The sequence below is a fragment of the Hyaena hyaena genome, unplaced genomic scaffold, assembly GCF_003009895.1.
Source record: "Hyaena hyaena isolate Hyena2069 unplaced genomic scaffold, ASM300989v1 scaffold_1168, whole genome shotgun sequence".
Classification (NCBI taxonomy): domain Eukaryota; kingdom Metazoa; phylum Chordata; class Mammalia; order Carnivora; family Hyaenidae; genus Hyaena; species Hyaena hyaena.
Genome location: NW_024081800.1, coordinates 118167 through 262345, shown reverse-complemented (window position 1 = coordinate 262345; position 144179 = coordinate 118167). Strand labels below are relative to the sequence as shown.

Sequence of the window (144179 nt, the reverse complement as noted above, 5' to 3'; positions counted from 1 at the left end):
CCAGAAACTGGCAAGGCAGGGGGCAAATCCTTTTCTACAAATTCACATGGGAGCAGCTGCCAACAGCACAGACTTCAGATTTATGAGCTACAGTACTGTGAGAAAAAACATTTATGTTGTTTTGAGTTTCCCAGTTTGTAGTCATTTGTTATTCTAGCACCAGGAAACCAATATACAGGACAAACATTAGAGTCACATCACTTTTGTTTTCTTCTTCAAGCTCAAATATATATGTATGCAAGTATGTATGTGTAAATATATGTATGTGTGTATGCACATAATATTTATATATATACAAATATAAAATGATATATTATATATCCATATAAATAGCTGTAGGATCATAGCTCTTCTCTTGATAGGCTAATAGGAAATTAAATTGAAAAAAATCCCAAACTTAAATTATATGGCACCTATGTGTCAGGGTTGAGCAAGAAACGTGGCTACTTCTCTCTCCTATAGACACATGCATTTATAGTAAGGATGAGATGCTTCAACTGGCAACAAGTGAGTTTTTCTAATGCCAAGGGAACTGTTGATTACACTCATGTAGACATTAAAACCCCTTTCGCAAAATAAATATCCCTTTGCAGCAGAAGGCACCAGCATTCTGCTGGTAAGTGGAATGTGTAAGTGGAATGTGATCACAATCATTGTACTGTAAACATCTGTCGGCATTTCCCAGGATCTTGCCATGATTCCTACATTTTGCCTAATTTGTCACTGCACCATCTGTTTGAAGTTAGATTGATCACTGGTGGTTGAATTATTGGGTAAGTAGTGCTTATGTTTATTATCATGTGCATAACAATACCTTAAATTTATATTTAATGTGAATTAATTTTAGGTGACAGTGGGCGTCCCTGAGGCCCTATTTGTTTACAAGCAGTGGGAACCACAGCAGAGCAAAGATGCACTCGTATAATCAGTTATATACAAATATCCAGAAATGAGATTTCAGATTTGATCCTCAGCCTTTTTAGATGTGAAAAGATTCCATTCGGTACCTTGGGTAGGACACATCCCACAACACTTGCAACATTTGCTCCTGGCAATGACAGAGCAACTTGCTAGCTGAGAAGGTATCCATCTGGACTCTGAGAGAAGGCAATCTCGATGCTCAGATTTCTCAAGTCCTCAGTCTGTGGAGATGTGGTTGTGGATAGGACCCAGTCTTAGATCTCTAGATCACAAATACTCTGGGCAGGGATTACAAACTCCCACAATTCGATCTGTTGAAGAAACCTTCTGATGTTAGAAAGTACCTGTTTCAAATTTCTCAAAATTTACATATAACATTAAAAATAAAAAAAACACAATTTTGGTTATATGATAAAACTTCAGATGATTTTTATTCAAATATGAAATTTTATTTAATGACCAAATTAGTCTTAATGAGGCTAAACTTCCTATGCTATTGTATAACTTGCTCTCATAATCTGCTTAAATTCTTTAAGAATCTGTGTATCCTTTGATCCTATAGTCTTAACAGACTGTATGTCTTCATGGACAAAATTAAAAATTTATCTAAAATAAATAAATTTTTAATAATATCTATTTCGATATGTCAATATGACAACATTTGAAGCTAAGATTCTATATGCCACTATACCACATATTTTATTTATGTGAGATATGGTTGAAACAGACACATATTAAACCTGCAATCGAAACTATACACACACATACACACACACACACACACACAAATTTGAGCATTATACACTGAATGATTACACTCAGCTATTGATTTGCCTCAGGTTACAATGTCTTCATGCAACAAACATTAAATCCGGCACTCCTAAATAGTCCTCAGAATGTCAAGTGACAGAAATATTTTTCATACATAATTATAAAGTAAAAAGATGGTTATGAGCAAACACAGAATGCGTATTTAAAACACCATAGAACTAAGTAATAGGTGATTTTTTTTAGCAAGTCACAACAATTTATAATCATGTCTTAATTTCCACTATGTACTCTTTATTACTATCAATATCAAAATGACATTTTCCATGAAAATGCTTTGACTGAATTCTATGATCTTGAGTGCTTTTCTCCCTACCTCCTCTTACCACAGCCTCACATATCCAAGGAGGGTTTGATCTGATGACCATTATTCTGATATTCCTATAATGAGCATAAACCTCCCACAACTATCCTATCCCAAATCTTCTCATTAGCCCAGTTAAGTACACATGTACTTCCCCCCCCCCCGCCCCCAACTTCCCATGAGTGTTTTTTATTTCTGGGTGTGAAATTGAGCTAATTATCATAAAAGGACATTCTTGCTGAAAAAGTGACATTAGGTCTCCCAGAAATAATAAGGCAAAATCTATGTATTTTTCCCTAGGGTACAAGCTGTTGACACACACTCTTCTTCCTGTGAACACCTAGTCAGAATCTTCATGGGCTTTTTCTCCCTAGGGATTAAGACGTGAAGGAGAAAGGATCAGGTGTTTGGGGAACAGATGGCTGTCCCTAGACTAAATTCTCCTCAGCCATTCAATGATGAGAACTACCAATTAATCCCTTTCTAGGAAAAGAAGAGCATATCTTGAAAAGAGAGAGACGAGATTTTTGTATGAATGATGCCAGTTGTGAGGGAGGATCAGTTAGGTATAGCACAACAGGGTGACACTCAGGTTCGAGAGGATATTGGGACAAATAAGGCTTTTTTTTTTTTTTTTTTTTTATCTGAAGGTCACAAGCAGGTTGAGAAAGGAAAAGAAGAGATGCATTTTGGGGGACTGCCCCATGGGTTTTTGAGGAAGAGAAAAACCCTGAAGAGTTAGTCCCCTAGGGAGCCCTGGGCATTATTGCTTAAGGAAAGTCTGCAATGTCAGGTTATGTGAGAAAAGAGTTCAGGAATGAGGTATCACCAGTAGTAAGAACACTCAGGAGGTGGGATGTCTAGAATTACACCCCAGTTCCCACCATAATATTCTGGATGACCATGGAAAAGTCATTATGCCACTTGTTGCTTCAGTATTCTCAGTAGTAGATCTGAGGCTGACAGAGTAATGATGTCAGAATTTGCCTTCCACATATATTGTAAAGATGTGTTAAGATTTTTTTTAATGTTTTTTATTTATTTCTAGGAGAGAGAGAGAGAGAGACAGCGTGAGCAGGGAAGGGTCAGAGAGATAGGGAGTCACAGACTGAAACAGGCTCCAGGCTCTGAGCTGGCAGTCAGCACAGAGCCCGACGCGGGGCTCGAACCCACGAACCGCGAGATCATGACCTAAGCGAAAGTCGGACGCTTAACCGACTAAGCCACCCAGGCGCCCCAAGATGTGTTAAGAATTTATGCGTCAAATATTTGGTACCGTGCTGACATATAGGAAGCACTCAATAATTGTTAAATAATAATTTTCCTTTTATTATTCTATTTTTGTTTAAAGTGTATTCATTTACTTTGTGAGAGAGAGCGAGAGCGAGAGCGAGAGCATGCATGAGCATGGGAGGGGCAGAGAGAGAGAGAGAGGGAAAGAGAGAATTACAAACAGCCTCTGTGCTATGAGTGGCCCCTGACACTAGGATCCATCTCAGGAACTGTGAAATCATGACCGGAGCCAAAATCAAGAGTCAGACGCTTAACCGACTGAGCCTTTATTATTTTATTTAAGCCAGGAAAAAATGCTGAGAAATACTATAGGTTCAGTGATTTGACTAGGGCTCCCCTTGGTCTCCCATGGAATTATTATTTTGTTGGGAGACAGAGAAAGTTTCAAGTATCTTCTGATCCCTCAATTGTTGCCATGAGCTTTGAAGTTAGACAAAATCTTTTGTCTGTGCTTGTTCAGCCGGGGCTCATTACCGAACCATTTTGAGAGTCAGTTACCTCTTCTGTTAATAAGGTGTGTTAGGTAAGTGCCAAACTCATGGTAGGGATTCATGATAGCTGATTCTCCTGTAACCTTCCGCTGGACCTTGTACTTACTGAAAAAGAAAAAAAGTAACACGAGTGACAGAAACTAAGACAGAATCTTAGAAACAGAAAAATGTTTGTGCTTGGACCAATCTGCATGCTAACGAGCTACAACTTCTCCTTAGACTCTGAGTAAATTGTGGCTCCTAGGGGAGCAGCCTAGGCTACTTAAGGTTAATCACTGGTGCTTAGAGTTAATTGTTATCAATCCCTTTGTCAAAGGCTGCTCAGTTGGAATCTTCCATACATAATAATCAGTTCCAACAATCGCTCCAGGCCTAAAATGAGTTCTTTTTACATTCTTCCCCATAATCAATTATCAAAATATACCGCAGGGTAAAAATGGACCTCATCATTACATGTGTCATTGCGATATTTTCAAACGTGAGAGTGCATCAAAACCATTTGAAAGCTCTGTTGGATCAGATTGTTCGGCCTCAGACTCAAAGTTTCTGATTCACCAGGTCCAGAATGGGGCCTGTGAACATATTTTTCTCTCAAGTTTCCAAGTGCTGCGGTTGCAGCTGGTACTAGAAAAGGAAAACAGAGTGGTACTCAAGGTGGCATTCCTAAAGAAGAAAGGCAGATGAGCCAATCTCTTCTGAGGTATCTAACTACAAATGGACAATTCCCTCCACTGGGTCCTACATCTTTCTACCCACATAGCCCAGTATCTCATCTATGCCCTTTTTAGCCCTCTCCTCTTTTCCATGACCTCTGAGAATGCTTCCTTGTGCATCAAAGAATTGTGCACAAAGAATTGTGATTTTGGCACACAAGGAGGCAGTTTCGGACCCCCAGCAGCATTCTTCTCCCCTGGACTGCTCAATGTTAGAATGCTGCGTAGGGGTGGAAAATTTTCCCTTCCTCCCTTCTAGATTCTTTGGCTTGTCTGATAATTAAATTGACATAAAACAGAGAAACAGTAGAAAAACAAATCTAATTATGTAAATGAGGCAGCCCCACAAAGACATGAAACTCAAAGGAAGTTTGGGGCTTATATACTATCCTGAGCTGTGGAGAATGGGGTGGGGGTCTGGAGCTTCAAAGAGGAGAATGATGATCACAAAAAGGTTTGAAGAGCAAATGTTTGGGAAACAAATGTTTGTCAGGACAAGTAGATAAGTCTCCTGGATATAAAAAGTTTATCTCTGGTAATAGCTCTCTCCCTGCTACAGGGTTCCTATTCTTTTAGGTAGTTAAGGGACAGGTTAAAAGCTTTTTCTGAGTTTGTAGTGTCTTGATTGCCTTCAGCTTAAAATAATCTGCATGACAAAGTGACACTTTTGGGGTGGAATTTTCTGATCCCCTTCAGTTTCCTGAGCCCTCTGTCTTCACCTGAATATCAAACCTTCTTGTCCACACATATCCATCTCCTCTGGTCCTGTAACTTTCAAGTGGGATGCTATTGTTCAGAGTAGAGAGTGACCAAGATGGCCTTAACATTTTCTTCAGTTTGACTACCTGACTTTAAACAGGTTTCTCCCTGACTCTAGGCCCCTAACCTCCCTTTTCTTAAGGCATTTGCTTTAGAAAATGTGCAATTATAAATTCTTTTTCTTCCCCTCTGAGATGTCAATCTTATAAAACCCTAGAATATTGTTCTCAGGATCCTGGGGGCCATCGCTTTGAGATGTTATAATCAAGAAAGAGAGTGTCTTTATCTCTCAGTCCATGTGGGAAGGAAGAAGCCAATTAGCAAGCACAGATGGTCTAATCACCTTGACCACCCTCCCTCCTAAAGTCCTCTAGGTACTTTTCCATCAGCTCACTCCAGCCTTAAAAAACCCTCCTACCTTTTGTTTCAGCAGAGTTGAGTTCAATCTGTCTTTCCTATTGCAGTAGTCTTGAATATTTTTTTTCCCGTTAGTTAATTCCATCTGGTGCAATTTTCCTTTGGCAGAAGACTCTCCCTCCCTCATTTGAATGAGCATGCCCCTTTGCTGACTTGTTGGCCTAGAGTGTCCCCTGCTCCCAACCCCCACCCACTTGCCTTTCTGTCCACTTGTTTCTAGAGTTGTACCCGCAATGCTCATATTTCCACTCCAGCTACGAAACAAGATGACAGGTTCAAAAGCACATTCTGACACTGGAGCCAGAGCACTGGTCTCCTAATGGCGAAAGGAAATCAAGGCATTTCCCATAAATATTATATGTTTTCTTGGCATCCAGTGCTAACCTCTGGTAACACAAAGACAAAGTGTGGTTCTTGCCCCAACTGTCAAACATGTTTTCCTGAGCAGCAGAGATGAATATCATACCCAGATGCCATATCCAGGCAAACTGGCTGTTTGCAGAAGGGAGATAACTCCTCAGATTTCCCTGATAAACAGAACCCATGGGACACCCTGAGGAACTGGTTCAGTGCCATTTATCAAGATAGGGAGAGTGACTGAAGATTAAGAAAACAGACTTCAGTGGCACCCGATCATTGATTCACATGGAACTTTTTACTTATGTCTTAATATTAAGGTGACTTTTACTTTATCAGCCAAACATACTTTTCAGTCATAAGCATACTAGTAAACTCACTGGGACAATATTACGACCATGACCCTCTTAGGAAAAGTAGGATATAAAGTAACTCTAACACCAATCATGAAGACATTTGCAGTAACTGAAGATCAGAAGATTCTTTCTTCACCAGTGCAACTAATACCCATGCATGTGTGTACGCATGCACACGCGCGCACACACACACACACACAGCCATGAAGAATATAAAATCGGGTCTCATTTCAGTATCAAGCTGGTATCAGGAGACCACCCTATTCCTGCACTTCAGAGAAATCCACAGCTTCAATTCCTTAACAGATAAAATCTCTCCTTGACCTTCTTCCTCATGCCCCCACCCCTATATCCCTCCTCTTCAATGACAATCCACTGACCTATGCTCTTTTACTGCTGGAGGAGGAGTGGGGCAACATTAGGAGAGGCAGTCCAGCCCCAAGCAAAATTATATAAAAGAATGAAAAGAAAAATCTAAAAAAAAATGGCCATCTCATATTGCCAGCTTTAATTTCCTGCTAGCTTATCTTGAGCATTATCTAAAGGCTCCTTTTCTGAACCTGAGCCACCTTACAAAAATCTCTCTTCTGTTACCTCAGCCTTGAAAGACCCTAACCTGGACAAGGGGAAAGTATTAACCACCACCCCCTCTTTCCACTTTGGTCTGGAATTTCCCTGGATTCTCCAAAGAGGTCAAAGCAACACTGGTTCAAGCTCCATGTTCTCCTAGAGTATGAGCAAATACAAATTCATTAATTCTGTCCTCACTCTGGCTGAGTTGTAAATGCAAGTAAATAAAAAGCAATAAAATATTGCTTTGCCTATACAAAGTCATAGTTAACTTCCATTGATCTGAAAGCTTGCGTAACTATTGCACTATGCTATTCCTGAGACCACAACATGTTTGGCATATAGAAAGTGCTTGATATTCAATTAACTGAATTGATGAAGGCTCCTATTCATTCCTGCCCTGTGTACCCTCTTGATATCTCTTCTCTCAGGCCTGGATGGTCAAGTCTATGCATGTTTCTTCTTTGATCAGAATCTTGTTATAGGCTCCATATAAGACACCACTATCTGCATGTCTACCTTCTCCCCTAGACCTGTTAGAATTTGGATGTCAGGGACAATGGTTACTCTGTAATCCTGACACCAAGAACATTCCTGTTACATGAACGTTTCATCTATATTTACACACAAAACTGATGTGAGTCCATGTTGCCCTTCCCCCCAAATAAATACAAACTAAAAATATAATATAATATAAAAATAGAATTTATTGGGCATCTGGGTGGCTCAGTCAGTTAAGTGTCTGTGCTGGTTCTGTGCTGACAGTGGGCTCTATGCTAACAGCTCAGAGCCTGGAGCCTGCTTGAGATTCTGTATCTCCCTCCCTCTCTGCCCCTCTCCTGCTTACACTCTGTCTCTGTCTCTCTCTCTCTCAGAAACAACTAATCATTAAAAAATTAAAACTAAAATAAAATAATAGAATTTACAAATAAACATATCAACTAAAATATAATTTTAAATATAAATTATTTTCATCTAAATGAAAACATTAATATTAAATAAAAATATGTGCATAAGAGAGTCACAAATTCTAAAACTGTTACCTATTTTCAACCAAGTACTCACTAGAAAGAGAAGAATCCTCAAGAAAACAAATTCATTCTAGGATTGAATGAATTCTAAAACTTGGTGTAGAAATAAAGAACAATAAGTATAAGATCCAGGCAAAGGTAAGGAGTAATTTAACAGATGAAATTCCTAGAAGAAAGTCTTGTATTGAGACTTGTTAGAACTAAGTAGACCCAGTCTCAGATTGTGTCTCCAACATGTGTTCGCCATCTATAGAGACATTTTACTTGAATTCTCTGAACATCAGTGTCTTTGGCAATAACATGGAGTTAATACCACCTGCCCTGATGGGTTGTTGTGAAAATTAAGTACGATAAGGACTTGATAGCATCTGACATTTACATAGATACCCAACAAACTTCAGATTCCATCCATATATCTGATACTGAAAGTAGGACATATATGAAGATGATGGCATCTTGGTTGAAAAAAATCAAACAATAAACAGTGATCAATAAGTGTGATGTTAACCATCTGAGGCAGAAAATTACCATATGTTTCTTAAGGAAACAGTTTTATCCCCAAACTAGATTCCAAATAATTGACATCTAGTCATAATTCAGAATACATCTATTCTTAAAAGAGAGTATGTATCATTCTTTCCCTTATTTTTATTTCAGATAATAATACAACTTAAAATCTACAAATGAACACCCTACGTTTTAAATTTACCAACATACAGATCACAACAAAAGAACAATGTTTAATTTAAATTTTTACTCATTAAAAACAACTTAACATGAGAATGTTAAGAAAAGCAGATCTGTGAGCCCTAAACACTTGGACACCTTACTTTGTTAATTCGGAACAAGCTCTTACAAAGGCTTGCCCCCTTTTCCTCCCCTGCATCATCTGCAGCTCCTTTTCTGCCTCCCTCGCTTTTCTGCTATGCATACCTGCTCTAAAGAGGTGATCGTTCGATGCAACATCTCATCAAGAAAAGGCTGGAAACGTATCATAGATAATTATCTTTCTCTTTTAGAGATGAATTCTGATCCTTCTTCTAGGTCACATGTAAATATGACATTTGAGATTTTTATAAATAGAAGCAATGATTTTGAAACAATGCAAAAATAAAGCATAATAAGAAGAAGCTGGTGGTGAGAAACCAGAAGGGAATTATTATTGTGATTATTTAGTAAACTGAATTTAGACTGGGAGTGACAGTCAAGATACATCCATTACCATATTTTCCATTAGCTCCCTGCCATCCTAAGCAATATCACACTGCTATTCCATTGCTAATTTTAGCTTGCATAATATAAATTATTTCTTATGTTCAATTTACTTATTTGATACGACAATTTAAAAGAAATGTATACCTCTGAACTTACTGTGAAAAATGGCATCCAATAGACCTAGTACTGCTGAAAGCAGGGTCTTTTCAATTCTTCCCACCACCTTGCTGGTGGTCGTAACAGCTGTTGCTCTCCCAGTTTTTCATTTTGCTTGTAATTTAAATCAGTGCTGTTAAAAGAAAAAAGAACTTGTTCATTTATTCTGCACATTTTTTAAAACCAGTGCAAATTAGGGTTCCTGTTAAGGAAAAAAAAAGTTTTTTGAAAAATGCTAACCTTACAAAATATATAAAATACTAGCTATAATTGATGTGTTTATCTTTTGGTAGGTAATGGTAGTATCTAGTACCATTTCATTTTAGAGCATATTTAATTTAGCATTAATTTAGAGTGTAAAGGGAAGAAAGGTCCACTTTCTAGACAGGCATTGAATTCCAAAATGAAGAATTATTAAGATATTAATTTGCATGTTCTCTAAGGAATTTAGGTAATGATTGTATTTATTAGCATAATTCTGGAAAAAAGATTTCACCATTTTTAATACATGAACTGGAGAATAGATCAGCAACCTTGAATATAATCAAACTTCCTTGGCAAATAAGTAGAGCTCTAGGAAAGGGGGAAACTTTTGCAGGATCAAATATATTTATCCTGTGACATTATAAATATGATTGTAATAGTGTTATTTTATTTTAAAATTTCATTTTTCAAAGGATTATATAATAAATTTTTTTCATGTAAATTAACTTTTAGCTTTAGCTTAAAAGTAGCATGCCTCCAGTTCTATTTTATTTAAGAAAGAAGCATTCATCACTTATTTTTTTTAGAAATGCAAAAGCAATTACAAAGGTGGCATTTTCCTTTCACATCAGCTGAAAACCAAAACTATTTGTTTGGGGAAAAGTCCACCAAATCATAGCAGTTCACACTGAAAGCCACATTCAATTATAGTGGGTTTTATAGATACTGTAAAATAACTATTTGAAAAAATATTGTTGAACTTCAGGTCTTCTGAAAGTCCCAAGATCTTAAATTGCACCTTATATTTTATAACATTTAATAACACTTCCCCTTCTTCAAGCCCCCAAGGTTAAAAAGGCATTTAAATGTGTTCAAGAAGAAAGTATTATGTCTTTAAAACTAATGTTTAAGAACAAACGGTTCAATGGAAATAAATTTGTCTTATAATTAAAAGTCTATATACAACTACATGAAACAATTATAAATTAGTTTATTTAAAACTTTTAATTAAAAGTAAAATTGTTTTTAGCAGTCTCTTTATAGATAACACAAGTGAACATAGTACTTCGGTTTTATTAAAAGAAAATTGGCATTTAAAATATTGATAACAATTATGTTCATAGCCAAATTGGGAGAATATTAAGTAGACTACTCCAAAGACCTGTCTCATATATTCTTGAGCCATTTTTTCATTTTTTTTACCATCAGAATAATGGTTACATTTTACATTAATGCACATTTATGATTAATGATTATGTTACATTAATACACAGCATCTATAGAGTAAGACTAGATTCTGTTCATAGATTGTGGCTAGATTCTGAGCATGTTCTCCTAGGGAGCTCAAACTAAATTTCAATACTTTTTTGTTATAAATAATAAAAGCAGTGTCTACTGTTCACTCTCTAAAGAGAACAGTAAAATGACAAGTTGTTGATCAAGCAAAGTCTAAGGTTTTCTTATTGCAACAGGAAGAACACCATCCTGCAGTTTAGTGGTGTCTTGGAAGGGGAAATTAAAACTGACATTTTTAAGGTTCAGGATCACTTTGCCAATGGTTTAAGACAAATTTTTTAATGTGGGGTGCCACCGGGGGTATTGGGCAAAGATCTTAACAGTTTAGGATTGAATGACAGAGGGAGACAGAGTGAATGTCAGTGACTAGACAAGTGTTTGAGAGTCAAGTGGGTTTGACCAGCTGAGAAGGGGATTAGTTGAGCACTTTATTGATTAGATAAATGGCTTTTTCTGAAATTATGGAGGAAAACAATAAAGTTATATATTTTTCATAGCCTTATCTTCCTGAGTCAGAATTCCCTGGAACAAATTTCAAAGTCTCATAATATAGTCTCAAACCGAAGAGTTAAATTCTAGGCCATCAGGGATGTATGTTTCAGTCTTGGGAATGATAACAACAGTCACTGTATATACACACCAGAAACAGAATAAGAAAAAAGGAAAGGGAATTCTCTCATGTAAATGTAAAAATAATCTTATATTCTTACACTATAAAAATATAATAAAAGGAGGAAAGTTGCTAGATAAGCACATTCACACACAATCCCAGAAGTATTCCACCTGGGAAAAAGTATAGCACGAACTACTGGAATAATCTAACATACATCACAAATTATTTTTCCTTTCTGGATTTTTGAAGAGAAGCATTTTAATGACAAGCAATGACATTTAAGTTAGGCATCGTGTCTTTGGTCCTCACTTCGTTAAAGTATATACTAGTTGAAACTGAAATACATGCCTCTGAACTCTAAGGTATTTCCAGGTATTCAAATGTGATCCAACAGGAGATCTAAGCTGTCATGCAACTAAAAGGCTACATGGGGTTTGTATCAAAGAATCAGCTGGGTGTAAAAATAAGTAGCCACAGAGTTAGCTTATTTCTAGACTCTATTGCCTATACATAAACAATACAGATTCATGAAATAAAAGGGCATTTGACCTCCTAACAATGTGCTTAAAATTATTTTCTTTAGAATAATTTTTACATTTAAAAAACATGTTGGCTGTATGAATACTCCTGATTTTTTCTGTCCTTCCTTGCCTCTTGGTTTCCTTCTCTTCTTGCCTTCCTTTTATTTCTTAACTCCCTTTTTTTCCCTTTCAACAAATCGTTAGGTCTCCAGCTCCTACTAGCTACTCCCTAAGTGCTGTGGGAAGAGAGAAAGATGAATCATACTTCTGCATATAGATTTACTGCTGTCTTTAAAATTTTTTTCGTTTGTTTATTTTTGAGAGAGACAGAGTGCATGAGTGGGAGAGGGGCAGAAAGAGAGGGAGACACAAAATCTGAAGCAGGCTCCAGGGTCTAAGCTGTCAGCATAGAGCCAGATGTAGAGCTTGAACTCAAAATGCGAGATAATGACATGAGGTAAAGTCAGACACTTAACCAATTGAGTCACCCAGGCGCCCTGATTTACTGCTGTCCTTTAAATGTAGTATAGCTGTATACATTATACTTTATTAAATGTAGTAATGAAAGCAATACCTGTAGTTGTCAGATATTACCTTTCAAGCACGTTTTTATTACTTTCCAGTGGCACCATGTGCACTTAGTTCTGAAACACTGTAGTTCATTCTATGATTCAAGAGATCTTTGGAATTAGTTCAAATCTATCTATTTATTTATGCAAACTATCTATACTTCTTGTTACTACAAGTTCTTTTTTATTATTTATTTGTTTTTTTGAGAGAGAGAAAGGGAGAGACAGAGAGAGAGATAGAGAATTCCAAGCATTCCAAGCAGTCTCCACACCATCAGTGCAGAGCCTGATGTGGGGTTTGAACTCATGAATGATAAGCTCATTCCCTGAGTTGAGATCAAGAGTTAGGCCCTTAACCGACTGAGCCATCTGGGTGCCCTTAGAAGTTTTATTTTGATAAGTAATGCCATTTAAGTAATAGAGTAAAATTCTCACCCAAATCATCAGAAATAAGGCCTATCTAATATGTAAATATGTAGTTTACATCTCGAATAAAGTGGTAGCATTAATTCAATACTTTTCATTGGGCTTTATTTAATTTGTAGCCAGAGATAAAAATGTAATCAAAACAAAAAGAAAAGGCATATAGAAAAAAGAAACCTAAAATGTGTAACTGATCTGAGAGCTTTTGTCTAATCATGACTTCATATATTATCTATAATTCAAATGAAACATCTTAATCATTGGTCTACGTCTCTTCTGTTTCTTCTAGTGCCATTATTACTATCATCCAATTAGAAATTAGTTCTTGTCATCTAAAGTGTTTGGTAGTTACTGGGGAAAGTAATAGGTAACTTGTAATAGGTAACTGGATGTTGAATTAAAAATTGTGTGTGATGCCGACAGAATAATAATCACCTTTTCTTCTGTAAGCAAGGACTGAGATTCTTATATTAGTGTAAATTATTCTGGAAAATTCTACATGCTTTTATGGGAGAGACACTTCATTGTGACCAGTTAGTGCTATTTTCTAAAAAAATACTGGAATCTCTGTAAATACCAATTACTGTCCTCTCATTTTTTTTGCAACAATTCATAGTTAAGACAAATTATTTACATATCAGTTTTTCTTTCATAATTGAATGCATTAAAGACTTTAACTTTGCTCAAATATCAGTACAGTATTGTTCCTATTATTTGCTTGTATCTTCCAGGCCCAGTTCTTAGATAAAGCAATTGGTTCACTACCACCCCAGGGAGATGCTTTGAAAATCAGTACAGCACCCCAATACACAGAGCATACCAATAGCAGTGTCTGACACAACCAAGTGGTACTGGGAGATGAAGTTTCTTAGAAGAGTAAACTTTCAAATATAAAAGTGTAAGGCACATCAGTCTCGAGGTCATGTCAGTTTGGACGAATCACAACTAATTATGGGTCAAAACAAAGTTGATGGGATAGTCCCTTCCTTTCCACCTCACAGATGGCAGGAAATATGAATAAGTGCCTCAGAAAAAAAAAAACACTTTACAAAATAGAGTCTATCACTACATTTTTAAATAATTAAAAATCATATTTTCTAAAATAGAGGGAACATCTAAATATATCTATAAAGGATATTCAAACTTCAAACATCTGTGGTTTACCTATATAATCAAGGGAAGTAATCAGGAAAATGAATATTCCTAGATGTTCAAGCAAATCACTCTCAAATATGCTACACTTAACAGTATAGAATAAAATACAGGTCAAGATTCAAGAATCATGGGAGGCATACATTTATGACAGGCTATAGTAAGTATTACAGAAAGATAATATTATTGAAATAAGTAAGAATCACTAATGTTAGACAGAATTCCCACTTCTTAAATTTTATACTTTTAGCTATGTTTATTTTTTATTTTTTTTAATTTTTTAAATCTTGATTTATTCCTTTTTTTAAAAAATGTGTGTTTATTTTTGAGATAGAGGAGACAGAGCTCGAGTAGGGGAGGGGTAGAGAGAGAGGGAGACACAGAATCCACAGACAAGCTCCAGGCTCTGAGCTGTCACCACAGAGCCCTATGCAGGGCTTGAACCCAGTAACCGGGAGATCATGACCTGAGCCAGAGTCGGACACTCAACTGACTGAGCCACCCAGGCACCTTGACTTATGTTTAAAAGGGGTGCTTGGGTGGCTCAGTCGGTTATGTATCCCACTCCTGATTTTGGCTCAGGTCATGATTTCGTGGTTCTTTGTTGGGAGCCATTCTGAGCCCACTAGTCGAGAAAACTCCTGGTGAGGTTAAAGCAAGTTTGCACGGTCTCTTGCCAATCAGATGATGACCGATATCTACCCCCACTCAATTATTTCTGCTTGAGCACTGACCCCTAGGGTACCTTGTTGATCAATATCGGGAGTGACTTGTCCCCTTATTCCGGCCCTGGTATGATGATTGCACCTTGTGAAGGAACTTATTGTGGGAACTTCTTCTTTTGATTATGGGAACAGATATTGTGTCTTCAGTAGTTCTTGTTTCCTTCCATACTTTCCCTTGAGCTAGGAACAGGCTAATGACCCCTAGTCATAAAAGACTGACCTTTACATGTACAATTCTGTTTCTACTGTTGCGTTAGTCCAAGATGTTCATACAGCTCAACATGCACATCAACTAACCAAAAATGTCTTTCATGCCCTAGCTATTCAAGAAATCATAAAAGCAGACACAAAGGTAAATGCACACGTAGAGGCTATTCTATGTATTGGGAAATAAGGTAAACTCTTTAAAGGTATGGTTGGCTCTCTGGTGCAATAAAGCACATAACTGGAAAAATCAAGTCTTGTCCGGAGACAAAGAGCCTAACTTAGAGAAAAGGAACAGATAAGGGCAGAAGATAAGTTAGTACTTACACCTTTGCTAACTGATGGTGTAGAGCAGCCCCTTTCCTAAGGCCTACATTCCACAAACGTCTTCCCTTACCCTGGCAGCTGTGATGAGGATGGATAAGAGTATCTACAAACCTATGACTTAATCTTAACGTTATTAAAATGTGAACACCTTGTTATTTTCTTAGTTACCCAACCTCACTATAATTGGGGCAGTTCTGCAAGAAGACTTCTGTAAAACCTGTTTCTGTACATCTTCCAAATACACCTTATCACAAAGAGCTATCCATTGTAAACATTCCATTTCTTGATGCCATGTTAACATTTGACCTATAAATAAAAACACCAAAACCGACAGGACAGAGATGCCTGCCTGGTGATCAGAAAGGATCTCGGGGCTCTCTCATTCTCTTTCGCCGACACCATCCATCCTTCAGGGACCCCTGGACCTGTCAGAGCCGGCGCAGCCTCCGACAGTTCTTGAGTTCAAGCCCTACATCAAAGTCCACACTGACAAGGTGGAGCCTGCTTGGGTTCTCTCTCTCCCTCCCTCTCTCTGTCCCTCCCCTGACTCCCTCTCATTCTCTTTCTCAAAATAAATAAATTTAAAAAAAAACAAACAAACTGAAAACCAGGATCATATTTTTATAGACAAGGCAATAAAATTAAAATATAATATGAAAAGTATATTTGAAGATCTAACCAATTTTAGTAGCCTACTAAAAGTATTCAATTGTGCAAAGAGAAATAATATGTTATAGAATTTGAAAACTATAGGGGCACCTGGGTGGCTCAGTCGGTTAAGCGTCCGACTTCGGCTCAGGTCATGATCTCACGGTTTGTGGGTTCGAGCCCCTCGTCAGGCTCTGTGCTGACAGCTAGCTCAGAGCCTGGAGCCTATTTCGGATTCTGTGTCTCCCTCTCTCTCTGACCCTTCCCTGCTCACGTGCTCGCTCTCTCTCTCTCTCTCTCTCTCTCTCAGAAATAAATAAAAACATGAAAAAAAAAAGAAAACTATATGCATGAGCAAAAAAAAAAAAGAATAAAGTTGCAAATTATCAGGCAGTTCTAGTATTTAAACAATATATGTACACGTATATACAATATACAGACAGAAAGGGAAGGAGTTCATGAAGATTTAGAAGATTCAGTCTTTGGAAAATAGCATACAGGCCTATAAGTCTATTATTAAAATAATCATGTCAACTTGGGCAAATTGTAGTCTATTTTTTGTCATCAATTTCAGATTGAATTCATGAATGATAAATATGGAAAGATGATAAGATTAGAGCCTGAACCCCCATCATATTAAAAGCAAACACATTCGCATCTTTTTCTATTTTTAAAACAAATGTTCATCTCTAAAATCATAAATCTCTTAATTTGGTGCCCAAATAAGAAAAGAAAAGACTGAAGTCAGTTCCAAGAAAATCAGTTTTGATCAACATTTTGACTTTAGTATAAGAGCACCTAAAAAAAAAAATAACAAACCCAATTTTAGAGAAATGCTGTGAACATTATCCTCTAAGATGCTTTATGACAAAGATGCATTGATCTCAGATGCACTGATATTAGACATTAATACAAGTATTAAATTAGAATTAATAGCATCCATTAAATTTTCCATAGCAGAAATTCAAGTACTAAATACGCCAATGAGACTTGCGTCATCAACCATTTAATTTTAAATATTTTTAAAAAAAAATGGTCCTCACTGTTCTGTATTTCCCTTCAATATGTGCTTTCTTTTTTTTTAATTTTTAAATGTTTTATTTATTTTTGAGAGAGAGAGAGAGAGACAGCATGAGCAGGGGAGGGTCAGAGAGAGAGGAAGACACAGAATCTGAAGACAGGCTCCAGGCTCTGAGCTGTCAGCACAGAGCCCGACACGGGGCTTGAACCCACAAACCGTGAGACATTGATCTAGCTGAGGTCAAACGTTCAACATACTGAGCCACCCAGGTGCCCCCAATATGTGCTTTCTTTAGAAGTTTGGGAATTTATAGCACTTGGCAGAAAATTGTTATATAAGGATCCATATGCATTTTAAAAAATGTACTCTGACTTGCTATAGCAGAGTTACTCACTATTACATTAATATTAAGATGTGTGGTTTACAATTATGAGGTTTCTTTTTTCCTATTCATCTCTGAAGGCCCATAGGAGTACACTCTTATACTATATCAAACCAGAGACTTAATAAAAATTAGTTCTCATAGCAAATATATCTTCCTCCAACATAAGATGTATATAAATGTATACAGTAATTTTATGAAGCCCATGAAATAATCTTTCAAAACAATGGGCATAGCTACGGTTTATATATTTCTGGTTTTTTATAGGAGTTGTATAATAATAGCTAGTACTATTATTATATGCCAGGTGCCAGTCTAAATGCTTTATATGTCGTGTCTCATGTAACCTTGCCTACAACTCTGTGTGAGAGAAATGTCTTTACTGTCTTCATGAGAAGTTAAGACCTCAGAGAATAGGAAAACTCCCCAAGGTTACAGAACCATAATTGGCAGAACCAGCACTTGAAGTGAGTCAGTTGAACTCTAGAACTTGTGCTCTTAACCACAACAGTTTTTCTCAGTCTGTAAAATATTAAATGTGCTTTTGGTCAACACTAGAGTGTTTGAGTTATCTAAAGAGGTTTTCAAAATAGCTATCCATCCCTTCTGCATAGACTATGCAATGGATTTGGTTTCAATAGTACCTAGAAGGAAGGTTTGTTCTTGGCCTTGACAGACATCAGGCAGAATTGTGAAGGAAGAGAGAGTGACATGCCTCCCCTATGTGTTCAGCAACTTTCTTCCTGAGGGGTCTAGAAATCTGCCTAAAACGCCAGCTCCTCTGATTTTAATATGCCTTTGCTCTTAGGCCATTATCAACCAATCCTGGGTAAAACTTTAAAAACTCTCCTAATACACCCTGTTATAATTACTTAATGTTAAATATAGTTGTTCAAAAAGTCAACCATTTTATGAAGGCAAATACTTTCTTCAAAATCTGATTATCATAAATTTCAGTTTAGGCAAGGGAGTTAGGTTAAAAATAAATAAACAAGATGAACTTAATGTTCTCTATTCTCTGCCTAACCTGCAGGGAATAGCGCGCCGGCGGGGGTTGGGGGGGTGGGGAGCGACATTCACATCACCCTTCTAACAATGAGGTATAAATACCCTCACTGTACAGTGATGGACCAGATGTGAGCAAATGTGGATGCTCAAAGCTACAAGATAAATACAGTAAAACTTCCAGAAACATTGATTTTACTACCTGGTAATCATTTAAAATATTACTTTTCATCTTAAAAAGAGATGTTATGAAATCAAATGCAGCATTTGCATGATTTTTTTTAGGGATAAAACAGACCTGAGATAAATTTTATGTTTTCACTCTCTGAGCCTACTTTCCAAATGCTTCTTTCCTCTCCCCAGTATGAAGTCAAGATTTCCTGAACTCAGGGTCTTTTGGAGAACAGGATGAGAATTACTTGATCAGGAATATATGGACCTTGAGAAATAAAGTCATTCTCCAATTCATTATATAATGGTTTCTTTTTGAGTTAACTCCAATTGAGAAAATATACTTGGATACTGACAGACTAACAGATGCCATTGTCCTGTCCCTAAATTTAGTTAATATTACATCAAATTAAGTAGAACCAAAACATCAATATTGGCCTCAGTGCAAACAGTCACATTAAGTAAGAGCTACAATGTTTTGGAGCAAAAAGAAACACTAAAGATCACTTGGTCCAAGGTTGTATCTTCCAGTTGAGTACAAGTGAGCCAAAATGACATGATTCAAATTATGGTGCACATTTCATCAAGTCAGTACTAGGACCCAGCTCTCCTGCTCCCCCTTTCATTCTCTCTACATTATGTCATGAATTAAACTCTTAGGTTCTGATTAACTGAAAAGGCTTATGCACCCAAAAGCTGCATGCTTCCTTCTTTTTTTTGCAATCTTTGGCCTCTAAACAGAAAAGAGAGCAGCCAGGAAAAATAGCTAATGTGTGTTTGTAGCAGAGGGTGTCCATGAGGCCTCTTACTAATAATAGAAATAACTCTAGTAGCAGTAGATAGAATGAGAGCAGATTGGTTACTTGAGGATACAGCAGTTATCAATCTTTAATGAGAGAATCATGACAGGGAGACTGCAACTGGGAGAATCAGAAACAAAAACTTCCACCTCTGTCAGTCCTTGATCTGGCTTTGCCCTGGGTTCACCCTATCTGATAGACTTGGAGAGGTGACTCAATCTCTATACATTTTAATCTGCCCATTTGTAAAACAAAGCACCTAGACTAGATGTTATACTTGAATTTAATCAAAAGATTGAGGAGCAATGATGCATGACAATCTTTATGTTCTTTAAGTCTGTAATGCTATGACCACAAATGGCTTCTTTTCTCTATAAACATTCTGATGTTTAATTGTGTCCTATTAGAGTTAAGGGTTAGAAAAAGAACTGGATTTACAATTATGTAAAATACTCTAAATATAAACTAAATACTCTAAATGTAAATATAAGACTTGCTAAAAGCACCGATGGAATAAGTAATATCTCACTGGCCACCTAAAAGTACAAATAGAAATGGACAGTCTCGGGGCGCCTGGGTGGCTTAGTCGGTTAAGCGTCCGACTTTCGCTTAGGTCATGATCTCGCGGTTCGTGGGTTTGAGCCCCGCGTCGGGCTCTGTGCTGACTGCCAGCTCAGAGCCTGGAGCCTGTTTCAGTCTGTGACTCCCTCTCTCTCTCTCTGACCCTCCCCTGCTCACGCTGTCTCTCTCTCTCCTAGAAATAAATAAAACATTAAAAAAAAAAAAAAAAGAAATGGCCGGTCTCAAAGAATTAGATATGTTCTCATATGTCAGCCACTTCCACGAGCCATTGTCCAAATAGGGATTTGTCTAGTAACAAATGTCCGGTTGAAGTCTGGGCATTATAAAGGAAGACATTTGAAAGCCCAAAGCATTCACTACCTACAGGGAAATATCTACAGTTATGGAATTTCAGGCATGTTGATAGCTGTCAGGAAATATATTTTGGGGTGGCCATATTTGCCAATATCTTTTTCACACCACTGACATAATAACTTTATCTGCTTATATGCATGTGATGGTTTGGCCAAAGGCCAAAGTGCTACTTTATTTTTACAAGGTAGGGCTTGTTTTTATTATTACCAACAAGAGTAAACAAACATAATTTTTGATTGGGAACCGTTCATGTCTGGTTGAAGAAAAACCAACATGTTCCACAGGCACCATGCCATCATCTATGATTAGTTTAACTAACATTTTTCTTCAGGATGCTTTTGTTGTATCAAACAGAGCTTCCTTCTTAACCAGGTTCCATGGTATAAATTCAGGATGTGCCAGACAATGAATTAAGCATTTAGTCAGTGAAACCATAGCCAGATAATAATGATTAATTAAATGAATGCTTACTGAGTCCCTGCAATGTTGTGTGTTCTGTATATGTTTAGCAGTAGGAATACAAAAGCAAAAATGCCAGCGCCTGTCTTCCTGTTGTTCCAAGACTGGAGAACACTCTGTTTAACCAGCTATATGTGTCTCCTCTACCCTAGTAATCTGGACCACAGTAGTAAGACCCCTCCTCTTCACTTTTAGGACTTAGAGTAGAAGCAAGCCTAAGGAAGAATCCCATCTGCTCTTACATGCTCATATCATTGCAATATAAGAATTCATCTTCATGAACCAGAAACCAATAGAAAAGAAGATGACCATAGGGAAGAGTACAGTTTTTACATCATATACTGCTGTATTTTACCTAATTTTGTTTCTTTCACCAAACTTTGACCACTGTTGTTAATTGATTTAGTTTGCTTCTGGTACATGTCAATTTCCAGGAGAGGAGGAGAGAGGAGAGAGGGAGGAGGGGGAAGTAGTAGGAGGAGCAGGGATCCATCACAGGAACCTGGAGCCTCCCTCCAACTAAAAGCTAGTCCACATAGACGACAGTGAGGAGCATGCTCCGGAGGCAGCCCCAAAATATATGCGTTAGTGTAAAGAAAGATTCCAGGAAAGGGATGAAGATGATTCCTTCCTATTGTATATTCTAGATGACATATTATTCATGCTGTCACTGGCACCAAAGAATAAATTAGCCTGTCTGAATATTCTCAGTAGAACAGAAGCAATAATAGCAAACTGGGTTATACAACATTCTGAACGAAATGCAATAAGGCATGTAATAAGCCAAATCAACTCCAAAGTTAAGCTTAAGGAAAAGCCCTCTGTTCTTAGTTACGTGTTTGCGTGGCAAAACACATTTTCTGTTCTGATATAAAGTCAAAGTGAAAGCAGCTATGACATTACTCATCACATGCATCACAATGAGCTCGATCACACACACAATTTGTGTTTAGTAATATGGTTTAAGGGAGGATTAAAATAAATTATGGCAGGAAACACGTACTTGGCTGATGAATTCATCATGATCACCATCTTCTTAATTAATATTGGTTAAACAAAGAAATAATTACACTGTTGAGATAGTTTAAGTGTCAACTAAATAGTGTATAGTAATGGATTGGTAGTCATTTAGGTAAATAAATGAGCTTCTCCTGTTGAGCTTCTCAGTTTTTGTCACTCTAAAGCAAAATATGGTTAATACGAAAGTTGATCATCAAGATAGTCTCATTAATTCTAAGTAGTTGTTTACATTTTTGGTTATTATTTTAATTCAAGTTTCAGTTGTTACATTATAAAAAGGGTTTGTTGGCCTGTGTGTATTTATAAAATGGCACTAAACTCTCATTAAAATAGTTTTCTCAATTCATTTTATACATAAAGTTCTGTACTTCATGATCAAGTCAGCCTCAAAATTCTTAATCGTTATTCTCAAGAAATGAAAAACCATTAAAACCTAAAGCAAAATGAAAAGATGTGTTTTACGGTCATCAACATCTGATCATTGAAACTTGCTTTCCTCTCAAATGAGAAAATACCAACAGGATGCAGAAGGTAATTTTGTGTAGCAGCTTTCGGTAGCAGGTATAAAAACAGAGAGGACCATCAGGAGTCAGAGGAAAAGGAACAGGGCAAGGAGAGAAACATTGATTAGTAAGTTCATCCAACACACAGGTCACATGCTATTCTTCAGGTAAGTTTTTGCTTAGGAATATAGAACAACTATATCAGATTTCATGGGAATTCTGTTGGAGAACAATTAACTGAGATCTATATAGGAGAAGCAGATTTGGTATAGCTATGGTGGCCAATAAAAAGCTGTCTACTTATTGAGGCATGGCATCAGTTAGTAGTAGAAAATGATGGAAATTCTGAAAAAATATATATATATAGTTAGAAGCATTTTAGAGAACAGAACAGTAGAATCATCATAAACAGATATGAAAATGGTATCTTTATGTATAAAACCCAATTAGAGACTTGAATGTTCAATTGGACAAGCACTTCAAACTTACCAGATCCCTCAAATGAATATAGAGTCTACCCTAAAAACCTATTTCCTCTCAATTACCTATCTCAATAAACTGAGTTATCTTGTTTTCCGGCCCAGAAACATAGATGTTATTCTAATCCTTACCCTCCCCCATATCCAAATAATCACCAAAGCTTAGAAAACAATGTACCTTCCCAAATCTTTAGACTCTGAACATTTGCCTTTAACCCTACTACCTCCATCCAAATGAAACCATCATGTTTCTTCGGGATTCCGGCAGTGATCACCTAGCTGGTTTCTCTTTCTGTGTTCTAGTCCCCTTCCACGAATCTACTAGAGCCACAAGGATCTTTTTGAGATGCAAATATGATCCTGCCAGTGACCTACTTAAAACCCAGGGCTTTTTGAATGGAATAAAATCTTCCTATTAGGTGCTTCCTAACATGGCCATACCTTCCTTTATAAACTCATCTCTCAACAACCTCACAAGCCTACACCACACTACATGCACACTACAAGGTTTCCAGGTCTTTGAATGAGCTTTGAGCTTTATTTCAGTACTGGTTAGTTGATCAATTGATGGCATTTAATCTGTATCTTACATATTATAATAGTTGGTCATTTAAAAATAATTTTTTTATATCCTATCAGAACCTGGTTGAATTGGGTAGAAGAACTTTGATATAAGCCCGATGATAAATCTTTTATTTTTTCTATATCTGGGCTAATTGGTTTAAATGTTACATGTAATTAGCACAAGCCTGTAGCCTATTTAGACTAATCTCATTGTGGAATTAATAAATTCAGAGAATCACAGGGTATGAATCCAAAAGAAAAGTAATTTCCATCTTTGTTTTCTTCTTTCAGGGGACACAGGAGACTCAATTATGTCCACTAAGTCTACCCATTTCCTCCCTCCCTCCCATCACCAAAAACCTATCGAATTTTCTCTTGCTTCCACAGCCCCTCTCTTCTAAACTCTGCACCATCAGTAAACCTGGCTTCTCTGGGCTTCTTTTAGTTTTACTTGCCTCACCCATTATATTGATTCTTTAAAACTGTATGCCCAAGAATTTGATAGGCCAAGCACATGGGACAGAAGTGGGGAAACTGCAGATCCATACATTAAGGACTTTTCTCCACTGTACATTCACAGCTCTGCCTCATAAGTATCACAACATTTCAGTGGTGCAATTATGATGATTCCCATGAGGAACATATCAAGAAGCAGTTTAAAATTTTAATGGAGCATAAGGGAAACTGACTGAAACTTCACCTTGCTAAAAAAAAAAAAAAAATGTGAAGAGCAACATGGAAGGAGTTGACCAATACAGAAGAGTGGCACCCAGTCAAAAAGAGATTATAAAGGAGATTCAAGCTCTGAATGAGCTGAGGCCTATCGTAATGCTAGCGGGAAACAGCAAGCATTTCTATTCTAAAGCTTTTTTTCCTTCCCTCGGCTTAAAAATATGCTTGACTATTGCACTGTAGCAGATATGATAGATAGACTAACTCAATATCCGTTCCAAGCTCCTTCTTGTATGTCTTCCTGTACTGCAGAGGCTGGGGCACTAAAATCTGCATTTCCTAGATGCCTTTGTGGCTATGTTTCAGGATGTGATTTAGGTTCTGTCAATCAGACGCTTTCATGTGAAGCTTGGATGTCGAAGGGAAGACAAGTATACCTATCATGGTATTATTTTTTAAAGCCTAATCTGGCTACATTGTATGTTCCCAGTATTATACTTCTTTTCTTTTCACTTTTATACTATTTTTTATTTATGTACTTTAAAATATTTTGTTAACATTTATTTTTTGAGAGACAAAGAGAGACAGAGTGAGAAAGGGGGAAGGGCAGAGAAAGGGAGTCACAGACCCCAAATCACGCTACAGAGCCTGACATGGGGCTTGAACTCATGAACCGCGAGATCATGACCCGAGCCAAAGTCGGATGCTCAACTGACTGGGCCACTCACGTGCCCCTATTTATGTACCTTTGAAAACCATCTTAAGAAATTTTTAGGGGCATCTGGGTAACTCAGTTCATTAAGAGGCCGGCTCTTGGTTTCAGCTCATCATCTCGCGGTTCGTGAGAGCCCACATTGGGTTCTGACGGTGCAGAACCTGCTTGGGATTCTCTCTCCCCCTCTCTCTTTACCCCTCCCGTGTTCGTGTTCTCTCTTTCTCTCTTAAAATAAATAAATTTTTTAAAAAACTCTGTAGAAAAAACAATATTGAGCATATCCTTGTATAGAATTTTGAACATCTTTTTTGTTCAATAATATTTAAAAAGCTATCTTTAATAGATTATAAACAATTTTCAAATTTCAACTAGTCCAATGCTTAACAAAAGACACGTCATTGTTTTAATTTGTATCTATCTAGTTCTTGGAAATACTGAATATTTTTATGTTTTTTAGCTATTTATAGACATTTCTTAAGAATTACAACTTATGTTTTTTGCTCCTTTAATTATTAGAACTGTATGTTTATATTTTTAAAGCACAATGTTATTATCTGGAGGACATTGTCTATTGCTTCATTTATTGAGCATATCTTCTCAATTTATTTTCCAGTTTTTAATAGGTATGTTTTTTAAACTGGCATTCACAAGAATTTGTAGCCAGGGCAATAGGGGAAGGCTCATTGTTAAACACAACAATAAAAACACATAAGGCTTAACACTTCATATGTTATTTAGAATATTTCTTCATTGCAAGATAGAATGAACGTTGCAAAGGGTAAGCTCACACCTAAAACAGATGAGGGAGAAAACTTAAAATACATCTAGTAATTATAAATGAATATAAATATCCCAACTATGAAAAGTGAGTCTGATGCTCCCTCCCACTCCGCCCCCCGCCCCCCCCCAGCAGCTCACAATGAGATCCCTTGAGCACATAGCAAGATGGTGGCCAAACCTCCAACCTGAAGGGAAAGCTCTCATCAGACACCTAACCTGTGGACACCTTGATCATGTATTTCCAGCCTCCGAAAAACTGTGAGAAAATAAATTTCTGTTGTTTAAGCCAAAAGTAAATAAATAAAAATAAAGAAAGAAAATTGAGTTTGATACTATTTCCTAGAAAAGTCCTAGCCTTGATAAGTAAAGACATGATTTGTGAATATTTAAGAAGAGTGATCTACAAGAACCATGACAGTTGTAAATTAGTATATTTTCTTTTCAACTCAGATAACAAACTAGCAGATCAGGAAATTCCACCTTGTTGGGTTTCAGCTGAATATTTGGTAAGTCTCTCATATATCATTGTTGTCAGAAAAAATAAGTATGGACTGGTGGGAAAATTCATACCTGGCTGAACAATGTTTTCTATAGAACTTTGTTTAGTTGAGAAAAGTTTCTTAAAGTGGCAGTCATCATTTTATTTTTGGTTTGAACATAAAAAGGAATATAGAAAACAATTTCTTGAGTGCTCTATATATTTATTCACATACAAATTATTGATGTACTTATGCACTAAAATTATGTTGATTCCAAAACTTATAAGAAGCTACAATTGATAAGAATAAGATAAAGATTAAGCAAAATAATCTTTGATTATTGATTCATGAACATTCAAACATTGTCCTAAATAAAAAATATATTATGAATAACATTCAGAATGCCTTTAAATGTCTTACTAATTGCGGTGCTTTCAACCAAGGCACAATGTACATTTATTGGTAGGTTTACTATTCTTGCCAAATCTGTTTAGATTCTCAAGGTGTGTGTAATGTGCCTGATTATGAACTTATATGAGATGGACAGTATCAGCTCTACCATTTTCTTTCCCTATGCTTACATTTGCAAAATAACATTTATTTTTATTTGCACTTTCTTAGCAGAAAGCTTTTAAGCTACTTGTACATTTAAATCACCAGGATATTCACTTATAAGACACACTTGCTATGCAAGACATAGCAATATACTAAATATGAACAAATACTTTAGGTTATAGTCATCAAAACATCTGTTAAAGACCTCTCATTCCTCCTGACTAAAAAGTCTAGTTGGATTATGAATCAATTAATATTAGAAATATTAGTAAAAATTAATATTACTTGATTGCATTGATAAAATATATACAAGTAAAAGTCATCTAATATTATCTTCTCCTTTCCAATGGCTCAGATCATCTTGTGCAATCCCTGGGATGAGACACCGCCACTTTATACACCATCATTTTTCATATTAATGACTTAACTGAAGACATATGAGACATGATTACTAAATTTATGGATGACACAAAATAGGAAGAGCAATTAACATGCTAGACAAGGTCTTAATTAAATTCAAGCACAATATCCCTCAGGAGTAGGAATGGGATTGAAAATGGGAGGGTTCAGGTGGAATCTACCAGTGACTGGTGTTTCAGTCTTCATGATATTGAATATAGATAAGGAGAAGATAAATCTCAGAAAGGAATTTATCTGGAATGTTGAGGAACAGGTCAAATAGTCAAGTATCTAGAATAATAGATGATTTTTTTTGATACTCAGATATTGAGCATTTAGGAGGTAGCTACTACAGTGATACTCATTTAAAGAGGTCATATTTGTTTCACTATATAAGTGAGACCGCATTGGTTTTGCACCTTGAAACATATATACTTATGATTATTGTGAACCTTTCAATCCAATCAAATTGGCTTGAGATATATCAGGTCTCACCTGTGTGCATGAGGCTTCTTTCTCTAGGTACAACTTTTCTTCATTCTTTCTAAAGACCTGCACAGTAATTAAAAGAGCTGAAGATGTTAATGCTGGAAATTCTTTTTTTTTTTTTTTTTTTAGAAATAGAACATAATCTTAAAATGTATGAAAAAACTATAGAGCAGAAAAAGGATTATGCATAACTGGGAAATTTCTAGAAGGTAGAAAGGAAATCACAGAATAGAAATTATTCTTTAAGTTAACATTAAAAAAAGTGTTCCCAACATTTATTAAGCTACCCAAAAAAGTAGTCATAAGTAAAGGTAGAGATAAGTGAGGTAGAGACAAGCATTTAAATAGAAAGAATAGTCACTTGATCATAGAATTTATATAACAATTTACTTCATACTATGTGGAATAAACTCACTCATATTTAAGTAATTCACCTGCTGTAAGATTCTGTGACCCTTCAAACCAGTTTACACTTAAGAATAACTTTGTTTAATTTTCTGAAAGTCTTAATTGTTATATGTTTAAAAGATACACAAAAATAATTCTCAAATTATATTACCATATGCATTAATTAAATCTTTTATTTAATACCAGGTAAAAATTTAAAACAAAATTTTTATTTTGCTGGTTCATATCCTACATTCTCCCTGCCAACTGGTAAAACCCACATGAATCTATTGTTATCAGCTTTCATTTGTGGAGGGGAGGTAGGTGTATTATGTTCAAGTGATATAAACATAAGTAAAATAATGTGAAAAATTAAATATTTGTCCAGAGTTGATTGTTTGATATTAAATAAGCTTCAGCAACAAGAGTCAGAAATAACATATTCTTGATCTAAGAGGAGAACTAGAACCAAAATAAAGATTTTTATATTTATGTGATTGTGTGTCTATTTCACTGTCTCTATGTAACAGGGAGAAAATTTCACAAAACAATCCCTACTATTAGTAATTTATTAAAATACTATTGTATAATATATGCTCCAAAGTTATATAACTATACTTTTAAATCAGAGATACACAAGGGATTTTAAAGAAAAGGTATGTTTTATTGAATAGATATTTTAGATAGATTGTTTTATCTCTTGTATCTAACTCTTTCATAATACACATAAAGTCTTATCAAGGCAGAACTTTGACCATTAATAAGTTCCACACATGTGTTAAATAGAATATTAGCAAATATTTGCTAATTACAAAGAACATATTAGATCTCTCTCAAAATAGGGACTCATGTATGGTTCTATTCATGTGTAAAACTAGCCTATATTATCAGCATAAAGAAGATTTAAAAAAAGTCTAATGGGCTTTGAGGTCTGATATATGAAAATTAAGTAAGAACTCCACTTCAAACCACTGGATTCCATGATAGATTAATTTTTTTTTTACCAGTATTCAGAAAACAACCCCCATTAAAAGAAAATAAAAGGTATCCTTTAAAAAAGATATCCTTGGGTGCCTGGGTGGCTCAGTCAGTTAAGCGACCGACTTCAGCTTGGGTCATGATCTCAAGGTTTGTGCATTTGAGCTCCGCTTTGGGGTCTGTGCTGACAGCTCAGAGCCTGGAGCCTGCTTCAGATTCTGTGTCTCCCTCTCTCCTTTACCTTCCCCTGCTCACACTGTCTATCTCTCTCTCTCTCTGAAATAAATAAAACATTAAAAATATTTTTAAATAAAAAAGATATCCCAAATACTGAAAAGACCACATTGCTAAGTAGAAAGTTTCTATTCAGTGAAAATTTACAAAGCATACACTAAATTTGTAATTTTTAAAGTAGAGGCTTAACATTTGGTTTTTATCAAACTTTTTTCTTCCTGAGAGTTAATCCCTGAGTAATCTGAAGAAGATTTTACCTCAGCCAAGTTCTTCAGAATCTGCTTTTCTCAACTCACAAAATGATCTTTAAAAGGTAATTTAGTAAGAGTATATAGTGTTCAGTGCCCTCCAGTAAATTCTATTTTCTGCTAAATATAGGAATATAGCCTAACTCCTTAAGATATCCTTGTTAGAATCAACTATTAATGACATAACTGAGAAGTTAAAGCTTTTGGTACATTCACTCCTGTTCACTCTGTAAATATGGAGGGAGCAAGTTTTTCAGTAGCAGAACATTGTCTTCTTCAATGGTGGTGTGTGCTTGATTATTCTAGGCTTTCTTTCTCCCACTAAAAGGCTATATTGAATGTTTGACCCCAAAGCTTTCTTATTTTGTCACTTTTTTTTCAAATTGGAAAAAAATTGAAACTCAATAATTAAATTTGACAGATTTACATTGGCAATTTTCTACTTAATCATAGTAACAACTTTTGTCTTCATTTTTTATTTTTTATGTCATTAATGATCAAATTCATTAATATACGATGACAGTCATTAATTTGCCAGTCTATAGTACTTTGCTGAATAACTTGTTATGCTATTAGTAAATGTTATCTTGCATAAGAAAAATCTATTTTGACTCATCACATTTATCTTCAGGAAAATGAAGTAAAGCTTAAACAAATAATTAGACCTATGAAGGCTGACCAAAACAAAACAAAACTAAAGTAAAATATAAAATCCCTCACCCTCTCCCACCAAAAAGCCTTTACAAAATAAAAAAAAAACTTGAACCTCAGTTTAGTGATACTTTAAATTCTAATTAACTTCTTTTGTAATGAAAAAAAATATATAAATAGTTATGTGTTTGTGGGGAAAATATGAATAAATTTAAGGGTAAAAATTATATCCAGTTCATGCGATACAGTATTAACTCTCTCTTCCAGAGAAGAGAAAAAAAAAATCAAGATCTAAAAGGTTAGCCTTTTTTTTCTTTTCCTTTCCTTTTCTTTCTTCTTTCTTTCTTTCTTTCTTTCTTTCTTTCTTTCTTTCTTTCTTTCTTTCTTTCTTTCTTTCTTTCTTTCTTTCTTTCTCTTTTACAAATACAGGAGAATTGTTGCCTTTAAGGCTGCAACTGACACTGGAATTTTTAGTAAGCCCTAATCAATCATAACTCTTGAAAGCAGCTATTAGGAAAGTCATACTGTGTGACATGAACTTTCCAAAAACCAGCACTGACAGCAGCAGAGACTCAGGGCACTCGTTTTCTTCCTCTTTTACTGAAAAAAAAGAGAGAAAGATGTGAATTTTTCTGAGTTCCAAAAATGGTACTTTTAACTATTAAATAATTTGAATGTACAGAATCAATATTTTATATGTAAGAACATTTGCAAACTGATTTAACACTCAATACAGGCACAAGATAAAGACAGGCAAACATTTGCAGATGAAAAGTCATTAGCATGACTTTTAAAGAAATCCACCCAGACTAATTTTAGCTTTAAATGTATGTCAATAAATGAAGTTTCACAGAGTCATGTATCAACTCACTGATATGAGATCAATTTAAAGATAACTTTGATTAAGATGGGTACAGAGAATACTTACACACGTTTTATTTCTACTCATTAATCAAGAAAGATAATCATAGTACTTACATAAATTGAGCAAATGGAGATGGTTCAGCACATGTGTTTATGTGTGAAGGGAAGGGAAACAGAACCCAAATAGGCTATCCTTATAAATAAACAAATGGCTCAATTAAATTGTCCATAAATAGTAAATCTTTTTTTTTAATTTTTAATGTTTTATTTATTTCTAGGAGAGAGAGAGAGACAGCGTGAACAGTGGAGGCTCAGAGAGAGAGGGAGTCACAGACTGAAACAGGCTCCAGGCCCCGAGCTGGCAGTCAGCACAGAGCCCGACGCGGGGCTCGAACCCACGAACCGCGAGATCATGACCTAAGCGAAAGTCGGACGCTTAACCGACTAAGCCACCCAGGCGCCCCCATAAGTAGTAAATCTTAAATATAGGAGATATTTTCCTTTTGGCAACTGTATTAAAGTAATCAATAGCTTATTTTGTGGGTTCTTCTTTTTCTCCCTGTTCACATACGCAACTGGGGCAGAAGGCAGAAAGACAGATCACTTTCAGTACCAGGAAGAATATGATAACTCTAGACAGGACATTCATTTCCAGCATGACAGACCTTATAAGCACACTATCTACCATACATTAGCTATTAACTTTCCTCCAATTTATAACTGCAAGAAGCCCAAAGTCCCTTTTCCTTTGTCTAGTCACAATGACTGCCTTTTGCCAAAATGGCATAAAAGCCCCCAAATCTATCTTCTTGTTTGGAATACTACTTCTTTGCTTTGAAGCCCCTGTGAAGGTAAAAATATTTTTAAAACATGTCTGCCTTTTCTTCTGTTAATCTGCCTTTTTCAGTTTAATTTGCAGGCCCCAGAAAGGAAACTTAAGAGGGTAGAGGGGACGTTTGTCCCTCCCCACATACCATTATTATTTATCTAAAGGGGACATGATGTTAATTGCATAAGACAAAAACATATTCAGCTTTATACATTTAAAAGAATGCAACTAGGGGCACCTGGGTGGCTCAGTCGGTTAAGCATCTGACTTCGGCTCAGGTCATGATCTCACAGTTCGTAGGTCTGAGACCCGTGTCAGGCTCTGGGCTGAAGGCTAGCTCAGAGCCTGGAGCCTGTTTCAGATTCTGTGTCTTCCTCTCTTTCTGACCCTCCCCTGCTCATGCTGTGTTTCTCTCTCTCTCAGAAATAAATAAAACATTTTAAAAATTAAAAAAAAATGCAGCTAGTGTACTTTAAGTGTAAAAGCTGATTTTAGTTTAGATTTAGAAATGTTGATACAAAGGGTATTTTGACTTTTGGAATCACCAAATTATTTCCTGTATCATTCACTAACAACAAAAATAATTCTCAATTAGCGTCAAAGGTATAATTAACATAGATAAAAACCACAGCCTAAATTTAGTTCACATTTTTCCAAACCATTTTTATATCTCTGTTGAGTCTATGTTAGGCTAACTTTTTAGATAAAATGCTGACCAAAACATGACTATAAAATAGAAACTTAGAGATAAATTTTCACCTAAATAACTAAACATTTGAAGAAAAATGAGTATTATTTTCATAATAAGATATCTATACATGAATTATGTTTTATTATATATTTAAAAACATGACATTACATATATATTAATGTATCCAACTTACTTATAGGTTTGTGTTTGAATGACAGGTAATTTGTTTCAAGCATACATACTAGATATAATATGTAATATATATCATATGGATGGATATATACATGTTTATAATATATGATATATAATTATAATTTACAGAATTATAATTTATATAACATGATTCTTGTCAATGTTTTAATTATCACGCAAGATAAGCAGAACTGAATAGGTAACCAAATAAATTGTCTGCGGTTGAGAAAATGTCATTTAGTTGTGTTTTTAATCCGAACAGTTTAAAACACAACCAGGGACGCCTGGGTGGCTTAGTCGGATAAGCGTCCGACTTTCGCTTAGGTCATGATCTCGCGGTTTGTGGGTTCGAGCCCCGCGTCTGGCTCTGTGCTGACTGCCAGCTCAGAGCCTGGAGCCTATTTCAGAGTCTGTGTCTCCCTCTCTTTCTGACCCTCCCCTGCTCACGCTGTCTCTCTCTCTCTCTCCTAGAAATAAATAAAAATAATAAATAAATAAATAAAAATAAAAAATAAAATAAAACACAACCAGTGTGTAAAAATGTAAAGGGAAAGAGATAACATAAGACCATTAAATCTGGGAGTAGGAGAGTGGGAGATGTTCTATCCCACTAAACACACAATCTTAAAAATCAAATAATTTGCATCAGTGGGGAAAAAAAAATCCAATTTCCTAATTCTGTAAGAAATTTCTTACTGGGGAGTGACTTTTCTAGTAGTATTTCAGCAATTGTGTTTAAACAGTGATAATTATCCTGCCCTGGTTTATTTTCTAGGATGATTTTTAAAACCATTTCTACATTTTTAAGATTTTAGGAGAGCACTTTTGATATATGGATATAATTACCACAAAAATGTTTTTCATCTCAGCGGGAAATCATTAGGACCTAAAGCTCTATGGGAAAGATTACATAGTAGTTTCCTGATTTCACTGGATTCAGTGTTTTCCTAATTTATGATACAAACTATTGTCTAAGAAATGGTGCACAGGTTATGGCACATTCCTAAGCCTGAAAAAGAAAAGAAAACTTATCTCCAGTGATTTGTAGAATTAAAATTTGGGCTAATCTTTTTCTCAATTTCAAAAATTCGTTTTGCTATCCCAGAATATCTCATCTTACAGAGGTTCATATTCTTGATAGGAAAATTAGACACAACAAAGATAACATTTTTTTTTTCTGTTTAGTAAATTAATTATGATTCTCCTTCACTTTTTATTGGGTTGTAGAGCTGAATGAAATTACTAAAACAAATATCACATCACATATTTTATACCATTACAGTTTAAACTATAGTGGCTTAAAGACCTTGAATTCTAGTACCCGTGTAAAATAAAAATTTATTCTTGATTCTTTGTATTAATACAGGATGGCACAACATGGCTAAAAGCAAAAAGCAAATTTTGTGAATTATCTTTGAAAATTATGTTTTAAAAAACCCTATAATTAGGGAATCCACATCTGCCTAGAGAGATGTCCCCCAGTTTTTCACTCCAGCTCATTCTCCTCTTGAAGTCCAACATTATTAGAAAAGGCAAGTTCACCTCTCCCCACAAACAGGGTTTCAATTCACAATTTTTCCTGTCGAGAAGAGGAAGTTAAATATAAGGCTTTTCTTGTACGGTGCCTACTATCAAGCAGTTGCAGGTGCCCAGAGGCATACCAACATAGCAACAAAGGAATCATATAAGTAGAATAATTGATCTTTTGAAAAGAACATTTCTTGGTTTGAAATAGAGAACCTATGCAAAAGTTGGGGCTTATTTCTTGGCTTTCCACCTTTATATTTTCTCCACATTTTAAGTGAGAAATAGCATAAAACCTCAAAAAGCTGTTGTACGTATTGATAATTAGGAAGGCAAGGTATTAACACAGACGATAGGAGACATCACCCAGGAGACATGGAATGAGGGTTCTCATGAAGTCCGGCTACCCAGTCTCTGTGCTTTAAAGTCAGTCACAAGTGTCCCAAGTCTGAATTTATCTGTGAAATCAAGGGCTGCGTTCACATGATATCTCAGAGTATCTCCAGGTCTAATAGGTCCTTGATTAACCTGCTGGAAAGATCCTATCGATAAACAGTCAGCATTACTCAGATCTGGATTCAAGTTTCATAATTGAATCTCCACTTTTTATATTGTCGAGCAGCCAAATTACCGAATCACCTTAGTGCTTTTCTTTTTTTCTGAGACACAATTGTAGTCTCTCTCTCATTTACGACATCACAGTTTTCGTGACACTCATCAAAACTGCTAACTAGATAAATTATGCACATTACATAAAGCATAAAACTTGACTATTTTAAGTGAGACTCACAGGTGGTCAAAAAGATTGTCAGAACATCTTACTGTGGTTAACCAAACGATTTTCCTCCAAATGCTAATGTAATTAAACTAAATTTTGTACTAAACATGCATTAGAGAAACAAGCATTCTATTTCTACAAATGTGTTCTGCTTTTTAAAAAATCTGCAAGCCAGTTTCCAACTACTGCTGCTTATCTGGAATAATTAATGATAAGGGTTTAGGCTAGACTTTTTCTTCAAATAACACCATACAAAAAGTACAAGCTTAGCCTATTTTGTGTAATTACATTTATATAACTATGTAAATAGCAATGCTTTACAATGCAATATTTTTATACAGATGTCTTCTTTGACTCTTCCTTTCGTAATGATATACTAGCACCTAGTTTCTTTTTTTGATTAATAAAATTTAACACAATTGCATAGGGTTAGTTTGCCCCGCATATACTAAAACTTGACAAATAGGATTCAAATGGATTTTTCCTATCTAAATAGAGACATCTTCACAATCAAAGAAAGAGCAACATAATAGGGTTTCTTTTGCAAAGATCCACTCAGTTTAAGATAATCATACCAATATGTTACAAATTGAATATTCTTCCTGCTTCAGTGAAAAAAACCACAAAATACATAAAGGCCTCCGTGCTGATGACATTTTGGTTTAAATTATTTTCTTTTGTAGACCATGTGTGTTCTTTCTCTTGACAGACTGCAGGTCGCATGAAGGCAATTATGTCTTTAGATTTGCCCTCTTTCGGGTCACTGGTATAATTATAAGAGTTTGAACAGCTAAGTTGGTAGGTGGTATATTTATTTAATTGTTTACCACTTGATTGTGAGCCAGCTTTGGCAGAACAAAAGCCTGAAATGAGTGAACAGTCAAGTCCATCATAATTTATGGTTGGCAGGATTTGTTACAGCCAAATCATTGGCAGAGCCGTGCCACGCTGACCCAAGAATGCCCAGCTCTTCACATATGCCTTGGTCTTGTCATCCAGTCATAACAAACAAAACGTACCATTTCACGGACTTCTCAGGGTTTGTTTTCCACATGCGCAATTGAATTATTCTAGCCACCATATGTGTGTAGAAATCTCAGGAATATAATTTAATTATGTTGAATCAAATATCAAGATATCTGATGTGATTTCTGGAGTAACTTAGGTAATACTAGAATATGTATGTGAGTAAGAACTTCTTTTTAAAACAGTATCATTTGAGACTATAGGAAATATCCCACAATGTTGATTTCTTTGTCTTTTTCCCCCCTTTGGCAAATTTATTCATAAAACTTGTTAACTTCTCCCCTCTCTCCTTTAGATCCTTTAAATATATAAGCATTTATTGAGCTTCTAATTTGGGCCCATGTCTGTGGTAGGTATTGAGGGTGCTATAATAATAAAACAACAGATGATTGTGCCAAGAGTGACGACTGTGTGTAGCTTCACTCTCTAGCACATTGTAGGTGATCAATAAATATTTCTACCTACCTACCTACCTACCTACCTATGGTAGATCTATAAACGTTTGGTGAATGACCAAATTCTCTTAATGCAGATGGCCAGTTTCAAATGGTCATGGAATGTAAACTCGACTTTAAGGAAGACTTAAGCACCAGAAGCAGCTCTAATGACAGCTAGAAGAATATTTAAATCAGATTATTGTGATTGTTTGATAAAATCCAATACTTTAAATTTATTAAAAAGGGTTCACAGATATAGAGGCAGGTTGAAAATTTGAGGTTAATATAAAATATCATTAAACTTGAAAAAGCTTTTTTTGCGAAAGTCTGATTATGATTTGAAAACAGGTCATCTTTGGGGATGATGTTGCAGACACAGGCAAATTTCAGTCTGTAAAGAATCGTGCATAATGGAGGATTTGGATTATTGCCTTGTGGTTGGTAGAAATTGTCTTATTAATGAAGGATAGTAATGACTGGTTTCCATTTAGAATGTTTTTAATAAACTGCCAACACTTGTAGGAAATAGCTACCTCAGTCATTTGGTTAGTCCATTTTATGTATTTGTTTTATACAGAAATTTTCAAGCAGATCTTCACGGCTTGAACTACAGGCCCGAGAACTACAGGTGCTGCTATTGTCTGATTAGTTTTTGTACCTTCTCCCCAAAACTTGTGGAAAATATAAACATCTGACGCTAGCATTCTGGAAATGAGAATCCATTGGAAATTGTAACCTTAACAGGAAGTCAATATGTTCATCTTTTCTCTGTTTTTGCCTGTACAAATTTTCATCCTTGAAATGTATTATGGCACACAGCGTCACTGTCTGTAGCAAGCAGGACTGAGTTTCTGATTCCTCATGTGTCCTCTGTGGATATTTCTGGTTGTGATGTCCCACAGGCTGCTCCTGCTTCTGCTCTTTCACCATCTGTAACCCAGACCCGCATCCTCTTTCAGCAGAATGACTGGAATTCCATGAGCCGTCCTTAGTAGCATGACTTTCCTATAATCAATTTCAAATCTCAGCTAGAGCAATGCTTTCTCCTTAATTTCTCAGTTGTATCTCTTTCCTAAAATGTTCATTGATGCATAACATGTACATAAAAGCGCACCAATCATAATCATGCAGCTCTATATATTCTGACAAGGTGAACACACTTTAGTACATACACGATTTACAAAAATAGAGCATCAGTAGCTATGCTCCCCTCTTCTTCTATCTCTAGCCACTCTGATGCCTGTATTGGTATCCAATTATGGTGGCTGTAATTTACACTCTCCTGATGACTAATTTGATGAAGGATCTTATGTGTAGTGCCCTTCTTCCTCTGAGTATCTCTTTCTCTCTCGTCTATTTCTTATTGAGTGGTCTGATTTACACTAACTATAAAATTTTAGAGTTCTTTTATGTATTCTGGATAGGAGAACTGTAACATTTATTTGTTGCAAACATCTCCTCTGACTCTGTTGCTTGCTTTTTCATTCACTTAATGATGTCTTTTGATGAACAGAAGCTTTTAATTTAGACATCATTTTCTGGTTCCCTCTCTGGTTCACGTTTTGTACCCTGTTTAGGAAAATTTTTACTACTCAAAAATTTAAAGATAAACAGTATATTATTTTTTATTTTGTACATTACCAATATCATCCAAATATAATGACTCTTTTATTCTTCCTTTCAAATTCTTTTTTTTTCATTCTTCTCCAGTATTTTAAATGGAAGAAGCAATAGTGGATGTGTTTGTCTCATTATTGAGGTCAGAATAAAAATTTTCACCATTTTACAATTAAGTATGAAGTTTGCTAAGAGTCTTTGCCAAAACTACTCATCATATAAAGGATCTTCCCCTTTGTTACTTGTTTACTATGAGTATTTATTATAAATGGTTGTTATATCAAATGATATTTATGCTGGGGTGCCTAGGTGGCTCAGTAGGTTAAATGTCCAACTTCAGCTCACGTCATGATCTCATGGTTGGTGGGTTCAAGTTGTGGGTCGGGCTCTGTGCTGACAGCTCAGAGACTGGGGTGTGCTTCAGATTCTGTGTCTGCTTCTCTCTCTGTTTCTCCCACACTTGCACTCTGTCTCTGTCTCTCAAAAATAAACAAACACTTAAAAATTCAAATGATGTTTATGCATATTTTGAAATAAACACGATTTTTCTGCCTTTTGAGTGAATTGCACTGATTGATTTATAAATCTTAATCCAACTTTGGATACAGGATTAAAGCCCATTGATTATTTTTCCCTAATTTATTCATCAGAAAGATTGGTTTCTGAGAATTGTGAAGTCTCTCTTAGGTGTTATCTTCCACCAGAGAAGGTTTCCCTTATTCACTAGCAGGAAATTAGAAGGAGAACAGATCTCTTTCATCTAATAAAAAACAGGGCAGAGTTAAGTCTGAGTTTTTATAAGACTTGGTGTCTTTTGGGTTGTCTCCTCTCCCCCGGTGCAGCTCTGTAGTCCCCAGAGCATGGCAAACCTCCCCAGCTGCGTCTCCAGGAAAGTGACAAGATCCCAGAGAAAAAAATAGGTGTGTTAAGAAAGTCATACAAAAGATTCCTGTGTGTGAAATGCAGCATAAATATGGCAGAGAATTAGGGGTCCTAAGGATGTCTTTTTTTTAAAATTAATAATCATTTTAAAGAACATGTGGGCTCTTAGAACCTTTGTAATTTCTCCAGATTTGCAATTATTATAGTCACCCATACGTTTCTCTGTAATAAATGGTAGAAGGAAAACCTTTAAAAATCAGAGGAGAAAAGCTTCATATGCAGGTAGTTCAGAGGCATAAGGAAGGAGAAGATGGGAAGGAAAAGTTGCCTCCTTATAGCCAGTCAGTATCTATGGTTGGTGTATTCATGAGGGGCCTCATGTTTGCTCCCAGAAGGGGAAAAGTCTGACCTGATACTCAGCCGTCCTCCAGATTTGAGAGATTTGTCCTCATGGGCATGATCCTTACCAAAGAAGCCACACATTCAAAATGTAGGGTAATGTTTCCTTCTGAGAGATCATAATGACAACTTTGGTATGAATAGTCAAGATAATTCTGAATGCAATAAATTTTATACATTTAAACTGCATAAGAAGGCAAGTCTACCTAGGTGTCATATTATATATATGTATATGTGTATTTGTATGTATATGTATATTTGTCAGAATCAGTCTGGCATAATGTATATGTCAGTGTCTAATAAACTGACATATTTTAGAAATGTTCTTCTTACCATAATATCTTCTAATTTTTATGGGATAATTTTGTCAGGTTATGGAATTTTCAAAGCTATTTTACTCATTTTTAATATCTACTTCTTTAAGGCTCACTCTTGCCAGTGGGGTCATCACAGAAAGTAGAAACAGTAAAATTCTGGATTAATGTATCTTGGGAAAGAAGTATGGAATTGCCTCTTTGGATTTTATTAATTACTGTGAGAAATTGTGTTACATGGAAAGGTCTCTTCTATTGGCATTTGTGACTTCACTTTCCACCTGTCTGACTACTTTTCAGTAGTCTCCTGCAAGGAGATGTCAGTCACCTATTAAATGTATTTGTTCCCTTGAAATCCATCATCTTTCTTGGCTGACGCTTTTAATATCTGCACACCTTTGCTCTGAGTGCAGCCTCATATAACTAAATGACAATCAGATGCCTTTTTTCAGAAATTATGCAAATATCTCAAAGTTCATATTTCTGAATCAAAATTTATGTATGCCTTAAACGTGTATATCTATATCTATCTATCTACGATTTGTCACATCTCTTTTCTTTCCTTCCCCATTGTTAATACCTAAATTTAAAACTCATGACCCGTCAGGTGGGTTATTCTTGTAGTTTTCCCAATTGCTTTTCTTTCTGCTTCCTGCGTGGACTCAACTACAATGCATCATCCCCTACTCTGTTCCTACAGTGGATTTTCTAAACATTCAAATCTGACCATACTGTTAGATATTTTAAAATCCTACAGTGACTCCTTGTAGCTTTTAGGACAATATTGAAATGTCACTGCCTAACACAGAATATCATTTTTTATTTGGCAATTTCCTATTTGACATCGCTTATTTATTTGGAAGCTCAAAAAAATCCTCTCTGGCAAAAAGCCTCTTGTCTGCCTTTCTGCCTACTGCTCCTTTGTGGTGTATTCAATAAGCTTTTGTCTCCTTAAAAAAAAAAAAAAGTTCTCTCTTCTCCACCCTTACTTCATTAAATGACATCTACTCATTTCCCAAACTAAGTACCAGCTTTCCATGGTCACCTATTTGGAGTCAGAATCTGCCTCAGTGCAGTTTAGAGAAAACTATAGTAATCACCACACCTTATTATAAACAGAGATTTCTTTCTCTTACTCTAAATTAAGCCTTAACAACTTTGAGGACAGCGATTTTTCCTTATTTCATATTGTAGCCCAGGGAAAGAGCAAAATACCTAGTGTATAGTTGATACTCAATAAACTTATGTTATGATCATGAATGTTTGAATGTTATCGATTTTATATATGCAATAATCAATTTATAATTCAAAAATATAGATATAGAGAAGAGAAAATAATTTCAATCCATTGAATACTACACCATAAACCATAAAGAGTTGACAAATCAAAAGGAACTATTTAGCTAATGTGACCACAATGTGATGAGTGATGAAGAAAGGCTATTTCCTTTGAAATGCTATATTTAATTATACAATAAAAACATATAGGGTTATAAAATTTAATATAAGCTTTCTTATTTCAATAACACAAAGGCCAACTTTTTAAACAGGGTCTTGGTAGAGTCGCTTTTATATAGTTCTTTTAAATTTGCCTCTTGTATTAGGTCTGCTAATCGTTTCAATAAGTTTTCCAAATCAAAAAATGGCCAATGAGGAGTTGAGTTGTCAACTGCCTCTTAATTATAGTGATTTGGAGAAGTCTGGAAGATGACCCTGAGGGCACTTGGAAACACAGATTTTCTTTACTGCATTGCTGTGGTTTTGTTAATGTGGCTTGTGGTTATTTAGTTAATTAGGAAGGATAGTTTATATAAACAGCAGACTTTCTGAATAAAATATTTCCCATAACTCTGAAGGCAAGGATATATTGCCTTTGTCTTTAAACCCATAACTGCACATTTGATAATTAAATTCTTGGTAACAGGGTCCTAAAATTATAGCAGTAGGGATGAAAGAAACTTATCTTTGGTCAAGTCTAGAGATAAAAGAGGGAACCCTGATGTCTTATTTTCAGATGATTTCTGGACCATATGCTAGTATGTGTGTGTGTGTGTGTGTGTGTGTGTGTGTGTGTTTATATGTATAGATTCATGTGTCAAGGATCAGGGATGTGTATTTCATGACAATATCTTGTCTTTGTTCTGTTATAATCTGCCTCTATAAGGCTCTTCAAAATCAAGTGTATCCTCTTGTTCTCCAGTCTTTAATGCATATAGTAAATGTGTCTCCATATAAATGCTATAATGTACTTTACATAACTTTCATTCTTTCCTCCTGAACTGCTTTAAAATATCAGACCTTGAAGTATATTATTTTTAAAATATCTCCCCCAATAGGACATATGAAAAAGGACGTTTACATTTCTCACAGCAGCACTTGTTGTGCAAGTACCTTCAAATTTAAATATGTCAAAGTTATAATTATACTAAAATGAAAGCAAATGCAAGACTGGCTCTGAGAGGTTTATCCTTTTAAACTGCAAATTTAGCTCTTTTACATAGGCAGGTTTAATTTCAAAGATTTTCACAGTGTAGGAACTAATTAATTAGTTAATAATGCATGAAGCCAGTAGAGCATTATCGGTGCTATATCCCAGATGGAAAACTAGAACAAATGGGGAAACTTGCATTTAATTTGACCCTTTTAAACATGAAAACTTTAGGCTTTTCTGGTTGTCTTCTTACTTGTTCATCACTTGATCCTTCATGCCTTTGGTCATCCCCCACCCCTGCCCCACGCAATTGTAGAACTTCTGGCCCCTTGGGGTGAAATAGGGAGATGACCATATTTGACAAGGACAAACCATTGAATGGGCTTGATAAAGCTGAGCTTAAAAACTAAAGTCATTCTTGAGTTTGATAGCACATTATCTTCTATGAGCTGCTAGTGTCCATTCACTAAATTGCCTCCTTTATTAAAACAAATGGAAACCGAGGGGTCTGAGGGAGTTAATGCCCCCAATCCTACATACTTCTCTTCCTCCCCCTATACACACACATGCTGAAGAAACCAAGAAATCTGAGTGCTTTTTCCATCCAGGTTACACTTATTATTCCCAGAGTGCTATATAAAAGCTAAATAACGATGTGATTTTAATCATCAAATACATTCCTTTCTTTCACATCTATTCTTATCAAGCCACAATGCTAATTTGACAGGTGAAATTTACTTAATGCTATGAAGTATTATCACTGTTCTACCACTTCTATGTTTTTATGATCTTCATAGACAGAAGGAGCCTCCCAAAATCTACAAATTGAAATCTGTGTAACTTATTATGTACTTCTCCTTTATTTTCAGGAGCAAAATTGAAGCCTCTTCAGATCTTTCTCCTTTGCCAGTAACTAGGCAATGTATTTCAATGTAGGTATCAACTCTGTAGTTAAGGAGCATTTTTTCTTGGAAAGATCTAAAATGGAGAAAGAACAAACTTTAATTTTAGGGATCGGTGGTGAAATTGTAAATTCTTAAGTTTCACTCCAAATTATAGAAACAGAAACATAATCATAGGTGTTCTTCTTTCAGAAAGGCGTCTATGTCTTGTTCTATTGGGTGAATGCTAAGATTTGTGGAACCACAGTCTGAAAGCACCACTACAAACACATCTAATCATTTAAAGGCTTACCTAGTACAGTACACCACATAGCTTAACTCCTTCCCCAAATGAAGGAGACTGGTTCAGAGGAGGTTTCAGCCCCCTGTTCCTACCAGGCCCATGCATGGCTAGTGCGTGGGGCGGACTGCAATTGCTGTCAAGAGAGAAATAGAAGAGCATATGAAAGGAAAAGCATCCTGAAAAGTTCTAGGTTTTTTACAGTTCTCTTTACCAGAAAGCTAGGACTGATAGGAAGGTCATGATTTACGGATCTTCAGTACAGAGAACAAACCCAAAATTGAGGTGGTTTTCTTCTAAAAGTTCAGAGAAGACGTAGTTTTGCCTCTAATTTAATGGATTCATGAATAATCCATTCTGTGTTTAGGATTTTTTTCTTTTTAGTTATATGCATTTACTATTTCACATAACATTTATTGTGGTTGCTACATTAGCTACTGGGGGTACACGTGTGGATATAACGGCACATTTCTTGCTCTCACAGAGCTTCCAATTCGGTTTGAGAATCAGGTAATTACAAAGCAACTACAATACAGTCCAGTAGTGTAATTCATTGTGATAGAAGAACAGCGGCATCATAGGAGCACAAATCAGCCATGATAAACCAAGTATGGGTGAGTGGGGTGGAGGGGCAGTGAGACATTTTCTTCAATATTGTTAGAAAGTGGAGGAGGGTCAATAAAGTGTCCTCCAGACTGAGAAGGCACTTAGAGACTGAGAAAGGAAGCAAGTCACTCCATGCCACTTACAGAGAGCTTTTTCAAAGGTAACTTAGTGCCAAGAGCAAACGGGTGGGGGAAAAAATTGAAGCAGCTAAAAACTCCTCTCCATCCCAGACCTATGCCTTAATCCACAGGTTTTGCGGCCGAAAGGTATTGTGGGGAGGCCAAAGGGTCGTTATCTAGAGTGACACCACCTGTGCACCAGTCTGCTCTACTTGTTAGCTAAGGTGAAGACTTCTGTGCACCACTTGTGGGAAGATCAGAACACGCCTCCCCACATCCAGGTCAGGACATATAAGAACCTCCAGGGGCTCAGAACACATAGCCCCGAGGAAAATAATTAAAAGGGTTCGAACATGATGGACAGCCAAAGATGGAGTCACTGCTACGGGTACTTCTACAGATATAAAATCTAACCTGTAATCTGAGCTAAGAGTAAAGTATGGATGACTTGGTGAAGACAGAATTGATTGGGTCAGAGAAAGCTTTAAATGCTCTGTTAACAGTCAAAGAGGAAGCACGTCATACTCAAGGAAGAAAGTCATGATGAGCATGATCGAGACATGATCATAGACTGGTGAGAAACGGAACAGGTATGGTACGCATATACAACTATTAATTATTAAACTATCTTTCCATGTGTTGGGTGTCATTTTGTGGTACAGAGGAATTTCGTGTTTGTATTAATTGTAATTCAGTCCGAGTACAATCTATTCTAGGGCTCTGACAAGACCTTAAGCCGGCAAGACTGAGGATTAGATGTTGAAACATGGGGAAATTGCTAACGTCATCTCAACTAGACCTTCAAGAGATCCTTTCATTTGAAATGTAAAGTATATTTCACTATAAGCTTTCCCTCTACCTCTTCTCTCTTGTCCTTCTGTTCATTTAATACTTCTTAATGTGGTTGAATTTTCAAAATGGCATCAGCTGCAAATATAGATTGATTTTCTCCCCAACCACTTAATTTACTGTAATTCTTGATTTCCTTTGCAAATTTCAGCTAACTCTATGCTAATGTTGCATTTTGGAAGTGGAAACTTTGTTTTCACATGCCTTTCCGATGCCTAAGTGCAAACATTTGATTTCTAATGTTATTTCCCAGTACTGTACTGATAGTCAGCTCCTCCCACTAGGAACAAAACCACAATCCTTTGGGATATAAATCGTAAACTAATACAGTGAAAACAACAACCCAAGTATTTTCTGTACATTCAGCACTTGGCATTTGTAGCCTTTTCAAGCAGTGTATGAAAGAAATAAGACACAGTTTGGCAGTAGGTCTTGAAGGAGGACTTGTGTTTAACTATTTCATGTACACTTGTTTTTGTCATTGTTTTCCTTCAGAAGTAGATGAATAGTAATTTAGCAAAGATAGTGGTTTATAATTGCAAAAACTAAAGCTGGATTTTTTTTCTTCTCTCAACATTATAATCAAATTTGAATACGTGTGTTTCCTGAATCAGGTCTTCCCGTGGATATGGGTGCTGGCTAAAATCATAGAAACATAGCGTTACATTTGTGATATTCAAAAAACTAGAAACCCTGAAGATGTTCCGATCACCACACAAATGATATTATAGTTGTCAGAATCAAATGAAGCAAAGGATAGAGAATGATTTATTTGTTGGGTCAGAACCTAGTTGTCCATGTGCTACCGATGTAGGAATATATATTTGAACATATCACCGCTTTGTTTTCTGATGGCATCCTCAGAATAATGAGGCAAAAATGATAATTTCCTCAGTGATCTGTAACCATTTCCCTGGAGGTGAATAAATACAGTACAAACACAAGCTGCCAAAAGTATGTATTGGGTCACTTGGTTTGTCTTTTCTAAAAAAAAAATATTCAGCTGTAAAATTTGGATATAAATTGTAATCATTCAATTCACATAGAAATATTTTGTTAAATAATTTTTTTGCTGTCTTGATCTTGACAAGAAATTATATAAGAAATGAAGAAAACACAATGTTATCTCTTTTTGAAATATTTATTTAAAAAAACATTTAAATTATTCCTCTCATATACATACACAATAGTCTTATAAGAATATTTACTACATCTAGGTTTAATTTATCAGGTCAGCTAAAATATCAGCTGACATGACCTTCAGTAGAATTTGCCAATTTGACATTTATTCAGCCCTTCTTTTCTTTTCTTCTCTTCTTTCCTTTCCTTTCCTTTCCTTTCCTTTCCTTTCCTTTCCTTTCCTTTCCTTTCCTTTCTCTTTCTTTCTCTCTCTCTTTCAGTTTCATTCTTTCTCCTTCCTTCCTTCCTTCCTTCCTTCCTTCCTTCCTTCCTTCCTTCCTTCCTTCCTTCCTTCCTTCCTTCCTTCTATTGAGTTGTGGTATTGGGAATTAGCATCTTGGTTTTCCTTGGAAATTTACCACTCCTCCATCCTACATCTATGTAGCTGAAGTGAACTTGAAGCTATGGAACGGCTTCATAGGCAGCCATGTGCCCAAAGTCAGGTCAGTGAAACTGAATTCCAGAGCTTATACTGCAACAATTAGGAAAGAAGGTTCTCTTTTCTCTTGTGCTGCTCTACTGTGAGAATGTACACCTAAAGCTGGTTAGGGCTTCTAGAATGGGAAAGCCCATTTAAGAATTAAGCTAACAAAGAGAAAATAAATAGCCAACATGGGGAGAGGTGATTTCCTTACGTTATTTCAGGACCTTGAACTAGCCATGTCTAGACTTTCCCATTTTGTTGGGTAAAATTTTCAGGTTTTGCATAAGGCAAGTTGAGCAGATTTTTATTTTGCCACTTGTATTTTGTAACTTATTTTTTTTTTCTTTCTTGGGAAAAGAAAAAGCCCTAATTAATACACCAGTGTGAGCTCCCCAGAAATGACTGCATTCTGCCAATCCACTGAATATATCTTTCAGAAGTACAGGTTTAGAACAATGCATATTTTCATGAAGATTTTATGAGAAACAGTCCTGTGGAAAATAAGTTCAACTGGGTTTGGATCATATTATGTTTACCTTTGTATTCCCAGTGCCTTATGGTTATTCTGGCATATAATTAAATCTCAATCATTATTGAATAGAGTGTCCATAAATTCCATACATTAGTTGGGCAATAGAGGTTCAAAAAGGTATGAACACAAGTTGCTTCCCTTTGAGGAAAGCAGAAATCATTTTCAAATTATGGGAATAATCCACATTTTATACTTGTCCAAGACTTATTCAATGATGTTCTCAAGTATTAAAAAGGGTTACCTACAGGCTGAAGTAAACTTGGAAAATATACCTATTACTTCAATTGAAAAATTTTCCAAATACATTAACACATTATAGGCTGCAAGAATTGCGGGAGTCAGGTCCGGTTTGCCAGACTTGCAAATGAAAACATTTAAAGAACAAAACACCAATTAATATCTCACATTAGCATTCCACACATCGCCTGAAGAGAAACTGCAGCTGAGCATGATAAGGACAATACATTGGGACTGGATGAAATGACTGAAGTCATAAGTAAAGGATATTTGACTAGTCTCTAAGTCATTTTAGAGAGTGTCAGGAGGAGGATGTATTTAGATAGATTCAAGGTGGGGGCCAAATGCTTGTAAAGCCATATACGTCCACCAGCACTGTGAGTACAGAGAAGGGCAATGATTCTTGATGCTAATTCTTAATATGAAATATCTTTGTCAGTGGTGATTAACAACTTCTCCTTTTGTTATACATTATCTTCTGCAACTCTTACAAGTCTACAAAAACACTGATCCTTCTTCCCTTTGTTAGTTATTAAGTTATTGGTATCATCACCAGTACCACCGATGATAACAGCAAAAATAAAGATACTACATGTCAGGGAGGTTTCTAAGGGCTTTGCATGTTTAAATCCTTGAACTCTCATAACCACTTTGCAAGGTAAGAACTATATCATTATCCCATTTGGTACCAGACTATTAATGACATGCTCAGTATCTCATTGTTCTGAGACAGATGTTAGACACTCCAGGTTACAAGATGACAGAATTAGAGCCAACTCAGGAGGTCTGGCTTCAACATCTGCTTCCTTTAAGGTCATGTTCTACCATGTGCAGCACTGGCCTGGGTATATGTGTGTGTTGGTAAAGAAACAGACAAGCCCCATGACCCTGGCCAGTCTACAATCTGTGAAGAATATCGACAAAAACAATCAAACAAGCAACTTCTCTCAAAGTAGGAACCTACTTCTGAAATCTTTTAAGTCAATGCATCAAGTTGAGCAAATGTAAGAGAGGTAATAGCTAGTGATAATTAATCAATACCAGGTCAACTGTAATTTCCTTTTTATGAAGAACAACTTTAATCTCTAATGTCAGGATTTATTTTTATGAGTTTTGAAATGCTTTACCTTGGTAGTTATTGAAAACTGATTCTCCTTAGTTAATGTGATGTAATTTCCTTAAAAATCTTAAACGAATGCAAAAATAAGAAATAAGTTAGAATACTGTCTGTTAGAGGGCCCAAGAAGGAAGGATTGGTAATAACAAGGGGAGAAGGGCCTGAGCTGAGTCTCGAGATGCAAGAATGAGACCAAAGAGTAGGAGAAAGAAATGACTTTCGCCAAGTGCTTACATTTTGCTTGTTAAGTCCCTCCCATTGCATCACCTCTTTCCTCTAGGTCACAAAAAAGGAGTTGGGGAGTAAAGCCCAAATGACTAGGGTTAAATAACCACTAAAGTCGTTCAAACACCTACCACCCTTGCAACCTACATTAGTTTTACCTGCCTCCTCCTGCAACTCCCTTCCTTTCAGTTCTAAAATAAACTTTTCCCTCCCATCCTCAACAAAGCTCTCATTTCCTTAGAATGATTAAGTTACATACCCTGAAAATTAAATCTTTTTCTAGTTGCCAGTTTCAGTGCTTCTGGATATAGCAAAGTGTCTTGGTCATCTTTGCTGTATCTCTTATAGGAGGAGATCATTGACTGTCACTTAGCCCCCTAATCAGTCCAAAAGTCTATTTCATCTATTTTCTGTTTCCCAGGTACCAAAATCATGACAAGGACTACTTAATCTCTTTTTCTTCCAAGCATTGCTGAAGATAGCACAAACTATTGTCAGTTAGAGTGGTTTCGCTATTGCAGCACTGTGACAAGGAATGATGGTGATATATGCAATCTTAAGAATTGCTGCCTGAAAGCTCCAAATGTGAGTTGTATCCATGTTCATGTGAGCTTGATAGTGAAGATTCAGTATTTAACACTGTCCATGTATGTTTTATCTTTATAGGCTGATGCAAAGTATGGTCAGTAAAATACAAACTAAAATAATAACAACAATCATGCTATTTATGTAAATATACAGACCATGTGTCTTATGTAAATATATAAGACTATGCTACTTATGTAAATATATAAGACCATGTGTCTTAACCAAAAGAATCAAATTCCTTGAGCACAACCATCTATTCAATAGTCAAACACCTTTGAGGAGCTATGAAGGGCCAACCATGTGCTAAGCCCGAGAATGCTTTTTAAAAAATCATTTTCCTCTATTTAATCAACGCTATCCAATCAGTTCTGGATTCACTATCACATTCTTTGCCCCAGAGAACACACTCTCAATACATATAAAAGAAATTTAAGCTTTAAACAAGTCTAAAATAAAAACGGAATATGATACTTACTTAAAAAGAGACTGAAAGCTTACTTCAAGAGAATAATTAAATTAGAAATACAAATTTTTCCAGTAAACTGTTTTCTTTCTAAGCACACTACAAAACACCTCCTGACTTACATTAGGTAGGTTCACAATGAATTAGAAGGAATCAAGGGTAGAGTACTCAAGTAAGAAAAGTTTATATTGACTTTTTTTGTTGATTTAACAATGCAATGAATAATCTAAAAGTAAAACTGGATTGGTAGTATTTGAATCTGATGATAGCTATAATTTGAACAGTTTACTTTCTTCAAATGTCATTCTTCAGATTTTATACTACAAAAATAAACTTGTCAAGAGAAATCATTAAGGGTCTTCAGAAATGCCTTAAAAAATACCAAAAATACCTTAATAAGAACCAGTCCAACATTTAGTCTCCTGGGAAATACATAGAATCCAGTGATAAAAATTAGTTAATCTCCAAAATGATGTCAAAAGAGTTTGTAAGCCAATTGAGGTTGGCACAGTATATAGGAAGTGGTTTTTTCCCTTATTATGTAATTCAGAGTGACCTTAGAGAATTAATATCCATTACTCAAAGGATAAAACAATGTGACTGAAAGTGTAGATGTTTAGCTAGCTATTCTTTAGCTTATGGCATTTTATTAAAGAGAGAGAGAGAGAGAAAGAGAGAGAGAGAAAGAATACCTGTGCAAACATACTAGGCCCATTTAGTAATTTAGGTCAAGATAAATGAAGTATGTAAATAATTTATATTTTCCAGTGAAGTACTTTGCAATGCTATTTAATTTGCAGGGCGAAGAGCATCACACATACATTTTTAGAATCTCATTACTACCTAAGTCTACTGATAGACCAGCCAGATTCTGAATTCCAGAAAGTCTCTTCAATTTTCAACAATATAGACATTATAGGGAAAACTTTTGTAGTACATCAGCTCATTGGTTTCTCTTGGCCCATGAATTTATACTGTTCATAGGTCTTTCTTCTAAGTGGGGGGAAATGAAATAGAATCTCTCAAGGGATTTGAAACCTTTACTCTAAAGTTATTTCTATGGTTTAAATTTCATGTATGACTCCTATGCACCAACGTGGAGGAAAAAAGCATCTTGGAACAAAAAAAGAACTTAGTCCAGTTCAAGGCTCTCAGTTTACAGATGAATTCATCATAAGACAACTCTCCAACCCAAGTCTAGAAGCATTGTGATTTTATTTCTCGTGTCCAATTAATAAGGGAGCTTGCAACTCATGGGCTCTTGTTACTTGGTATCATAAAATCTGACCCACTGCATCATCTTAGATGTACTTTAAAAATTCTAGGTCCTCACAGAGTAATTTTCTGGCTCTATTTACCATCTTGTCTTATGGAATAGCAAAGGAGTATGCTATATTCCACTGTACAGCTTTTAATCTGAGCAAAACTGAAATTAAAAACAAAAACAAAAACATGTGTCAGGCAACAGATATATTGGATACTGCAAATAGCCCCAGTGATGTGTCTGGGAGATATTTGGTTTCTTACCAAAATACAGTGTAGGACTCTAATTGTAGTTATTTTCTTTTAAGAAATGGATGGTAAATGACAAGATGATACTAAACCCTCATAACACAAAGTCATGAAATTTATTGATCTACCTCAAAACTGCTGGAGTTTCCATATATCAGGGCTTTCAAGTAGTAGTGTACTCTCTGTATATCATGCACATTAAGGTTTTATTAGAAATTCAATGAAATATTTATATCTCAGTTATAAATCCCTGATGGGTAGATGAATGCAATCAAGACAGTGATTTTCCAATATGAGTTTTATACATAGAACATTTTGCCATGGCAATGGATGTCTTTTAGTTTTTAAAAAGATAAAAGTTGTTAAGTGTCCTACTTCTTACTTGGGAATGACTTATTTGACCACTGTTTCAACCCTTCTTCCCCATGCCTGCCCTGGCCCCATCTTGAAGAGGAAAATTGATTTGCAAGAGAATTCTCATAGGGCCTATTTCAAATTTCCCTCGGCAATTCAGAAATAATTCCAAATTTCCCTAGGTAATTCAGAAATAATTTCATAATAATGCATAATAAATTTCATGCAGATTTTAAAGTTATAATCCCTTCTATTAAAAGTCCCAAGATAACATTTTTTGCAATAATTCCATTATGTAAGTACAAAGGCTATTGTCAGTAATTCCAAATGATGTCGATATTTGCAGATAGGGGTATCTATCTTTCCTGAGCTCCACCATCAGGATTGCCCTATTGCTTATCTCCAGGGGCAGCATTCACAGAGAACAGAAAGTCAATCACATCCTGACAGTAACGACATTGAGATGCTTGCCAAGGGACTATCCTCCCAAAAAAGCCACAATCAAATGGTTCAGTTACATTTAAAATTGTTTAAATGACCATATCTTTCCAGAAAGTCTCTTCAGAATTTAAGAGATCCTTGCACCTATCTTGAATACCAATAAAATCTGGAAGAAAACTTATTTCTAAACCATTTTTTAAATGTACAGTAAACATCAGTATTTAACTTGAGAAGCTTTTTGCTAGATCTTCTTTCATTCAATACTTTTAACAACATTTAGTGGCATAGATACAGGGACAAAACATTACAAAATCTAAAAGGAAAAAAGTAAGCTCAATATCTATTTTATCTATTTTCAGATTACTTATCTTGAGTTTCTTTATAAATCACAAGCTTATGACATTATAACCAAAGCTTTGGTTAGAAGGGCAAGAAGATCAGAGCAACTAAACTTGATCTCTAACTTATTTCTCTTCCGCCCTTTGAATATCTCTGCTGATAACCTTCTTTCCTTTTAGTTCTAAAATGTTAACAGTGATGTCATGGAAATGATACCTTGAATTATATCTTTTGTCAAATAATTTAAATGATATGTAGAAACTTTAAGCCAACAAATCATTCACAAATAAACAGGATATAAAATATAATCATTAGGATTCTCTATCTTGCATTTGTAGAAAAGGTCGTATCTTCAAAAATAATAATGTTAAGGAGCACCTGTGTGGCTCAGTTGGTTAAGTGTCCAACTTCAGCTTAGGTCATGATCTCACAGTTTGTGAGTTCAAGCCCCATGTCAGGCTCTGTGCCAACAACTCAGAGCCTGGAGCCTGCTTCGGATTCTGTGTCTCCTCTGTCTTCCCCATCCTCACTCATGCTCTGTCTCTCTCTGTCTCAGAAATAAACACTTAAAAATAATAATAGAGTTAATCACCAACTCCACACCCAAAAAACAAATAATCCAGTGAAGAAATGGGCAGAAGACATGAACAGATGCTTCTCCAAAGAGGACATCCAGATGGCTAACAGACACATGAAATGATGCTCAGTAGTGGCTAAAATGAACAAATCAGGAGACTCTAGATGCTGGTGAGGATGTGGAGAAAGGGACACCCTCCTACACTATTAGTGAGAATGTAAACTGGTACAGCCCCTCTGGAAAACAGTGTGGAGTTTCCTCAAAAATTTAACAATAGAACTCCCCTATGACCCAGCAATAGCACTGCTAGGAATTTACCCAAGGGATACAGGAGTGCTGATGCATAGGGGCACATCTACCCCAATGTTCATAGCAGCACTCTCAACAATAGCCAAAACATGGAAAGAGCCTAAGTAAGTGTCCATCAACTGATGAATGGATCAAGATGTGGTTTATCTATACAATGGAATACTACATGGCAATGAGAAAGAATGAAATCTGGCCATGTGTAGCAACATGGATGGATCTTGAGGGTTTTATGCTGAGCAAAATAAGTCAGGCAGAGAAGGACAGATACCATATGTTTGCACGTATAGGAGGATTAGGAGGAACTTAACAGAGGACCATGGGAGATAAAAAGGGGAAAAATAGTTGAAGAGAGGGAGGGAGGCAAACCATGAGAGACTCTTGAATGCTGAGAACAAACTGAGGGCTGATGGGGGTAGGGAGGGGGCAAAGGGGGTGGGCATGGAGGAGGGCACTTGCTGGGATGAGCACTGGGTGTTATATGGAAACCAAGTTGAAAATAAACTATTTAAGAAAAAAAAATAATAATGTTAAAACTGAATATCCCCAATTCTTCTGTCTATAATATAATTCATTTCTTCAAATGTATTTTACTGAGAATTTTTTATATTATTCCAAAACATTTCACCATAATCTCTATAGTGTTAACCTACTTTTACACTTTTAATAGGTAGATACTGAGTAATTCATCGAGAAGGACTAAATAGACAAATAAGGCCATTTATATAGTAATAATTTGATGTACAAACCTGCTTCAGAGAACACAGAAGCTATTAATTGATGCCATTCCAAAACTCTCACGGAGAATATCTCTTATCTATTGTTTAATTTATTTATTCCATCCTTGAATTTCCTTCATTTGTGTTAACTTCAGGAAGTAGAAAATGAAGAATGAGATAATCTCATATAACCATCATCAGTATAGATAGACACAGTAAGCACATTTGAAGTAGATGGTGTTTTACACCCTGGAAAGAAAATTCAGATCTCATGATTTTTATATTGCAATTAAAAAGAAAGTCAATTTCTAGAAGTAATAAGTAAGGACAAGGGGAAACTATAAAAGAAAGATTTTATTGAGACAGTAAAACTCACTGTTTCTCAATAGTTTTACCATCTTGTATTCTTTAAGCTTCTGAGGAATTGAAGTCTATTAAAAACAAGGCCAAATATTGTGCATCAGCCTGTCCCTCGGTTGTTCTACCATCACGGTCATGTCATGGCAGAAAAGCAAAGGTCTGACATTGGCTGTTTTTCCTACAGAGCCACGCTTAACCTCCATAAATGTTGTTGATGTAGCTGGCCTTCCCTGTACTTCTCCTATTTCCCCTCCAACCTGCATTATAAATTAAACTGATTTCATCTCAAGGCTCGACTTTCTAAGCAGACTCCTCACAGATTAATTCTAGACACAACAGATGAGTAGTGAGACCTTGAAGTTTTTATACTTGAAAGTAATAGGTGAAATGCAGAGGAATTCCAGATTTCACGTTGCTTTTTGTTTTCCTCTTTTTTTATTGTCTAAAAAAGGAGTGAATTCTCAAACTTCCTTCATCCAATGCTGGCGTTGAACAAGTATTGGAATTCCTTTGAAAATATGGTCACAACTCCCAGTATAACTCAGATCGGCGTTTTGTAAATCTGATGATCTTTGACACATGTATTAATGGTTGCCTTGCTAGATATCTACATTACTCTACAAATTATCTCAAGTCTAATAGGACTTTTTAGTCTAAAGAAAGTGTGGTTGCTGCCTCGTGAATGATTTTCTTGAGGTCAGTCTGAGGCAAGCATACTTGCTGGAAGTGTGCTTGATTGTCATTTGTTTAGCTTAAAGGATGATGAAGCTTTAGAATATAAAAGCAATTCCTGCATTCATTTCTCAGCATTCACTGCTGCCAGAAAATCGGTGGAAAACCTGGCTGTTAGGACAGCCAGTATTTTCCTGGACAATTTCCAAAATTTAGATGAGTTGTTATTAAAAGTGAAGTCTGTCTGGTTTACATAGACTTAAAGGTTCTGATTATACATTTAGGACAAGAATTCCCAAGAATTCTCTGACCTTTCTGAATTTTGGCTACCTTTTCAAGTTACCTACTTTAGATAAAAGCTAAATTAAATAACCCTGGTTGTTCCGAAAGTTTCCTTTACCTAATATACTATGTTAAAATATATACGTGTTTAAATGTGAGTGAGGAACAAAGATACATTCATGACAGTCAGTAGAATTATCTAGATAAATGAAAATAATGCTCCATAAATTAGAACTTTTTTCTGCATTCTATGTAATTTTTATACCGTCAGTAATTATTTTTGTATTTATTTATTTTGAGAGAGAGAGAGTGAGAGAGAGAGAACAAGAGAGAGAGAACAAGGGAGGAGCTCTCTTGAGAGAGAGAGGAAGAGAGAGAATCTCAAGCAGGTTCCACGCTATCAGCACAGAGCCTGATGTGGGGCTTGAACTCACAAACCTTGAGATCATGACCTGAGCTGAAATCAAGAGTTGGACACTTAACTGACTGAGTCACTCAGGTGCCCCTTCGGTAATTATTTTCAGTTATAGCATAGCAGCTCTAAAGCTCAGTGCCAGTACAGAAAGAAGTGTAAAATATAATGCATGGCCTCAAGTTTCTCACAGTCTGTTAAAGGGTAATCTGGATAATCAAAAACTGGTGTAAGATTCAATAAACACCACCTGTGCCGTAAAAACAAATACTATTATTCAGAAAATGAACAATGATTTTCAGTTGTGAGAGTTAGAATAATCAAGGCATATTTTGTGACTGAGCCTTGGAGAATATAAAGACTTTTTAATAGACAGTAATCTTGGTGGGTAGCATTCTAGGTAAAGAAAGGAGTACAAAAAAGGTGAAAAGCAAGGGATGCATATAAAATAGAGAGTAGTGAAGTTCAGACTCCAAACCCTGACATACGACATTGTTAGGGTTAGCTATTGCTGTGTATGTGTAACAAATCACCTCCAAACTCAGTCATAGCTGAAAGGAGCAATCGTTTTATTGCCTGAGACGGTTTCTGTGGGTCAGGAATTGGGGAAGAGTTTGGCTTGACAGTATAAACTGAGGATCTCTCATGCCAAGAGTTAAAACTAGCAGAGTGAGGGGCTACTACAGCTGAGACCTGGCTAAGCACCTACCCCTCCTTATGCAGCCTTAGGTCCTCTCTATGTGGTCCTTCTGTAGGGTCTAGTTTGGGCTTCCAAAGTATGGTGGCCGCTGCACAGTCACATGGCTTACACTGTGGCTGAAGGCTCCAAGAGCAATTTTTGTGGGAGTTGATTCACCTTTTATGCCTTTGAGAAGGCTTGCAGAAATCCTGAACGTTACTGATGTCACATTTATTGTTTATAAGTGGCTCACAGATCTTCCTAGATTCAGAGGGAAAGGAATTAGAGTCCCTTTCCTGGTGGAAATGACAAGCTTGTGTAAGAATCCATGAGACAGAAAACAGTGTTATTGTCTTTGGAACAGACAATGTGTTACAGACATTCTTCATGCCCTGATCCTGGCTAACCTTTTCCATGTTTAATTCCTTCCATTTATTCATATACAAGCATGTGTCTCCGATCACAAAGAACTATTTGGGATTCTAAAGTATTGTTAGGCTTTTGCACATCTCCCTGCCATTGAGACTCTTGCTGCTCTGCGGGAACTGCCCTTTCTCTTCGTGTCTACCCAGCAAAAGCCTGTTGGGCTTCACAACTAGCCATTCTACACACAACCTACACCGACTCTTGCAGAAACTGTGTGTGCCTCTGTGGTCCAGAGAGGACTTTTTTCTTTAACTTTTTAGATTCACTGTGGTATAATAGACCTAACATGAAGTTTACCATTTGAACCATGTGTACAATCCAGTGGCATTTAGTACATTCACATCCCTTTGCAGATTTTTTTCATCATCCCAAATATAAAGTCAATACCCATCAAGCAATAACAATAACTCTCTCTTCTCCCCTCCCCTCAGCCCCTGGAAACCCCTATTCTACTTTCGTTCCCTATGAGTTTGATTTTTCTAGGTGCCTCACCTCACATAAGTGGAATTATAAGATATTCGTCCTTCTCTGTCTGGCTTATACACAATGATAATGTTTTCAAGTTTCAAACGTGTGGTAGCATGGATCATAATTTTAAGGCTGAATAATATTCCATTGAGTGGATATGCCATGTTTTATTTATCCATTCATCCATTGGTGTACATTTGGGTTGTTTCCACCATTTGGCTATTGAGACTAATGCTACCATGAACATTGGCGTATTCTAGAGGTACATCACATCACTCTTCTAAGGAAATTTATCACATTATATTATAAACATTTTCCTACATGCCTGTTTGAGCATCCTCTCAAACACCTAAACTCCTCAGGTTTTGAGTTTAAAAATATTGACTTATTAATTTCTACATCTTTATAACCTAGAACATAATATACATTCAATAACGATATATTGGATATCGGACAGTAAACAATCGAGGCAACCTCTCTAGTGTAAGACGCATTTTGGGCCTTCCATCCATATTTGCCAAAGGCTTTCTCAGTTATTTGATCTGAATTTGAAATCGTTTTATAGATAGATCAGAATGTACTAGATGCTATAATAAACACAGATAAGAGAAGGTCTGATTTTCAGATCACATTTTTAAATTGAGGTTGAATTCCTCTATATGTTTTGAAAGGAAAAAAGAGCTCCAGAAAGAAAGGATAGATTTATTTCCTGAAAGGCTTAAAATAAAATGGCATTCTGGGGTGCCTGGGTGGCTCAGTTGGTTAAGAGTCTGACTTAACACTCAGCTCATGATCTTATGGTTCATATCTCATGGTTCATGAGTTTGAGCCTCATGTCGGGTTCTGTGTTGACAGCTCGGAGCCTGGAGCCTGCTTCAGATTCTGTGTCTCCCTTTCCCTCTGCCCTTCCTCTGCTCGCACTGTCTCTGTCTCTCTCCTCAAAAAATAAAAACATTTTTAAAAATTTAATTGAAGATAATAATATGACATTCTGGAAATTAGATTATGATGCGTTAAATTCTTAAACTATATGAATATAATTTGTCTTTTCCCTCATAAATACATGTATTATAATAATTTGTATGATGTTTAAGCTGGTCACATTATTCTTATGCTGTAAGCAAAGGTACTTTGAATTTAAAAGTTATACCATAAACTGAATCCCAATATTAATGGCTAGGCCCTACATAAAAATGAAAAGGCAAATATTAGGTTCTAAGAAACTGAAGGGAAATTATTTTGGTGGCTATTGGATAATCTCCATCACATACCTGGCCACTGATTAATAACAACAGCTGCAAAACACCGTTGCGTAGGGTTTTTAGATCTATCGAGTCCAGAGTTCAACAAATTCAGGGTTTTATTTATATCTAAAATATATACATAGTAAAGAAAGGAGGAAGTATATGCTTTATATACGACTTGCTGAATGAGAAGCAGAAAATATTTTGAAGTGAGCTTTCATGCTATTGAGTTTGTTCTCTGAGTTTCAAACCTGCCTTGATAAAAATATTCTGGTAACCCTTTATAGAGAAAATATAACAATTAAGAAGAGGAGGCACTTAAAAACTTCTTCATTCATATTAGTTTTTATGTATTTTTTGTTTCCATGTTATGTACCTAGCCCTTAGCAGACTGCCTAAAATATTTAAGGCATTCAATCAATGTATAAATGATTTATGAATGCATAAATCTCAATTTACTTTTATTTTTATTGTTTTTTTTAATGTTTTATTTACTTCTGAGAGAGAGGAAGACAGCGTGAGCAGAGGAGGGTCAGAGAGAGAAGGAGACACAGAATCTGAATCAGGCTCCAGGCTCTGAGCTAGCTGTCAGCACAGAGCCCGATGTGGGGCTTGAACCCATGAATATGAGATCATGACCTGAGCTGAAGTCAGATGCTTAACCAACTGAGCTACCCAAGTGCCTCAAATTTTGCTTTTAGAAATAGATATTTTATTATTTAAATAAGTGAAAAAGCAAAACTACTTAAGTGCTCAACAATAGAAAGTGGTCGAATTATGGTACATGCACAAGATAAAATATTACAAAGACATTAAAATTCTAATCCTGAAAATTTTTAATAGTGTATGAAATTGTTGAAAGGATAACTTAAAGGATGTCTGGCTGGCTCAGTCGATTGAGCGAGCCACTCTTGATTTCAGGGTTGTGAGTTCAAAAGCCATGTTGAGGGGTACCTTGGTTGCTCAGTTGGTTAAGCACCTGACTTCAGCTCAAGTCATGATCTCACAGTCAGTGAGTCTGAGCCCCACATCAGGCTCTGTCCTGATAGCTCAGAGCCTGGAGCCTGCTTTGGATTCTGTATCCCTCTCTCTCTCTACCCCTTCCCAGCTCATGCTCTGTTCTCTTTGTCTCTTGAAAATGAATGAATGTTAAAAAAAATTTTTTAAAAAGCCATGTTGGGTACAGAGATTAGTTAAAAAAATGAAATATTTCAGAAAAAAGATAATAACTTTAAAAATACACATTATAATGGCTCTAGCATTGTTTTAAATTATACACAAATAGTTTGATTACATATGGATATATATACAAAACTTTTTTTCCTATTTGTGTGTATGTATACACACAATTTCCACACATATCTAGTAATTTTTTACCCCTGTAATTTAAAAAATTGAAGTTCTATGTCTTATAATACTATGCGATGCGATCAATTCTCAGCCCATCATTGACATCATTTTATTTGTCAATAGGAAAAAGGAACAAATGGTAATGTACTTTTGTCAGAACACAAGTCTTTTTAAATGAGATATTTGTGAAAAAGCATCTTTTCAACGACACTTTTAATATGGACATAAAATGGAGAGCTTGGGTGGTTCAGTTCATTAAGCATCTGACTTTGACTCCCTTCACGTTCTTACGGTTTGTGAATTCAAGCTCCACATCGGGCTCTGTGCTGGCAGCTCAGAGCCTGGAGCCTGCTTTGGATTCTGTGTCTCCCCCTGTCTCAGCCTCTCCCCAACTCGTGCTCTGTCTCTCTCTCTCTCTCTCTGTCACTCTCTTTCTCAAAAAAAGTAAACAAAAAAAAGGACATAGAACTAAAATTGTAGGTAGAACTTTCTTTTAATCACTTGAAATGAGTTTAATCAAGGAAAACATTATTACTTTATAAGAAAAATATTTGCATCTGAACTACAATTAAATATGCTTCTTACAATGGAAGTTGTGATTATTTCTTATAATTTTCTGTTGGGCTCAAATCTTTTAAATATTCTGTTTATGGGATTCTCATTTAGAGTAACCATGAACCTAAATAATCATAACTCCCATTTTTGTGTGTCACAATGAAGAAGTGAACAAAGCAAAGTAGCACAAGTTATGGAATGGAGCAATATTATAACATAATAAATATGAAATAACCCAATATTTTACATGATAAAATTGATGTGGGCCTAAGAATTGCTACAGCAAGATATATCCATAGGTAATAACAAAGAAAATATGAACAATATGGCAATGTGCTTTTATTAGATTGTAGGCCGCAAATTTGATTGTGTAAAGAGAACATGGCACATCTGTTTATGATTGTTTGATAGGATATCAATCATTGATTGCCTTTGTCAGTGGAAACAACTACACATCCTAAAATCCTAGGTAAAATTTGTCACGTGACTCAGAAAATAAATATAAAATTGAAAAGACTTAGGCCATAGCATTTCTAGTGAAAGATGCAAATAATGAAAAATAAAATTGCACTTTAATCATTTTAAATGCTTTTGAAAAGTTAGCATGAAAATAACAATAGTAAATTTCAAGGTCAATTGAGAGATCTACACTTATTGTTTAAAATTAATGCAATTATACAACTGTAATTATTGTCTAATTGATTCCAATAATGCTACAATCATTTCTTCATTTTGCCCATTCATTCATATAAAGATTTTATCACTTTGTAAATAAGAGATGCTTTTTCAGGTAAGATGAAAACTTAGATGATAACTATATTCTTTGTATGTATATAAGATTTCACTAAGCAGAGAGGCATAAAATTTTTAGATTATGAAAAGATCAGAAAATAGAACTCCACATTTTGATATACAAGATTATAGAGCTATTTAGTCTTTATCTTCATAATTTTTCATAAACTTATTAAACATCTACCAAATAATTATTTTAGTATAATTTCACTTGTACATCTTGGCTCATTAAATTCTATGCCAAAATTTAAGCTGTTCTATAGGAAAAGTTATATATTGATCTTTGAAGGATAATGCACACCAAAAACTCAATCCACTGCACTGATAATGGCCAAGGAAATTGATACCAGCCAAAGTACAAGGTTCACGAAGAATTTAAAAAGAACAACACTACTTAGCTAGTCATCATCTGTTAAGTTTTACAGTTTTTATATGAAAACAGAAAGAGGGGGACGCCAGGGATGTTTAGGAACTAGCCTCCTAGCTTTTTCACAGCATCATCACCAACAATACTGAAATATGTCAAAGTCTGTGTGAAAAATGAAAACCAGTGACAATGAAAGCATTCAGCTTGAAAGATAGATTACCTCTTTCCCACGTTGCACTTCAGAAACAATACAAAACACGATTACTAGTCCCAGAGGAAGGCAGGACTCTTTACAAGTGATATTACCATTTCAAAATATCTTTGTATAAAAGCAGAACTAAATAAAGACTCTGAAACGTCAGGACTTCTGGGACAGAAGCTGGAGTTTCTGTAAAGAGATATATTCCTGGACAGAAGAAAAGATGGCAGATGGGAGTGGAAAGGAGTCAGTTCGTACATCATGGTTCACACTTTGTTGGAATATAATAAAGGGACTAAAAATATAGTGACTATAAAGGCCATAGATATATTATTAGCATGAGTATTGTGAGTTTTATAGAGCATAAAATTTAAATCAAATGTTTATATGTCACTGTCAGAGGAGCAGGTCACTCCAAAGGAAGTGCTCATTCAGAGAGCAAAGAGAAAAATATCTGCAAATCAGTTGAAAATTCATACACAATCTACTTGGTGAGTAGGTTCCATTTATGATCTGTATTGGCATTTTCTTTTTTTAAATTTTTTTTAATGTTTTATTTATTTCTGAGAGAGAGAGAGAGAGAGAGAGAGACAGAGTGAGCAAGGGAGAGTCAGAGAGAGAGGGAGACACATAATCTGAAACAGGCTCCAGGCTCTGAGCTAGCTGTCAGCACAGAGCCTGACACAGAGCTCGAACCCACGAACTGTGAGATCATGACCTGAGCTGAAGTCAGACGCTTAACTGACGGAGCCACCCAGGTACTCCTGTATCGGGCATTTTCTAAGACCGCTATGAGACCAAATGGGAAAGGGCAATAATATATTTCAAGTGCCACTTTCCTGGCCTTTTTTCTTTTGACAATATGCAGTATGAACTGACTTCAACATAAATGAGGACTTTGCTCTGAACCAAGGAAAAGTTCAACTTTTAAATGAACTGTCTCAGTGTGTTTGGGCTGTCCTAAAAAATTCCATACTGGATGGCAATTTTTTCTGTTTATTTATTTGTTTGGAGAGAGGGAGTGTATGTGAGTAGGGGAGGGGCAGAGAGAGAGAGAGAGAGAGAGAGAATCCTAAGCAGGCTCCATACTGCCAGCATGGAGCCTGACATAGGGCTCAAACACATAAACCAGGAGATCATGACCTGAGATGAAATCAAGAATCAGACACTCAACCAAAACTGAGGCACCCAGGGATCCCTAGATGACATTGTTTAAATTTATTTTCTCCAAGTTCTGGAGGTTAGAAGTCCCAGATCAAAGTACTACAAGTTCAGTCTCTGGTGAGAGCTCACCTCATGGTTTGTGGATGGCCACCTTCTTACAGTGTGTCTTCACATGGCAGAGGGGAAGGAGGTAGAAAAAAGTACTCTCTGATGTCTCTTCTTATAAGAACACTAATCCTATCAGATCAGGGACCTACGCCTATGACCTCATTTAACCTTAATCACCTCCTGAAAGTCCTATGTCCAAAAATAATCACAGTGAGTTTAGGGCTTCAACACATAAATTGTAGGGACATACTGTTCAGTCCATAACATAAACAAAGCAAAATGTTTATAAAACCCAAGCTAATAAAGCTAAAATTAGATGAAGGAGATCATTACTTCAAAATCATTTAAGCTAATTTGAGCATTTTGAGAATGATTCTACTGTGCTGATATTAGTTGAGGTATGCCTCCCAAACCACTCCCACCAATATGAAACATGAAAATGTTCATGGCTGCTTTTCCATGTTTGGGGAATCACTGGGTGAAGATCATTCATGTGTGCATGGGTGCAAATGTGTGTGTTTAGAGTCACTTTTTATTGTTATCATTCTTTTGGAACAACTATTAGTGCTTAAGAAATACAATTTATTTTGGGGTGTCTGAATGGCTCAGTCAGTTAATCTTCTGACTCTTGGTTTTGATTCAGGTCATGCTCTCACAGTTCATGAGTCTGAGCCCCACATTAGGCTTATGCTGACAGCATGGAGCCTGCTTGGGGTTCTCTCTCTCCTTTTCTCACTCTCTGCCCCTCTTGCTCTTACTCTCTCTCTTTCAAAATAAGTAAATAAACTTAAAAAAAAATAAACATTATTTATTTTTATGTGTTGTCACATCCTGAACAATTTTATTTAGAATATTAGCTGAAGAAAGAAAAGCTGTGATACATTCCAGAGCCAAAATACTGGACTCAGCTTTGGTGAAACTCATCTAATACCCACCTTTACCCAAGATGCCCAACTGTTGACTACACTTACAAAATGTTTGATTGCATCTTTTATTCATTCTAAGATGGCTACCCAAGATTATGTCTCTAAGAACGGAGTAAATAAACATTAAATTACTTTCTAGTGTACCACAACTAAGTGTGTAACTAGGATTATAAAATAATATTTTCCCCTAAATTCAAAGCTTATAATGTAGTGAGAAAACCACAGTTTAAAAATGATGGTTGGGGCTCCTATGTGGCTCAGTTGGTTAAGCCTCTGACTCTTGATTTCGGCTCAGGTCATGATCTCAAGGTTGTGAGACTGAACCTCACATCAGGTTCTGGGATGAGCAACAAGCCTGCTTAAGATTCTCTCTCCCTCTCCCTCTCCCCCTCCCTCACTCACATGCATTCTGTCTTTCCTTCTCAAATTAAAAAAAAAATACATAAAAATGATTATAAACACATTGGTAATATAATAGTGAGATATAACTAATTTTAAAACTCCAGAAAGGCATTATTATTTTTTTTTTAATATTTTTATTTATTTCTAGGAGAGAGAGACAGCGTGAGCAGGGGAGGGTCAGAGAGAGAGAGGGAGACACAAACTCTGAAATAAGCTCCAGGCTCTGAGCTGGCAGTCAGCACAGAGCCCGACGCGGGACTTGAACCGACGAACCGCAAGATCATGACCTAAGCGAAAGTCGGACGCTTAACCGACTAAGCCACCCAGGTGCCCCCAGAAAGGCATTATTAAACAAAAAAACTCCTGTGTCCCTAATCTTTCTCACAATTTCCCCATTTCAACTGTAAAGATAACATGCATGAAACTCACCTTATTGTTTGGTGAGAAAGTATTTCTACTCATTTCCCCTTTGGCATAGGTTACAAGGAAGAACTTACAATATGATATGAAGTTGTGTTTTTCCCCCTTTCACTCCAGCCGCAGGCAGGTTTTGACATAAGACACTTCTAAACATTGAGACTGTATCAATGAACCTCTTTTTGAAGTGTTAGTGTCAAGTGGATATCAGAAGAGTAATGGCTATTGTCTCTACATTCTTCCATAGGAGATGTGCTTTTTGATAGAAAACATAGAAGGCCTAAAATGGAAGGACTCATTCACAGCCCAATGTTTCATTAATCCCCCCACATACACAATTTTGTCTATAGTTTACAAATTCAGCCATTCACCTTTTGCCAAAGAATGCTGACCTCTTTGTATTTTAAACCCAAACTTTACAACTCCTTTTTAAAATTCTTTGGCAGTATCTAATAAATCTGAATATTGGCTTACTCAGTAACCCAGAAAAAGACAAGTAATGGGGGGCCTGGGTGGCTCAGTCAGTTCAGCATCTGGCTTTTGATTTCAGCTCAGGTCATTATCCCAGGATTGTGGGATAGAGCCCCGCATCAGGCTCCATGCTAGCCTGCTTAAGATTCTCTCTCTCTCTCTCTCTCTCTCTCTCTCACTCTCTGTTTCTCTCTCTCAAAATAATAATAATAATAATAATAATAAAATAGAAAAAGACAAGTTCTAGAGTGTATATATCAGCAGAGTACTCGATAGGTCCAAATTGGTAGCTTCCAAAATGCTTTTCATTTTTACCCATCAGCAGTAAAATGAATAAATACACTGTACCATATTCACAGAATAGAACATTATACAGCAATGAGAATGAGTAAACTATAATTACATTTTAAAAATATGAGTGAGAGCACTGGGTGTTATATGTAAGTGATGAATTACCAAATTCTACACCCAAAGCTAATATTATACTGTATGTTAACTAACTGGAATGTAAGTAAAAACTTGAAACTATAAAATAAGTAAATATGGTAAGATAACCATTTTTAATATAGAAAATATGAATGAATCTCACAGGCAGAAAACAGAAGCCTGAACCAAGAGTTCAGTCTGTATGATTCCATTTATGTAAATTACAGTTCAAAAATTATCAAAAACAATCTACAGTGTAAGAAGCAACGAAAGCAGTCACCTTTTGGTTGGGATCAGTGACTAGCAGGAACATAAGAGAGGCCTCCAGGGTGCAGATAATAGTTTTTAATCTTGGTGCTAGTTAAACAGTTACCTTCAGCTTGTGAAAAGTCACTGAGCTTACGATTTGCACTTTTGTACAGGTATGATGTAATTCCATCAAAAGGAAAAACAAGACAATTTAAATTACAATCTCCTCAGGAGTGAGTATGTCTAGGGATGGTTAGGGTGGCTAAAAATGGTATTAGCTCAGTTTAAACTTTAAAATGGCAAAGTTTTCAGCCTCTGACTTCTATTTCTTACAGATGCATTTTTTTTTTAAATCTAAGAATTTCAAAACTAGGTATCGGGTATCTTATATAGATTTAGCATTATATAATGAAATCATGCCTTCTCAGCTTATAGATTTCTCAATCCTTTATCTTTCCAAGAGTACTGCAGTCATGTTTTCTGTGAAATGATTGATTTTCTCTTTTTGATTTCTGCCTTATGTTTATTCACCCTCTCACTTCTGTCTCTTTCATTATAGCTTCAGATTTCAGAAATTGATTTCCTTGATTTTGGCTTCTTTAAAATGACTCTAAGATATATTCTTAGGTAGAAAGAAAAATATATAGCATATGGCTCAAATTAAAAAATTCTAAGCAAACATTAGAATCAATGATCACCTTTGCTTATCCACTTGCGAAGCCTAGACAACAGATGCCCTTTCTCCAGCTACTCATCCACATTTTCTCAGATTCAGATTTCTAAACTTCAGCACAATGCATTAACATTCAAAAAATGGAAGTGATATAAACAGCTCTCAAATTAATTCAGGGCATTATAAACAGAAGGGGTCAATGTGGTCTGTCAAAAAATGCAGGGGTGATCTTGTTTGGCTAACACGAGCACCACATGAAACAGTGTCAGAGGAGCCCATCTGGTTTCTCTGAGCCCCGGTGATTAAGGACAAAGGTAGTGGAAATGAATGCCAGTTCTAGAATATGTGATTTGGAAAACTTTAGTTAATTCTTCTATCTTGTTGCCGTGAAAAGCTTATGGCCATGCTAAACAGAGAGCAAAGGAGACATTCGTTACGCATAAAAGAAATTTCCTGGATACATTTTAGACCAATTTTTCTTGTTTCATACACAATAGAAGCTGGACCAGAGTATGAGTTTAGGTCAGTCATAAGTCCTATTTATTAAGTTTTTTCTTTACCTCTGTGTTCTCACAGCCTAGCATAGTGCCTATAGCATACAGTAGGCAACACAAAGATCTTTTGACTATATGCATGCATAACTTGAAGAATGAGTAGAGCCAAAGGGATTCGAAAGTGGATAATTCACTCTGGGCCTAACGAGCAGAACTGTGAATGGCCTATAAGAGTTAGAGACATGTGGGTGTGCATTAGCAGATACTTAATGAGCAGTTTAATTACCATGCTGAGTCTGGCCTATATTACAATGCATTATTGTGAGGCTATAAATTATTTATATGGCTTAAACATATGTATCTGCTTTCATCCTCGCTTATTTTTTTTTCTAAGTACTTTGTATTAACTAGCATCTTGACAAAAAACACAATTATGTGTATTTCCTTAAGATAAGGGAGAAAATATATCTCAAACGGAAAATCAATTTGTTAATTCTATATTTTTCATGTTATAAAGTATTTTCACTTTGAGAATTACCAGGATTAATTGCCCTCATTTGTTCTCCATGTGGCAGTATTCAGACCTTCCAATAGATGTATTCCCCCTGCCCCAAATGAGTGTACAATAATTTCCTAAAGCTCCTTTTGGAAACATTCCCAGATGTAAGTAAATATGTTGAAAATAATAGAACTGCGAAAATAGTGTTTTTCAAAGGGAAATTTCATAAAGGTAACTTTTAGATGAAAACTAATTTTTGTTGAATTAAAGAGGAATGTGTTACCAGGGGCCTGTGAAATACTAGCATGATGCTAAGTAGTGAGTGAGTACACGGTTCATCAACACTACAGCAGTAACTTCAAACATGACTTTGAAGATGGAAGTGGGTATAACTCCCCAAAGTTCTTAAATAAGCACACTTGGGTCCACTGAATGGGCCTGAGCAGCATGGCCCTTAGTAAAAACATAGGTGAACTGGGATCCGTCAACTTGTAGCCACAATTGAAAGAAAACCAATTTTGTTAATGGATACAGGTTCCCAGAAAGATTGCATGAGATCATAATTAACCACTTAAGAAAGACAGGCAGGATGTAAGTAAATGTGGTAGGTTCATTTCTAAAATTGTGACAAGCAATAAGCAGTCAGAATAGCCTTTCTATGCCTTTCTTGTGTGTGTGTGTGTGTGTGTGTGTGATTTGGGGGGTAATGGTACTCCTCCACTGCTGAAATTCAAAGAAAGACATTAAGAGAAAGTCCATGTGCAGGAAATTTCTTGTATGCATACTTAATGGCTACTTCACTCTCTAGCTTTTGAATATACCATGCTAAGAGCAAAGAAGCAATTTCAGTTTGAGCCACATAGCTTTGAACTGTCCCACAGTTATGGCTTAAACTATGTAATTAATACTCATGACTAGAGATGAGAGATGCACTATGGTAGGAAAACAACTAAGAATATATATACCCTAACAGGTATAAGTGCACACAAATATATGAATGCACCCAGTCCCTCATTCAACATCCATCTGTGGAGTGCCCACTAGGTAAGGCCCTGTGGAAAGTTTCTAAAGTTCTAATAAAAAAAGATGATTGACTCTGCCCTCAATGAGCCCAGGACATAATATTAAGTCAAGGCCATAGACCAGTGACCTGTTATGCAGCAAATAATATATACTTTTGAAAATCAAACAAAAACGATGAGACCTTCTTTTAGAAGAAAAAAACAACCACCACATTTACACAGATAGTTAAATACTCCTACATGTGGTTTTGGGGCTTCACAATCTCTAATGTCTATCCATGAGGCTAGGGATTCACGGCTCACAGATTACAAACCTGCCATGATGTTCTTCCTCCTCCTAAACTACCATGCTTCCTCATTTCATTGAGGCCTGACATACGGAGGCAATTTTTTCCTATCACAGATTACTGGTTATACATTGCTGCAAAAATCTTAACTGTGTCAAATCATAGCGGCTAAACACAAAGATGTAATATCTCACATAGATTTGGAGGGTCAGAAATCTCAGAATGGCTAAGCTCAGTGGCTCTGGTGCAGGGTCTTTCATAAGATTGCAGGCAAGATGTTGGCTGGCACTGAAGTCATCTAGAGGTTTGACTAATTCAAGAAAATTGCTTCTAAGCTCAGTCACATTGCTGATGACAGGATGTCTCCGTTCCCTGCTGTCTGTTGGCTGTAGTCCTCAGTTCTTTATCATGTGGGCCTCTCCTTAAGACTGTCTCAGACTTGGCACCTGGCTTCTTCCAAGAGAAGCAAATCAGTGTGAAGAGGAAACCATAGACCCTCCTGTGACCTGGCTTCAGAAGTGAAATAATGTGTTGTAATCTACTGGTCACACACTCTGAGGTGTGGAAGGGGATCTCAAAGGGGTTTGATTACCAGGTGGTAGGAATCACTGGAGATTGTCTTGGAAACTGGCAATCATAACATTCAAATTAGAATCATAAAAATAACCCTGACGTGGTCAAGGGACGCAGAGCGTAGTCCAGTTTCTGAAATTAGTTAATAGTATGATATGAGCCAAGTCAGTTACTTTTCATGTATAAAATGAGAGGCTTTAGACAATAAGCTCTCAGAAAGCTTCCAACTTAAGTATCCTGTGACTAGATGATTTCAATGTAATTTCACTGTAATTTCAATGTCTAGCAGATATATTGTCATTTGGGAGGGGATTCTAAGATTAAGTCAAACCCAGCGTAGAGTCAATCAATAAATGCACAATTTGCACATTCAGGAAGACACAATTCACTGTAGTTTGTTATGCAGAGTGATAATTCTTGATGGTACTGCTAGCCACAAATATATTGTTTTTACTCTGAATTTTCCTATTTGGTGACAATTTGTAAAATGACAAAGGAACAAACTGTCAACAATTTCTTTCAAAATACTTAGAGTTGCTAAACTGTTTTTGGAACTTTGTAGGTGACATCTGGCACACATTGAGGCATCCCTAGCTTATAGACAACTTCTAACACAACCTACAAAGTTTTCTGAAATCGCTTTTAGGTCCTGTTGGCTATGTTGTCATCAGGAAGCAGTAGTTCATGAACTACTGCCTCAAGGACTTTTGAGGAGGATTGCAAGTTATTGAAGTGGAAAAGCCTTTTAGGAGATCAAAATATATCCTAATATCAACCCTAAGGTCTCTTGTTGCATAGTCAAGCATGGCTGCATAAAATAGATTGAATAAAACTGGAACCATTAGATAGTCCTGCTTCCCAGGATTGGTGATGGATGGCTTCAGCCAGGTGTCATCAACACTAACTTGACCAGTCATTTCATCATGAAAGTTTCAAGCTGTTGGTAAACTTCTCTGGCAAACCTACTTATATTGTCATTGTCAGAACAGAGATTCTCTGCTGTCAGCAAAAGTCGTGGTAGATTAATAATCACAACGTTGACAGCTGAAAGGATGTAATGTTCCGGTTCATTGTAAGATGGTATCACTGAACCCAGTGACATAGCCTTAAAAATCTTAACTGTGAGCTATTCTTGACTTTTCAAAGCAATTAAAATCAGTAAAGTACTCTTATCATTCAATGTGTTTCAAAAAATAGTTAGGAGGATAATTGAGTAAGTAAGATCAGCAGGATCCTTGCCCTCAAGTCACTTACATTCGAATCTATGGAAGGAGCTAGAACATAAATATTTATAGGGTTGACGAATAGTAATTACCATAATCAGTTTTCATAATTCTTATAATTATAGCCTTTCCTAAGGCTCGTAATTAAAACATTGACAACTAACTGCAACCTCATGCATTCCTCCCTCTCACATTTCTCTCTCCTTCCCTCCTTCCCTTTCTCTGTTCCCCTTCCTTCTCCTCCTCTCTCTCTCTTCCTCCTTCTCCTCTTACTCTCACTCACCTCTTTTTTCTCTTTTCTTTTTGCACTATATATCTCCTCCTTACCTTTCTGCCCCTTTTTACCCTGTTCTTGGCTCAGGAAACTGACCCTGAATGGACTATACCAATAGACTTCCCTGGCTTCTAGCTTTCATATGGGCTTGGCCAATGGAAAGCCACACCAGGAGTAGAGAGAAAAGAGCGGATTGAGTTCAGGGTGTTTACTCCCTCAGCTCCTTGCCTTTCTGGGTCATCTCCAATTGGCCAAGTCCCTTAACCAATGAGTCACAAAGTCTCTCCCTTCATCCTTTGATCCTAGTATAGTTACAGCCCCAGAGTATTGCACTCTTCCCTGTAGTTTCTCTGAACATATAACGTATACCTTTGAACATGGTTATTTTATCAGCCCCCTCCTGCACTATCCTAATTTGAATGTCCTGTTTTCTGCTGAGAAATAGAAAAAAAAAAAAATTCAGCTCCATCTATGAGAACTCCTTGCCCTTTAATTCTCTCTTTCCCTTCTATTAGCTTCACCACCGACTTATTTGTCTTTTCTCCAGGGATGATCATAGCTAATTTCAGAGATACATAAAACAAAACAAACTAACAAAACAAAAAAGCTAGGCTCTGCAAGCAAACATTGCCTAACACTTATCATTTGGCTCACTGGTTAGTGCTTCCTTCTAATTTTTGCTTCTGTCTCTTTGTTTCTACTTTGCTCAGGACTGGAGGAGGGAACTGGCTTTGGAGAACCAGTGAGAGGGAAGAGGCAGAGTACAGAGTAAGCAAGATAACTATTAGAGATGAAATTCTGCCAGGACACAATGAACTCATATTACATTGGTAGGAATTTCCATAGCTGAGAGAACTTTTAGAAGCTGGGGCAGAGGATGAGGAAAAGTAGAGACTGTGAGGGGACAAGTACATTCTAAGAATGCAGCAGAAAATCACAGCCTTTGTCCACACTGAATCTGAAAAATTCATGTTTACTTACTTTTAATAAGAAAATTAATCATTGAATTCATTTTGGTAGAAAATGAGAGAGTAATTACAGTAACCATGTAAAATAATTCATACCTTCACTATTTAAATTTCTTTTCAGTAGGACATTACTACATGAAGTAGAGAACATTTAGCCACTCAAGTGCTGAATGACAAATGTTTGTAAGGAAGAAAGATTTTTAATTCTATTAAAGCTCCCCACAGACACTTGGAAGATAATGCAATTTTATATGACGTTATTTACTCATTGTGCAAAAGTCATTAGTGCCCACTTGTAAATAAAAGTATATGTGTACTTCACATGTATGTTGGAATTTCACATCTGGAATGAATCTTTTTGCAGAGACTGAAACTTATTCAAGTCTTTTTTATATATAAGTTATAGGATCATTCCTAACTAACCAGTAATCACATTTCATTATAAAAATAGAAACAGACGCTTGTGTAACTCAAAGATACAGATGGCAATTGGAGAAACCAATACTCCATGACAGAGAAACAACTTAGCACCTCTTTTTGTTTTTATTATTACTCTTATTAAAACAATAAAAATATTATTATACTTATTATAACACATTCAAATAGTAGAGTATATTTGATTAAATATGGCCACAAAGTTGTTACTGTTCTTCTCACCAAGAAATGGAATCTGCTTTCTCATTCTTTGCTACTTGCTTTGACCAACCGAATATAGCGGAAATGATGTGGGGTGACTTCTAAGACTTGTCTTCAAGAGGGCCTACAGTGTTCCCCTTTTCCCTTTTGGAAAAATGCTGCCTGTAAACATATTAGAGAGAACTCACAGGGGAGAGAGGCCTGGCCATCCCACCCATTCCAACATGGGGCTCACACGCAAGAGGGAAGCTGTTCAGGACCCGCCAGCCCTGAACCCACCAGCTGATTTGCAGAAGGAGTGAACCTAGACATGACGTAGCATAAGGACAAGCTGTGCCTTGCCTAAACGGCTAGCCACAGAATTGCAAGCAACTAAGTAGTTGTTGTTTGGTCACCAATCTTTGGGTACTTGGTTATATAGCAACAGACAACTCATACATACAGAAAATTGTGAAATGATATGTAAAAATTCTCCCAATACAGATTCTCCATACCTCATTTCCCAGAAATTATCATTGTTAACATTTTTGTTGTCATTGTTCATTCTTCTTGACATTTTGTGTGCCATGGTGAATGGATAAATAGATAGATGAAGATAGATGAATAAATTAGTAGATAACTAGATTAATAGATAAGAGATAGATATAGATAGAAAGCCATTTCATAACTATCATGCCAGACAATATTCTGTAACTTTTGCTTTATCTAAGAATTTATCCTAGACAATGTTCCAATACATAAATGCATTCCTCATTCTTTTCAACAACTGTGTAATACCAACAGGTCATACAATACTTAATATTCCTTATTGATAGACAGTGAGGTGCTTTACATTTTTTTCAATTACAAAATATTACTGCAATTAATATTATCATAGTCTCTGTTTTATGCTTTTACACATCTGAATGAAAAAAAAAGACAATAACTATAATTGCTGAATAGAAAATATTTACCTTTCAAACTTAATAGCAAGTTCCAAATTGTGATCTTCTAAATTAGTGCTCATTTAGTTATTCTTTTCCTGAATTTTGGGGCTGTTTTCTTAATGTTGACCAACTCTTATGAAGACACATGTGCTTGCTTCTACCATGTTTCTATTTCAAAGCTCACCAATTGTTGTGGAGATGTTGCCTTGCTATGATGTTCGAGCACAACCTCAGCTTCTAGAAGATGGTATGTTCACATATGTCTGAAACAACCGGTTTAACCAGTGTACATGTTCTATTTAAAACTGCACTCAGAGTAAACACAATTCACCTGAGGCCGCTGGAGTCCGCCGATGGCCAGGAAGATGTGCGGTGCTCTGCCAAATCCATCCAGCTTGAAGTCAGTCACCCTTGCAGTCATTTTCATCAGGTTCTAATGAGATGACATATTATGGAAAATGACAAAAAGGATGTGGAAATGTGTAGGAATGCCTGAGTAAAATAAATAAATAAGCAAAGGCTGGGTTTCCCAGATAATCTTGAAACGACACAAACAAAAATTTAAAACATTTAAGGGGGGAAAGAACCCTATTTACATATATGCTGACATATAGAATATGACGAAGAAAGCACAGGAAACTGAGATTCAAACTGCATGTGTGTGGTTCCTGCTGCTTCCCTTTCAGGTGTGTTATTCATCAATGAGCTACCCTATTAACCCTGGGGGATAAGTAGGCTCTATTAGACAGAGAGTAGTCATTTCCTTAGTTCTCCAGGGATACCTGGTAGTCAAGCTAATGCAGAACTTTGGGCCCTGTCAGTGTCCAGATCTGAAATGTGCCTCACCAGGCCTTAGATAGTCCATTAGCTCATCAGGTCGTGAATCTGAGAAGGCAGCTGCAAAGGAGAGATGCTTCTTTCAGCCTGGCTGCCACTGTTCCGTCCCTACTGCCCTCCCCCACAACAACACTTGTTTCCTACAGCTCCAGAAGGGACTCAACATAATTCGTATCCAAGTGATGTTGTGGACTACCTGCAGCATGGGAGAAATACCACCATTTAGTTAAGTTTATATTACTGGACCAAAAATCTAATCCATCTATAAGAATTCCACTTGCCTTTCAGCTATTCTGCTCTATTGTGCTGCCTTGATACATGGTCCAGGTTTGTGAGAAGCCATAACCATCTCACTCAGTGGCAAACTGTCCACATCATTGAGACATACAAGTAAAGAAAGTAAGTAGCAAACAAAATGACCTCTTTGGTAAAGGTTTTGCTTAATGCCAGTAACTAAAAGTTGGGTTTTGTTTAATTGGGAACACACCAAAATTATATCAATAAATGAAAATTTAAGTTCATCTGAAAACCAAAAGATCAAAAAGTTAAAATAACTTTATCTTCTCTCAGATATTGTTTTATCATAAAGAGTCAAGGAAGTAGCTAAAATCGTTTATCTTTTTTTTTTCAAAACAAACATATTCTAAAATGTGACAAGAGTAAGCACAGATTTAAATGAAACTCCTAACTTATAAAAAGAGATTAATCTTCATATTCTTGGGTATGAGGAAATACAGAACCCTAGGTATTTAAGTGTAGCTAAGTACTGTTTTAGTAATAAGAGTTTTTTAAACAGTTTAATAACAATGACAGTAAGTATTTATATATGTAAGCAATATACTAAACAGTAGTCTAAGCACAACTGTTACACCATTTATTTTTTAAAACATTTCTATGATTTCCATAATATTACCACCATTTTAATTTGAGGAAATTCTAGTACAAAATCTTACACAAAGAGCAATTTACCCAAGTTCAAAGAGCTAGTAAGTATCAGAGCCAGAATTTAAATATGTGCATTTGATTAATTTATAAATAGTGACTTGTTACAGACAATTAAAAAAAACCTCAACAATACATGTAATACTTTATAGCAGTTACAGTAACTCATTATCTAGTTTGCTCTTCAAATAATCTTGTCAGTTAAGTTCAGAGCTGTTATCTCTACCGTTATGCAAATGAAATTAATGAGGTTCAAAGATTGACTTTTTCAAGGTCATCCAGTTACACTATTGAGGTGCATTTGGCACCCAAGTCTAGTTCTTTTGAGATGACTTTTCTTAACTATCCCGAAACTAATCAAAGAGGCTTTTGGTAGAAAATAAATTACAACTAAAATGTTATCAAGAAGATGAAAACATACAGCATTGTGATCAATTGCAATGTGGTAAATTATAATTCCAAATGGTGAATTAGGAATATATATGACTAAGAGGAAATTAATTTTGTATGATTTTATTATCGGCACCAAGAATATGGCCTACCACATAATAGATTCTTAAATACTTGTTGATGGAATAAGTGAATAAATGAATGAATCTATTCGAAGACATCACTTTACTAAATATTTTTCTTGTTATTATTTAAACCATAAATAAATTATCTACCTATGAATTTAAATGTTGAACACTTAATTTAGTCTACCTCTGTTCAAAGTTAAGGAATATGTTTCTGAAATAGTCTAAAAATGATTTATGCCCATGAAGTATGACTTCCTGTGAAAAAGAGAATAATTCAAAGTACCAGATACATGAGCAGGTGTTGATAATTATGCTATTATAAATTATCAGTACTAAATTTAAACGTGTATGTATTTTTCAAAATTAACCAATATCTCCATTTCGGCCAAATTTCTGTGTGTGTGTGTGTGTGTGTGTGTGTATGTATGTATACATATGTGTGTGTGTATATATATATATATATATATACACACACACACACATAAAGGACAGCTGAAGTCAGTCTAATTTAAAATATAATAATCTGCCCAAATGTTACATTTTAGTATCAAATATTAATGTACATTGGACTCACTTGGAGGGCTTGTTAATGTACAAATTAATGGACCTTATCAGTAGGTAAGGAGCAGAGCCTGGAAATTTGCATTTCTAACCAGTTTCCAGGTGATACTGATACTGCCTATCTATGGTCTATACTTTTCGACCCACTACTATAATGAAAAATGCTACATTTACCTGGAACGCCTGTTGTTAAAATTAAGAACAGAACCACCATCTTCCCTTCCCACGTTACATCCTCAAATTTGATTCACTTGATTCGATCATATGCCATAGATCATTTGTATTTGTAAGAATTAATACATTTCCTAAGCTTATAGGTTCCAAACTAGCCTCGGGGCTTTAGATTGAGCCTCAGATAGATTCAGCTTATAATGGAGGATCCAATGATTATAACAACAGTTTAAGAAGTCAAAATGCTAAATCATTACAATTGTTTTCTCTGTCTAGTTGAAAGATACCTATAACTAAAAATGCAATATATTACCATTATTCAGCAAAGGTTTATTAGATGTTGCTGGTGCTAGTAAATCAGTCTAATGAAAGACATTAGCTATTTCAATCTGACTATATTATATACACAGAGGTATCAGATCTAAACATCACTGCCACGAGTAGCACGGGCTAGAAGTAATTACTATGACCTTGGATGTTTGACTTCATTTTTCACCAGCTTGCTTTTAGTTGCAGTCAAAATGAGTCTGGCCATATACTGTAAAATCTGTGAAACATATGCTATATGACTCCATGAGACTATAGGCAGAGGACTGTGTTCAATTCAATGTTTAAAATGATATTTTAACATTGTTAAAATGTTAGGATTAGTGAAAAATAATGAGAGCTTCTAAAACTAAGGAAAAATAAAAATATTTATGACAGGGATTATTAAATGATTGAAAAACATTAACCATATGCCAGAATTAGAACTAATAATGTCCATCATTTATGTGTCATTTATTATATTAACACTGGTCCTTCCAACAACCCAGTTTTCAGATGAAGAAACTAAAGATCAAATATTTGACTTGTCTAAGTCCAGTTAGCCAGCATATCAAATAATATCTAAATAATATCTAAACAATCTCCACATGTTACAATAACGTGGTTTACTAAACAAGCCTATGGAATAGGGAAAAAAAGTTATGTTTTATTCAATTTCAAATATGCTCTCTGTCAATCTCACATTTAAACAGTTTTCAGTGGCTTATGCTTTGCTCTTCTATTCATTTTTGTTTATTTTTTTAAATATTTGTTTATTTTTGAGAGAGAGAGAGAGACAGAGTGTGAGCAGGGGAGGGGCAGAGAGAGAGGGAGACACAGAATCTGAAGCAGGCTCCAGGCTCTGAGTTGTCAGCAGAAGCTCAATGTGGGGCTCTAACTCACGGAATGCCAGATCATGACCTGAGCCAAAGTTGGCCACTTAACTGAGTCACCTATGCACCCCATCTTCTTTTCTTGATTATGAATTTGTATCACTACAACAGAATTTGTATACTCATTGATTAACATATGTATCCAGCCTCCTTTATTTCTTTAATGTTTTTTTCTAAATTGTTAAACCTTTAATTTTTTATTTTGAGAGAGAGAGAGAGAGAGCATGAGGAGGGGAGTGGCAGAGAGAGAGGCAGACAGAGAATCCCAATTAGGCTCAGCTCTGTCAGTGGGGAGCCCAACCTGGCACTCGAACTCACAAACCATGAGATCATGACCTGAGCTGAAATCAAGAGTCAGTCCTTTAACTGACTGAACCACCCAGGGCTCCCTCTAGCCTCCTTTATTTATTAAAGCACTGACAACAGAGATTACTTGGGAATGACAGAAAATTGTAACACATCTATTTAGTGACTAATGACTAACTCAAAATTGTCTTTTCCTTTAAGGAAATTTTACCAGTTGCAATTCTGTATTATGTCTCCATTGTCAATTAAAGGATAATATTTCTATTTAATCAAAGGCATATTTTGAGCATTATGGGGTTAACACATGTGAAGTCTATGTTGCTCTCCTGAAATTGATGCAAAATTGATTATTTCAATGTGCTTTATTTAACTCAGCCAAGTTTCTCAAGTGTGCATTTCCAGCTTTTGTAAGTTACTACTTCTGCAAGATTTCCATTGTATTCTAATTATCCATATTACTTTTCTTCATTTCTCTTATTAAAGTAGTTTAGTATCTCAGTCATTTGAGGTTATCACTGATTTCTTTAATTTCATACCTCTCCTAATTTATTAGTGAGCCTATTTTTTATCTCTTTCTCTCTCTTTTTTTACCGATATGATTATAAAACCTCATCTTTTCTCTTCAATGCCTTTTTGCTTTCCTTATCTCCAGCTCCGTTTTTTTTTTTCTTATTAGCTTTCTGCATCCTATTAACTTTCTTACAATTTTTTCTTGGTTCACATCCACTTCTCTGACAGTAAGTCTTTAAACTCGGTGTGTGTGTGTGTGTGTGTGTGTGTGCGTGCACATGCGTGTGCGTACACATTTGTCATTATAGAAAGGAGGCATTTTAAATTAATTCAATTCTCATGATATAACTGCATTATCTCCATTATAGTCTTTTATCTCAGGGTATTATTCTCTAACTATCCCTTCCTATATGTATTATATTATTGTTCTTCATATTATAATTTTCGTTTTGGTTTTGCTCACACATTCCTTTAATATTACATTCAATCTCCTTAGATACTACATGGTTAAACAGAGTCATGAATTGATCTTAATTATTTACTTATATACTTTGGGAAAACAAGAGCCAGCATTGTAAAGTAATAACGACTATAGCTTATTATAATTAATGGAAACTTTAAAATAGCAAAGTTCTTCACATCAAATAATTTAAACTCTAGCTTACCATTTTGAGAATATAGATAACTCTGTGATTAGACACTCAGATATAAGATAAAAAATAGGTTGGTTGAGATATTATCTTCAAGTAACATATCACAGGAAGTGTTATATTTGACATGCCATTAAGATGTAAGGCCATACTTGAGGTCACTTCTATGGGAGAGTTCTCCACCCACAATGTCAGCTAAGGGACCATCACAGGTAGGTCATCTGAGAGCCCCTTGCTACTCCTTGATGTAAACCATGTGACTAAGGAACAGTCAAATCACAGGCTGGCTATTTATCTATTGAGTGGTCTGGTTTGAAAGTTCTGCCCTAATTTAGCTGGGCCAAATCAATCCTTTTTCTTGAACCTAGAAATACAAAAATATAGCTATAAAGTCTACAATGAGAAGACTGAATTCAGAGAGGCAAGATGAGTCAAAAGTCAAGAAAAATTATGTAGAAACTAGAAAAATGAAATATTGAAAAAGTACACATTGTAACAGTGGTTTTCAACAGGCAGTAGTGTGGAATATACCTTCTGCAAAAGAAGATTCTCAGGGCATGGGTGCAAAAAGCTTGAAAATATCTTGTAAAGGATTCAGAGTAGAAAGTGACAAAGCCCCATACAGACACTATGGACAGTCATGAAGAAGCAGTAATAGGTGTAGGAGTGAAGATTCATGATTTTTTTTTTAACATAACTTATTGTCAAGTTAGCTTACATAGAGTGTATACAGTGTGCTCCTCGCTTGGGGAGTAGATTCCCATGATGCATCGCTTCTTGTTGCTGAAATTGCCAGAACTAGCTCAGACCCAGAACTTTCATCCACTTCTGGTGTTTCTAAGGCCACTTGATAATACATATTCCACTCTTGGATTTTAATTAACTCTCTCTTACTGTCACACTTATCTTTATAATAAATTGTCACCAAATTGAGCTGTCTTGAGGGAGTTTCCTTTCCTTATAATCAATAGAAGCCCAGCAAAAGTATTCATTCTGGTTTAATTCCATAAGTACATTTTGATTACTTGGAATGTACAATAAACTGTGGCTGATGATATGATATGATATTAGATATTCAAAATATGTTTGCATATATATTCAAAACTGAATTGTGCATAATTCTCCAAAGTTTAACATCTAATAGAGAAAAAAATCCTTATAGAAATAATAGCAAATCATAAAATACCTAAAAAAGGAAAGGTCAATGCTTGCAATGTTTTTTTAAAATCTTTTTCTGTATTATATTCTGCTGATTAAAGTGTTCTATGCTACATTTCACACAGTATAGCTAAAAGTAGTTCTTGATCACAAAAATCCACACTTAAGAATAAAAGAAAAGAGTTTCGAGGAAGAAAAATTTGGTTGTAGTAGTTGAGAATAATAGGAAACTGACTGTATGGACTTATAGCACGATTTTATGTTTCAGAGAGTAAATGTGATCAGTGTCCTAACACAATTAACGGCAAATGTATCTCAGTTTTACATATCAAAATTCTTGCCTTCTATTGTTATAAAATATTGTTTTACATTTATGCTATAAATATAAGAAATATAAATGTAAATCATTTTATATTATTTACGTATCTTTTATTGTTATATCATATTATATTTTTCAAATTGTATCTCTTAAAAAAGCAGCCTTCATAAAAGTCTCCAACTAAATGAGAAAAAGACTTTCGTTACAAATGATAGTTGTTCAGAGCTTGATGTTGTCTATTGGAGGACCCTGCAGGAATTATCTGCAGTCATCATAGTCGTGCCTAATTGTGAGTGAAGACTATTCTGATTACCCTGACAAGACAAGGAGAAGCAGGTTAAGAGAGCAGCAGATGGGATTCAGATTGAAAAATTAGAATATGACATTTCAACTCTAACTGAAATACATTTTTTTTTTTTTTTGGCAAGGAGAAAGACTCCCTTTTCCCAGAAATTTCCGAGGAAAGAGAGTATGCTATAGTGCCTCTCAGAAGTGGAAAGAGACATTGAGGTTTCCATTTGAATTAACTTCTAATTCTGCTTCTAAATGTGTATTTGTTAGGAAAGTCACTCAGACGCTTGAGCCAGTAATACCATACTTCATAGCAATAAATTAAAGATACATGCAGAATGCCTATATACACACCAATAACAACTGACCTACTATCTTTTCAAAGCAGCTTTACAATTATTTCTGGGAAGTACAGTATTTGTCTTATGTGTTTACTAATCTGTCATAAAATAATCGTTGAATGCCAGTTATGTGGTACACACGGAGATGGTGGCTGTGAGAGTACACAGGTAATCTGCACTGTGTTCCAGGAAAAGATGATCAACTAAATTTACTGTTCTGAGATACTCTGTCTTTAGTATCACATCTGCCAGTGACCAAGGGACCGATTTTATTAAAGTAGCTTTTCTTTTTTTCCTTGTTGTTGTTTTTAAATTATGGCATTCCAACAAACAGTCCTATATATGGAATATTTTTTTAAAAAAGCAACCTCATATACTCTTTATTGCACAAAATCTCAGGATGTTTCACAATGAGGACCCCCTACGAGGAAAACAAATTGGCTCAAGCTAAGTTATAATATCGATTATACTCCTCTATTTTTATACAATCAACACTTTTTTAACTCTACAGTCAAGTTATTGGAATAACTAATTAAATATTATTAAATTGGGTCAATAATGGAATAGTATTTAGATCTAAATTGGGCTTTTAATAATCTTAGAATTTTGTTTTATTTTCTTTAGCAATAAGAAGTGAAAATGTGAATTAAATTAAGTGTATTCACATACTGTACAGTGCAGATAGTTGGGATTAGATAGTTTATGAAAGCAATCTAACTTTATATAAATAAAAACAATAGCAATGATGAGTTCTTTAAAAAGAATGAATCAGACAGATAATCACAATTTAGTATTCAGAAATGTAAGCCATAAAAAGAATCAAGTGGATAAAATAGTCTCCCCACTGAGCATCATATTTTGTATTATCTTGTACAGGAGATGAAATTTACAGAAGAAACATTTTACCTTTAATGAACTCTAATTTTGATAATCGAGTTGCCAATTAACAGAATAATTGCAAGGGTAGATTAATGTCACAATTCTCATTCAGATATCTTTCAGCCACTCTCTATGTATGTGGTAAATATTCAGAGCACATTTTTTTCTTTAGCATTTCCTAACCCAGATTTTACCTTAACATAATTGACAAATTTGGAGGGCATATTTTACTACAAGAGCCTGAAGACCTGATCCTATCATTAAAAGCACCCCAGGAAGAAAAATTCAAATGCAAATTTCAACTGACCTTTGTGGAAACAACTCATATTATTTTGCATCGGTAGCCACTAGAGATTTGTCTGGCTATATATGGATTTCCACATCTGTCAGCTATAAGTGCACTTCATCTGTCTGCTAAATCAGAGAGCCAGAAATAGATGACAGTGATCAAGTCTTTGAACTTCTCTTAAATTAGCCACATCATGAGGTAAAGATAGTTTCTCCACTGGGCTTTCATCTTAAAGGTTTACTCCTAAGAAACTTAGAGAAAAGAATATACCAGAAAAGCCAACGGAGTCTTACCTCTTCCTCTCGCTGATTTTTTTTTTTTTTTTCTCCTTGGAATGGAGTGCTGACCAGACAGCCTGTCTGGGGGTAGGTCCTGCTGGGAGAACTGAGCATAAATTACTCTTGTTTGCAGCTACCTAAGCTGTGCTACCAAAATACAACAGCAGCAAGAAAACTATAATGAACTTCACCTGTGCCCAGGTTCCCTTACAGAGCTCTGTTCCTAACCCCCTACTGCTTCCTTCCTTTGTGAACTGATTTAAAAAGAAATAAATAAAGCCTTACTTACCCTTAGACTTGAGTCCCAGGTGATATGTGCACCAGCTGCTAGTATGGAAAATGCATTGACTTTTTTTTCCTTTTTCCTTTCCATCTCCACTTGTCATTAAATAAAGGGTCAATGTGATGATATAGGGAAGTACAACCGCCTGTATAAGGCAGCACACATCTGCCTAACATTTGGCTTCCCAGTTTGACCACTAGACTGTAGAAAATATTTTCTAAACTAAGGTTAAGAAAAGGCAAGACTTCTCTGAGTCACTCTGTGTATCATCTGTGTATTATTTTCCACAGTGTGGACATATGGGAAAAAAGGTGATAGGAAGAAAAATGTGTAGAGAAAAAGCCTTCTGTAGGAAGCTCAAGAAAAAATGTTTCGCACTTATCCTGATACGTAAAGTCCTCCTCCCCCTTTTAGGACAGCATTTTTAAGGTAGAGGCTCTTTTTTAAGCGCAAAAGAGAGCAAAGTAAGTTTAAAACCTGCAACCACGATTCAAAACATCCCTACCGATGTGTTCGCTGCTGCCCCTAGGGTCAAGAAACTTACCCCAGTGCTGAAAGCTTTTCTCCTTTGCCATCTGACACCTAGAGGTCCTCAATGTTGAATATTTCTTGGCCAATTATGGGCAGGATTCCTTAGCTAGAAGTCCCATATTTTGTGGTAGAGGTATGGAAGTGAACATTTGGAGTACACAAAGACTTAAGTCTTCATTCTTTCAAAGATGTTCAACTTACTCCTAACGGCCTTGATTTTATGGTAGGTCTGGGAGTTCCAGGAGAAATATGGTATGTAGCACATAGCCAACTTATTATAATTCACTATATGGGTGTTAACATTGCATTTCTTGGCAAGCTGGGAATCCTTGATGCATGCCAACTGTCATTTTCTAAGCCAAAAAGTCTTAAGGTAATATCATCATCTCCTTCTACATTAAGGCTAATAATTAAGCAGGGCTTCCAAACTCATACTAATGTATTAGATATGGTTAATAAGAGTAATTGTATATGAGCTACAACTCAGTACCTATTGCTCTTACAGAGTTAATATCTACATTAATAATAGTTCTACCCTTTTTCTAGGTGTGAAATAGTCTAGTGTCTTTATTTCCTGTGTTGTTAATAAGAATCTTCAGGGATGCCTGGATGGCTCAGTTGGTTAAGCATCTGACTCTTGACTTCAGCTCAGGTCATGATCTCATGGTTCATGGGATCCAGCCCTTTGTCCCGACCTTTGTGCTGACAGTGCAGACCCTGCTTGGGATTCTCTTTCTCCTCTCTTTCTCTGCCCTGCACCATGTTCTCTCTCTCTCTCTTTCTCTCTCTCTCTCTCAAAATAAATAAAAGTAAACTTAAAAAAATAAGAATCTTCAATGTTTACCTCTTAGGCCAGGTGGAATTGAACTTGGGTAAAACTGAAGAAAGAAGAGAAGAAAAGCATCTGATGATAAAAATGCCTCTTGCATGCATTTTTACTTCTCAAGGGATATTTCCTATAACATTCTTTATAATTTATCTGATGTTGTCTCTTAGAAACAGATTTGAAGTTTTTAAGAGAGTCCAAAGAGTAAAGTATGTCTTCACCTAAGAGAGCTGGTGATAGGGGGTTAGTAGTTCTGGAATAATCAGGAAGGATCTGGCAATTATGTTTATTTTAGTTACATGACTGAAGAAAGTATGGCTATACATCATAATCCTGCCAAACACACATGTTACAGTTGTATTTAAATGGAGCACCTGGGTGGCCCAGTCTATTAAGCATTTGACTTTGGCTCAGGTCATGATCTTATGGTTTGTGAGTTCAAGTCCTGCACTGGGCTCTGTGCTGACAAGTCAGAGCCTAGAGCTTGCTTCAGATTCTGTGTCTCCCTCTCTCTCTGCCTCTCCCCTACTTGTGTTCCGTCTCTCTCTCTCTCTAAAGAATAAATGAACATTAAATAAATAAATAAATAAATAAATAAGCATATGTTTTGTAGCTCCATTTCACACTTATTAAACATTATTTCCAAATTAATGCTACCAGGTAAAGAGGTCAACTATGGAAGAGAACATATCTGTTGTTCTAGATCATAGACAAAATAATGAAGGTAAGTCTGTAACCTTAGATGAATTATTTTAACTCTTTGTTCCTCACCTATATAATGGAGAGATTATATCCATTCCATATTTATTGCGGAAATTGAATGAAATAATGCCTATTAATTATTTAACAAATTATAGTCAATTAATATGAACGGGCATGTAAAAAACAAGTACAAAGCCTATGAATCAATAATTTCCAAGTCAATAATTACCACTCTTATTGCTTCATTTTGTAATTATTCTATTCTGACTATCTAAAGTTTTTCTTAGATAAAATTTTCAAAATATGGCCCCTTCATTTACACTGTGTGTTATTATTGATTCAAGTGTCGCTTACTCTTCATTGCTACTCACTCTGACCTCTAAAGGCCAAAAAGCAATTTGTAACGTCCCTTCCCCCAAATTGATTTCTCTCTCTCTCTCTCTCCCCTCAGGATTCTTACTCTGATACATCTCTTTATTTTTCTAAGATTAAATCTGAATTCACTTTAAAGTAGACTAGGACTCTTCTTTTTAAGTGATACTTCTACAGAAAAGTATAACACAACATCTCATTTTCCATTGAAAACAAAATCAACCAACCAACTAAACAACAAATGCCATACAACACACACACACACACCAAAAACCAAACCAAACCAAAACAAACACTACAAGAAATCAGAAAAGAAGATAAAATCCTTATCTTTTATGCAATGCTAACTTTTGGCTATGAAGAGATGGGAGGAAAATTTACTGCCAGAATCTAGAGCAAGTGTAGGTCCCAAGTATAACTAAGCCCAGCTGAATTCAGCACCTCAGAGTCTCTGGAAGTGTGAGGTAGCCAAGGGTCAGATTTAGAGCAAGTACTGTCTGGGAGTCCAACACCACATCCTTTGAGGCCCATAATAGAGCAGTGAAGGAAGTGGAGTAGGTCTTACAGTAGAATTGAAGCCACCTGGTGAGTACAGGGAACCCTGGGAACAGACCAACAGCTGTGTTCCATTATCCTCTCTTCCAGCCCCTTGTACCCCAAAACATTTGATAGCCATATGAGTCAACAATCCAGGCAAGGAGAAGCTGTATCCCCTATCTGACTCAAACACCAAGGCTGCATAGAAATTATTCACCTAAGAATTTATAACAAGAAAAGTAAATGGACACAAATATTAAAAAACGTGGAAGGAAAAATAACTTTTATACTAAGGCCACAGAAAACAGATTAATCATAGGCATTTTAAAAATGATTTCTTCAAAATAGAATCTAATCTAAAAAGATATAGAGTCAAATTAGTAGTTCAAGAATGAAGAATGTAGGTTTACTGATGGTGAGCACTGAAACCAAGCTTTAAATTTTAATACTGAATAGGAATCAGATGAGAAAAGCATGTAAAAAAAATAAAAGAAAAAGGATGAAAAAGATCTCATTTTAAACTTGACCCTAACAATTAGAAACATGAAAATTACAGGATGTGTTTGAAAATGTAAAAGTAAGTAACCACTTACAGAATTTAAAATAGAACCTGAGTGTCCAAAACAAATGAAAGGGAGAACGAGAAAGGGAAAAAAAAGGCAGAACTCAAAGATAGAAATTCAATGAACCAAAGCTGAAATGATAGGAAAGTATGCTAGGCAAACACAAACTAAAAGAAATCAGATATTACTACTGAACAAGATTTTATTAAGGAAGCAAAAAAGGGATAATTCATACCACAAATGGGACCATTATGAATTACTAATATATCCAACAACACTGCATTGGAATACATTAAAAGAAAAAAAAAAAAAACTCTTACCACAGAGATAAAGTGGAATAAATATCAGAAGTAGAATAAGAATAGAAAGTTTTAGTAAATTCTCTCAGTCTTTAAGAGGTTAAGGTAACAAAAGTAATCAAGGATATGCAGGATTTAGAAAATACCATTATTAGCTTTGATTTCAGTGGTTCCAAATGAAAATCTTTACCTTGAAACTGAAAAGAGAGAACTTATTTAAATTGCATAGATCACTTATTTAAAATATCCAGATCACTTTTTATTGAAGTATAAACTTAGAAATTCACGAAAAGCATGTAAAGTTCAATACCTTATCCCACAGTGGACATTCAAATAGCTATTACCAGGTAAGAAAGTGGAGTTTTCTCAGTACCCTGGAAGGCTACTTCATGGTGCCCTATAATCATTATATCTTCCTTCTTCCCCAAGGAGAACTGTTATTATAATTTCTAATACTATAAGTTTATTTTACGTATTTTTCAACTTTATATTAATGGAATTATATATTAGGGTTTTCTTGGGGGGTCTGGCTCCTCTTGGGAAACATTATATAATGAGAATTATACATGTTTCATAAAACAGCCATTTATTCACTTTCATAGCCGTTGCTTATTATCTTTTATTGCTATATCGGTTAATCCATATGAATAAATCAGACTTTATACTTTCTTTCTACTGTTGATGGATATATGGGCTATTTCATTCGTTTTGCTCCTTATTATCAGTGTTGCTACGGATACCATTTTACTTGCGTCTAAGTACACACATGCACCCATTTCTGTAAGATACATACTTTTAAATGAAACTGCTGGTTTGTACCACATGTGTACATACAACTTTAGTAGATACTGTCAAACTTTTTCGTAAGTGGATCTACCAAATGAAATTCCCATAAGCTTTAGTGAGAATTTCCCATAAACAAAATCTCCATTAGGTGCCATCCTTCTCAACACTTAAAATTATTATTCTTTTGATCTGAGCCATTCAAATAGGCACATAATACCATCTCATTTAATTTTAATATTTGTAGTTCCCTCAATTAATGAAATTAAAATTTGCTTACTTTTTAAAAAATTTTTAATATTTTATTTTTTGAGAGACAGAGCATGAGCAGGGGAGGGGCAGAGAGAGAGGGAGTCACAGAATCTGAAGCAGGCTCCAGGCTCTGAGCTGTCAGCACACAGACTGATATGGAGCTCGAACCCACGAATCATGAAATTATGACCTGAGCTGAAGTCAGACACTTAACTGACTGAGCTCCCAGGTCCCCCTCATTTGCTTATTTCAATAAGTGCGTCATTATGCCTTATATCCATTTCACTGTAAGGTGTCTATGATTTTCTCACTTATATTTGGAATTCTTTATATAATTTGTACACAAGCCCTCTGTCATTTGTACACATTACAAATGTCTTCTCTTGCTCCACAGGGTGTCTTTTTACTATCAACTTTCATGAAGAAATATTCTAAATTTTAATAGGGTACAAACGAACAATCATTTTCATTGAGGTTAGCCCTTTTTGCATTGTGTGTAAGCAATCTACATCTATCCTAAGTTCATGAACATATTGTTTGTATTTTCTTCTAAGAATTTTATTGTTTTGCTTTTAGATTTATATCAACAACACACCAGAAATTGCCTTTTGTTTATGATGTTTTGTAGGGAACAAGTTTTATTTTTTCTCACTATGATGGATATTCAACAAAGTATATAACATTTATTAGAAAGAATGTTTTTTCCTCATCTTTGTGCAATATAACCTTGGTGATGAATCAAGTGTTCATATAAGTGTGGGTCTACTACTATTCTGTTTCATTGATAAATGTTTCTCATCTTGTACCAATACCATCTCTAATCATCATAACATTATAATGTCTTGATATTTACCTATATAAACCTCTCCCTCTCCTCCTCCTTTTTTTTTTTTTTAAAACAAGGTCTTTCTTCCTGACTCATTTGTCTTTTAATAAATTCATGGACTACAAGGTATCTTTTCATTTATTTGTGTTTTTTAAATTACTCTTTATAACATTTTATTATTTTCTTTAGAGAATGGACACACTATTTATTAGATTTACTTCTAAATTGAAAAATTTTAGTATCAATAAAATGGTAATATTTTTTAATTTTAATTTTTTTTTGAGAGAGATAGAGAAAGAGTGTGAGTGGGGGAGAGGAGGAGAAGGAAAAAGAGAGAGAATCTTAAGCAGACTCCATGCTCAGTGCAGAGCCTGAAGCGAGGCTCAGTTCCCTGACTGTGGGATCATTACTGAGCTGAAATCAAAAGTCAGATGCTCAACAGGCTGGGCCATCCAGGTACACCCAAAATTGCAATATCTTAAATTCTACTTCATTTTCTTTGTTGTAATGAAGTTCAATAAATTTTTGCATATATATATATATATCACCCAGCAATCTTGTTAACTGCATTTATAAATTCCTATAATTTAGCTATAGATTCATTTTGATTTGCTATATATACATACCATCAACAAATAATATATTATTTCCTTTCCAATTCATATATATTTTATGTTTTTTCTTGTCTCATCTCACTGGGCAGAACACTGGATCTCAACTGGGACAGATTGTCCCCCACCCACCCAGGGGGCATGGGCATTCTCTAGGAACATTTTTGGCTTTTATAGATAGGTTGGGGCAAGTGACCCTGGCATGCAGTGGGTAGAGGTGAGGGATGCTGATGAATGTCCTACAATGCATACAACAGCTCTCCACCACAAAGATTTATCTGCCCCCAAATAGTGCTGGAATTGCAAACCTGTGGGTGTGACCCTATATGAAATGCTGAAATGAAGGTGGAAAGAGCAGAAATCCTTGTTATACCCAGTCTCAAAGGAAAAGATTTCAATATTTCACCATTAAATAGGATGGTTGTGTTCAGTTTATATAGATAACATTTATAAACCTGAAATTTTTTTTCTATTTCTTGTTTGCAATGAGTTTTTATCCTTAATAAATACTAAAATTTATCAAATGCTTTTTAAGCATCTATTCACATGATCATATGACTTTTTCTTTAGTGAGATAGTGAATTAATTTCATTTTTCAAATGTTAAACTAATCTTGCATTCTTGGAAAAATAATCTCTGAGCTATCTGGGCCTATTCTTCTTCCTTTGGGAAGGTTTTAATAAAGAAATAATTTGTTATATATATATATATAAAACTTACATATATACCTATATATATATATAGACATATATAATATCATTATACATATATAACAATATCATAATATGTATGTGTATATATATATATGTGTGTACCTACAAACACTCATACTTTCTATTTTTTTTATATCAGTTCTGATCATTTGTATTGTTTTAGCTACTGGACCATACAATCTATATTTTTAGTTCATCAGTATTGAGTTCTTTCTAATAACTTTTTATGGACCCTTTAATATACATAAAATTTATTGTCATAATTCCTTTTTCAAGTTTCAGTACAGTTTTAAAGAAGCAATAAAACAGAAAACATAACAAATTACTAAAGAAAAGAAATCGAGAAAAATAATTTTGAGTTAGAAAATCTTCTATAATAAAAAGAAGTTGGATCATTGAATCCTTAATACACATATAATTATTTTAATTTAAATTATGAAAATTCACCACATCAAAAATAAAACAAAGAAAAAAGATACAACCTTATGAAATAATTCAAAATGTGTTAAAAGTAGGAAAGCAAAATCCTAGGGGTCAGAGTTTAGTGGAGTGCAGCAGGCATCTGTCAGTAAGAGATGCAGGAATGATGAGGCAAAAGAAAATCCCAGCATACTTCCATTTTTCCTCCCCTCCTTGCCTGGCCCTAAGAGGTTACAGAAAGTGAATTTCAAGCTATACATACCCTTTCCCAAACAATACTTTAATATTGCTTTTAGATGATGGATATCAAAGAAAATTCACAAATATTGCACTGAAAAATAAAGCAATTAGTGTATCTGCATATTAAGCAATCTAGAAATTGGAAAAATATGATATCGCAAATTTGTAAACCTATAATATGATATATAAAAGGGAAAAATCCTTAGAAGATATAAGATGAGTAACAGAAAAATAAGCTTTATAATCTTCACACTAAGAAGAGAGTCTAAAAAATATGAATTCAATAAAACAGGGAGAATAGAAAGCAATTAATTTAGATGAAGAATTGAGGAAGGGAACATATGAAAGTGAAGAAAAATAAGATTACAAAAAGAAAGAGAGGCAAGCCATAAGAGACTCTTAAATACAGAGAACAAACTGAAGGTCACTGGAGGGGCAGTGTGGGGGGGATGGGTGAAATAGACAATAAGCATTAAGGAGGGCACTTGTTGGGATGAGTACTAGGTGCTGTATGTGTGATGAGTCTGGGTTCCACTCTTGAAACCAATATTATACTGTATGTTAACTAGAATTTAAATAGATAAATGTAAAAGAGATTCTAATAAAAATGAGAACAAAAGTGATTACAAAACTAATAATCAGGCACAGCAGGCCTAAAACAGATATAGTTAAAATTTAAATGATACACACACACAGGGGGCACCTGTGTGGCTCAGTCTGTTCAGCATCTGACTTTGGCTCAGGTCATGATCTCCCAGTTCATGGGTTTGAGCCCCGCTTCGGGCTCTGTGCTGACAACTGAGTCTGGGGCCTGCTTCAGATTTATCTCCCTCTCCCTCTACACCTCCCCTACTCACACTCTGTCTCTCTCTGTCTCTCAAAAGTAAATAAATGTTAAAATTTAAATTATGCACATAGGGAAAAGGCTTGAGGTAATCACAATGAGCATAGAAGAAAATTACAGATATGTAAATTTTACAGAGGATTGTTGACACACATATCTGTACGTGTACTGTTCATGTACTTACATATGAACATCTGCATATACATAAACATGTACCTGTATGTGAGTGAGGAGAGTGAGAGACAGAGATATAATGATGAGAATAGGAAACTCACACTTTGAGCAGAAAATGTATTTAGAGGCATAATAGAGTGACATCTCCTTTAAATAGGGAAATAATGTAATGTGCCAAATTTGAGTATATAAAGAATAACTTGCATTCAAACAAGGGAAAAAATACAAAACAATTAATAAGGAGACATATCCTGGTTGTTTTTCAAATTCAAGAATAAAGAAAATTCTTCAGAGATCTAGACAAAAAGAAAAAAGACTAGCTACAAGAAGGGAAAAATAAAGTTAGCTTTATACTGTGCCACACCACCTTTCCAGGCCAAAGATCATTGAACAATGTCTCACAGTTTTGAGAAGACAATTTGATCTACGAGTATTTGGCTTAGTCAAATTGTCATTCATGGTGCAAATCAACAGACAGACATTCTAAAGATGAAATAACTCAGGAAAATACCACCCAGGGGTCCCTATTGAAAACCCACTTGGCAAGAATAAGTCAGTTAAATAGATGGATCTAAATATATAACTCAAAAAAGAGGAAACCACAGTATAAAAGCTGAGTGTGAAACTAAGATCCATTTTATATATAGAACTTAAATAAAACAACAGATGTTGTGTTCGTAGAACAAATCTAGATGTGATACATTTTGAAAAATTATTTTATATCTGGGGTGTGGAAGGAGAGAGAGATGAAGAATCCAAGAAGTAGACTTCAGTCTGTGTGAGCAAGAGGTCAATTAACACTAAAAGGGTACATGTAGTTAAAGCAGAATGATTTCGAACTTTATGTTCTTAATATATTTTTTAATAAACCCAAGATAAATTTTAGTCAATAATATATTTTCTTTGTAAAATATATAAAAAAACTATGTAAGTATTTTTAGTGTCATATCTGTGTCTTTTTCTTCTATTAAAACAAATTAAATTAAATGTGATATTTTCATTAATATCCATACATAGCATGCTCTCATTTTTGTTACTAATTTGGTTTTCACGTCTGCCTGTCAACACTTTTGTAAGTTTATAGAGATAAATGGCTGCAATATTGCTTACTAAATATTTGGAGTGGTTATTTAATTTGTGGTTAAATTAGTAGTGTCTATTTAGTTTTTAATAGTTTCCTTTGTTTAATTTTTAATAGTAAGCATTTGCACTTTATAAAAACAATGCCCTTAGGATAATACAGCCAAAGGTATTTGGTCACAAAGAAAAAATAATAAAAAATCACTAGCAATATGAAAGAATATTTAAAAACAAAACAAAATTTTACAGTAAGTCAAAACAGAAAAAAGCTTACCATTAGGTGGGAAGGTTTAATAATATTAAAGGTTAATTTTTCACAATTAACTCATAATTAGTTAAGCAATCTCAGTGTAATCCATTTTGAATCTGGGAAATTCTTTCTTTTTCTTAGAAGAATAAACAGGTGAGGGAAGACAATAAAAGATCTGAAAAAGGAGGCTGTGAAGGTGAAAATACTTGTAATTGTTTTTACCAAAAAACAAGCACACACAAAAATCATAAGGAAACAATATATAGCAGTGTAGTATTGATTATTCCAGATCAGTGGAATAGTACTTATATTTACCTAGAATTATTTTAAATGTAATTTTGCAAATCAGTGAGAAACTTATTGATTTAGTGTTCAAATATGGAAGGCTTTTGGAAAAATATAACCAAATAATGTACACCAATCAGGCAATATATATTCAACATAGAGTAAAGGATTTAAAATTCTATATAGTATCATTAAAGAACTGTAAGAAATTGATTTAGATATGATTTTAGTTTGTGAGAGGCCATTCCCAAATAATAGTAGCAACCATAAAGTGTAACTATTCTTGGGGTGCCTGGGTGGCTCAGTTGGTTAAGTATCTGATTTTGGCTCAGGATATGACCTTATCATGAGTTTGAGTCCTGAGTTGTCTGGAGCTCAGAGCCTGGGGCTTGCTTCAGATTCTGTGTCTCACTCTCTCTCTCTGCCCCTCCCCCATTCATGCTCTGTCTCTTTCTCTCAAAAATGAATATATGTTAAAAATTTTTTTAAATTTAAAATATTCTGTTTTTTAAGAAATACCAGAAGACTTTATGTCAAGATATATTTAAATTTCTTCCTCAACTTTAAACATAGAAATAATGGGTAATATTATTAGAACATTATTAATATATAACAAAGAGTGAGATTAACAATTCTAGAGTAGAATAAAAACATGAAGTGTTATACAGGGGCCCAAGTCAAGAGCATCTAGGTGTCTAGTAGTAGAAGTGACTGGAAGTTTGACTCTATATTTAGGAAAAGTGGAGACAGGTTTACTGCTTGAAACCTGGGACTGAGATAGACCTATGGATCCTGCAAAACACAGTAAAAATCTCTCTGAATGCAAATCTAAGAAATCATCTTTGTATCTGAGACAAGCCATCCTCTGGTTCTGTCCTTAAAATTTCTGGGGCTCGGTGGAGATAGGCAAGGCTACTACCAAAGAAAAGAAAGTGGTGGAGAAAGAGAGAAATAGTCACCCCAAACGAACTTACCAATATGTCATAGCACTAGGGGGAGAATTTTATCAGGAAGCACATCCATTAAATTTAACAATCAAAATATGATTTCAGTTCGATGAAATGTAAACAATAAAAAAAAACCTTTCAAAATAGAAGCCATTACTCATTAGAAAGTTAAAAAGGAAAAACAAAATCTGTGAAAAACAGGTAGACCTGTATAAAGAAGATGGATATAAAAAAGAACCACCTAGAATTACTAGATCTGAAAAAAAAAAAACCCACCACAAAGTGCTTCTTAAAATTATCAAAATATTGAATATATAGGATAAATTCTAAACTCAACAAAGCTGCATAGAGAACTGGTGAATCGGAAAAATATGCCTGAAGATTTTATGGTGAAGGGCAGCACAAAAAAGATAATGACTATTTCTATGAAAGAGAAGCAAAGATACAGAATAGAGATAGAAATAAACACAAATCAAATTATAGGCAAGTAATATTTGAAGAGACAATAGCTAAGGATTTTCCAGGTTGGATGAGAGATATATTATCAGATGGGCTCTTTCATTAAGTCTAGCCTATGCCAGTGGTGTATTTCCATTCCTGAGGCATAAGTCATTTTTAGGATATTCTTTTTAGTGGTCTAATGAAATAAAAATTACAAAGGACACAATAAGTCATTCACAGAAGAAAGACTAGTCAGTAAAACAATAAAAATTATGTCCAAATTCATAGATATTCAGTGAAATGAAAATTAACATACACGTGAGCAACTATTTTACTCCCACAGATTCTTCAGGTATTTCAGGAAAGAAACTCCACATATGGTGAAGATCTCAAATCAAAAGAGAGTAAGATTTCGTATTGGTAGCCATTTTCTCTATACCCCCATTATCATAACCATCACCACAAAATGGGTATATTCCCCATGGAAGAAGTATTTATTAGGACATCAGCAAAGGATCAAGGACTAAATTTTGTGGGACACCTGCAGTTAGAGGAAGGACAGAGGCTGAGAAGAAGCAAGCCAGTTATTGACAGAGCAGGAAACAAATAAAAGTGTAATAGCTTAGAGAGAGTTTCTAGAAAAATATCATTGGTCAATATTATATTCCCAGATGACCATGAGAATGGACACTGAGAAAATGTCATTGATTGTGATAACTAGAAGTTCTTTGGAAACTTCGAAAAACAGTTTCACAAATTTGTTGGAAGTAGATGTCAGGCTGTAGAAATCTGAGAGTTGAAGAAGAAGCAGATGCAGTTAGTTTCACCCACTTAAGAAATTTGACCAGTTTATGATAGTTATTTTAACCTATAAATTTGCAGTCCTTGGTCATCTCCTATATAACAAACCGTAAGTTGTATGTTATGAACCAATTAATTAGAGAAAGACAAAATGGCATTGTCATATGTACTCTTTTTTTTTCTAGAACTCATTCTTCAGCCTCCTTCAATAGAGCCGAATGCCCAGCCAACCCTCCATACATTTTGTTAAGGCTTACAGTGACTTTCAGATCACTAAATCCAATGTATTTTTGTTTCTATCTTAACCTTTCAGCAGCTTGCAAACTTTTGAATGCTCAATCCTGATACAACCTCTTTTCTTCGTTCTCAAGGTACAACACTCTTAGTTTTCCTCCTCTGTCTATTCTTCTGTTTCTTTCACATGTCCAACCCCCTTTTCTAAACTGTTAATTTAGAGTTCCTCAAGACCTTAGGTTATATCTAAAAGCATTCGACTCAGAAATTTATGTCTTTAGGGTGAACGTTTACTCTGAGCTCCAGATATGTCAACCCTTTATTTAATATCTATTTTGAGGTCATTTAAAGGAACTTCAAAAACATATTTAAACTTTAAGCTTTATCTCAACACAAAATGTTAGTTTTCCAGAAGTCCTTATCCCAATAAATGGTGCAATCTTATCCATGGAATTAGATGGAAAGCTGGATACATCCCTGGCTTTTCCCTCTCTATCAACCCATATACATCCACTCTCAGGCCTTTTGATTTTACCTTCCAAATATCTATAACCTTCATTTCACTCCAAATATAACAACTCATTCTAGGATCAAGCTAAATCATCTTTCAACCTAGAGTGCTGCATAGAACCCGCTAAATGTTTTGCTTTTATGCCGTCTATCACACACTCTAACTCATTCTTCACATTGTAATCACTGTGATTTTTCTTTCCCCAAGTATAAATCTATTCACCTAATCTCCACATAATGCTTCAATGGCTTCCTTGATTCATATATTAAAAATTTAATAAAAAATGTAATAGGTCTGTAAGAAATCTGATTTCCTTTTTATCTTTGTACCTTTGTACTATGTACCAGTACCTTTGTACTGATTTCCCTGTGTACCTTTGTCATTTGTCTCTCTGTTCAAGTCTCATCTGCTTCCTGTTCATTCTTTACATCTTTACACTTGCCAACATATGTTCATGTGTGGAAGAGCTCTTCATGATAGATATTTTGTCTTTTCTTCAACCATCCAGGACATCTTTTCCAAATCAACTTGCACTTCAACTTTTATTTCCCATTATACAGCTGCTTACATTACCAAAGCCTTGATTAAGGTGAGCATTATTTTAACATTGCATTGGTCCCTGTAATTATTTAATTAATCTGGTTGTTTGTAAATTCTGTGAAGGCAGATAGCATTTATTTACTCACCATTGTATTCAGTACCTGGCACAAAGTATATACTCAGTAAGCATTCATTAGATAAACATCACAAATCTGGCTCAATGTTTATCAAATTCATTAATTTTTTCAAAGAAACAGCTCCTGGTGTCATTGACACAAAAATAAATTCAAAATGAATTAAAGACCTATATGTGAGAGCTAAAATGATAAAAATCCTAGAAGAGAACACAGGCAATCATTTCTCTGACACTGGCTATACCAACATTTTTCTAAATATGTCTCCTAAGGCAAAGGAAACAGAAGCAAAAATAAATTTGGGGGGCTACCTCAAAATAAAGATTCTTTGCAGCAATGGAAACAATCAACAAAACTAAAGTGCAACCTACAGAATGGGAGAAGATATTTTCAAATGATGTATCTTATAAAAAGTTTACTATCCAAAAATGATAAAGATACTTAGATAAATACTAAGACTCAACACCCCCCAAAAAAGAATAATCCAATTTAAAAATGGTCAGGAGACATGAATAGACATTTTTCCAAAGAAGACATAGAGATAGCCAGCAGACACATGAAATGAAGACACTCAACATCACCGATCATCAGAGAAATACAATCAGAAACCTGTCATAATGGCTAAAATAAAAAAACATAAGAAACAAGTGTTAGCAAAGACGTGTAGGAAAAGGAAGCATCTTGCACTTTTGGTCAGGTTGCAAACTGAGGCAGCCACTCTAGAAAATATAACAGGGTTCCTCAAAAAAATTATGGAACTACCCTACAATCCACCAATGGCACAATTTACCTAAAAAGCACTAATTCAAAGGGATACAAGTACCCTGATGTTTATGACAATGTCATCTACAATAGCCAAATTACAGAAAGAACTCAAATGTCCATCTGCTGATGAATGGATAAAGAAGTTTTGGTATGTATACACAATGGAATAGTACTCAGCCATAAAAAGAATGAAATCTTGCCATTTGCTATCACATGGATGAAGCTAGAGAGTATTATGGTAAGCAAAATAAGTCAGAGTAAGACAAATACCATATGATTTCACTCTTATGTGCAATTTAAGAAACAAAACAAACGGGCAAAGAGTGGGGTGGGGAGCAGAGAGAGGCAAACCAAGAAATAGACTCTGAACTATAGAAAACAAACTGAGGGTTACAAGAGGGTGGGAGGAGAGGGTGGGAGGATGGGTTAAATAAGTGATGCGGATTAAGGAGTGCTACTGTAATGCACACTGGGTGTTGCATGGAAGTGTTGAATCACTATACTGTACACCTGCAACTGATATTACACTGTATGTTAACTAACTAGAATGTAAAAAAAAACCTTAAAAAATAAAATTAAATAAATAACATGACATTTGCTAAATTAAATAAAAGTTTCTTAAAAATCAGCAAGACATGTGAAGGATCAATCAATATGTGAGAAACATACACAAGAAGAAATACAAAGAGATTACAAGAAAAGGAGATGTTAGAGATGACGGAGACCGGAAGCACAGGAGGAAAGAATGCATGAACCTCACAATGGAAACACAATGCCTAACACATTGTATTAACTCGATGCCTATTTGAAGATTGAACGAATGTTAGCATTGGGAACTAGAAATAATACACTTTTCTTTGGAGATAAAGATGAAAGAATAATTATAAAGACACTTTTGAGTTTGAAGTTCAACGAATTCCCTTAGTATAATTTTTCCCTTAGTTTATAATTTTTTAGAAGTAAAATGTTCCTTGCTGTCTGGATTGCAGAGCCATCCATCCGCTTCAAGTCAAAACTGCTGTCCTTGCAGCTACTTGCATTGTAAATTGCTAGCATCTTATCAAATGTTCCAAAAGGAACACTATAAATTAACTTTCTTGTTCTGAGCTCTTAGCAACATGCTCTACTTTCCTGAACTAAGCATTTCATCTTATTTAGCTTATCCCAGCTTCTCTCCATTCTTATTCCCTTAACTTCTATTACATCAAACCAACTGACAGTTCTGACTCGCCAACTTGATTATCAGGGACTCTTATTCTCTCATTTATAGATTGTCACCATCCCATGATGTCCACATATCATATTTCCATGCTATTCTTCTTCTCAAGCATTAGCAAACCCAATAGCTGCAATGCACCTTGATTATAGTACAATTTCTTTAGTCTCATCCAAACTGGACATGTCTCTTAATCCAAAATGATTCTGGAAGAGGAAATTTTTATGCCCTTCAAATGCAGTCTCTTGGTTAGCCTCAACGCAAATTAATAGAGTTAGGTCAGTATATACACACTGCCCTTCTTGATACTAAATAACTTGTATAAACAGCACACACCTTCTGGCTGTTTCCTAGACAGGATTCCTTAGGGTTAAGTCACATTAAAAATTCAAATTCTCCTGTAACATAAACTGAAAAAAATAATAAGATGAAAGTAGTTGGAAAGCATCTTTTCCTTCATGTCGATACTATTTCCAATTTTTTTTCTTGGAATAATCTAGCATACAGGCCTCTGAAAATAAAATGCCTTGAGATAGAAAATATTCACAAAATTTCATACTAATTGCCAGTTGCCAAGGACAGTGAGGAGAGTGGGATGATCTCACCCCATCAATGAGCCTAAACTGATGAACTCCAGTCTGAAATACCAAGGAAATTCTTTAGAGTGCATACAGGGAGATATTATAAAGGGACCTTAATGGGCCCCCTAAATACAGAACTGATATTTTGCCTCTGCTCATCACATCACAGTGAATTTCTAGCTCTCTAGTAATATGTGAGTTTCACTTCTTTCAAAATAATTAGTTTACAATGTTAATAACTTTAAAAATCCAGTATGTGTAGATTGACTATACTTCTTGATGTATGCAAGACAGTACCAGTTTAAGATTCTCATTTTTGTGTAATTATTAATGGTGTCCTCTACACTCGAAAGGTTGCATAATAAACTATATGGTCACTTAATTATAAGGTTTCAATGACTAGGACTAAAAGTTCCAAAGTAACTTACAGGAAGAGTGCTCCACAAACCATATGTTTAAAATTGTAATATTTACCTATCTGAAGGCATACAATGTGTTTGTCTATACAAAGAGCACTTTTTCAAAGATTAAAAAAAAAAACACAAACTTCTCATCAGAGGCTCTGGGTATGAATATTTAGAATCCATGATTAGATTCCTTTGAAAATGTCACATTAGTTATTACCATTGCACTGTGCAAATTGCATTCATCTCCCTAGTGGTCATGAAAGAAGAGGAACAATAGTTTATCATCCACTTCACAAATAGATGTAGTACCCAGCTAACAATTTCCTGGGGAATCTTCTCACATACTTGGTGTGGAAAGAACTGACTGGTGTCAAACCCTATCACCTCCCTGTGTGTGAGTACAAAGTGTAGCAAACTAAATCTTTGGTTTTTCTGGGGACAAATAAAGATCACGTTGGTGGATTAATGGAAAGACATTTAACTTCCAGTTTGCAAGACAAAAATATATCTGTGGCAAATCCTACCACAATGGTATTTAAACCATATGTTAATAGCTTGAAACATCTGCAACACTGTAACTAGTTATAAAAACCCTGCTGGTTTTAAACACTGATGGGAAACAGCATGTAAGCTCCAGGGAAAACTGTTCTTTGACAAATATCACCTCCCCCTTGCACCAGCTCACTCTCTCCCCACTTTCAGGATACCCATATTGTTCACAAAGTTTTTGCTAGAAAGGAAATTCTAACTCTTCTCGGAGTTTGCCACCCATCCAGAATCTAATTTGCACAGGCTACCTACCCTCTAAAACTAAGAAAAAATTCTAACACAAGAAAAAAAAAGTAAAGTCTAAGATAATACCAAGAATTAAAAACAAGCAAACAAACAAAACAAAACAAAACAAAAACAAAACCCTATGTGGAAGTCTTTTTGTGATTGAGTCATCACTACACAATAAGATATGATTTCAAATCAAGTTCTTATCTGATTAGAAACAAATTATACTTATAAATTATAAGTTGCTATAGGCAGAGAAATCACATATAGATGAGTGTAGAGAATTGTGAAAAGTGTAAACACAATTCACTATATTTATTTTATATAAAAAAGAAGAATGGTTTATGTTGAAAACAACATGAATCTTTACCTGAATTGCTATGCATAAACTAGAAGACATATATAATCAAGAGAGTAGAGTGACATAAAAGAAAAAGGAAAAAAAAATAGCAAAAACAAGATAGACAATGAAACCATAAAAGAGTCAGTTGGATACTTTAAAGAATATCATGGTGCTAGCTCTACCCAAATTATTTTCCAGGGACTTTAAAGAATCTGTGAATAAAATGCGTGTGGAATGGAGACATGCCAGAGGACTGGAAACATTCATATGCGCCTTGGTTTTTCAATGGCAGCAAAGGATCCGCTCTGGAAATTGCCAAAAACCAGTTGATTAAAGCTCCTGGCAAAATTCTGCACTGAGCTGTTTCACATGCACAAAATTAGAAAAACAAAAGAATAAATGTCAAGGATGGCCTGAAGTCTTCTCTTTTATGAATTCAAAACTGACTTGTCGTTCCACAAAATAAAATTAGATTGCTGAGCAATTTTATGCTTTTATTTATAAGGTGCCTCTTCAGCTGAAATTGCATGTCACTCGCCACATTTGCCTCACCTTCCTGTGATATGGAATTACTTCTAGGGAAGGTGATGGGGAAAGGGAGAGGAGATCTTGTACATTGTCAAGTGCAGAACCATTCCATCTCGTATATATGGTTTCTAACTTGACTCTGCCACTGGGTACATCTCTACAAAAGAAATGGAAGGTATTTTTCCATTACTACATTAAAAAACAAACAAAAACAAAACAAAACAAACAAAAAAACCACTCAGGTCCCTCCTCCCTGAGTATTAGTTTTCTCAGTGACCAATCATTGCCTGGCTGTTAGCCATCCAATAAATTCCTAATATGTTATCTTCTCATTTTACTCAAGATCAGCTGTATGTTTACCAGGAATCCCTTCTGACCAAACTTTTATCATTCTTCTTTTGCTTCATCCCCAGATTCCAGCTCTTCGAGCATGTATTATGTTCTGGAAAATTTGAAAATGCTATTTCTACTGTCTCCTGAAGTTCCCATGGAATTTCCAAAGAAGTCTTTCAATCTTCCTTCTTCCTATGTTGCCCAGTTACACAGGTTCTCCTGGTTTTTGAAATTAGTAAGATCCAGATAAAGATTCTAGTTTCTTTGCACTTCTCTCGCTCTCTCTTTCAGTTCAAGAAGAAAACTTTCCCCAAAGTGTCCTTCATTAAACAAGCAGATGCTGACCACTTACAATGTTCCAGACACTGTCATTTAATCTTGTAGCCACATTAGACTTGCCTGAAGTATGAAATGGCCACCACCAGCACATAGGTATAAAGAACTCTGAGGTTATTGTGTTATTGGGGAAGTCAATGAAGAATTTTCCAGTGATTTTGCCAAAGATCAAAGCAATGATAGAAAATATGTGAGCTTAACATGAAACCTAGTCCATGGTCATGTGACATCCCTGAATGATGAAATTATGAAGAATAAATGTATATATGAGAGATGAAGTACAGGTTTTGAATAAGAAGCTCAGAGGTAAAGAGAAGTTATACAAAATTAAGAGAGAGAGCAAAGTACCCAGTAGCAATAGGAGGAGTAGAGAATAAAGAAACTTTATAAAGGGTTAAATGAGTCATAAGGGTTACAATATGTGAATTTTTCATGGGTCCTACTTCTTCTGTGGCCCAGCATTACCACATTTCTAACCTTCCCTAAACATTTAACATGCCTTTGACTTTCATACATCTGTCTCTTTAAACTAGAACTTTACTGAAACAATACCTCCAAAGATTATTGAGCAATCAAAATGAACTGTACAAGAACTGTGTGTTTTACATGTATTATGTATTCTAAATTCACAGTATAAAGTAAGTATTGTCATTCCCATTTTTTATAGTGGGAAACTGATGTTCAGACTGACTAAAAATTGTGTAGTGCTAAAATGGAAGAGTATTTTTACCAGAGATTAATTTTCTTCCTCACTTCTTTAGTGAGAAAATGGCCAGTTCAAGTTTTTCAATTTTAAGGTACAAAATCACTTTTAAACTTTTGAAGTTCTGAAGACAATCTTCAGAAAAGAGGTAGTAACAAACCTCTTAGTTTTATTTTTGATTTCTTTATAAAAAACAGAAAGAAAGAAGTTTTCTAATCTCTGAAGTGATTGATTTTCAGAGAAACAAAGAGACTCACTTCTGAGTCTTTGAGGTGCTGGTACTCTTCCAAAACTCTTACTCCCGGTGGGTTCCATAGGTGCAGTATATGTGAATGAGAGTTTTGACCTTAGGATCCAAGTGTAGTCCCTCTTGATCAGGCTGAGTCCTGAGAGGGTGTGATAGCTGTCCCTCGATGCAGCGGTGAGTTCCGGGAAGGTCTTTAAATCAGCAACAGCACTTTCAAGAATCACAGAAATGTATCACCAGTTGGATAATAAGGGAAAAATCAAGAGTGATAAGTAGGAAGCTGATTAGATTCTAGTTCCCTATAAGATTAGTGTGGAAATTCTTTGGACTGATAAACTTCAGGGAAAGATGAGGAGGAATGGCCCAAAAGTAATTTGCTAATAAAAATGCAAGATGAACTAAAAGGTTAATTAGAAAAATGAAATTAATTAGATTTATCAGAATTCTTTTTTAAAATTTTAATGTTTATTTATTATTTTTGAGAGAGACACAGAGAGACAGAGTATGAGTTGGGTAGGGTCAGAGAGAGAGGGAGACAGAATACCTAGCAGGCTCCAGGCTCTGAGCTGTCAACACATAGCCCAATGTGGGACTTGAACTCACAGAGTGCAAGATGATGACCTGAGCTGAAGTTAGACACTAACCATCTGAGCCACCCTGGTGCTTCAATTTAGCTGAATTTTTATACCTTCTTTCAACCTCAATTTGTGTAGTAGTTCATATTGGTTTTACAAATAATTCACCTTAAGTATACAGCTAGTAAATGCTAAAGTTAGGAGTAAATTCTATAACCCAAATCCAAACATTTGCATCACACTGCATCATCTCCCATTAATTTAAAAGTGATGGAAATAGTTTTGATACATATATATGTATAAAATTATAAACTGTCACTCATTTAGTTTGATGAAATATGGTTAATATTGTATTTAACTATAGTGCTTCTTTCCTTCTTTTTATTTATATTTTCCTCATCAAAATATATGAATCATACCTGTTCTTTTCTAAGCATATATTAAAAATATCAGTCTAGTCATTTAGAGTCTATAGGGTTTATGGGAAAAGAGTAAAACAATATTAATCCATTTACTTTTCTAGTTTTTTATATTCTAATAGGAAGTTGGACATGGTGATTTTTTAATGTTAAATATACTCATTTATAACCTGCCCATAATATTTTTAACTTATCTCATTGAACAAAGAATATAGAGTGGAAAAGTTCCCTAAGGAAGAGCAGGGGTAAATTAGGTGCCTATAGAGGTTTGTGGGGGGAGGGCAGTTAGTGACCTCACAGGCCAATTTTTCCAAAATGTGAAACTTTTTTTTTCCTTTGGAAGCTGCTTTCTGATGAAGGAATAATAACCCCATTCTATTAATTTGGCCAATGAAAAGTGAGTAGAAGTGGCATGTGACACCTTCCTGAGAGGTTTTAAGAGCCATTGCTTAATTCCCTATTCCATTTGTCCATATCCAAGATAAGGGATACTCCATTACTCTGGTCTCTGGAGTGAAGACTGAAGTGACCCATAATGAACAAGTAGCATGAGTGAGAAATAAATGGCTGTTGTTAAGCCACTGAGATTTGGGGCATCATTCATTATTACAGCCTAATTTAGCTAAGATGATTATGCGGAAACTGATACCCAAAAGTGAAATTCTGCTCTAACAAAAAAGCCACCAAAAACAAAAACTAAATACCAACTCTGTAGTATCAGTGGGTGGTGAGAAAATTGTTAACAAAGGTTGGAAAGATGGCAATATATGTTTGCAGTGGCAAAACAATTGGTAAAACTATCATGTGATGTATCTTTGAAAGCAGACAATGTACCTAATGTACATTTTGGCTGTGGCTATAGAAGTGGGAAAAGAAGATATTAGTAGCTTGAGTTGGTTGCATTTGACAAGCCACTACAAAAAGAAATGAGTTCAAAAGAGACTTTATCAGATTTTAAACACATTTGGAAGACAATTGAGAAACTCCTGAAATTCCAGAAGGTGTAGAGTAGGACATGCAACTGGTTGTCATTTGCAACAAGTAAAAAATATATCTACGAAGGCCTTTGAAAAACAATGGCCTTTCAGTCTCCCTGAAAATAAGGAGTAAATCAAGGCATGCTTGTAACAACTTAAAATATAAAAGAAAAGAAAGACTGAGAGAGAGAGAAAGAAAAGGAAATCCATGAAGATCTAGGCACCCAATAAATCTTTTCAATTGTTTAAAATGGCTCAAGGAAGAAACTAACAGTATAGCTATCTTAAGAAAATTGATAGATTTAAATCACCAGCAAAATACAGAGAGAGACAGAGGGAGACTTCTCATTAAAAATGTGGATTTGGACCATTTATATGCAGATCTGATTGTAATCAAATAAATAAAAAGCTGACCCAATATCTTAAGAGAACTGCATGCTCAAAAGAACCATCAGACTAAAAGACTAATTAACTCACTTTGCATTCTGAAACTTGTACTGGCTGAGAGCAGACTGAGAAATTTGCTCAGCCCTGAAGGAACACATATCTTCTAATTTCCCTTCAGTTGTAACCATGAAGGAAAATTGAAAAGCCAGTGAGCAGAACCCAGAGCCGTGGGGAAGAACTGATGCGGGAGCTACCCCTGTTGAGTTGAACCCAAGCCTAGCCAAGAAGGCCTTTGCTGTTGTCTCCTAAAACAATTATCTCCTCAACCACTTAATTCCAATTCAAAAAACCTTTCCTGGAACACAAGATTTGGTTTGGGCTCTCCCCAACTGTGCACTGCTATTTATAATTTTAGACATCATTTTGTAATCATACATTTTTGTGATTATTTCATTAATTCATATCTTACTTACCAAACTATAATCTCTGTGAAGGCAAGGACTCAATTTTGGCTCAACATTATAGTCCCATTCCCAGAACGTGATAAAGTAACTAGAAAATATTTGTTACATGAACATTTTTCCCCTTCATTCCATCAAGCTGAGAGTATTTTGAAGATGGAGTTTCTAGCATCCCCTGTCTTGTAGGATCAGGTTTACAGGTAGGCTGGGTAGCCATGTCTACTGATTCCTTGACCTTCCTTTCTTTTTTTGGTAACCATTTTAATCCAGTTTAGAATTAAGCACTATGATACTCTCCCTGGAGGCTCTTAAGTATGACTACAACACCTGGTTTGTTTGTGATAAATGTGGTTTTCACCAGATGTCCAAGCATAATTATTAATAATATCCCTTTTCATGCTTAATGGTGTCCTGATTTAATGATAAACTATATAGTTCCACTATTTCTAGATGGGCTACCCTGCTTGAAGTTTTGCACTCTCAGTCTAAAATGTCAAGGTTCCCCAAGTTCAAAATAAATAAAATTTACCCCATTAGGATCTAGAGTGACAAACAAAAGCTGAAGTCCAAGTACAGTTTTTTCCTGATGAGTTATTATGGGTATTTAACCTGGTAAAAAAATAAAACCAGTCACACACAGCTTTCTCAACTGAACCAAAAAACAAAGGAGGTCAATAGCAATAATAAAGTGCAATAAGTACCAAATTGTTCTCCATTTTTAGGACCTGAAGACTCTGAAAAAGTTCCAAACAAGACAAAAAGATATATGGGAATTTCTCTGCTTTGCAGAGACTCCCACACTGAGTTCAATTGTGATGTCTCTGCATTAGAGATCTTTACTGCTAGAGCAAATGAAAATGCAATCTGAGGGGAGTGAAAAACTTGGAAAATCCCACACTGTTAGTAAATTAGGTCTTTTAAAAAAGGAACATCCTGGCAAGCTCAAATAAATCATTGTGACTCTATGAAACAACATTGAAAGGTAAGTGCACTTTCACGGTTACATCTTTGTTCTATTTCTTTCTTAGCTATTTGACTCATGTGGTGAAGTAAATTTCTCTTGATTCTTTTCTTTCATGATCTACAAGTTACTGAGCCTGACAGACTTACTCACCAGAGTTTTAATTACAAAGCAACGCAGTTGCTGCCTAGAATGACAACGCCATGTTACTGAACCAACTGGGCCCTGAGATGTGTGGCTAGAATCCTGTATTCCCTTTGCTTTATAAAGATGAGAGACTGACCAGATGCCCTAACAGCAGGGCTTCTTTTGGATAAAAGGTAATTAAACCTTACAGACAAATGTGGTGATTTAGTTCTTATAGAACCAAACCCATTAACATAGTTGAAAAAACACTAGCGCGGTAGACACGAAAACCAAATAGTCATTCTGATGGGATTTTCAAATATTTCTCTTCCTTCTCCTTAACTTTTCAAAATAAATAATTAGTTATCCTTCTATTTCCCTTTTGTCCCAATGAAATAATAGCTCAGAATTAGAAGAATATAATTAACCTGCTAAATTATGTAAGAAAAACAGGCCCAAGAGATTTAGGTGACCAGCTCTCCCAGTTTGCTCAATGACTGTACCAATTTTCACACTGAAAGTCCTGTGTCTCAAGAAACACCATCAGTCCTGAGGAAGGTAGGACAGTTGGTCACCCTACTATTTGTTTTAAAGTATATGGTCGGTTTTATAAATTCAATCTCATTAAACCTCTCTATGTTTTTAATGTATGCTATATATGTACAGAGTATACAGGCCTATTTAATATACATAGACCTACATACATAAGTGTAGGTAGGCCTATTAGATGCTTTCCTTATGTATCTTTTTGTTTTTTATAATTTTAGTTTATTTTTTGACTTTGCAATTGAAAGAAAAGATTTTTGAGAAATTGTATATGTATTCATCAATCTAAGAATAGTGGATTGATATTGTAGAACAGTATTTTTTATAGTTCTATACACAAGATATCCATTGTCATGGATAATGACCTCAAAAGAATAATGGAGTAGGAAGGGCATGAGGGGGAAGTGACAGCTTCTTTTTCTAAGTGACACAAGATTACATGAAGTTAAGAAGAAAAGATTAGGATGCATTTTTCTGCAAATTTGGGGTAAGGTTGGGCTTTATAATTCTAGGAAAATTTCCTCGAGGAAGCATTTTTTAAAATATTTATTTATTTGGGGGGGGGGTGGCAGAGAGAGAAGAAAAGAGAGAATCCCAAACAGGCTCCAGGCTCCATGCAGTTAGTACAGATCCTAATGTGGGGCTCAGTTTCATGAACCATGAAATCATGACCTGAGCTGAGATCAAGAATTGGACACTTACCTGACTGAGTCACGCTGGTGCCCCTGTAGCACATATTTTAGTATCTGTACTATCAACTTTAAAATGTCTACTGAAAGCTAGAGTAGGAGTGCCTGGGTGGCTCAGTCAGTTAAGCATCTGACTTCGGCTCACCTCATGATCTCACAGTTCTTGGCTTCAAGCCCCCTGTCGGGCTCTGTGCTGATATCCAGCTCAGAGCCTAGAGCCTGCAGCTCAGAGCCTGAAGCCTGTTTTGGATTCTGTGTCTCCCTCTCTCTCTGACCCTACCCTGCTCACACTGTCTCTCTCTCTCTCTCTCTCTCTGCCTCTCTCTCTCTCAGAAATAAACAAAACATTAAAAAAAATTAAAAAAGAAAGCTAAAGTATAAGGTAAAAGTTACAATATAAGTAAGCTTTTGTTAAGACTCACATGATCAGAAATAACAACTGTTAAGGAGGCTCTCTTGATTCAAAAAGAAAGCATAGCTAAATCTGGAAATACATAGAAAGTAGAGGCAAATCTAAAAATTCTGCAAAAACTATAATTTTATTATGATAACTTATTATGATAACACATAAAAGCAGAAGTTACAAATTACATTTTATAGCAAAAACATTTTATACAGAGAGCTATTAATTCCTGTCACAGAAACTCAATTGCTAAAGGTAGACAAAGTACATATAATGGATATCTAAATACATGCACAGTACATGAGGGGTTCTTTAAGTCAGAACTTTATGAACACAAATGATCTAATCTGAATGATTTCAAACACAAAATGAAACCAGAACAAAAATAAATCACATATTGTGGTGCAATTATTTTAAGCCTAAGTTTACTTAACAAAATTTGACTGTTAAATAGTTCAGTCCTAGCATCAATATTGGTTTCCTGGTCACTCACTAAAAACCTAGGATAGGCCACTATTATTGGTACAATTTTTTTTCCATTCTTGTTTTATGAGTGTTCCTCTGCTTTCTTCCAACTTCTTCTGTCTTCTCTGTCTCACACTGGTATCATTTCTGCTGGCTTATGCTTTTCTGCTTATGTTTATGAGGCATATTGGCTTCCTGCCTATCTATCTACTGCATCTCAATGTTTCCTAGTCTATGATTCTGATCATAGTACAGGAAAAGAAGCTGTGTTTTATAATGTTTTGAGAAGGAACTAGCTTCCTGATTGGCATCCATATTGAAAACTGATTTCCCCCATTGGCCAGAATCATGGAAACCATTGCATATTCTATGGAACTTGTGTGATAACATTAAACAGTCTTTTGGCCACAACATTTCTGGATGGATCTCTTTATGATGACTTCTCACTCAGCATCATGTGTGACATATCATGTGTGCTAGCCTCTAAATGTATGCTGTTTAAAACCTCCATGTATACACATTCATGTCCTGTGTTTTCTTTTTAATTAGCTTTTCCAGTATATATTTGAGTGGTTATGCAAAATTTTAGTTAAATTTTATAATTTTCAATTGTCGTCTTTAAAAGTGGCTATGCCTTGGGGCGCCTGGGTGGCTTAGTCAGTTAAGCATCCGACTTTCGCTTAGGTCATGATCTCGCGGTTTGTGGGTTCGAGCCCCGCGTCGGGCTCTGTTCTGACTGCCAGCTCAGAGCCTGGAGCCTGTTTCAGAGTCTGTGACTGCCTCTCTCTCTGGTCCTCCCCTGCTCACGCTGTCTCTCTCTCTCTCTCCTAGAAATAGATAAAACATTAAAAAATTTTTGAAGAATAAAAAAGTGGCTTTGCCTTTTTCTGTCTAATAAAAAGACGACCCCTCAAGAAAATCAACCAAAGGAGGTCCACACCAAGACACATAGTAAGTAATTGAAATGGCAAGAAGTAGAGATAAGGAAAGAAGTATTAAAGCAGCAAGAGAAAACAGTTACATACAAGGGAAACTCCATAAAGCTTTCAGCAGGTTTCTCAGCAGAAACTTTGCATGCCAAAAGGGACTGGCATGATATATTCAAAATGCTGAAAGGAAAAAAACAAAACAAAACAAAACCCTGCAGCCAAGAATACTCTATCCAGAGTCTATCACTCAAAACAGAAGAGATAAAGAGTTTTCCAGATAAACAAGAGTTAAAGGAATTCATGACCAGTAAACCAGTCCTACAAGAAATGTTAAAGGGGACTCTAGGAGAAACGAAAGACCATAAGTAGGAGTAAGAAAAGTAAAAAGCAGGAAAGCAGCAAAAATAAGTATATCTGTAAAAATCAGTCATGGGATTCACAAAATAAAAGGATGTAAAATATGACACAATATACCTAAAATGTGGCCTGGAAGAGGCATAAAAAATGGGTTCAAATTAAGTGACCATCAACTTAATATAAACTGCTATATGCAGAAGATGTTATATACAAACCTAATGGTAACCACAAATCAAGAACCGGTAACAAATATGCAAAAAAAAAAAAAAATAGAGGAAGGAATACAATTATATCACTAAAGAAGGCCAGCACCCTGTGAGAGAAGACAGCAAGAAAAGAAAGGAACATAGAAGAACTACAAAAACAACCACAAAACAAGTAACAAAATGGCAATAAGTACATACCTATCAATAAGTACTTTGAATGTAAATGGACTAGATATTCCAATCAAAATACAGTGGGTGACTGAATGGATAAAAAAGCAAGACCCATTTATATGATGCCTACAAGAGGCTCATTTCATACCTAAGGACACATGCAAATGGAAAGGGAAGGGATGAAAGAGTACCATGCAAATGGAAGTGAAAAGAAAGCTGGAATAGCAATATGTATATAAGAAAAGATAGACTATAACAAGACTGGAACAAGAGAAAAAGAAGAGCATTATATAGTCATAAAGGATCAATCCAACAGAAGATATAACAATTGTAAATATTTATGCATCCAGTATGAGAGTACCCAAATACATAGAGTAGCTAAGAATAAACATAATGGCAGTGGCTAATAGTAATATAATAAGAGTAGGGGACTTTAACACCCTACAATACATAGGTTAAGGAAATAGAAAATCAACAAGGAAACAGTGGCTTTGGATGACACATTAGACCAGATGGACCTAATAGATATAATAGATATCTTTAGAACATCCCATACTAAACAGTAAAATACACATTCTTTTCAAGCACACATGGAATATTCTCCAGAATAGATCACATGTTAGGTCTCAATTAATTCAGATTGAAGTTACAAGACATGTTTCCAACCCCAACTCTATGAAACTAAAAATCTATAGCAAAAAAAATCTGAAAAGTACACAAATATATGGAGGTTAAAAAACATGTTACTAAACAGTGAATGGTTCAACCAATAAATCAAAGAAACAAAAATACATGGGACAAATGAGAAAGAAAACAGTGGCCCAAAATCTCTGGGGTGCCTCAAAAGTTGTTCTAAGAGGGAAGTTTATAGCAATACAGGTTTACCTCATGAAGCAAGAAAAATCTCAAATAAATAATGTAACATTACACCTAAAGGAGCTAGGAAGAGAAGAATAAATGAAACTCCAAAAGAGTAAAAGGAAGGAAACAATAAAAATTAGAGAAGAAATAAAAGAAATACAAACTAAAAATATAATATAACAAATTATGAAATCAGGAGCTGGTTCTCTGAAAAAAATCAACAAAATTCATAAACGTTTAGCTAGATTCATCAAAAAATAAAAATAAAAAGACTCGAATACACATAATCAGAAACAAAAGAGAAATAACCAACACCACAGAAATATAAAGATTATAAGAGAGTATTATGAAAAAGTACATGCCAACATATTGGACAACCTAAAGAAAATGGATAAATTCCTAGAAACATATAACCTCCCAAAACTAACTCAGTAAGAAAGAGAAAATTTTGAACAGACCAATTCCAGCAATGAAACTGAATCAGTAATCAAAAAACTTCCAACAAACTAAAGTCCAAAAATAGCTTCACAGGTGAATTCTACCAAACATATAAAGAAGAATTAATACCCGTTTTTCTCAAATTATTCCAAAGAACAGAAGAGGAAGGAAACTTCCAAATGTATTCCATATGGCCTGTTACCAAAGCCAGAGAAAGACACTATTATACACACACACACACACACACACACACACACACACGTGTGTGTGTATCTGATGAACATAGATGCAAAAATCCTCAACAAAATATTAGTAAATTGAATCCAACAATTCATTAAAAATATCAAACACTATGATCAAGTGGGATTTATTCCTGGTATGCAAAGTGGTTCACTATTTGAAAATTATTTGATGTGACACATTACATGAACAGAGACAGGACAAAAAATATACAATCATTTTAATAGATGCAGAAAAATTCATTTTACAAAGCACAACATCAATTCATGATAAAAACTCTCAATAAAGTAGGTTTAGAGGGAACATACCTCAACTTAGTAAAGGCCATATATGAATAATCTGTAGCTAACATCATATTCAACAGGAAAAAAAAGACTGAGAGCTTTAATTCTAAGATCAAGAACAAGAGGTGGTTGTCCCACACTTACCGAATTTATTCAACTTAGTTCTGGGAGTCCTAGCCATAGCAATCAGACAATAAAAAGAAATAAAAGGCATCCAAATTGGTTAGAAAGAAGTAAAACTTTTGCTATTTGAAGATTACATGATACTCTATAAAAAAAACAAACAAACCCTAAAGAGTCCATAAAAAAGTATTCAAACTGATAAATGAATTCAGCAAGATCACAGGATACAAAGACAACATACAGAAATCCATTTCATTTCTATACACTAATAATGAAGTTCCTGAAGGAGAAATTCAGAAAATAATCTCATATATAATTGCACAAAAAAGAATAAAATATCTAGGAATAAACTTAACTAAGAATGTTAAAGAGCTATACTCTGATCTATAAAACATTGATGAAAGAAACTGATCACATAAACAAATGGAAAGACATTCCATATTCATGGATTAGGGTTTAAATGTCCATACTACTGAAATCAATCTGCAGATTTAATGCAATCTTCATCAAAATACCAATAGCATTTTTCACAGAAATAGAAATAATCTTGAAATTTGCATGGAACCACAAAGGAACCCTAAGTAGCCAAAGCAATTTGAAAAAGAAGAAAAAAAAAAAGGGAGATATCACGATTTCAGATTTCAAGTTATTCTACAAAGCTATAGTAATCAAAATAGTATTGTAATGACAAAAAAATAGACATATAAATCAATAGAACAAAATAGTCCAGAGATAGACCCACAGTTATATGGTCAATTAAGAGAGGCAAGAATGTGCAATGGGAAAAGAAAATCTCTTCAGCAAGTGGCATTGGGAAAACTGGACATCTACATGCAGAAGAATGAAACTTGACCACTTTTTATACAATACACAACAAACACATTCAAAATGGATTAAGGACCTAAATGTGAGATGTGAAACCTTAAATATCCTAGAAGAGAGCACAGGCATTAATTTCTCTAACACGGACCATAATAACAGTTTTCTAGGTATGTCTCCTGCGATAAGGGAAATAAAAGCAAAAGTGAACTATTGAAATTACATCAAAATAAAAAGTTTCTGTCCAGCAAAAGAAACAATCAATAAAACAAAAAGAAAACCTACTTAATGAGAGAAGATATTTGCAAATGACATATCCAATAAAGAGTTAGTATCCAAAATACATATAAAAAACTTATACAACTCAATACACACAAAATACAAATAAAAATGGGCAGAAGACATGAAAAATACATTTTTCTGGAGACAAATAGATGGCCAATAGACACATGAAAATATGCTCAATATCACTCATTATCAAAGAAATGCAAATCAAAACTACAATGAGACATCATCTTAACACCTATCAGAACGGTTAAGATCAAAAAGGCAAAAAAAAAAAAAAAAAAGAATTGGTGAGGATGTAGAGAAACAAGGACCCTTGTGCACTGCCAGTGAGAATAGAAACTGGTACAGCAACTATGGAAAGCAGTATTGAGGTGCCTCTAAAAATTAAAAATAGAGGGGCACCTGAGTGGATCAGTCGGTTAAGCATCTGACTTCTGCTCAGGTCATTATCTCACATGAGTGAGTTTGAGCCCAGTGTCAGGCTCTGTGCTGACAGTGCAGAGCCTGGAGCCTGCTTCAGATATTCTCATCTCTCTCTCTCTCTCTCCCCCCCGCCTCACTCTCTCTCTCTCCTCTCCCTTCCCTCCTCCCACTCACACACTGTCTCTCAAAAAAGAATAAACATTAAAAAAATAATTTAAAAAATAAAAAATAAAAAAAATAGAATTACCATGTGATCCAGTCATTTGAGTATTTATGCAAAGAATATGAAAACACTAATTTGAAAAGATACATATCTCCTATGTTTATTGCAGTATTGTTTACAACAAGTAAGATATAGAAGCAACCCAAGTGTCCATTGATAGATGAATGAATAAAAGAGGTTTGATATATATATGTATATATACATACATACAGTGGAATATTGCTTAACCATTAAAAAAGAATGGGACCATACCATTTGCAACAACTTGTATGGACCTAGAGAGTATACTAAGTAAAATAAGTCAATCAAAGAAGGTAAATATGATAGGATTTCACTTGAATGTGGAATTTAAGAAACAACACGAACAAAGTAAAAAAGAAACAAACCAAAACAGAGTCTTTTTTTTTTTTCCATGCCTAGCTTGGAGTCCAACATGGGGCTTGAATTTATGACCCTGAGATCAAAACTTAAGCTGAGATCAAGAGTTGGATGCCTAGGGGTGCCTACGTGTTTCAAGTTGTTAAGAGTCTGACTTCAGCTCAGGTCATGGTCTCCGATTCTTGAGTTAGAGTCCCACATTGGGCTCTGTGCTGACAGCTCAGAGCCTGGAGCCTTCTTCAGATTCTGTGACTTCCTCCCTTTGTCCCTCCCTCACTTGCATTCTGTCTCTCTCTCTCTCTCTCTCTTAAAAGTAAATAAACATTAAAAAAAATTTTTTTAGAAAGAGTTGGATGCTTAACCAGTTGAGCCTCCCAGGTACCCCAATAGACTCTTATCTATAGAGAACAAACTGAGAGTTACCAAAGGGGAGGTGGAGGTGGGGGAAATGGGTTAAATAAATTATCGGGATTAAATAGTACACTTATCATGACCACTGAGCAATGTATAGAATTGTTGAATCACTATATTGTAACTAATATAACACTGCATGTTAACTATATTGGTGTTAAAGTTTTAAAAAAATGAAAAAAAAAAAAACCCAAAGCCATCTACTCTGTCTATATATCATTATCATTTTAAGACTATATCAAGGCTGGTCATTTTTTTTTCTTTATGGTTTAGAATAATTTTGCCCAATCTAGGAAATCTTCCTTCAAAACAAATGAGCAAAGAAACTTGAAAAGATGCTACTCACCAGAGAACATGAACTTTGATCTGTATCAACAAATAATCTGTGAGTCCTATCCACAAAACCAACATGTTCAAGGTTTATGTTCCTAACAGGACCCTAGTTGACTTGAAAAAACAAACAAACAAAAAAAGACAAGAGGGCAATGATGCTTTCCAGATTAAATTACCATATTGAAATCTAGGGGCCCCTGGATGACTTAATCGGTTAAGTGTCAGACTTCTGCTCAGGTCATGATCTCATGGTTTGTGGGTTGGAGCCTCGTGTCGGGCTCTGTGCTGACTGCTAGCTCAGAGCCTGGAGCCTGCTTCAGATTCTGTGTCTCCCTCTCTCTCTGATCCTCCCCTGCTCACGCTTTCTCTCTCTCTCTCTCTCTCAGAAATAAATAAAACATTTAAAAATTTTTAATTACCATATTGAAATATTATAACTTCTTTTGTTTATGCCTGAAGATCTTTAAGAGTTCACTAGGAAATACTCAATAGGACACAGAGCCATTCTGCAAACTGACAATGCTCACTTTGTCAGTCTAAAAGAAAGTTAGAAGAACAGATAAGACATCAATATGAAGTTGTAGCCATGGAGAAAATTACCTGCAGTGCACTAATTTCTTTCTTTTATTTTGTGGTAAAATAGTAACAATAATAATAATAATAATAATAATAACAGGGCATTATTATTATTGCCATATTATTATTGCCATAAAATGGCATCTACCATTTTAACAAATTTTTAAGTGTACACTCTAGTATTGCTAACTGTAAACACATGGTTGTACAGAAAATCTCCAGAAGTTTTCATCTTGCATAACTGAAATTTTATACCCATTGAACAGCATCTAAGTTCAAGCACTAAGCTATCAGAAGACCTTTTAAATTTTGCTACTTAAACTTGTTCCTCAGAGCAGCAGCCTCAGCATCATCTGGGAGCTGATCAAAATGCAGCCTTTTGGCCCCAATCTGAATAGCAAAAGAGTGTCAGGCATAAAAACTTAAAGATCAATTCAATTCCATGTAGCTAATAGTCATTTAAATGAAAATCAAGAAAATGAAAAACAACCAAATAAGCAATAAATTGATTCTTCTGAATCAGAATCACCTGGGCAGGTTAACGAGGTCTCTCGGTTTGAAGGTACATTAGAGTAAAACATTGCTTTGCTGTATGTCTCCAAGGCAAAAACCTTAGAGAAAGTGGATATACCTCCCCTGCTGTGGAATACAATGATGAGGTTTGTGAAAACAATGCTTAATTCTTTAAATTTATGTGCTTTGAGGTTACTATTGTCTTTAGTGAGCCATTCTGAAGTTTAAACTCAAATATGGCCTTTATTTTTTTTAATTTTTTAAAATTTTATTTATTTATTTTGAGAGAGGGAGCATGAGCAGGAGAGAGGCAGAGAGAGAGGGAGAGAGAGAATCCAAAGCAGGCCCTGCGATGTCTGTGCAGTCTGATGTAGGGGCTGAATTCATGAACCTTGAGATCATGACCTGAGCCAAAACCAAGAATCAGGGTGTTTAACTAACCAACCCCTCCCCCCTCAGGCATTGCAGCCCACAAACATCGCCTTTAAAAGAGGAAGGTGTTTGCTTTCAGAAGACCTCCCAAAGAATCTGCACATGTGCGGAAACAATTCTGTTTCCTTCTTTCCTTTTTTCCTTCTTTCTTTCTTTCTTTTCCTCTTCTTTTTTTTTTTCTCTCTTTTTTTTTTTTGTTTATATCTTTGAGAGAGAAAGAGACAGAGTGTGAGCAGGGGAGGGACAGAGAGAGAGGGAGACACAGAATCCGAAACAAGCTCCAGGCTCTGAGCTCTCAGCATAGAGCCGGACACAGGGCTCAAACCCAAGAACCATGAGATCATGACCTGAGCCAGAGTCAGACTCTCAACCAACTGAGCCACCCAGGTGCCCCAAAACAATTCTGTTTCTATGTCTTTACCTACAGAGCCAGCCAGTGTTCCGAATGTATTGGTACTATTCAGTGTGGTCAGACAGTTCTTCTCTTCATTGTCATTACTTTTGTTTCTTTTACTTTTTTTTGTCATTACTTTTGTTGCTTTTGGCTCCACTGTCGTATGTGTCCTCTGCCCTGTAATACTAAGCAATCCAGTGTGCAATTCTAAAAGCATCATTCACAACAATAACTGCATTGGTCCGATTTGAGAAAAATACCAGAAATGTGCTCTTTTATTCCCCCAAAGAGCTACAAGGTAGAAAACACCCCTGAAAGTCATTTTCTGCAGGAATCATTTATACGCAGATTTAGGGAGCTTTTTGGCAGAGATATCTAGTTAGAATATGAATGTCACCAGACCACTCTCCAAAGTGAGCTAGTAAAAAGCATGACAAGGAAACACATTCTTCTCTTAGCATCAGGCTTACCTGGTTTCTCACTTGCTCTGGTAGTACTTGGATTTGTGACTTTAGGATAAAATATAACAAAACTGCATAAGAAATCAGAAAAAGAGTATATCTTAGAATGGACTTTCCCCCACTTATTATTATTCTATCCTAAATCTATTTTTAATATTCTATCTCCAAAGTGATATTGGGCAGTAATTGGGGAAGCGCTGGGAACTTAGGAGGGTATATTATAAGTCTATGATATGCACAATTATGCTTCATTACTAGACATTTTGTTAATCTTTTTCATTAAAAAAATGAAAGGGTCCCTATAATTACCATTCAGGGAAGGATTCTTTGAGTTTAACCATATTTCCTAAACTGAAAATTGAACATATAAACAAACGATAAGAGTCTATCGTTTCTTCCTCTGTCCAATGCGGGGAGGATGAACCATGAAAGTTAGCAGTTTCTGAGGACTGACACTGGTAGAAGGGATGCCTGTCATGGATAATCCATTTGGCTTTGTGAGAATGTGACCATGTACTGCATTTTCTCATTACCTGGGTAGGTTGAGACTATGGCAAGCCCGGACCCCTTTCCTAATCCGCTTAGGCAGTTAAATTGCTAGAAGCTCTGTAATGTAGCCTCATGATGACTCCTAGCCAGTACTGAGAAATCAGAAACTGGCAATAATAGCATCTGCTTAGGACAAGTCTCTTCCTTATTAAAATAAACAGAATATGTAAAATATAAGTGTCCAGGTAATCACATTCATTTAACAAGCAAAATTTCGGTTGTAAAGTTAAAAATATATTTGCATCACTGATTTGAAATCACTAGAATTGTATTACTACTCACAATTTAAACTGTTAACATGCAGACATTTTATCTAACCTCTCTAAATTGCTAACATTCACATTTTAAGTAAAAAAGATATGGGGCACCATGGTGGCTCAGTAGGTGAAGTACCCCAACCTTGGTTTCAGCTCAGGTCATGATCTCATGGTTAGTGAGTTCAAGCTTCTCATGAGGCTCTTTGCTGACACCAAGGAGCCTGCTTGGGACTCTATCTGTCTCCATCTCTATCTCTGCCCCTCCCTGGCTTGCTCTCCCAAAATAAATAAACATTGAAAAAAAAATACAACTCCCCATGAAAGACTATTATAGAAAATTGTCTAGACTTAGAGCAGAGGCCTCGCTCCCATTCTGGATGCAACTCTTCCAGCCACAAAAGCCGTGCCTGAACTTTCATCCTTACAATGTTGAAATGGCTATATGCATGTATATCCACAGTGAGGGCTTTCTTGTGTTTTTAATAAAAGAATTAAACTTTGCAGGAAAGTGAAAGGAAAAGTTGTTCTTAAAAAAAAATAAAACATCACAGTCTAGGTAAAACCTCTGGGGATTCAACAGTACTTGAAAGACTACTTTTAAGTATTCTTGATCTCAATGATCTAAGGGGATTGTGAGAATTAATGAATAGTGGGTTGCAGACTAGGTCAAAACAGAACTTCTCTACCCTATTACCCCCCAAAAGTTTTTATTGTAGATGCATATTCTTATCACACTATTTGGGGTTTATTCAGCTAGATATTTGCATTTCAAATAGTCATTTAAATACCAGATAGTTGATGGAAATCTAATGAAATTACAGAAATAAAACCATTTACCTTTCAAACTCTGCCAGAATTTTGTCTATTAGAGAAATCAATTTGAAATGTAAATGACATAAACTCAACACATATTGCATTCATGTTATTTATAAAACACAATCTTAGGTACTGTTGGGAGTGGGGCAAAGCTTATGGCTTAATTAGCCTTTGCTGCCCCTCCCATGAATATCACCTAATCAGTGAGAAAGAAGAGCATGAAATATTTTATTTAAAATTACAAACAATAAATAATAAATCTACAATGCTTCATCTATCCCAATTGATAATTGTAAAATAAAAGAAACAAATACTATCATGAGGCCACATATTTTGAACAAAGAGGGTGAAACTATCTAGTGTGTACACATAGAAACAATATTTTGGAGGAGAAAAGCAAGCCAGTCTTGACTCTGTTCAATTAGGACCTCTATATCAAAAGGCAGTACATTTTCTCTGGAAAGGACCACACTGCATACATTTTTGCCATTGTAGGTCATTCAGTTTCTGTCACAACTACTCAGCATTACCACTGGAGTGCAAAAGCAGCCGTAGACCACGTGTGTAAATATGAATGAATGGTTGTGTTCCGATAAAAGCTTATTTACAAAAATAGGTAGTGGGGCTGGATTTGGGCCACTGGCCATAGTTAGCCAATCCTTGTTCTAAAGAAAGTTAAATTTACCACTTGAAAAGCAAATTTCTTCATCAGAGTGCTGGTTGTGGTATTTGCATGTGTGATAATCCAACTGCCACAAAACGTGGCTCTGAAGATTAAAACTCCATCATGTGAATCTTGTGATGAGACAAGGATTGCAATGACTCAGTAATTTTGAACAGGGGCCACTTAATGGCTTACTATGGGGAAGATAAAACAGTAGAGAATATATTTCAAGGGACAATTTTATTATAGCCTCAGGGGATAGACTAGATAAGTTGCAACATTTTTCCTATTTCCATTTTCTGTATTTTTATGATTTATACAAGAAGAACTAATGCAACCATTTTTACTTTAGATTCGATGTATTGAAGTTTAATAAACTACAACTACCTGTCAGAATAAACTATTTCTTTCAAATGACAAAAAAATTATTGTCACATTTTCTTAAAGGAGATGTGTTACAAACACATGCCTACAAAAATATCAAACTCAGGGTGCTATAACCCATTGCAAATATCAACAGTTTCTCTAAATTAGAAGATATATTTGCCATCTCTAATTTAATTCAGAGTTTACCACATTGACTATATTTTTTATTCCCTAGGAAATTGTAAGAATAAAATGTTGTAGCTTTTATTCAAAGATGAATGATCATGAAGGGTACAAGGAAAACTGTATGAAATACTTGCAATAAAGAACTCAATATCCACCCTGTAAGTGTAGTAATAAAATGATGCTTTGCATTGCAAATGGTATCCTCTATATTTCTCACCAGTCAGTTTTCAAATTTTGAAAAGGCAGTCTATAACAACTGATTAGCCAAAGTGTAATTTTTAAGTTTACAACTATAAAGGTTTAGCACACATAAATTTTACAAATAAATAGCACAAACCTGTGATACCAAGTGTAATTTATAAATTGATGAGATATTGATTTCCTTTGATTTACTTCTTCCGAAGCTTTATAATTTATAAGCATAAGTAAATTTATGAGAATGAAACTCTGAAGCCCTTCATTGAATGTTCCTAGGCTTTTAAAAATAAGTTTAAGCAACACATTTTCTTTCTTTCTTTCTTTCTTTCTTTTCTTTCTTTCTTTCTTTCTTTCTTTCTTTCTTTCTTTCTTTCTTTCTTTCTTTCATTGTGAATGGGGAGTGATTATTTTTGTTTGTTTCAAGTTTTTATTTAAATTCTAATTAGTTAACATATAGTGTAATATTGGTTTCAGTAGTAGAATTTAGTGATACATCCCTCACATATAACACCCAGTGCTCGTCACAAGTGCTCTCCTTAATACCTATCATGCATTCAGCCCATCCCCTGTCCACCTCCCCTCCAAAGCAGGACATTTCTAAAACTTATTCTCCTATACAAGATATTGAATTTAAAGAAGTTTAGTAATATGCATAAATAATCTCCAAGAAAATATTTAAGGGTTTTATACATCTACAAATATTCATACTCATGAATGTTTAGATTTAGATCTAATTAGATCTAGCCTTTGTAATTCTATAATAGAATATAGTCTGTTTTGGACATTGGCATGCTCTGTATATTACAAAATGAAGACTCTGGGCTTTGTTTCAGTTAGAGTTGTATCATTAATAATCTTAACATTCACACTGCTTAAAACCCAGAATCTGGGTGGGAGCTCACATAGACCCATTTGAGATCATGTTAGGGTTTAACATTGTTCAGGCCCCTAGGGGCTGCTCCAAGATAAAACAAAGTAATGGTATCTTTTTATCAGAGCTATCACATAGATCTATGTCATACTTGCATTTACAAAAGTGTCATGGCCTGAGCAGATACAGGTAAAGAATATAGGTAGAAGGCAAATAGAAACAATAGCTTGTTTTAGAAATCTTATGCAGAGCTGTTTTTCCAGAAAGTATTCCCAGTTAGTCTCTAATTAGAGGCACTTTGGCTACATTGCCCTTTTCTTATTGATTGAATTTTTCCTCCAATATCTGTCAACATCTAAAGATAAGCCAACTTTTGAACAGGATATTCACATCCTGTTTTCTTATTTTCAAATTCTGTAACAGTGATAATTTTGTTTCAGATTGGAAAGAAGGTAGATTGTTTTGCATGTAAGCCTTATTGAAATGCATTGATTTCAAATGAATCTTCAGTATTGACTTTAATCCTGAATAAAAAGAATATAATATTTTAAAAGAGTTTTAGTATTTCTTACATTTTTCTTATGATGTCTTTTGCCACAGAATATTTGCTTCTCACTTTTTATTGGTTGTGAAACAATCCAGTGACCAAATATGGTGAATATACATAGAAAAAAATGAGTATATCATCTGCTACTGTGAATAATTTTAGATTGCATTCCTTAAAATGAATTCCACAATGTCAAAATTCACAGTTTGTATATTACCAGGCAGAATTTTGTGACTATATTTACCAGACAGAATTTTGTGACTTTTGGATACCCCCAGAATTATCAATCATATAAGGCAAATTTAAAGTGGAGTATTGCAATTTTATAGTTAATGCCAAGAATTTTAATCCAAATCCCATCGTCATCTTTGATTCTGAGATACATTTCTATATGCAGGTCTGTTTATTCAGCTGGCTGAATGGAGAAAAAAGCTAGATAAATTTTGACAATCTCTGTTTCTATCTGAAAATTCAATGTTCTTAAGGATTATCAATTCATTATCTGATTATTTGTTATTTCTTCACCTTATGCAGATAGGTATGCTTCATTTTTAGGGTTTTATGATTTAATTTGCTTGCCAATGACCTTCAAGTAAATCGCAATGCATTTTTTTATTAAGTGAGTCTTAATAAAATGAATTATTCCTTAAGAAAACAATCATTCCCTGTCATATAAGGCCAGACTATTAGAAAAATATCATAAGGGAAAATATTCACATAAGGAGTAGCCAGAATAGACATTGGGCTTATATCAGCATCTATTTTGAGATATGACAAAAACCTGTGCTTATCTGGACACTTGAATACTTAGTTTTAACTTAAATATGGTATAAATAGTTCAGACCCAGAGATAATTTTTTAGATAAAGCAATCATAAAAATACTGTCATATTATATGCAATAATGGAGGGGGTGGAACTATTATACCCAGAATGATCTATCATTACAAAAAAAAAGAACTACTTTTACTCTTATCTAATAAACTTCAGCATTTAAACAGTATTCTTAGAGACACTAGAGGTCTGCTTTTAAACTCATTAATTTACTTTTATCTCCACTAACATTATATACTAACTTACAAGAACACTCTGGCAGCTTCTTTTGGTTAAACCTAAAAAATATCTCTTCCTAGCTTAGAAGCACACTTCTATTTTTATCATTATTATAATGTGTACAGCACCAGTTGGTGTAACTCTTGAAATGAATTGTCCGGTACTGATATACCATAATTATATAAAAATTACCTCAGAATGGAAAAACAATCATTAAAGATATCTGTAAGGAAAAAAATTCTATTACGAAGCCAGAGGAAAGGAGTGTCCAGAGCTTAAGACTAATACAAATGCTTTCTGTTCAATGGTTATCAAATTTAGTGTGTGTTTGTACACAAAGAAAATAATTTGTTACAGAGTAACAAAAGGCAGCCTTAGCTACAATTTTTAAATTATTTAGAAATCTCCCCACTTTTCACACTGGTAAATTTTTATTAATTTGGGCTATATGTGAATATGATTTGGCTAATGGGAAATAGAATCATAAGGATTAAAAGAAAGCGTAAGCTTCGTCATCGTTTCAGAGGTTACCAAGATTTCATAATTCTTCTATACCATGCGCTATGAATATATTTCAAATGTTCACTAAAAATGATTTCCTTTACAAGCAAATTATTATCATTTAAACCTAGTTTAAGAAATATATTCTTGACATATAAAATAAAAAATGTTCAAGTTTTTACTGTAAAATTGGAAATCATAAAAACCATTTATGAACGAATGATTAGAGAGAAGATAATCACAATGACACTATAATTGGAAACCACTTTAGCAGTCAAGCTGGCCTGCTATCTGCCTTGTGAGAGAGACTTTCGCAAGATGCATGCCCACGATGTGAGAACAACACACTCCAAAGAGACACTGCCACACGTTTGATTCACTCACATTGGAAATAAAAGTGTTATCTGGAAATAACTTAGAAAGTAAGTTGTGCTTTGAGTATGGAAAAGGCTTTCACTCAAAGTGAGTTAAAGTTGAAACAATTTAAGTGGACAGATAGAATGCGGTTGTTTTGTCATTATACCACTTCCTATTGATGAGGAAGCTCTCTTAGGATGTAAATTCAGAACACAGAGGCTGCATTGTTGGAATAGAGAAGTTCCAATATGTTTGTCATTTGTCACATGAAGCACATCTGCTATAGTCCAACTATGGCAAATTGATACTCCCCACTTCATTAGAGACCAGGGTATGGGGAGGTGATCAGTATATTGCCATGAACAGTGATAGCGTTGTACTCCAAGGCTTCTAATCACCAAACAAGAAAAATATTCTAAGGATAACTCCTCTCTCTACCTAGTCCAGACACAGTCCAAAACATGAGTAGATTTGAATCTTTTTTCTTAAATATTGTATATTTTTTTGAGAGAGACAGAGACAGAGAGAGAGGGGGAGAGAGAGAGAGAGCGAGCGAGCATGAGTGGGGAAGGGGCAGAGAGAGAGGGGGACAGAGGATCCGAAGTGGGCTCTGCATAAGCCCAATGTGGGGCTAGAACTCACAAACTGTGAGGTTATGACCTGATCTAATGCCAGACGTTCAACCGACTGAGCCACCCAGGCACTACCAGATTATAAATCTTGAAAGACAATAGACTGGGTTATACTGTATGGCATTGACATTGTTATGTAAAATATTAGCAATTTCATGTAACTCAAATCTAAGGTAAATATGTTAAATTCTAAATGGGAACCTCTTTTTAAGAATTGCCACTGATTGAGATCATAACTGAACACAGGAAGCATGAGAAACACCACAGTCCAAGTTCTACAGGTAACCAGTGCTTACTGAGTGGCCAGCCCAGTCAAGGGACTAGCACTGCCCCAGTTCATCATACTCCCTAGGAAGCACAGGAGGATGACTGGGGGGAGACCAAAGACCATAATCACATTTTAAGCAAATACAGTGTTTTTCAAAAGAGAATATCCTCTCCCCTCACAGCCCTGCTGTAACAGAAAAATGTGGTGCATACTCCTCCCCATATTAGAGTCAGGTATAGAACACATAAGAAAAGGAATTACTCATAAAATTAGGAAGTAATTATAGTAAGAATGATTGACTCTTGATTGGATATATTGATTAAATATCTTGATTCGATATTGTTAAGGTACCCAACTTGCTTGGTGCTCGGTGCTATGGACTAACTTATTTCCCCCCAAATATATATGTTGAAGTTCCAAGCCTCCAATGTAATCAGATTTAGAATTGGTCCTTTGGGAGTTAATTAAACTTTAGACGAGGTCATGAGGGTGGGCTTCTCATGAAGGAATTAGTGCCCTTATAAGAAAAGACAACGAAGAATGCTCTCTATCTCCCTCTTTCTGCTCTCTGTCTCTGTCTCTGTCTCTCTCTCCATCTGAGGACACAGAGGGAAGGTGGCCACCTGCAAGCCAAGATGAAAGCTCTCATCAGAACCTAACCATGCTGGCACCTAGATCTCAGGCGTCCAGCCTCTAGAACTGTGAGATAATACATGTATATTGTTTAAGTCCCTCAGTCTATGCTATTTGTATGCCGGCCAATATAGACTAATGCAGACTAATACAAAGGGCAAAGGAGCCTTGTGAATAGATGTTGAGATGGAAGAACAAAAAGAAGTCCAGCGCTACCACCTCAATGTTTTTTCAGTTTCCAAGTGCTATGGAACTCATTGTACATGAATTTGGGGATTGTGGAAGGTGGGTAAGTAGAGGCTACAGTCCCAAGAAGCCCTCAGGTGTGATGCTCCCAAGTGAGTTTCAGTCAATGTATGTAGTCACAGAACTACCAGTGGTGGAGAGAGCCCCTTGTCATAAGGTAGATTGGGGTCTAAAAAAAGATCAGACAAATAGACAATGGTTCCAGATGATGCTAACACAGGGGAAGAGTTATGTCTCAGAACAGAAGCCCTGCCTGAGGCTCAAGATATTGAAGTCACAAGTCTGACACAATTCAATTGTTAGAGTGATGATCTCAAAGCAACAGGGCTGTTTTAAAGATACAATTAAATTGTTCTAGTAAACAAGCAAAAATGAATGAAAAGTTAGGGAGTCCGACTGCTATATTTACTACTAACTAAGTCTGCTACCCAGAGTGAGAGGGAGTAACCACAAGTAGTTGGTGGCAATTATTGGGAAAAATAAAATTACTCCACATTAATAGCCCAACAATTTGAAGCTCTTTTCTAAAGCACTTATATCACTGTTTTGAACATAATTACATTCTGAAACAATGGGTACAAAAGTACCCATTCATTCTTTATCACTCTTTTTATGTGTAGTGCTCAGAATTACCATAAAATTGTTTCTCAGGAGATTTCATACTAGACAAATGAAAACATCTTTGAATGTTTTGTATCAAAAAGTACCACAGACTCAGTTCTTGTAACCAACAAGAGTTAACTGAGTACTTACTATGAGCTAAAATTTCAAGAAAGGAACATTGTGTTACCCCTGACATCAGGAAGCTCCAGGTCTAGTAGGAGAGTCCAATACACGTTCAAAGAATAGATTTTAACAATTAAGGATTTATAATATATATTATATACGTATATTTTCGATTAAATACATGTTTGTTATCATCCAATTAGTATTATACAAAAGAATGCATTGTTATTTAAATTGTTTATGCAACCATGCTAATATATTCCAGAAAAGAAATTATATTTGCTAATTGGTTATATTAGAAAATGAATGCTTTGCACACACATAACAAATTTTGATTTAATATCTCACTGCAAATAGTTTTTAAATGAAATTACAGGAATCATTAGACACAGAACCAGTGATGGAGATCTCCATAATTATTTACTATCACTTTTATTTGGTCTAGTATTCCTGTTTGTTTCACAACAAACAGTTCATAAATGAAAACAACTCAAAATGTTTTTAATGTTTATTTTTGAGAGAGAGAGACAGAGAGGTTGGGCGAGAGGAGTAGAGAGAGGGGCCAGAGCATCAGAAGTGGACTCTGTAATGACAGCGGAGAGCCTGATGCAGGGCTCGAACCCACAAACTGTGAGATCATGACCTGAGCCAAATTTGGACACTTAACTGAGCCACCTAGGTGTCCCAACAGCTCAAACTTTTTGAGTTTCTATGATATTTATTTATGAAGTTTATGCATGTCTTAAGGTAGGTTTGATAACTTCCCTAAATGTGTCCTATTGTCTACATATAAGATGATTTGTTGAAGTGTCCCTAAGTTTCCAAAGGTAAAGTTTTTTTTGTCTATTTATTTATTTGAAGAGAGAGAGAAAGAAAGAGAGAGAGAAAGCACAAACAGAAGAGGGTCAGAGAGAGAGAAACCAAAAGAATCCCAAGCAGGCTCCACTCTGTTAGCACAGATGCCTGACATGGGGCTCTGTCTCACGAACCGTGAGACCATGACTCGAGTCCAAATCAAGAGTGAGATGCTTAACCCACTGAGCCACCCAGGCGCCCCAAAAGTGTAGGCTTTTTAAAATCACATACATTCAATGATTTTCCATGCGTTAGCTGCTATAGTTAACTTCATTAACTCGTTTCTTGTTTCTCAACTTTCCTGTATCCTACAAATTTAACTAAAATATTCCACAAATACTTTGAAGCCTTTCTAATTTTCCCCCTCCTGTTTCCCTTCACATTCCCATTTTTTTGTTACTGTCTGCTGTGCGAGCTTCCTTCTGCCTCCAGTTTTTACTTACCACATGCCATATTTTATAAATCTGCTTTGTCAACTCTCTGTATTAAAAATGCATAGAGTAAATCTGATGTTTTTATGGTGCTTATAAGAACAAAGTCTATACTCTTCATCATAACATTCTAGGTTCTTTATGGCTGTTGACAGTTTCATTCCCAGGTTTTTTTCTAATCTCTTTATTTATATTATAACCACACTTAAACTCCCCAAATGTGCCATGGATGGACATAGGCTGTACTACTGACTTGAAACAACAAAGGTTTATTTCATGTTCATTACAAGTTGACTGAGAACTCTGCTTCATGTCTTCTTCACTGACAGCCCCTGCAGAAAACAGCTGGGAGAAGGGAACACGGGCCATGTTGGACTGGGTCTTGTACACTTTCATTTCGAAGTGATATATATGTTATGTTCTCACTCTATTGGAAAAGCAAATCATATGATCACACCTAGGTAGGGAATCCAGGGTGTATGCAAAGTCACATGTCCTCATGATTCTGCTTATTCCTACTTCTCTTCTTCCTTTTCCTCACCAAATTTTACCCTTTTCTATATGATAAAATTCTTTAAATTCTCTGTGGTTGGGCCTTTATAATCCTACTGGCATCTTGTTAATGTGCTTCATGAGCATTTAGCTCATTATAATAATAGCATTCATAACAGTAACAGTACTGAAAGCATTACTTTTTGTGCACAATGTGCCATGCCTTGTGTAATACTTTATAAATATCATATTCAATCCAGACAAAAAACCTTATGACCAGGGGTGCCTGGGTGACTCAGTCTGTTAAGCGACTGACTCTTGATTTCAGCTCTGGTTATGATCTTATGGTGTATGAGTTGGAGCCCCATCTTGGGCTCTGCACTGACGACACAGAGCCTGCTTTGGATTCTCTCTCCCTCTCTCTGCCCTCCCCCACTTGCTGTCCCTCAAACATAAACAAAAGGGAAAAAAAACCCTTATGGCCTATTAGATATAATCCTTTTGGCAGAGAAGCAGGCTTGGGACCATGGAGGTTTTATCTATACATCCGATAAGTGGACAAGTCAAGATTTGAATTCTTGTCTTCTGGCTTCAGAGACTAATGCTGCACAATATTCCACAATCTCTACCCTGCATAATAGAACCCATTCTGAGTTCTCTAAGTTCACAGCGATTTTCATAGTCTTATACATAGACTTCTACATAGTCTTCTACTGAGAGCTACATAAAGAGCTCTCAGTAAATATAACTGGCAAATTTAGTGCTTTCTCTCAGGACTCCATAGTCCTCTGCTTCTCTTGTAGGGAGTGGTAAGAGTCCTTTAAATAAATAGTTTGGTTCACTTACATAGGGGGAAAACTGTAGGAAGCTTGGACCTATATTTATTGAGGAAATCTTGTTAGACTTCACTTGTCATTAAACTATGGCTGAATCTATTGGCAGAGCAAGTAATGCCACTGCCTCTGGAGTCCAGCTGGCCAATCCTGAAAGTGCAAAGAACCAATGGTAATTCAAAAAGAACTCTGAAATCTCCATGGGGTGTCATTTTAGAGTTGAATGCACAATACAACTCTGCCTGTATGAGGCAAGCTGGCTGCAATTTTAAAAATATATCTAGTTTCACTGTGTTCTAGCAACCCATTTACATGTTATGAACTCTGACTACATTAATTATAGCTGCCACTTTCTATAAATAAATATCAGTAGCAAATAAAACTAGTATTCAATATTGTTTTGTACTTCTCCAGGCATAGCCTGTCAGTAATTTGGTTAGAGTCTTTGATAGTCATTTTACACTGAGCTTGGTTAGTGCCAGTATAATTGGTGTGAAAGTAATGAACTTACATCATAATTTTAGAAGCAATAGAGCTACCATATGCTTGCATTACAATATAACTGTTGGTTTGTTTGCAGATTACACATGCCTCAGGCATCCTTTAGAGTCATCTCAATTTATTTAGAGAAACTTCTACATGCATCAACTGAAATGATGTTCAGTGAAAAAATTAAAGAAAAATAATTGCTTAATTAAAAAATATATAGCATCTATGTCAATTCTGCAGCTAATGATCAGGAACAACAGTTCTCTAAGTTTTTACAATTAAATTATGAACAGCCAAACAGAAAACACTTAGTGTTGAATCTAACAGAATTAATGAAAACAAAATATATATTTTCAATAGTGACCATTTCTATGAAAACAGAAATCAATTTTAAAATTATACCAATTCAAAATATCAGTAGAGTGGGTTTTTGAAATTTTTTTTCTTTATGGCAGCAGGCTTCATGGGGACGAGTGTCAGATCAAGATTGGCTGTGAAGACTAAAGTACAATTTATTTTTTAATGTTTATTTATTTTTGAAAGAGAGAAAGGGTGGGCAGGGGAGGGGCAAAGAGAAGAGGACAGAAGATCCAAAGTGAGCTCAGCACTGACAGCGGTGAAACTGATGCAGGGCTCAAACCACCGTGAGATCATGACCTGAGCCAAAGTCAGACACTCAACCAACTAAACTACCCAGGAGTCTTAAAGTACAGTTTAAAGGGGCACCTGAGTGGCTCAATTAGTTAAGTATCTGACTTCAGCTCAGATCATGATCTCACGGTTGGCAGGTTTGAGCCCAGCGTAAGGCTCTGTGCTAACAGCTTGGAGCCTGGAACCTGCTTTGGATTCTGTGTCTCCCTCTCTGCCCCTCCCCTGTGCACAGTCTGTCTCTTTGTATCTCAAAAATAAATAAAAATTTGAATAAATAGAATTAAGGCTTGACACACCAGTGACAAAAATAAACAGTCTTGTGGATTAAAATTTGGAGATGTGGATTTCTTTGTCCCTAAAACTTTACAGTTACCAAACCTTTGAAAGGATCATAGCAAATATTGTGGCATAAAAAGAATAAGATTTTTTTCTGGTCAATTACTGGATTCTTAATTTTTTAAGATAGTATTTTCAAAGATTCAGAATACATAGCCACATACTTAAAATGCATTAAGCAGAGTTTATTAAATATTAAATAATTCTGAAGATAGTCATTGCCTTGGTACCTCACAGTTAGCTCTGTAGGAATGATTTATCATGGGCTCAGAGTTAAACATAGGCTGTCTACTAGTGTGATTTCAGAGGTATACCTCCTAGGCTAAACTAGGCTGTTCAAAAATGTTTGAAATGATTTTACCAGAGGACAAAAATCTTTAAATGCACTAATAGAGATAAGGCTTAAAATGTAAATATTCATGATTGAGGGAATGTATTAGATAAGATTTGTAATAAGGCACACATGATGGCTTTTTGTTTTCTCCCTCAAGATCAGTTTTTATAGTTGAAGGGGGGCAGTGGTGAATTCAACATGAAGCCAAGAGCGCCTTGGACTCTCTTCAACTCTGCTGTGATCTATTTCTCACTAGACTGATGTGGAGGCTGGAGAATGTCAAAATGGAGCTCTGTGTAAAATAACATCAGAGAAGCAGAAAGGAAGATGGGCACTAAAATCCAAAGATAAATAGGCACATAAAAATTTATCTACTTCAACTACTTACTCAACTATGAATTATCACCTCTGTTAGGGTCACTCCCAAATTTAGGTTTCACTCATTATCTCTTACCTGTATACTAGCTCCACTGGATATATCTACCATCATCTCCAACTCAGTGGACTTAAAGAACATTTTGGTATGATGTTGGAAAACCACCTTAATCCAAGAGTAAAACTTCTACCCTCTCATTTCAACTCAAAATTCATACAATGTATTGCCTTTATATGTATTATTATAAGCTCTTATATTTCTTTCTCTGAAATTTTATATTCCATTCTTCTCCATACTCATGTCCATCATGTTATCCTGTTCTTTGTTATCGCATGTCCAAATCAGTTGATGGTCTCCTACTCGCTCCTATCTTCAGTATTCTGAAGTCACGTATCTTTAAATTTCTCACTTAGGCAAACTTTCTCAAAGCATTCTTTTTATTGGGCCACATCCCTACAAATGAATGTGTAATGGTGTTGCATTGTGTATTTTTATACATATTATTTTTCATTACTCTCTAATATACAGATTATGCTCTCATAGTATGTTTTGTATAATGCACTATAAATGCAGTTTCTTCACTTTACATATTTAAAACCTATTCCAAACATTTGGCTATAAAAATTACTTCCTGTCACCCATTTATCTATCAGTTTTTCCAATCCTTAAAGATCCAGGTTATGTCTTTTTTCTCCCATGATAATCTATACTACTAAGATTTTCCCTTTGAAGTCCTGTCCCATTTGCTGTCAATGCCTACTCACTGAAAGCTAACTCTATATAACAGCTTCAACTGCCAAAGTTTCCTTTCATTTCCCTGGAGGACAAGGGTGATATCCATATTATTTCTGTATAACTTACAACACATAGCCAATGATGACTATATAGTAGGTGCTATTAATTATCATCTTACATACTGATTTCCATTGAGTCTAGGGCTAACTCACTTGACTGGCTGTTAACAATAAGTTATCAACTAGTCTTATTTTTGGCTTTCATGCAGGGGTCAAATCCCAATAAGCAGTTACATCTTGTCATTTAGTTAGGATTTATACTTTCCCTTTTATCCCTTTACTCCCAAAAATAGTTGATTGAACTAGGTGACAAATAAACTCCTTTCTATTCCTGAGATTTTATGATTCTGAAACTAGACGACTCATGGTAGAGCAAAACTGAAGTCAAACAGCTTCTATAAGGTTAAGATGATCCATACAGGCAAAATTCTGAGGCAGGTTGCCAGAAAATTTGCAAAACAAACAATAATAATAATAATAATAATAATAATATATACTTTTATACTATACATCTATCAGAAACAAAGAAAAAATGATAGGTTAGCAAAATTGCTAATAAGAATGATTATAAAGAGCTAGATTTATTGTGCACTGTGAGCATTGGCCTAGTTATCAAAAACGGAGAGAAAAGGTTTAATGAAAGCATTTAAACATGTGATTCAAAAATTATAGGTAAAGTCTAATTACTATTATAACACATTTGTGCTCTTTTAGAATTGTGTGTGCTCTAATCAATACTATTGCTTCAGAAGTTAAGGAGAGTATATTTTGGTAGGGATTCAGTTTACCGGTACAGAATATAAATGACAAGTCATGTAACTTATTAAATCTAGAGAGGATTTAATCTAGAGAGGATTGTGGGAACATTTTCCCAGGAATCCTAGAGGCCATGGTGATAACTGATAAGACCCCAGTTATAGCTTGTAGTGCTAGACCCTGAAGAACGCATGTGCGTTCTTCCTGGAAGCTGCCTCATTCTGGAAACGGAGAGTAGGGTGAAGAAATACAACAGAGTTTTTCTCTAAGGTCAGGGATTTTAGGGAACCAGTCCCTACCTGGCTGGCCTCATCCTATAGCTATAAAATTAAATTGGCTAGTAGAAATTCCTGGACAATAAAATGCCAGGGAATAGAATATCCATATGTTCTTTTTCTTCATAATAGACAAAAGCAGAATGTCTGTTTCCTCCATTTTACACTGTAACAGTGAGCCGTGCCTCGCCTTTCTTTCTCCCCTACTCCACCCTCCCTCCTCACTTATCCTTCTAATTTCCTACAAAGGAAAAGGTTTATGTAAAGTTATCTATATAATACTTTTTTTAAATTTTTTTAATGTTTTATTTATTTCTAGGAGAGAGAGAGAGACAGCGTGAGCAGGGGAGGGTCAGAGAGAGAAGGAGTCACAGACTGAAACAGGCCCCAGGCTCTGAGCTGGCAGTCAGCACAGAGCCCGACGCGGGGCTCGAACCCACGAACCGCGAGATCATGACCTACGCGAAAGTCGGCCGCTTAACCGACTAAGCCACCCAGGCGCCCCAGTTATCTATATAATACTTAAATCCGTGGGGTAAAGTTAAAATCTTTGAAGGAAATGGCTTTTCTCCCATGTACAATTGATTCAAGCCCATTTGGGGTCCAGAGGAGGTAAAAGGAAACCACCCTCTTGTATATGTCCATCCTATGCATGACTCCTCACAGTGATTTTGGGATAACTAACATGGATGATTCTTGAGATGGATTTTAGAGACAGATGTCCAATGTAGGAATTACTGTTTTGAAATAAACATACTAAGCCCCCACTTTCCCCCATAACTGGATAAATTAGTCTACAAAGTGTACTAACAGAGCACAATGTTACGGTAAAGCATTATTAATTTTTAAGTCTTTTTGGTATTTTTTTATACCTAAGATTCTTTGAATATCTTTCAAGGTTGAAGGAATACACACAAAATTCTGACCCAGCAAGTTTCTAGGGAAGTTTGGTTAAAATAAACATATTTTTCTGAGAGGACCAGATCCATCCATTTGGATGTGAGATTGCCTTCTTTGTGGCTCAACTGATCTTCCTCCAGTGATAGGCATTAAAGAGATCCTCTGTTAACTAGATTATAGACTAGGAAGAAGACATTGGTTCTGACTGGTAGATTCATGCATGTAATTACATAGCTAATGACAGGCAATTAATGGAGAAAATCATTGTATTTTACTGCAAATAAATTCTTAGAAAGGACACAAAGAACAGCTATATTTCTTCAAAAACAAGCTTGAAACTAAAGAAGTGAAAATATTAATAAACATAAAATTTCTAACTTTTTCTGGTGTCATCTCTTTTTTCTTACTTCTTTAAGATAACAAGTCTGCCATGACCAAAGAAAATCTATTCTCTGAGAGTGACAGGAACATAGAGATTTAAACATTTTCCAAAGATTTTTTTCTGTCCCCAGATTATTGTCATTCAGGTGTTCCAAGATTTTCTACTAGAACATAGTTAGAAATTTCAATATTAAAATTTCCTTCCAAACTTTTAAAGTCCTTGGAAAGTTATACACAGTCCTTTAAAATATGTTTAAGTCAAGCATTTTGCTACCAAATTTCTATGGAAATTAACAGTAATAACAAAGTATTATGAACTTGTAGAGCAGAGGTCATGCCATTATAGGAAAATGGACGCTGAAATGAGAACAATTTCAAAAGACATATATCTTCTCTTTTGAGTTGGGAGTTATCATATGGAACCTTATTACCGGAATTTATTGACCTAGATATTACAAATTGTCAGGTATTATCCTCAAATTCAAAGAACCATAGTGGCTTTCTACAGAAGTTTCTATTTAAAGAAGTTCTAAAATGAAGGCAACAACTTCATTGAGAGTAGGCGGAAGTCAGTTGTCACAAATGCCTAGTGTGTTGTTTATGATCATTAGTAATGTCTGCTGATTTGCAAAGCATGTTAAAGAGGCTTTGTGTAGAAACAGCCACATGATGAGGAGCTGGAGTAGGTGTGATTGCATTCGGATATTAAATTATACTTTATAGTGTATCTGTAGGGTTGCATCAATCCAACAATATAACATTTGTGAAGCAAAAGTACTTTAATGTCTTCTCTAGGCAAGTAAATGGCAGAGCAAGTGTACATTATTCTCAACAGGGAAATTCAAGTATATTTTGTTGCTGCTGACAAAAAGATTAAATAAAAGAAATCCAATTTAAAATATCAGTGTTCCAGCACTAACCTGTAGTGAAAACAGAATCCTGAAAAAAGAAATTTGTCACTGTCTGCAGGTATAGGGACTTCCACAATTTAAGACAGTAAAAAGATCGTATCCTCTTTTATTTTATACAAAAGTTCTCAGCAACTACTCTTCCACACATGGACAACAGACGTAGTAAAATGCTTCTGCCTCTAAGGACAGGCATATCATTTTTTGAGCACTTACTAGGTATAAGATAGAAGAATTAGCATGTAATAGACATTATCTAATTAAAAACCTCCCAATAGCCTTAAAGAGAGTGTATTTTGTTAGAAGTTTATGGAGGACAAAATCAACACATAATCCAGTGTTGCACAGCTAGTAAACTGCAAAGCCCAAGTTCAAGCTTCTGTCCCTACAATTTCAAGGAGAATCGATGCCCTTATCTAGATGCTGCACTCACTGATTCCATAAATTTATATTCACCCCGTCTAGCACTTTTTATACAATAAGCATATTATTATTAATAACATTCCAGGGGAATATTTGAATGATTCCTTTCTGTGATTTAAAATAACATTGTGGTAGCCAAAATATGATGGCCTTAATTTAGGAAATTCCCTTTAATAGTTTACTATTATCACTTAATAATGTTTCAATGACAATAAGCCAAGCATAGGGGCAGGGGTAGAGAAAGAAATATAGCTTGCTTTCATTTTACCTGTTAAACTCACTAGTAACACTGCAATATTTTCTTGTATAAATATATGTATGTAAACATATACATACATATACACTGAGGTTAATAACTAATTAACCTGGATTTTAATAATTTTATAGCTGAAAAAGCTGCATATTAGAAAAGGTGCTATCAATCTATATTATCTTCCAATTCCTAAAATAATCATTTTGAGTTCAGTTCCACTTTTAAATATCATACACATGAACTTGGGAGTGATTTGGAAATGAATTTGCTCATCTCTAGCTATTCATTTTGCAAAATAGCTGTCCTAGATACCTAAGGACATATTTAATTAGATGAATAATTTATTTCCTGGCCAACAAATGCAACCTAATTTACCAAAAACAAAAACAAATAAACAAAGCAAAACCAAAAACTCATCTCACCCTCACAGATACTCAGTTCCCCCATTATCAACATTAAAACAAAAACTCGTCCATCTCTATAATGAGACTGCTAATTTGTTTCTTTAATACCTTAGTATCTCCTTCTCACTTTGTGGCAATTCAAATACAATCACTTTGTGGGAAATGCTAATCAAAAGATACTAGAGATAGAATTCATATGAATGTTTTCTTGCAACTTCCCTCATAGGCTATGGAACATTTATGTCTGGGTTATTAAGTATTCAACTTAACCTAACCCTTGTGGAGGATGCCATAAATGTTTTTCTCACCAATTTCTTACACAGAGCTGGAAACTCCAGCTTAAGTCAGGAGGTTGATTTCTCCTGCACAAGAAACAGTATGATTCTTTTCACACCCCTGCCAGAGGCAATTATGGATGTATTTAATTCCTGAATATACAGCTCTTTGAACTCTTATTCACAACCTCAGAAAGGAAAAATAATGTGCTTTGTGTCAAAATACAGTATCTATTTTCTCTTAAGACTTAATTTTTTTAGGGCAGCTTTAAGTTCAAAGAAAAATTGAGGGGAAGGCACAGAGATTTCCCATATATTTCTCACCCCCACAAATACTCAGTTCCTCCATTATCAACATCTCTCACCACAATGGTACATTTGTTAACAATTGATGAACTTACATTGACACATCATAATGACCCAAAGACCACAGTTTACAGTTTCACTCTGGATTTCTTACTTTGAATAGGTGTAGCAAAATGTATAATGACATGTATTCATCGTTATAGTATCATATATAATATTTTCACTGCCCTAGAAATCCTCTGTGCTCTACCTATTTATTCATCCCTAGCCACCAACCCATGGCAATTGTTTTTCTTTTTACTGTATCCACAGCTTTGCCTTCTCTAAAATGCTATGTATTTGGAATCATACAATATTCAGTCTTTCAAAAAAATATTTATTTTGAGAGGGAGAGAGAGCAGGTAAGCAGCAGTGGGGCAGAGAGAGAGGGGGAGAGAAAGAGAATCCCAAGCAGGTTCTGTGTTGTCAGCGCAGAGCCCAACACAGGGCTCGAACTCATTAAATTGCAAGATAATGACCGGAGTCAAAACCAAGAGTGTGACGCTTAACTGACTGAGCACTCAGGCACCTCACTATGTGGTCTTTCAAATTGGCTTCTTTCACTTAGTAATATGCATTTAAGTTCCCTTCATATACTTTCATGGCTTGGTAGCTCATTTCTTTTTATCACTGAATGATATCCATTGTCTGAATGTACCAGAGATCATGCGTTTATTCATTTACTAAAGGACATCTTGGTTGCTTCCAAGTATTGGCAATTAAGAATTAAAGCTGCTATAAACATCCATATGCAGGTATTTGTGTGGATATGTTTTCAGCTCCTTTAAGTAAACACCAAGGAATGCAACAGCTAGATCATATGGTAAGAGTATGTTTAGTTTTGGAAAATCTGACAAACTGTCTTTCAACTGGCTGTATGATTTTGCCTTTTTTACAGGCCATGAATGAGAGTTCCTGCTGCCTCACATTCTCACCAGCATGTTGTGTCGCCAGCATTCCAGATTCTGGCCATTCTAATAGGTATATAGTGCTATCTTGTTTTGATTTGCATTTCCCACAAATTGTATGGAGCATCTTTCCATATGCATATTTGCTGTATATCTTCTTTGGTGACGTGTCTGTTAAAGTCTTTGACTTATCTTTTAATAGGGTTGTTTGTTCTTTTGTTGTTGAATTAAAGAATTCTTTGTGTATTTTTGGTAACTATCTTTTCACAAATATCTTTTTCAGTCTTTGACTTATTCTCTTGATGTTGTTGTTTATTTAAGTTTATTTATTTTGAGAGAGATAGCGAGAGAGCACATGTGCTCATATGAACAAGGGAGGGGCAGACAGAATCCCAAGCAGGCTCTACACTGTCAGCACAAAGTCACACTCAGGGCTTGATCTCACAAACCATGAGATCATGACCTGAGCCAGAATCAAGAGGCAGATACTTAACTGACTGAGCCACTCAGGTGCCTGACATCATCTTTTACAGAGCAGAAGTTTTAATTTGAACAAAGTCTGGCTTATCAATCATTTCTTCCATGGATAGTGCCTCTAGTATTGTACCTAAAAAGTCATCACTACACCGAAGCTCATCTAGGGTATTTTTCTATGTAATCTCAAGACTTTTAGTCTTGCATCATATGTTTAGGTCCATGATCCACTTGGAGTTAATTTTTGAGAAGGGTATGAAATCTGTATCTAGATTCCTTTTTTGAGTGTGGGTGTCTAATTGTTCTAGCACCATTTATTAAAAAGACTATCTTTGCTCCATTGCATTGTCTTTACTCCTATATCAAAGATCAGTTGGCTATATGTATGTGGGTCAATTTCTGGGTGTTCTATTAGTCTATTTGTCTATTCTTTATCCAACATCAGCTTGTCTTGATTACTGTAACTTTATAGTTGAAGCCAGGTAGTATCAACCTTCTAATTTTGTTCTTCTTCTTCAATATGGGTTAGCTCTTCTAGGTTTTTTTGTCTCTCCCTATAAACTTTGGAATCAGTTTATTGTATCCAAAAAATTACCTTCTGGAGATTTTAATTGGGATTACTTTGAATTTATAGGTCAAATTTGGAAAACCCGACATCTTGATAATATTGAGTCTTTCTAACCAAGAACATAGAATATTTCTGCATGTATTTATTCTTTGATTTCACTTATCAGATCTTTGTATTTTCCTCATGTAGATCATATACATATTTTGTTCATTTATATTTAGGTATTTCATTTGGAGGGTTACTAATGTAGATGGTATTATCTTTTTAAGTTCAAATTACACTTGTTCATTGCTAACATATAGAAAAACAAAGGACTTTTGTATATTAACCTGGTACCCTCCAACCTTGCTATAATTGGTTACTGGTTTCAAGAGTTTTTCTGCCAATTCTTTTGGATTTTTTTACATAAGCAATCATGTCATCTGCAATCAAGAACAGCTTTATTTCTTTTTCCCCAATCTACATATCTTTCTTTCTTTTCTTGTCTTATTGCATTAGTTAGAACCTCCAGTATGATGTTAAAAAGGAGGCATGGAGGAGTGCCTGGGTGGCTCAGTTGGTTAAGCATCTGACTTCGGCTCAAGTCACGATATCATGGTTCATGAATTAGAGCCCTGCATTGGGCTCTGCACATTGCAGAGCCTGCTTGGGATTCTCTCTCTCTCTCTCTCTCTCTCTCTCTCTGCCCCTCTACCACTTGTGCTCTCTCTCTCAAATAAAAATAAAAAATAAACTAAAAAAAAAGGAGTGATGGAGATGACATCTTTATCTTATACTTGATCTTAACAGGGGGAGCTGGGTTTGTCACTATTATGATGTTAGCTGCAGGTGTTTAGTAAATATTCTTTATCAAGTTGAGGTAGTTCCCCTCTATCCCTAGTAGACTGAGAGTTCTTACCACAAATGGCTGTTAGATTTTGTTAAATGTTTTTTCCTGCATTTATTTATATGATCATGTGATTTTTCTTCTTTTGCCTGATATAATGAATCACATTAATTGATTTTTGAATGTTGTACCAGTCTTGCTTATCTGGGATAAATCCCACATGGTATATAATTCTTTCATACATATACAGATTTTATTTGCTAATATTTTTTGAGAATTTTTGTATTGTGGTCATGTGAAATATTGATGTGTAGTTTTCTTTCTGATAACAACTTTGTCTGGTTTTGGCATTAGGGTAATGTTGGCCTCATAGAATAAGTTGGGAACTATTTCCTCCATCCTTTGAAAGATATCATAAATACTTGATACAGTTTAACTCTCAAATTTTTAATAAAATGTACCAATGAACCCATATGGGCCTCATGCTCTCTATTTTGGAGGGTTTTAATTATTGATTAAATTTCTTTAAAGGATACAGACCTGTTTAGATTGTTTATTTCTTCTTGTATGGGTTTTAGCAAATTGTGTCTTTCAAGGAATTGATGCAAGTCATCTAGATTATCAAATTTGTGGCATGGAGTTGTTCATAGTATTTATTACCATTTTCATGTTGATAGAATCCATGATGAGGATCCCTCTTTAAGTTTCCTCTTAATATTATTTATTAAGTTTCCTCTCTTTTTTTTTCATAATTAGTCTGGCTAGGGGCTTATTGATTTTATTGATCTTTGCCAAAAACCACCTTTTGGTTTTATTGATTTATATCAATATTGATATCCTGTTTTCAATTCTATTAATTTCTGCTCTAATTCTTATTATTTCTTTCCTTCTAGTCACTTTGAACTTAATTTGCTCAACTTTCACTAGTTTCATAAAGAGTAAACTTAGATTATTGGTTTTAGATATATTTTTCCTAATACAGGTATTCAATGATGTAAATTTCCCTCTAAACATTGCTTTTATTGAATCTTACAACTTTTTTGGAGGTGTAAGTGAATTTTTACTGGAAAGGAAAGTTGTCAACTTAAAACAGCAGCAAATAAAGAATTAATAAGGAAACTGCCTATCATCACAGATACACAGGACCTCCATCATATGCAATAAGGAAGGCATTTCAATTTGTGACCCTCACCTCAGGAATGCCAAATGCTTTTCCATTCAATCTAATACTTCTGGATTCCTAACAAAAAAGGAATACATTAAGGACGTCCAAAAGTTGCTTACTGAAAGGAAACTCCTCAAAGAAGAGTAAGGAAGGGAATGTAGAAATTAAGTAGTCATGTGGAACACTTTTTAAATAGTAATGAACTACATTTTCATAAATTCACAGTAATTCAAAACATGGTCACTTGCAAAACTGATTCAGATTACTTAAATACCAGGTACATTTTTAGTTTTCTATAAAAGTGTTTGGATGTTACTTATGTTTATGTGAAATGAAGCTAGTAATACTTTTCTACAGCAGTAACGGCATACCAGGAATGCCAAGACAAACACAAATCAAGGAATGGAGTTTTCTCAAAGCTACAGTGTGAAAAGACTATAAACAGTTGATTCCATACACATCAATGGGTTTCTTTGCTATAGGAAGTCCACATGGAATAAGGAACAGAGATTAGTAAAAGGTTTCTTGAAGGGAAGGAGGATGACGCCTGTATGCATTTAGTTTTTTGCCCCTTCTGCCACATTGCATTCTTCCCCTGCAAGGTCTGATGTTCATAATGTTAGGTTGTCTCTAATCAACTGCATGGCTATGGTGCTATCTTTGTATGAGTCTTCGTTCAGTATATCAGGTTGTGCAATGGCCTCATCAGAAGCTGTTTTAGCCAGTGTGCAGGCAAGCTCTGGGTTATTAAGGATCTCATAGTAAAGTACAGAAAAGTTATGAACCAGCCCAGGCAGATTGGGTGTGTGGGTTACATCTCTTTCTTGCTTCTATCAAAAACCTCTTGGTAAGCTCCTTGGGAATTATCTATAGTTTGTTTTCCGTCATCACTACATGCAACTTCAGCAAGGAACCACACGTAATCTCCCTTCGTTTTCAGATAGAAGATCTTACTCTCTGGGTTAGTTGCATTGGCTATTAAATACTTACCCAACAAAAAGTTCCAGCACCATGGTGTAGGTGTAGGACCTCAGTTCAGATTCCAGTTTCTCCCAATAGTCCTTACTCAGCTACAACTCCTTGTCAGAGGTGGCGGTTTTCTGCTTCATGCTCCAGATGACCTTCCAGGTGGACCTGCTGCCCCCGACCACATTTTTGTAGGCCCCCTAGCACATGTTGCACTCCACTTTGGACAGCTTGGTGCCCTGCTTGGTCATGGCCTTCATGCAGGTGGTCATGTCATCATAGTGCTTGGCCTCCTGGGACCAGCTTTGCCTTTTGGATCAGCTCTGTCTTCTTCATGGGGACAGGGAGAGGAGAGCAAAGGTGACCATCAACATGGATTGGCCTAAGGTGGGTCTTTGGAGTGCCTGCACATGGCCATGGCGTTGGCTGTGGAGCAACTCCCATCACTTTGATCGGCTTTTAACTTTTAGCCAGGACCCTCCCATCTCCTGTGTTCCACAGATTTTGCTGAATTGTGTTTTTGTTTTCATTTATTTTTAAGTTTCAAAATGTTTTTAAGTTTCTCTTGAGGTCTATTCTCTGACCCATGTGTTATTTAATAATGTGTTCTTTAATCTTTAAGTATCTGGGGATTTTCCAGTTATCCTTCTGTTATTGATTTGAACTTTAATCCTGCTGTGGTCTGAGAGCTAACCGTGTATGATTTTTATTCGTTTGGATTTGTTAAGGTGTGCTTTATAGACCAAAATGTGCTCTATCTTGGTGAATACTCCATGTGAACTTGAGAAGAATGTGTATTCTGTTGTTGGATGCAGTAGTCCATAAATGTCCATTATATCCAGTTGATTGGTACCTATTGTTGAGCTCAGCTATCCTTAACTGGTTTTCTGCCTGCTGGATCTGTCCATTTATGGGTTTTTTTTTTAAATTTTTAAATGTTTTATTTATTTCTGAGAGAGAGAGAGAGAGAGTATGAGCAGGGGAGGGTCAGAGAGAGAGGGAGACACAGAATCTGAAGCAGGTTCCAGGCTCTGAGCTAGCTGTCAGCACAAAGCCCAATGCAGGGCTCGAACCCATGACTGTAAGATCATGACCTGAGGTGAAGTCAGACACTTAACCTACTGAGCCACCCAGGCGCCCCTGGATCTGTCCATTTATGATAAAAAGACATCCAAGTCTCCAACTATGATAGTGGATTCATCTACTTATTTAGTATATATTTTAATGATTCTTATTAGTCTTCTATACTTTTGATTCACAAATAACTGTTTGTATAATGATGCATAATTATCTGACAGCTGACACTTCTAACTCCAAATATATGTGTAACAGATTAATATTCCAAAGTTTTATTTTGACATTTTATTTTTGTTATGGTAAAATTGAAGGTTTTTAAAAAATCAAAGTACTTTTTAAAATAATTTATTTTGCAGAGTCACAAGCAGTAAAAAGTACAGCCTTACTTAGTTTGGTTTTTCATAATTGCCATCTTTATTGTCATCAAATCCACTTATGAATGAAAACTAGAAAGACAATTTCATACTAAGACAATTCATTGGCTCATGTCATTCCACTTGGCATGGACCTTTAGTTCCTGCTTTGAATTAGCAGGAAGCTCCTCTGCTTATAGAGCCCCTTGCATTTATTATTATTTTATATATATACATACATATACACATATATATGTACATATCTATAATACTTATTGAATTTGTTTATGCTCAAATAAATTCAATATATTTAATATCAAGAAAGCTTTTATACCATCAGTAAATCCCTCAAAACCCACAAATGCTGAAAGCCTAAAGCAGTGTGCAGTTTTACCACATTTTCTTTTGTCCCCATTCCAAAGGCTTGATAGTCTCCCAATCTCGTACTTAAATTCCCTCTTGGTTTTATACTTTGTTGATGTAATTCCTTAACTGTGTTTCAGACAATGAATTTGCTACACAAAGATATCGTCAGGTAAGTCTGTGGTTGAGGGCATTTCTTGTGAAGTAGGGGCACTACCAAAGAAACTGCC

General features: G+C 35.5%; 1 pseudogene; it reads right to left on the bottom strand.

Moving 5' to 3' along the window:
• Positions 1–141747: 141747 nt before the first annotated feature.
• On the bottom strand, positions 141748–142492 carry LOC120224398 (annotated as a pseudogene).
• Between the last annotated feature and the right edge of the window lie 1687 nt (positions 142493–144179).